Consider the following 144,179-nt stretch of genomic DNA (forward strand, 5'->3'; position numbering starts at 1 on the left):
TGGGTTGGTGAGTCAGTTTATGTGTCATGTGCATCCGTTCATCCCAATGCTCATAGACATGTATATTCTCATTAGCAAATATATGGGTAGATTCAAGGGTAGATTTAGAGCAGATTTTGCAGCCCTACAAGCTCCCGGAAGTGCCCAAGACATAGCCCAATGGTTGGGGCACCTTTTGGGCATAGTTTGGACACAAAATATGACTGTTTGGACAATGTTTTGTGGGGAAAATAGGCAAAACCGACTTGATTACGAATTCATTCCTTTTTCCTATAAATAGGATCATTAGGCATTCATTAGAATCATCATTCAAAGATCAAGAGGATCCATTTGTCAGAGTCTGCAAGGCAGCAAGGACACAGTGCTGGATCACCAGGAGCTTCTCTTGTTCGATTACAAGTAGAGGGTTGCAAGGATCTTTGGTATGCATCATGAAGCTGTGAATCAGCAAGATCATTGTATATATAGCATGTTTTGGCAATATACAGTAGATTAGGTCTTTCTCTCCTTCTCTTTTGTGTCTTTGCTAAACATAGGATTAGCGTTATCTTCTTTGCTTAGCGTTAATCTTGAACATGCTTCCGCAACGCATGTTACATTGGTATCAGAGCTTAGGTCATCCTAGGACAGTTCTTAGTTTATATTTGGTGCATGCTGAATTAGGGTTTTTGAAATTAGGGTTTGCGTTTTAGGGTTTACGAGCAAGATTAGGGTTTGCGTTTTTGCGTTAAATCTGCGTTTTTGCATCAACTTTTTGCTCATTTTCAGCATAGTATAGTGCTAGAAAGTCTAGTTTTCAGCCTAGCATGATCCTAGGGAGTTTAGAAAGCATGTAGAACTCTAAAGTTAGGGTTTTTGGGCTGATTACAACAGGAAAAAAGCAAAATAATATCATGAGTTCAGAGGCAATGGACGATGACTTTCTCACGACTTTGCAGAGTCGTCGAAGACGGGAAGATGAACGATACAAAAGGGAACAAGAACGCTATGCTCAGTATGAACAAATCATCGTTGGGGCCAGGTTTAGGCAACAACTCATAGAAAAGCTTCAAGAAGAGATGCGTCAAGACCCACTTCTATACGAGCAAAGATGGACACAACTCAAGGAGACATGGGCAAAATTCATGGCAGCATCAACAAAGGCCAAGAAGGAATCACCTAGGGTTGTAAAGCAGCCCATGACCGAGAGCGTTTACCCAACGAAAAGAGAGCTTCTAAGACAAGAGTTCTCTGGAGACGTGATCACAGAAAGAGGTGTTTCCGAGGAGGTGCCATTACCCGGGATGCACATGCCAGAACCAGAACCAAAGCCAAAGCTAGAGCCAGAAGCCAAACCAAAACCAGAACCAGAGCTCGCGCAAGTGGATCTTTCCAAATCCTATTTGGAGGAGGATGAGGTCAACCCAATAGTTCCCAAGGAGGTGGATCTCTCCAAATCCTTTTTGGAGAAGGATGAGGTCATCTCGACAATTTCAGAGGAGTTTTCAGAAGATCTAAAGACCAAGCCAGAGAACTTGAAGACTAAGTCAAAGAGCTTGGGGATTGAGCCGATGGATATGAAGTGCAATCTTCAATTGGACCAAAATGGAATCGGAGCAAAGGTGTATGAATTACCCCAGTGCTCCAAGCTTAGCAAAAGGGGATGTCATGTGCATCCGTTCATCCCAATGCTCATAGACATGTATATTCTCATTAGCAAATATATAGGTAGATTCAGGGATAGATTTAGAGCAGATTTTGCAGCCCTACAAGCTCCCGGAAGTGCCCAAGACATAGCCCAATGGTTGGGGCACCTTTTGGGCATAGTTTGGACACAAAATATGACTGTTTGGACAATGTTTTGTGGGGAAAATAGGCAAAACCGACTTGATTACGAATTCATTCCTTTTTCCTATAAATAGGATCATTAGGCATTCATTAGAATCATCATTCAAAGATCGAGAGGATCCATTTGTCAGAGTCTGCAAGGCAGCAAGGACACAGTGCTGGATCACCAGGAGCTTCTCTTGTTCGATTACAAGTAGAGGGTTGCAAGGATCTTTGGTATGCATCATGAAGCTGTGAATCAGCAAGATCATTGTATATATAGCATGTTTTGGCAATATACAGTAGATTAGGTCTTTCTCTCCTTCTCTTTTGTGTCTTTGCTAAACATAGGATTAGCGTTATCTTCTTTGCTTAGCGTTAATCTTGAACACGCTTCCGCAACGCATGTTACATTATGCAGGTTCCACGGAAACCGCATTTGGATGCAGTGAGACGCATACTGAGGTATGTGAAGTCTACTTTGCATTGTGGACTATTCTATGAGACTGGGACAGAGATATGTGTACATGGGTACACAGATGCTGATTGGACTAGTAGTATCTCATATAGAAGATCTACCAGTGGATTCATGTTTTCTTTGGGGAGTGCTGCTGTGACTTGGAGCAGCAAGAAGCAGCCTACGGTTGCTCTATCGAGTACAGAGGAGCTGCTATGGCAGCATGTGAGGTAGCTTGGTTGAGAAAGCTACTTGCAGATTTGGGTTTATCAGTGGATAGACAAGTTGTCATTTTCTGTGACAACATTAGCAGTATACAGTTGGCCAGGAACCCAGTCTTTCATGCTCGTACGAAGCACATAGAGGTCCACTACCACTTCGTCAGAGAGAAGGTCTTAGCAGGAGACCTTGATCTTGTTTATGTCAGCACAGAGGATCAGGTAGCTGACATCTTCACCAAAGCATTGGGTACAGAGAAGCTCCGCAGATTCAGGGCTTCGCTTGGTGTACATGAGATGGAGTTGAGCTCGAGGGGGAGTGTTGAGATATCGAGCTCATCTAGTGAGGCGGTGGACACTGATGACCCGCCTGGGAGATAGGCCCCACACTTACACCACTGGCATGGTTAGTGAGATCATGGGAGATATGCGGCCAGTGGGATGACAGGCTGTGTGACAGCCATTCTAGAGACTGGCATAGTTATAGCGCCAGCTCATTTAGTCGGGTTCACACTATAGAGAACCCGTGTATGTATTGGTTGAGTACCTTTCATATTGTGTGTACTCTTATCTTGTATATGGTGTGTTGAGTGTTGAGTAGAGAAGAAGAAGATTTTCAGCCTCTCACCTTGTGTGTTCTCTATTAGAGCTTGTGAGTGTGTGTGTGTGCTTGCAAGAGCTCAAGCTCTCTTCCCCCCTGCATCTTTTCACCTTTTGGGGCAGGTTAGGAGTTGAGGTTTTATAGGTCATAGATGTACCCTTTGGAAGGCCAAAGGCCACAGATTTGTACAGTCATATTGACACCTTTTGTACTATATAATATACTGAAAATACAGCTCTCTTTCTCTTCTGTCGAAGTCTTTCTTGGTGACTTGCATCAGGTTCCTATTCAGTTACTTAGGGCTGAAAGAAGACACATAGAGCTTCTGCACATGTGACATTGGTATCAGAGCATCAGGCTCAACAAGGCTAACTGCTGAAAGTGTCCCAGAAAGGTGCACATGTCCAAGGAGAGTAACACAACCAGGGTAGCCATGGGGTTTGTCAGTGTGGCAAAACCCAAGGGAATGGAAGCCTTGAGGGTCAGATTTCATTTGGGGCATACCAAGTAAGGCTCTCGGGAAAACAGTTCCAAAAGGGGGTGGAGCAAGGATGCCATGATCAACCTCTGGACGGAGACCATTGTAGTGTTCAGGGATAGGGCATGAAAGCAAGGGGACAAAGTGGAACAGATGCACAGATCTCAATGTTAACTACCTCCCCCTCTGCCTAGACCCGCTTCTATCCTTGGAAGCTGTGAATGATGGGCATGTCGATGAGAGGATCTTCAGATTACCTTCGTGATGACCTCATCATAATGAAGTGTTGCACCGCATTTAGACGTTGAATGGTTTCCCATTGTAGCCGGAAGAGATGAACTCAGAGGAGAACATCTCTTCGAAGGTTCCATCCTGAATGCTTCCAAAAATGGGATGCCACCCGAGGTTGATATCAAAGGCGACGCCCTAACATGTGTTTCATCATATTTGTGTCATTGCATGGGGCCTTTCTCTTCTTTAAAATCCTGTAAGGAGATGCGGATGGTGTTGAGGAACTTGATGCAGCTTGCACTAGGGCATCTTGAAGCTCTACGGGATTTACAACTCACAATATTGATCTTGTCTCTTCTGTTGTGAAAGACTCTACCTCCAAGCTAGTGTCTGGTGCAATGAGGGATATCAATTCTACTCGTGGTTTAGTTACCACTCCCTAATATCGGAGCGTGAGATGAAGTCTCGTATTCAAAGCTCGGGTTAGAATATATGGCTGGGCAATGATTCAACCTGATCGCAAATACATAAGCAATCGCTTGCGAGAATTCTTTTTATGAGGATTTTATGATTTTTGAGTTTGTTATGGGTTGTTAGGGTCTTTTTATAATGTTTTTATATTTCTCAAGGTTTTTAACAGAAAAGCAATAAACTCACAGCAGAAAAGAAAGAACATGCAAGTTGCATATAAACAATGCAATTATGAATTTTTAATCTTTCCTTGTCTTTTCCACTCTCTAGAATCCAGCGAGATCGGCATTCCAGATGTGAGATGTGCGATTTGGATGTTGAACGATTTGAATATTAGACAATTTGAACAAGCTACGATCTGGAAATCCAACGATCTGAATATCTTGATGATTCAAATATAGGATTGATGATTTGAATATGTCTGCGATTTGAATAGGAAATAATGAGATTAGGGAATGTCCATAGTCTGACCTTGGAATCGCCCGATCCGAACAAGGTAACAATCTGAAAAGACGGGCGATCCGAACACTAAGCGATCTGATTTCTGGGACGATCTGAGAGTAGGATCGGCGATCAGGACCCTTGAGCTGAGATCAGCAATCGGGATTGGATGTGGGTCGTGTGGGCAATCCGAATTCCAGATCGATGCTCCAAAACTGTAATAATGCTGGTAGTTGGCACTGATTTCTATGTACTTTCCAGGTCTAGCAAAGGTCTTTACTCCACTTTATACCCTCTTATAAGACCATACCTTGTCAACCCCAATTCTTAATGCTAAGTGTATAGCAATAAAGATTATTTACCACAGATAGTGTCTCATCAACCACTTTTAGACTCTGGTTAGCGATCTGGACGTGAATTCAACGATCTAAATCTGGACGATTCAGATCTTGGGCGATGATTTGAAAATTCTAGAGAGCAAAAACATAGTTTTTTTGGAAGTTTTCTTCATGTTTTTTGGGTTTTTTGACATGATAGGATTGCTTAACAACACTCCAATGTCATGATTTTCAACTCAATTTAACAAAAAACTGTTGGGTTTTGTAGTCTGCCCTTTATGTGTGTATGTGTTCCTCCTATAAATAACCCTCATATGGCCCTACTCTTATGAGTAAGTGTGTATACATGGGAACTCCCTCTTAAGCCTTTAGCTAAGTAGTGATGTCGGCACCTTTTAGGTAGATATTATCTCCTTTGATTTAGGCCTTTAATTTAGCCAAAGACAAGGCTCAGCCAAGCCTATAAAAAAGGCTCTTGTAGTTTCATTTCAAATCTATCAAAGAAGTACTCGTGCCAATCATTCTTGCGCTTTTACTCTCACACATTCACTTTGAGTCGCTATCACACTTTGCATGGTCTCCTACCTCTACACACCATGTGAGCTACAAGGCTTCAACATGGTATCAGAGCCAGGGGCTCCTCCTCTACCCACCAAGGTTGCGCATACACATTCTTCTCTGCTTGCTTCCGTCACCTTCTCGGCTGCGACACATGGGTGCTGATCAGCACTTGCACGGTCTAGGCCTGCGCTGCCTGCTCCTCTTGATTGCGTCGCCCAACCACGGGAAGGATAAGGCTAGAAAAAAATTAGATGCACTTGACATGCGTTTTTTTCCTTAGGTGGCAACTTACGTTGAAAAAAAGGTTGATATCTCTCTCCTCTTCCTCATCATCATCTTTGTCTCTGAGACATTCTCATCACAATCTTTGATGCTTCATTCTCTGTGAGTTTATTGTGGGTTTTCATGGAGGGGAATGCAACATGGAGTGCTACCACTTTCTCCTCCGGCAGAGCTATCAGAGAACATGTTTAGGTTCTAGACCACAGCAAGCTCCAATCCGAAGATTAAATTGCCTCTCCCTCCTATGTTACTGTTGATGGAGCTCTCTCTGGAACCATCACTGGCATGGATGAAGCATTACATAATGAAAACATTTATGGGTGGATGGATGCATGCAGATCAACTATTTTTTTTATAACAAACTCGTTCACTGCTGCAGACGTCCCTCCGTTGTTTTTCCATCGGCGCTCTCCCGTCCATCGACACCGGGTTTCCATCAACGTTGCCGTTTTCGTCGTCGTTGCCATTGCCGTTATCGTCTTGTGGGTTTTGAGGGTGGTAGCTAAGCCACAAGCACCAAGGTGTGGTCTGCCCGGCTCTCTCTCTCTCTCTCTAGTCGGACCATCGCTTCCATATGGTCACCGGAGAGCTCCGCGTTTTCTTTTTTTAACATAAATCTTATAAATAAATAAAAATCAAGCCTAAGGTTCTCTATTCAAAGATTCTAAGAGGAAGTTCATGCGCGGGTGAATCTCAAGAAAATCTCTCCTTCCGGTGGTCCATTGCATATAGCATATATACATATGTGTAGACCTGCATCGTTTCTAACAAGTTTTTTGTTGGGGACATGTTCCACGAAGCTATAAGTCTACACAGATTCATCCTACATCATCATTGGACGTCTTTAAAACCAGGGGGCTCACTTATTCCTTCTCTTTTTATTTTCCATCGTTTGGTGCTTCTTGCATATTATTGGTTAAAAATAGAATTCGATCACTCTGCCCAACAATCACCGGAGTCTGTCCCTCTTAGCCCAACAAATACATGATTTATGGGAGCAAATGAACTCATTTATGAATCATATCCGCACTGTCATGAACCTATAGCATACATGTAAATGGACCCATGGGTAAAACACTATAAATAGGGCCTTGGGCACATGGATAGAACCTTTTGATACTTTTACTAATCTTGGACATTCCATTGTACCTTTGGCTCCTACTATGGAGATGGCCATCTATGGTCAAGGCTCATGGCTAGCTTTCAAGCCATCCTCTTGGTGAGAGGTTAACACACTTAGGCCATTGTGTATCTTTCTCTATGCTACATACACATATGGATTCTCTCTCTTGTTCATCTTTTGCTATGATGCTTGGAAATATTAATTTCATGTGTAATGGATGCTAGAAATCATCTTTCATGTGTTTGATTTCATCTTTAACTCTAAATCCATTCCATTTGGTATCAGAGCCTTGATTTTGATCCACTTTCAAGGTTTTTGGTGCATGAAATTGAAATTATTGGGATTCTTGAGGTTTTTGTGCTTAATCTTGATTAATTTTTTATTAATCTTGTGGGAATAGTGGGGTCGAGGCTTGCTTTATGGGTTTTCAAGTGATTTTTGAGGAGATTTATTCAATTTGGATCAAATTTTAGAGCCCTGGACCAAATTTTGAGACGGGTAGATCAAAATTAGGAGAAATTTTAAATTAATCACCTGTTAATCACTTTGTTAATGAGACGATTATGAATTTATGCTTCTTCCTCAATCTTTCCATCACCATTACTCCTAAATCTTGTACTTTTTTGCTTCCATTTCTTGGGTTGATAGAGCTTGATGAGAGGATGAGAATGAGTACCACATTAAGTGAAAATTTTTGAAATTTTTTGCACATTATCTCTTCTTCTTCCTCATTTTCATGAAACCCTAGGAAGGGCAGCCATTAGGCCTTTCTTGGAGCATTCTTGAGTCTTTCTTGGCATTCTTGGAGCAATTTTTGGAGCCTTCTTGGCCATGTCCACAGAAATGAAGAGATCCATTTCATTCCATTTCGCAAGTCAAGTCAGCAGGCCTTCGCAAGCGAGGGAATAGCCTGCAGAAAGAAAGGGCCGAGCAGCTCTAGCCGCATGCACGACGAAGGCAACACGATCGTGAATGATGAGGGGAGCGCAGAGGGCGGTCGCTAATCTCCGTCTTGCTTTGTTGCTGCTGCAGACTGGGCTATTGATCTCTATCTTGCTGCCATTTGAAGCATTTTTTTCTCAAAGGCGCCATCGAGCTTGTCAAGCATCTAGTGCCCAGGCTTTCACTCAGAGCTGATGGGCGTAATTAAATGTTGCGACCTGCAAACGAAATACCTAAAGTGCCTAGGCGCAACAAAGGCGTTTAAGATCCCTTTTGCTTCTTGAGGTCGTGAGCCATGATTGCAAGCTACGAGGCAACTTCTTGAGGCAGTGGTGGTGATTTCTTGGATCTTCTTAATGACATTCTTGGCTATGGTGAGCTTCTAAAAACAGAGAACAAATATTCACAATTAGAGGCATTAAAGCATTTTCCTTCATCAAAATCAACAAGTGGTGGTTCTAAACACTCTTTGGTAAGTGGCTATCCAACATTTTCCATGAAATAAAGCTTCCATTGCAATCAAGGGCAAGTTTGGGGATTCCATGTGTAGAAAAATCCTAAATTATAAAAATTAGGGTTTCTTACATGCTTAATTAGCTCATTTTGGTATTGTCTACATGCCAAAAATGAGAGTACATATAGAAAACTATTTGCTCTCATTTGCCATTGAGCCACATGTGGGATGCCTTCTTGAAGATTTTTGTCATCAAGGTAAGCATTCATACCCTTATGATGAATCTATAGCTTACCATAATCCATTGGGATGCCATTGATCATTAGAGAAGGAAAATCTTCATCAATTGATTGGCATTATGCATGCACATGAATGCAATGGATGTGATTCTATGCATTGGAAGGGTTATGAAACCCATGAATGAGCTATTGGCAACAATTTTGCATTGATATGACACATATTCTCATATCCTTGAGCATTGCAAAGTGGTATTGGATGCCATTGAACCCCTTATAGCCATTTCAATGCTATGTGGAGTCACAGGGAATGTGGGCATGCATAAGAGATTGTGGATTGAGCTATTGGTCTTGCTTACCCTCATATGCAATTGTTGTGGTGATTGGAATTAAGTGGTTTTGTTGGATGGATGGAAGATTCATGGGATTTGATTGAAAAGCATAAGTCCATGCTCTTTGGTTGTAATGAATAATTTGTAAAAGGGCATGAGTCATGCCATGTGGTTGTAAGTAATCTTTCTTGCTCTTACATTCAAGCAAAGCACAATTGTTCTCACAACTTTCCATTCCTCGCATCTAGTATGTTGTGAGGGTACCTCAGGCATTGGTGGAGGAGAGGCCCGTGGGGAATCATGGCTTGAATCCACCGTGCCGTGAGTGCTGTGGTAAAGCGGTACAATGGAGGATTAGGTACTTGGAGGTAAAGACATGGCCACAACTCTTGTGCCTAGAATCGGACTAGGTATGAGGGTGGGAAGAGCTTGGCTAGGAGATTAGCAAGCTTCGACGCGCTTCATTGAAGACATTGGTATATGTATTGCGGTGTAATTCACTTGGGTTGTGCATGGATTTGATGCCTATTGGATGAGGCAAGGCAATGTGTTATGTAGTTTATGCAAGATGCCAATGAGTATTTGATGCTGGAAATTTGATGCTTATTAGGAGATTGAGATTTAGCTCCTAATACAAAGGAGACCATGCCAAAATTTTTCTAAAATCCTATGCATGGTTGGAGTTATGGCCATTGGTGAGCACATTCTATGAGCTTTTGGATGCAAATGGAGTAGTGGATGCTTGAACAAGTGAATTGAGGCAAGTGGGAAGCCATTGGTCACTAAGAAGGACACTTGGGCAAGATTCTATAGAATTGTAAGAACCCTAATTCTGTCAAAATTCTTTAGGACTAAATTAAAGGTGATTACACAAGCTCTTAGTACTTCCTTAGACCTACCCAACAAGCCCTTAACCTTCGAAATCTGATATTCATTTAGGGTGAAAATTAGGGTTTACCAGGACTGATAAACCCTAATTCAGTCCTCACAATGATTTTATGGTCTCACTCGACCAATGAGTTATGTTTCATCCAATGGCAGTTATCCTTTACCAAATGAGGGATATGCTTCATCCAATGATAATCAAGATACATGCAATGATAGGCAAAGTGATGCCTATGGTGATTTTTTTAATGAAGGGTATATTTAACAAGAGACATGTGAAGAAGAGTATGCTCAACAACACTATGCAAGCGATTGTGAGACAGTGATGCTTATGATGATTCTTTTATGGGGGTGAAGAGCATGCTTTTCAAGATGCATTTCGCCATGTATGGTATGAAGACAAATATGGAAATGTTGTTACTCATGGGCAATATAGGAAGAGGAATGCTTGTCAAGGTGAAGGCATGTATTATGGACAACATGTACATCCATATGCTTATGAGTATGCACATTATGATGTCCATGAGGAGTCTTCACAAAGTGGTTATGCTTTTGAAGAGGAGACCAATGGCCAAGAAGATGAAGAAGAAGAGGATGCTTTTGAAGAGGAGACCAATGGCCAAGAAGAGGAAGAATATGCTTGAAGAAGAGCCTTCTCTCTATCGTTTGGACCTCCAAGACCTCCAAGCGGCCAACCCTTCATCCTTTCCATCTACTTCTTCAATTCCTTCATACCCTTTACCCTCAACCTCACTCTCTTCAACTTCATCAACTTTTTCATTCCCTCATGCTTCTACAACCAATCTTGTCTGGACACAAGGCAATTGTAATGCAAGGGCAAGCATGCTCAAGGAGTGGCAAAAGATGCATGAAGATATGCAAGGGCTTCATCAAGAGTTCCAAGGAACATTTGAGGGTATAAGAAGATTACCATTAAGGGATGTTGCTTCTTTTGATAGTTCTTCTTCATTTGGGAAGGATGGGAAATCTTCTTGTTTGCAATGCCAAATGAAAATGATAGAACTTCCATGTATGAAAGTGCGGCTTAACTTGGGAGAAGAAGGGGATGGAATACCTTCCTTGGTGTATACTCTTGTACATGAATTGAATTGCAAAATGGAAAAGAGAGGGTTTCCATTCACTCCCGCATTTGGGCTTTGCATGGAGATGGACATTGAATATCTTTTGTTGCTATAAAGTCCCAAGTCAAAGAAGAGCATGCTGCAATTTCTGGACAGATTGGTACATGTGGTTTCATCACTAATTATCTTGGAAATTTTGATATGATATCATGGTTGAATAGTTCCCATGTACCAAGAGAAGTTCCATGCATCATGGAAACACCCTTTTATGATGATATGTGGACTGATATGGTTGACTGCATGCTTATTATGCAAGCTGAGAATTTATAGCTCTTGTGTTTGGAAGATAATGGAGTTCTTTCCTCCTCTATGAGCAAGTTTGATACTTGGCCACATGGATTAATGAATTGGGATGCTCGTGGACAGCTTGTATGTAAGAATGGAAACTCTTTTCCACTTTATGGACAGTGTTTTCTTGCATAATTTGAGAATAAGGATGCACCTATGTCATGCGGTGTTGATTCATGCGTGGATCTTAAGCATGAAGATATGATGATGCTTCCTATGATTTTAGAAGAGACATATACTCCTAAGTTGGAAGAGGCAAGTGATTATGATATGGATTATTTTGATGCCTATACCACTTGGAAAGATGATGGATTGGAAATCAATCGCATAAAGGAAGCTATGTCATATGAAAGCTTCTCTTTTGTTGATGTTATGGACTTATGCTCATATTGGTTATGCATTGGCATAAACTTCTACATAGAGCAATGCAAAGTAGCATCTATGTACTTTGAAAAGCTTTCTATTTTGGAGATTTGGATTTGGAGCCACATGGGGATTTCCAAGATCATTACTCATGAAGGATGCATTTTTCGTGGATATTTGGGATGCCCATGTGGAAGTATTTTGTTTTGATGGGCCAAATTTTGATCATACATGTCATTTGATGGATTATCCACTTGGTGATATGCTTTTTGGGGATATAATTCCCTACTATGTTTTTGTAGATCATCATGTTGACATGCCTTATGATCCAGAAGGACTCCTATGGGTAGATGATGCAGTTTTGAAGCTCACATGGATACTCATGGATTGTACAGTTATGCGTGGGCATGATGTTTTGCATTCGGGGGACCATGATCTTATTCTTCCATGTGATGTTAGTATGGTTATCCACATGAGACATACTTGGGATCCAGGTGGCATTTATGAGATTTTACCATGTCTCATTCCATATGGTCTGAGTACTCTATTGGTTTTCATGATAATGGACATATGGATCACATTACCATTTGATCCGGGAGGCTATATCATTTCGGATCACTCTTGCCATGGCGGTGCCTTACTTGGGAGATGCTTATGCCTTGGCTTCCATGTTTGGCTATTTGCCCTTGGATGCAAATCATTATAAATGGCCTCTTCATTACCTACCTCTCCTATGATCACATTGTTGTATTTAGGTTTCGAGGACGAAACCTTTGTGGGAAGAGATGGTTTGTCATGAACCTATAGCATACATGTAAATGGGCCTATGGGTAAAACACTGTAAATAGGGCCTTGGGAACATGGATAGAACCTTTTGACACTTTTACTAATCTTGGACATTTGGCTCCTACTATGGAGATGGCCATCTATGGTCAAGGCTCATGGCTAGTTTTCAAGCCATCCTCTTGGTGAGAGGTTAACACACTTAGGCCATTGTGTATCTTTCTCTATGCTACATAAATATATGGATTCTCTCTCTTGTTCATCTTTTGCTATGACGCTTGGAAATACTAATTTCATGTGTAATGGATGCTAGAAATCATCTTTCATGTGTTTGATTTCATCTTTAACTCTAGATCCATTCTACGCACTATGTTAACACCTGTAGTACCTCAGCCGACTTTGGATACTCATCACTTGGGTCATCACGAGGGTATATTGAAAAAGGGAGTTAAACCAAAACTTGCACGAAAGGATTTGAAACCACCAAAGTACACTAGCACTTTACCTTCTTGCACCGTTGACATAGTAGATTGGTGGCTTTCTAAGCGGGAACAATGCTTTACTAATGTGATATCACAGATGAGCACATTAGAATCTAGCATGGCTGCATATAATTTACAGGATGTGGCTCATCGTTGGTGAAGGAAAATTCAGAAGAATAAGGCAATCCCGAATACTTGGGAGGAATTTAAGGATATGTTCATTCAAAATTTTGTGCTATAGATGAGCAGAGTAGAGCCCTTAATACTTGGTTTTTTATCCCTCAAAAGAATCTTACAGTTCAGGAGTATGCTGAGTATCGAGAGGTGCTTATGAAAATTTTGCAAGTTTTACTAGATTTATTATAGGTTCACAAATTCACCTTGGGTTTAAATGATAAACTTCGACCATTGGTGCACTATGAGAAGTGTCAAACTTTATCCAAAGCTATAGAAATGGCTTTAGTTTATGAAGCTGGCCGATGGTCTCATGACCTACACGAGGAGAGAAAAAAAAGAATAAAGCCCATAAAATAGGCAGTCCCATAACGCTGAGATGCACAATTTATAACACCCCCTTTGTAGCTCATAGTGTGTAAGAGTTTGAAGAAGATAAGTTAATGAAGATGCAACCATGAATCCTCGAGTACTGTAAATATCGAAATCACCTCGAAGAGAGCACCCGCCAACCTATTTCCTTGAAACAAAATGCCACGACGAATAGCAAGGAACTTTGCTTATCTCCAAATTCCCACACAATTGTGCAATGAACTGCAAGAATAAGATGATGAGGAGCTGGACACACCGCGCCCATTATCCCCCAACAATGGACTATGAACACATCATGTCCAAAAAAACCTCAAAAAATGAACTCGAAACAGAACACCAAAGCTAACCTTGTCTTGCCAAATTTTTAATGCTTGAAACTCCGACTCACGGTTCCCATGGACCAGAAAATGGAGCTGCTACCAGCCCCCTCTCCCGCCCACAAGCCTCCTCTGGTTGGAAGCACATGGGGGAAACTTCATGTATACTAGAGAAGTACACCATCTTGGTACTCCCAAGCCGAAAGCGCCCTGGGAGCCCTAGATGAGTCCTAGAAGTATCCATATCACTGTCATATGTTGTGTTTTTGCCCTTCTTCTAAGATGAAGACTTACCCTTGGTCTTGTCCTTCTTCTTGGACAAGCAATCCTTAGACATATGTCCTCTCTTTCCACATGAGAAGTAATGACTCTGACCTTTATTCTAAACTGAAGTAAGTGCTTGACCTGAACTGTAAGAGACACCTTGATCTTACCTTGAAAAACGAGGATGAACTCTTCTTCCAAGAGAAGGGACCTAAGGTCATCAAAATCCAATTGATTGATTGTGACTTGGCACCTCAAAGCTTGAGAAACCACATCATACTCCGGGGGAAGCTTTGTGAGGATAAGTGCAGCCAACTGAGCAGAGGACAAAGCAGCACCCACCATAACTTTGGTCTTCAAAGAAACGACTACATAGTACTACCAGTAGGAAATAAGAAACTGTAGAGTTGCCCTTATAAAGTAACTACCTGCATCGATGAATCTCAAGCAAAGAGATCCTCCAATTTGGACCATACTTGATGTGCACTGGTAAGAGTTTGCACGGCCGACGAGATCTCCTTTGTAATGCTCTGCACAAGCACTAAATGCGCCTTCGAATTACAATCCTCCTAGTCTTGTAATTCTGCAAGGAATTCATCCTCTTGAACCTAGGTCCACCTCCTGGAGTTCTGAGGATGCTCAGGCTTCTGCTCACTACCCTGAACAATCTCCCATGAACCCTTACGGATGAACCAGATCCGCATATTTAGCTTCCAATAGGCATAGTTGGTTTCGTCCAACTTATCATCCTTGTTCGTATAGGGAGTCCTCTCGAGCACTTTTCGAAGCGTTTCACCAGGACCAATCAGCCCCCTCTCAAAAATCTGAGAGAGAAAGAGGCTGGACAGTAGCAAAACAGTCCACCAAAACGCACCAGAAACACCTAACCGGAGTGAGCAAAAGCCAGGGAAGAAGCAGATATGTCAGGGTTGCTTGTCACGTTGCACCACATGTGAAGAGAACACCTTCCACTACAGTCCACATTGTTAAAATATAGAAAACAACTCTTTCACCCCGATCAAATGCTGAAAATCAACACCAAGAAACTTGTTGATGATGCTTGGCATGAAGCAGCACAGCAGAGCAAGCAAGGTAGCCCGCGGAAGTGAAACACTGATGAAGAAGAGCACCGGGAGTAAAAATACGTAGCTATGTTTATGACTGTACGGACATGTGTCAAGCTTTATAGATTGAAAATTTCACAAACCCTAAAAATTTTAATAAAAACCCTAAAACTTCTTTTTGGAGATTTTTATCGCCCAAAAACCATTAAAACATGTTTTATATCAGTTTTCTTGCTAGAAAGAGCTTTTCCATGCTTTTCTTCACCGACAAGGCTGTAGGAGTTGTGGAGGTTGCTCATGGGATGAGCAAGTGATTCTTGGACATGGATTAGAACTAGAACTTGGACTTGGACTTGGATTTGGATCTGGACTTGGATTCATTGGATTTGGAGATTTGGATTTGGACTTGGTCTTGGACTTGGATCTAGACTTAGACTTGATCATTGGATTGGAACTAGAACTTGGGACTTGGACTTGGATTTGGATCTGGACTTGGACTTGGACTTGCACTTGGACTTGGATCTAGACTTAGACTTGATCATTGGATTGAACTAGAACTTGGACTTGGACTTGGATTAGAACTAGGACTTGGATTGGAACTAGAACTTGGACTTGGACTTGGATCTGGACTTGGATTTGGATCTGGACTTGGATTCATTGGATTTGGATTTGGACTTAGACTTGGACTTGGACTTGGATTTGGACTTGAATTAAGATTTGGATATTGGATGTGGTACTAGCTCGGTGAGAGATTCTTGTGGATCATCCCCGTGGTGTGCTCGGCATTAGAGATCTCGTGCCTCGGCAAACACTGACTTCAATGTATTCATTGATTGTATTGATCCTGGCCTAGCGTGCATGTGGGTTGTTCGTTTCTGAGAATAAATTCCTGAAAGGAGGCAGGCCCTGTTCCCTACTCAATGTGGTGTATTATTCAAGATCCCTATTCCCTTCTCTCTCTCTCTCTCTCCCCCCTCTCTCTCTCTATATCTTTATCTCTTGGATACGTGATTGAGTCTGTCATGACATGCCCCGCTGGGCTTACATACCAGACTAGGAATTTTTTTTTCTGCGTGAACTCTAGTTCACGCGACAAAATCACGGACAACTTAGTGAAACAAAATTGTAGTACTCCAAAAATACTACAACTCCCTCATATAGAGTTGCTCAAAATTCCTTTTGGAACACCCTTAAGAACGTGCAACGAAACAAGGAAAAGATTTTCGAAAATCTTTTTTGTCCTGAGACTGTGATGGAAAATAGGTTTTAGGACCTCCTCTTCCATCTTGGAAGTTCCTAGCATACGCTTTTTCCAAAAAAATATCTCTAAGGTCGTTCAGGTGCGTATAGCGACTGAGCTAATTAGGGCAAATGGACACCCATTTAATCTAACAAAAAGAGTACGCTAAGCCTCATCCCAAGTGGTGGTGGTGGTGCAAGCTTTGATGACAAGGGTGCTGCAAGACCTGAAGGGTGCAAGCTCTGGTGACAAAAGGGTGCTGCGTGCCTGAGGGGTGGTGAGGAGCAGAGAGGGCCACCATCCTCCCGAGTGGTCCAAGCTCTGGTGACACGGGTGTTGTGTACCTAAAGTGGTAAGGAGCAGAGAGGGTTGTCGTCCCGAGTTGGGCAAGCTCTAGTGACACAGGTGCTATATACTTGAAGGGGTCGATGGTGAAGATAAGTAGAGAGTGGGCTGTTGTCCCGATGGTGAGAGCTGAGGCAAAAACGTTGAAGTGCTCTATGTATAGTAGAGGGGGCTGCTATCCCATGCGTTGTGGAGAAAATGTTGATGTGCTGATAATAGTACTAATGTAAATGTAGATGTAAGCACTGATGATAGGCTGATGTAAAAGCTGATGTAAGCGTTGATGATAGGCTGATGTAAAAGCTAATGTAAGCACTGATGATAGGCTAATGTGAAAGCTAATGTAAAGCACTGATGATAGGCTAATGTGAAAGCTAATGTAAAGCCTAATGTAACGCTAAATGTACTAATGTGAACACAAATGTAAAGCCTGATGTAAATGCTAAAGATAGCAGAGAGGGCTCCTATCCCACGGTGTGGTTTGAGCAGAGAGTGGGCTGTTGTCTCGTGTAGTGGCCAGATGAGAAATGCTGATGTGTTGAATGTCAAGCGAGGATGATGAAGCCATGTTGTGTAGAGCTCGGCAGAAGCAGCAATAGCAGCAACATATGGTACTAGATATGTGCAATGAAGTGGTGGTACAAGATGATGTATGGTGAGGCAAGGCTATATATACTAGGGGGGAGTACTGGTCGGCTAGCCTAAAGGCTATTGGCCAACAGGCCAAGACAAAAAACCCCATAAAACCAAAAATACCCTGAAAAATCCCCTTTTTAGGGTTGGGAAAAATATTATTTTCACACACTTTGTCATGGCCAAACTTCTCATTTATGGAATGTGCACAATAGAGGTGTTTTTTAGCACAGAGATTGCCAATGAAAACACACACCTATTGGCACACGAAATCCACATCCTGGTGGTCATGTTACGGGCAGCATGAAGGATGCATGGCCTCCTATAAGGTGGCATGAAGATAGGGAGTGACCACTTGGGTAGCTAAATGGTGAGATCCCCCTAGCTTCTTTTCAATTGACCTCAATTGAAAAGACTCAAGATATGCATGGGAGGAGCTGTAGATAGTTGGAGAAGTGCTCCTCGTATGCGTAAGAGTGTCTACATACACATCATCATGTTCTACATAATCTCGTACAAAAATCAAGTACTCAAAAGCACTCTTTTGCTTTTATAATTTGGATAAGAGATACGTGGTACCCCCTTGTGGTGTGTGCATGTGCGTAAGTTTTTAAATATCCGAGTTTTCTATGCGTAAACTTACTTTATTAAACGATAATTTTTTTAATATCCAATTATTATGTGTGGTGATTTTTCTTAGAATTTAGAATTTGTATGGGATAATATTTAGTAATTATCCAAGGTTAATGAGTTCTCGCTTTCAAAAAACTTGACGTTATAAACGACTATATTAGGCATTGCCTTCATAATAGTTTCTTTATAAGTTTTTTTATGTTTTGAAACTCTTCTCCTTATCATTCTCTTACCTACATAATATCCTCATAGCCATGAGCTATCTGCCTAGAATTCCTTCAGAGAATAGAGCTTTTAGAGGAAACTCTTCTCCTAGATCATTCTTACCTACATAGTATCCTCATAGCCATGGGTTAGCTACCTAGAATTCCTTTGAAGGATAGAGCTTGCCAATAAGGAGAATGAGCTCTCACCAATCTTTTTTGGAAAGATCAATGTGTGATGTTGCACACTGATCTCTTTCACAAGATCTTTGAGTACATGGAGAGACCAAGCACTATTGTACAACCCTCGATGCTACCAACAAGCAATGAATTCTAATGGGTTTTATTAGCTTCATCTTTAGCAGTGAACAAGACATTCTACAAGCACTGAGTAGTTATCTTTTGCAGAACATTGTGGACACTTAGCCTACTATACAACATTGAATACTACCAATAAGTAGTGGATTTTATTAGCTTCATCTTTAGTAATGACAAGACATTTTGCAAGAATTTGAGAAGATTTTAGGAGCAATTGTCTCTTGTAGAACACTGTACACTCAGCATAATTCTTAACATTGACAAAGTCATGGACATGGGGATCAACAATGCAGGGACAAGCTTCTCGTCATGGGATATGACAATAATCTTCCCACTATATAAGTTTGAAGCAAAGGGAGGCTCAACATACTTGAAGGGAAGTCCTCAAAGTAGACTAGGGCTCAGCTAACATCCCACCTAGTTCAAGACATAGAGATGGTGGAGGTATAAGGGGCCTTGGACCCCACAACTCTATAGGCCCTATTGTTTACCTTCTAGGAGAAAAATGAAGAAGCAATGAAAGAAGACCATGTACCTAGACATTACACCTATCATTCTAGATGGGTACAAGAGTTTCTCTCTCGATAATATTCAGAAGACAATAGACATCAACTTCACCAAGTCCTTGGAGTTCCTCTCACACGACATCGTCAGCCATTCTATGGAAGAGATAAATGCTTCTACCCTCCTTGCAATAAAAAATGAAGACTCTTTCTACAATCAAGTGTCTGAAGACTCTTTCTACAATCAAGTGTCTGAAGTAGATAAAGCTTGACAAAAATAAGCAACCAACAAGTGATGAACCTACTGATGGTAGCTCTTCTCTACTGAATAATTTGCAATATGTATCAAGAAGCATCGACATCAATAAGTTGCAAGTCACTAGTAGAGATGAAAACTTAGTGGTAATTTCTTTTCCTAAGTCTTCCTCATTTACATGGTTACATCTCTTAACACAGGAGCGATTGCAAGTGTCTTTGCCTATCAACTCCTTTGCATCAAGAATTTTATAAAGGGATGTTGTTCTCGGGCACTACCTCAAACAATTGCCACCTTTAGTGCTAAATTATTAGCCTTAATCATGTGAAGTAATTAAGGCAACAAAGAGCTTGGTTTGTATAGCCTTAATCATGTGAAGTAATTAAGGCAACAAAGAGCTTGGTTTGTATAGACCAATGTACACATCAGTGGCCCATGTACACATCCTTAGTAAGTGTATAAATTATCGCGATTATATTCAAGCATGCATTCATGCAGTGCCGGAGTATTTGGCACACGGTTGGATAAAATTTTAGCCATGCAAGGCGGAAACCTACTAGGTGAGGTGGAAACCCTAATAGAAACCTAATCAAATAGTCAAAAGTCATGATGTAAGCAGTCATTCAAGGTGCTTATTTTGGCCCTCAATTTGGCCAAATCTCTGTCAAGTTTTTTGCCTCTAGCACTACATGCTTGCATGATTGGACTTGTATTTACCTCATACACATCTAAAAACCATAATGATATTGTGGTCCTATATAGAGGAGAAATATGCCATGTACCTATGCAGTAATATTTTTGGAACCCAGAAGCATGATATACACAAAGTCATATACATAAATAGTGAGATAACAAATGGTACAAGATAGACACAAATAGAAAGACAAAAACTTATGGAGAAAGAATTTTGATTTTCATTAGAGAAAGTGATATCAGACCATGTCTATATTATCTATATATAATATAAAGCAGGAAGAAAGGTTGACTTTTCTTCTTGCCACATGGCAAGTTTTTTAGGCTTTCCCTCTTCATACATGGCAAATCTTTAATTGTTTGCACATTGCCCCCCTTTGACCTCCTGTCCCACGTTTAGAGAGCTGTCGCGCAGGTTACAGAGCTAAACACCTAACATCTCCATGCAACCACTTCAGCTGCTCTTCATCAATGAACACCTCCATGCACCCACTTCAGCTACTCTTCATCACTGAACACCTGCATGCAGCCACCTTAGCCACCCTTCGTCTCAATGAGGCATGCAGAGGGTGCCCTTTTTGAATATCATGCAGGCGCAGGTGCGCGTTCCGTTCTTCCTCATCCTCATTTGTTCGAAGGTGTGCATGTCATCCCCTACATTTTCCAGTTGGTGGCTCTCACTAACGTCGTTTTGCTCTGACAAGTGACCTCTCTCTCTCTCTCTCTCTCTCTCTCTCTCTCTCTCTCTCTCTCTCTCTCTCTCTCTCTCTCTCTCTCTCTCACACACACACACACACACACACAATGTGTTGCTTTTTTTTTTTCAGGTCGCTCGATTTTGCTTCGTTTCGTTGACAGGTGACCTCTCTCTCTCTCTCTCTCTCTCTCTCTCTCTCTCTCTCTCTCTCTCTCTCTCTCTCTCTCTCTCTCTCTCTCTCTCTCTCTCTCTCTCTCTCTCTCTCACACACACACACACACACACACACACAATGTGTTACTTTTTTTTTTTGCAGGTCACCCAGTTTCGCTTCGCTTCGTTGACAGGTGACCTCTCTCTCTCTCTCACTCACTCACACACACACACACACACACACACACACAATGTGTTACTTTTTTTTTGCAGGTCGCCCGGTTTCGCTTTGCTTCGTTGATGACAGGTGACCTCTCTCTCTCTCTCTCTCTCTCTCTCTCTCTCTCTCTCTCTCTCTCTCTCTCTCTCTCTCTCTCTCTCTCTCTCTCTCTCTGTTGGATGCTTGTGCAGAGTGGCACCCAATTTCTATCTCTCACTTCACTTCGCTGACGAGTGACTTCTCTCTAAGGCCTGCATGTCAAATTTCAGCCTATGTTGTAATTTATTTCCATGTTAGAGAAAGAGAGAGTGAGAGTGAGACAGTGTATACGCTATTGGTGGTGGTGCTGGACGACCGGATAACAACTCCCTCCCACATGCATGATTGGCACAGAAGCTTTAAAGCCTCAGCCAGTTTGTCTAGGCATATGAGAGAGAGGAGTTGTGCGTATGCGTGTATGTGTGTTTGCGCTGTGTGTGTGTGTGTGTGTGTGTGTGTGTGTGTGTGTGTGTGTGTGAGAGAGAGAGAGAGAGAGAGAGAGAGAGAGAGAGAGAGAGAGAGAGAGAGAGAGAGAGAGAGAGAGAGAGAGAGAGATGGTTGTGATGGTAATAAAACGAACGACCGTATTTTTTAGATGCCAGCGTAAAAGAAAAACTTTATACCTCCTACACGTGCAGGCTATCAACCCTCCACATTGAGAGGAGTTATGCTTATGTGTGTGTGTCTGTGTGTGTGTGGCACCTTCTGTGTTGTTGTTTTTTTTATGCAAGAGAGAGAGAGAGAGAGAGAGAGAGAGAGAGAGAGAGAGAGAGAGAGTAGGAACAGCTTTTTGAGAGAGAAAGAGAGGTTGTGTTATGTGTGTGTGTGTGTGTAAGATTGAGAAAGAGAGAGAATATTTGGGTACAAATAAGAGAGAGAATATTTGGGTACAAATAAGATATATATGTGTTTTTGAGGAATTCAAGTAGCATAATTTTCTTGAGAATATTTATGTTATGATCCTTTTGAAAGGGTGATAAATGAATAGGTAAAGTATCTTAGCAACAATATCAACAAGAAAAGAGTTTATCGGACACATATTAAAAGATGGTATTGAAAATGGCTCAAACATCTCTCTCTCTATATATGTGTGTGTGTGTGTGTGTGTGTGTGTGTGTGTGATAAAAGTTGTATAGCATAATGTTTTTTAAATAGAGAGCAAGTCTTAGACATGTATGTATGAGACTATTTTCATTCCTATTATCTGCAAAGAGGTTATGTTTTTTATTGTGTTTTGGCAGAATAGTCACAACCACACACTGTATGCATGTATTTGTTTATCAAGTTGGATTCTACATGACTTTCCGAGTGCCTTTGAATATTGTGTGTGTGTGTGTGTGTGTCTATAAGAGAGAGAGGGTATGTATCTATAAGAGTGCATGTATGTATGTATGTGTGTACATACATACTCATATAGACAAATAAAAAAAACTGTCCTTTTCAAGTTACACCATTCATTGTTAGAGGAGGACCCTTCTTTTTTGTTTATATGCTTTGTAATTTCATGTTTTTTTTGTAAGACGTGTTCATTTATATATCACATCCACGTATATGTTAGTCCAATTTTTTTGGATGCCAGGCAGCAAAAGAAAAATATATCTCCTACACGTGCAGGCTATCAAGCCTCCACATTAAGAGGAGTTGTGCTTATGTGTGTGTGTGTGTGTGTGTGTGGCACATTCTGTGCTATTTTTTTTGTATGCATGTGTGTATGAGAAAGAGAGAGAGAGTAGGAACAACTTTGCGTGAGAGAGAGAAAGAGAGAGAAGTTGTATCTGTGTGTGTGTGTGTGTGTGTGTGTGTGTGTGTGTGTGTAAGATTGAGAAAGAGAGAGAGAGAGATAAGATTAAGACCAGTCAAATTTTCTTTTTAATTAATAATTTTAGCTACCTAAAAATGTTCACTCCCATTATCTGCAAGAGGTTATGTTTTTTATCGTGTTTTGGTAGAATATGGTGACGCACGCACGCACACACACACAACCACACACTGTATGCATGCATTTGTTTACCAAGCCAGGTTCTACATGACTTACATGCCGTTCAGAGTGCCTTTGAATATTGCGTACGTGTGTGTGTATGTATCTATAAGAGTGCATGTATGTATGTATGTGTGTACATACATACTCATATATAGACAAATAAAAAACTATCCTTTTCAAGTTACACCATTCATTGTTAGGGGAGGACCCTTCTTTTTTGTATATATGCTTTGTAATTTCAAGTTTTTTTGTAATGACGTGTTTATTTATATATATCACATCTACGTATATGTTATACATCCATATACATATGTGTTTCATCTTTCTATATATGTATGTATGTATGGCCGACCAAATGGAAGAAGTGACTCAGATTTTTTTTTAGCACATGAGGAGCACCCTTTCCTTTGAGGAAAGGGTAAATCGAGGGTAAATCTAGCTATAGAGTTCAAACATCGTTGGTTTGACGAGGGATAGGATGGGCCATGGTAGGTTGAATTAGGTGGATGGAATGATGTTTTTAAGATTATTATATGCTTATGTCCAAACAAAAATTAGAGGAAAATATAGTCCTCATGTATATAAACAAAAATCTAGGCTTAATAGATCTTTATCAAATAGACTATATGGTCTTTTGTGACAAAGATCAAACAACAGGTATTTGATAAAGTTATCAAATGTATTTTGAAGCACAAATTAATTAAATATTAAATATGGGTATGTTTTTTCTTTTGTGATCATTGGTGTTACAAGGTTTCTTTAAGTATTTTAATTGTTTCTCAATCCTTTTCTTTTACTCTTCCCTCTTTTTCTTACTGAAAAAAAAAAGATCATCATTATTATTTAATGTAAATTTTGTTTATGTTTTATGCAAAGATATGTCATTAGATATATTAAAGTTGGTGTATGAAAATAATAAATTATCGAATACGCTCTTCTTTGAAGAGGTTCCACAATTGGGTTTTTTGGATATCATGTACAACAACCCAACCCAAAATGAGAAGTGTATGGATTTTATGTGGATGGGATGATGACAATCCCCGATATACTTATACATATACTTATACAATGTTAGACCCCTGTAGTTTAGATGACAATCTCAAGCTCCTCTTGATCAAAGAGGCATTGGGATTACTACATGGGTTCTATATTGTGGGTAGTAGATGTAGGAGCCCTAAGGAAAAGCGCTTCATTTTTAGGGAAATAACAAAGTGCATTCCAAGAAGGAAATTGGTGGATATAATGATGTAATAATCTTTGAGTTTATTAATGGATATATTTATTCTCTCTCTCTCTCTCTCTCTCTCTCTCTCTCTCTCTCTCTCTCTCTCTCTCACAGCAAAGAAATGTGCTTTAAACGTAAAGAACTACTTTATGGTTGCTAATATTAGGCTTTTAGAGATGAAATTATAGGACTTGATAAGAGAATACATTGTTTTCTCTTTGCAACTAGAAGCTTGAGTGTGGTGAATGTATGATGCAAATAGTTGCAAATCTAACAAAGGATCATGTAACAGTTGCAAATCTAACAAAGGATCATGTATCTGGCAAACAATTGCAAATCTAACAAAGGATCATGTAACTGGCAAAGGGGAATGTATTGGCAACTCATGTGCAAGCCCTACATTGAATTTGGAGCAAGTTTGATGCATATTAGTGAGTGGAAATTCACTGTTTTGAAGCCCTCACAAAAACAGAGAAGTGATGTCCATTGTTGATGCAATTAAAGCTAGTTTTTTGCAAAAACCACTACATTAATGGATTGGCACATGCCTAGGTGTGTTGGGCATCTAAATATACCTTTAAATACCATTATAAACTTGTCAAATCACTTCAAGAGAGCAGGCGGCGCAACCTATAGGGAGGAAACAGAGTAGATTTTACATATTTTTGAAAAGTGGAGGCCAAATTCTACTTGGTTGATTGATTAAATTCAAAACTTGCTTAGCAATTGTGTGATACACATACTTGAGGATGTTGTTGTATGATTGGTTGAAGCAATTATGCACTATGGAGCTGATTATGAGCTGATTAAACAGGCTATTTACTGAGATTAGTGAAACAAAGGGTGATTAATCGGCTAATTACTCTCCCAACTTAAACAATTGGTCTAATGGAGTTAGTAGACATCAATGCTAAGCTAATGAATGCCTAGTATCTCAATTTATACAAGAATCAAAGAAATTAGAGCACTTTGACTGGTCTTTTCTGGTTTTACTGGTTTTTCTCAAAAAACAAAGAAGGGGATTTGATAAATTTTGGTATGTACGCACCTTCGTTGGTGTTGATATGCAACATTGAGCTTGTTTAGGTGTCAATTCAAGTTACCCACACTTGATTGAACCACTACATTGCAATTTGAAGCCTTGGAAAGCGTGCCAAAATAGGGTACCTTGGACTGCGCATGCCAGTTTAATTTGAATGCAATCAGTTTGATTTTCTACATCAAAAGTGAAGTTCATTGAGTACTTTGGAGTATCTGGAACACTTATTAGAGTGTGGTTGAGCTGAGGAAGGCTTGTTTACATATTTGGACGTGTGCGGAAGGTGTATTTACATTGAGCAAATATGTCAGACAACCCAGTATAGATTGTGGGTGAGAAGTTGGATAGAAAGAACTTCCAGGCATGGAAGTACATGATTAAAAGCTTTCTGAAAGGAAAAGGGTTTTGGAACCTTGTTACAGGTGCAGAGCCAGAGCCAGAACTACCCCAACAACCTACACAACAACAGGTTGTATCTCATAAGCAATGATCAGAGAGAGCATACAAAGTTTTGCATTACTTGTCTATATGTATCTTGGATGCTATGCTCATACATTTACATGATGCTGAGACTCCCAAAGGATACATGGGATACTTTGGTAAAGCTCTTTAATACAGATACTAGTGCTCGTAAGTCTCAGTTGAGACAACAGATTCATAATGTGAAGCGAAAAGGAATGAGTATTGATGATTATGTACAAGAAATAAAGAAGTATGCAGATGCGTTGGCAACTATCAATGCCCCTATGCCTGATGATGATTTGGTAGACATTGCCTTGCATGGTCTTGGCAAGGAGTACAGGTCTTTTGATACATCTATCTCGGTTCGGAGTACAGGTTTACCAGATTTTGATGAGTTAGTTTCACTCTTGCTTGTTGAGGAAATCAAACTCAGTGACTCGTTTCATGATGCATCTACTAGCCATGATGATAATGGTAGAAATCAGGCTTTCTACTCACAAAGGGGATACACCTCAGAGAGGCAAAGGTAATCCTCATGGTAGAGGACATTGGCAAGGCCAACAAACATCTATGCAAAATGTGGAATGCCATTATTATGGGAAATTTGGTTATATGGCACGTGATTGTTTTCACAAACAAAATGATTTAAGAGGGGGTAGAGCACAACATGGTGGACATTATGCACAACATGGTGGAAATTATGCAAATGGTGAAAATTTTGCATCAAGCAATAATGATGGCAGCGCAAATCACTTGTTTGCCATGAAACATGTTGTGGGATCTATGATGGCAAATGGTGACAGTGATGACACTTGGTATATGGACTCTATAGCATCAAATCATATGACTTGTCATGGCGAATGGTTTGGCAAATGGTTTGAACATATGAAGCCTATGGATGTGAAAGGCTATGTGGAGACAGGAGATGATACCCAACATGCTATCACACATGTTGGAAGTGTACCATTGGTTATGCACAATGGTGAAACAAAGTCTATGGTGGCAGATGTCTTGTATGTGCCTTCTATTACAAAAAGTTTAGCCTCAGTTGGTCAAATGGTGGAACAAGGTTTACAGGTTCGTTTCAATAAGCATGGATGCTTCGTTGAGGATTTCAAAAATGGATGTAGAGTCATTTTGCCAAAGGCAAGAAAGAAGGCAGGTTATTTAAGTTGGATGCTGGGATTCTTGAGTTGAAATCAGCCATGTTCTCTAAAAGTCGAAATGTGGTACAGGACATTGACATGTGGCATAAAAGGATTGGACATGTGAACATCCAAAGGTTAAAGAATATGCAGGCAAGAGGCATTGTTAGTGGGCTGTCTAAATTCAAGTATGATGGGAATATGCATATTTGTGATACTTGCCAGTTTGGAAAGCAAGCAAGGTTGCCGTTTCCTAAAGAAGGCAACATGAGTAGCAGGCCACTTGAGATAGTTCATAGTGATGTATGGGGTCCTGCACAAAACCCATCCATTAAAGGCAGCTTGTATTATGTGACATTCATTGATGATTTTAGCAGAATGACATGGATTTACTTTCTCAGAGAGAAAAGTGAAGTGTTATTGGGAAAGTTTATGGACTTCAAAGCTTTTACAGAGAAGCAATATGGCTCTTGGATAAAATGTTTGAGAACAGACGGAGGTGGTGAATACACCTCACATGCTTTTAAGAATTTCTTGAGAAAGCATGGCATAAGAAGGCAGTTAACTCGCAGGTACACACCTCAGCAAAATGGTATTGCTGAGAGGAAGAATAGAGTCATTTGTGATGTGGCCAGGGCAATGCTCAATGAAAACAGCATGCCATACTATTATTGGGCAGAAGCGTGTGCCACAGCAGTGTATGTACTTAATAAGACACCCACAACAACAGCCATACATGGAAGTACGCCAGAGATGCAACTTAGAGGTTTTAGGCCAGACATTGGACACCTCAAAGTGTTTGGTTGCATAGCTTATGTACATGTGCCTGATGAGAGAAGGAGGAAGTTAGATCCTAAGGCAGAAAAGTGTGTTTTTGTTGGGTATGCACATGATCGCAAGGCATATAAATGTTACAATCCACAAACTAGGCAAGTGGTTATCTCACGAGATGTGTTTGATGAACTTGCTAGTTGGTACAAGGCAAAGGATGAGGGTTTCATTGATTCCATTGATGCTGATGTGCATGTGAACTTGCCACAAGCAAGTTCTATTTCTATGTCTAGGCCAACAGAGTTTGAGAGTAGCACTATACGTCCATGGTCAGGACGCTTGAGACATGAGAGTGTGAGCACTGGGAGTAGTGCTGTGGATAAAGGAAAAAAGAAGGTCGAAGGAATTGGCATTATAGGTTATGAGTCATCAAGTTCAGAAAGTTTGGATGAGGAAATTGGCATACCAATTTTACGCACACCTGGTGCAAGGCAGGATAGATATGTGCCTCCACATGCTAGAGTGAGGTATTCAGAGTGATCCGCATGCATTGCAGAGATCCTAAAGGGTCAGGTATCCAGTTGACAGGTTGACATATCATGACTTTGCTATGCATTATGCATATATGACCTCTTTGGTGAAGCATGTGAAACCTACATGCTATACAGAAGCTATTGGGAAGCATGTATGGGAGAAGGCAATGGATATTGAGATGGACGCATTGGTTCATAATGAAACATGGGATTTGGTTACCTTACCACAAGGCAAAAATGTCATTGGTTGCAAATGGATTTATAAGGTGAAATGCAAATCAGATGGTTCCATTGAATGCCATAAAGCGCGGTTGGTAGCTAAGGGTTATGCACAAACCCAAGGCTTGGACTATGATGAAACATTTAGTCCAATTGCAAAGATGGGAACACTAAGAGCAGTCATTGCTATGGCTGGGAAATGCATCAAATGGATGTGAAAAATGCATTTCTAAATGGTGATTTACAAGAGGAAGTTTATATGGCACAACCATAAGGATATGTACACCCGAGGTATCCCACTCATGTATCTAGATTAAAGAAAGCATTATATGGTTTGAAGTAAGCACCTCGTGCTTAGAGTGATAAGATAAGCCTATATCTTATCATTGATGGAGATAGACCATGTTGAGGATGACCTTGGAGACCTTGGGGATGCCATAGATGATGATTTAGGAGATGAGGGGCAAATATGGATTATATTCTTAAAAGAATTTCCTATAATTTTAGTTTTGGAGGCCCTATGAGTAGTGGATTTGAGCTCCTATATACAAGAGATATCCTTAAGAGCTATGTGATAATATTGGACTTTTACAGAGAGCTAATTTAAGAGCATTATAGTAGTTTGTGTCACATGGATGACATTATGCTCTCATGGACATATTAACAGTCATATCATTTGGTTATTTCATGACCAAATGATCACATGGGTGATATTATGCTCTCATGAATAGATTTTACAACCATATCATTTGGTCATTTCATGACACATGGCTTACATGGTGTGGTGATGTTAAATACCATCTCTTGAGCTAAATGCTAATGGTTTTGAGGATGAAACCTATGGGTGGGGATGGTTTGTATAATGATAGTGGGCCCATGGACATGAGAAGTGGCCACATACACATTAATATGGGGACTATGCAACTATGGCCTATATGCTTATAAACTTGGGCATTCACGAATATATCTTCTTGGAGAGCTCATGCTTCCATGGAACCCTTGGTTGTGTGTAGAAGAAAACATTCTATTTTTTGTGCCCATTTAAGCTCTAATGGGACCTCCCTCTCTTATAGTACATCTAACAATAAGCTCTCTCTCTCTCTCTCTCTCTCTCTCTCTCTCTCTCTCTCTCTCTCTCTCTCTCTCTCTCTCTCTCTCTCTCTCTCTCTCTCTCTTCACACATACACACATTCACACACATGTATGCATATATTTGTGTGTGTGTGTGGATACACATATATATATGTACACACACACACACATACACAAACATATGCATACATGTGTGTATGTGTGTGCGCGCGTGTGCACACGCACACACATATATATATATCACACACACACATGTATGCATATGTTTGTGTGTGTGTGTGTACATATATATATGTATGTATGTATGTATGCACGTATGTATGTATATATATGCACTCACACACACACACACACATACACTACGCACACACATACACTACGTGTGTGTGTGTGATATATGTATGTATGTGTGTATCACACACACACACATATATATATATATACACACACACACACATACACTACATATGTATGTGTGTGTGTGATATATGTATGTATGTGTGTGTATCACACACACACACACACACACACATACAAACAAACATATACATACATGTTTGTGTGTGTTTGTGTGTGAGGGTGGGGTGTGTGTGTGTGTGTGTGTGTCACAAACATAAAAACATATGTATACACACATGCATGCACACACACACACACACACACACACACACACACACAAACAAGCAAACAGATACATACATGTATGTGTGTGTGTGTGTGTGTGTGTGTGTGTGTGTGTGTGTGTGTGTGTGGAGAGAGAGAGAGAGAGAGAGAGAGAGAGGGAGAGCATTGAAAGGAAAATGAAAGTACGATGGGATTTTGAAAAAGTGTGTGTACATGGGAGGGGAGAGAGAGAGAGAGTATGCATGTATGTATGCATACATAGATGTACATTGGAGGAGAGACTTTTAAATATTGCTCGCCAAAAATTGTTGTCAATGGGTTTCAACATTTAGGCATTCAAAACTCATCTTTGGTTTGGTTGATGTACGCCTACAATCCACCTTGAATTACCATCTTTAGCCTTGTTATTGGCATCTTTTATAGTGTGTACCCATCTTAAGCCACTAGGTTTTAATCTTTAGGCATTCAAAACTCATTTTTGGTTTGGTTGATGTACACCTACAATCCACCTTAAATTACCATTTGTAACCTTGTTATTAGTGTCTTTTATTGTGTGTACCCATCTCAAGCACCTGTCCATTTAGTAAACAATTCCCATGTGGTAAATTTGCTAAAGCTTTACATTTTAAACACATCAATGTCATAGCATTCACAATATCCAAAAATTAAGGTTTTTTGCTTATGTCTTGATGGAAATACTTGGCAATGTTTTAGGTCACTCAATCCATGGTCTTTCACTCCCTTAAGTCTACTTTTATAGTAGGGTTTGTTGCTCTAAGAGGATTAAGATGGAGCCCAATTGCTTGGTTCACAACCTTCATCAAGGAGAGATAATCTAAGGGATTACGTTGTGGAAACTTACTTAAGATGCAATAAGGTACAAAGGCTAGATGACAAATCATTGTTGTCAAGGTTCATTTGAGCTTAAAGGATAAGAAAAACTTTATAACCATCCCTATATATCCAAGCATAGTTTTTTTAAAGAATGTAGCAAAGAAGTAATCGGCCTAAATGATATTCTCACAAATAAAAACCAACAAACTATTGTGCCTTTCAAGAAACATCCACTTTAAAGGCTACACAACCTATAAAGGAAGAAACTTAAAGAGAGATGACTATTAATCAATTTCTCAAATCACTACTTAACTGATCTTGCTAGCATTGTTGTGGAGAATGACAAAGAGACCAATAAGTCCATCCCCACAATGTGTCACCAAAATTATATGAGCACTAAATTGACACACTAAATAGACAACATCAATATAATTAGCAACCCTAAATCTAGACCTCTAGTGTAGCACTAAGAACTAACTATAATAAAAGAGAAAATGGTAGGACCATTGTAAAGCACCATTGTAAAGCAACTAGCTAGATCTAAAGGAATATAATGTGTGCTCTTGTGTGAGCTCATTAGATTTTAATAGTTCAAAAATAAAAAGATGATCCATCTTGCTAATAAGAGCAGAGAAGCTATATGAACGATACGAGTTCACTACCATGAATAAGTGAGCTGAAGCAACCATTTCATGTAAGTAATCCATCAAATTAGAATAATTAGCTAGATAAATTTAACATGAGTTTAATTTCAAAGGTCTAAAATGAATTGTTACTCCTTTTATGTAACTCTTTATAATCCCCGCCCTAGCTTAGGTATTTCACATTGTAACAAAAAAATAGGCCATATAAGGCTTGATTTATATAAGAAACATGTTTTGAGCACCCCATAAGTGCAAGCAATTGGGCAAAGCCCACTTGTATTTATGAGACTTATGGGAGTGTGTAAAGACACTTTTTTGATAATACAATCTACATTTGAGTTCAAGCGTGGGGGCTCCTTCATTCTTGCTTATCTTAATCTCTTCTTGATTCTTGCATGCTTTCATGTTTAGAGTAATCAAATTATTATGGAGTCTTATGGAGTTGCTAACTTGAATGAGTGTGCGTGCTTGAGGTAAACTAGCTTTATTTTTGCTTGAAAGATTAGATAGATGTGGAATGTGACTGAGAGAGAGAAAGAGAGAGTGTGAGTGTGTGTACACGCGCTTGAGGTAAGCTTTCTTGATTCTTGCTTATGATTAGCTAGATGTGGAATGTGATTGTTTGAGAGAGAGAAAGAGAGAGATTGACTGAGAAGAGAGGAAGCTTGCGAACTTCTCTCTCATGAGTGATTAGATTACGAAAGGAGCTTGAGGGTTTGACATCCCTTTGAGGTTTCCATTCCCATTTTCAATATGCTTTCATGTTTTAGATGAGTTGTACTCCTTGGTGAATGAAATACTTGTTGTGAAGCTACAACTTTCATGAACAAGAGGCACCATTAGATTTGAATAGAGACACTCTATTGATTCATTAGTTGTTTTAGTTTGCCCATAAGTTGCAAAACTTATGGTAGATTGACTTAGTGTTGAGATTTGGAGTGATTAGTGTGGTGAAAGTGTGATTAGAGTAGGAATTTTAAGTAGATTTTGATAACTTTAACCATTTTCATGTCTTTTGTTTTCTTGATTAAAATCAATGGGTTATGGAAGAAGGATGGGAAACCCTCTAAGTGCTTAGGTTGAAGTCCCATGATCTCCCTGAGTATCAATTTCATCATCAATTAATTCAATTTTGTCCAAGTTTTACTTTATTAAGCTAATTAGAAACTTTAATTAGAATAATTTTTGCCTAATTATGCTTATTAGGAACTTTTAATCCTTTGTAAAAATTCTTGATTTTTAACAAAAAGTAAGCTAATTTGGCCAAATTTTTAACCTGATTATGCTAATTAGGAACTTTCGGTGTTTTGCAAAAATTCTTGATTTTTTGGAGTTTGATGCTTAATTGATGGCATTGTTCCATCAAGTTGAGCCTTAAACTATTCAATAAGGGGTCTAGGTGTGATAAATCTAGCCCAAAAAAGGGGGTTTTTAAAATTATGCATTGAAAAACAAGCAAAATTGGCTCATTAAAAAGTCCAATCATTGGACTGTGAAGTCCAATCATTGGGGGGTCTAGATTCCAATTGCTAGGTTTGATAACTTAAAAATAAGCAAGCATGGACTGAAAAGTCAAATCGTGGTTTTGTTCTCTACATAGTTATAAATGGTAAGAGAATTAACTAAATGGGGAGTTATGTTGTTACTGAACCAAATCTAACAGAGGATATTAAGGGAATGTGCACATTGAATATACGAAAATATAAAAAATCTATCAAAGTGGTAGTCGGGGCACGTTCTAACACGTTGGAAGTGCAACAGTCCAATCATCGATGAGACTACTCCTCATGGCTTCTAATCGCTTTAGAAGGTGCAATCATCGTATGAACGATCGGTGTATGAGCAAACTACAAAAGTCCCATCTCGACTATTAAATCCCACAATGAGATGCATAGACTAGTCATAATCAATATAAACGATCATGTATGAGTAATCATGTACAAACAATCACTTCTTGACCAATTACTAAGAAATCCAGTCATTTCGTCAATCATTAAAAAGTCTGATCACTAGATAGTTCAATCGTCAATCATCTAAGGTTCAATCATCCGATTGGTGTATTTCAATCATGTACAAGTTTGATCATAAAAAGTGTAATAATCATAGGTTCAATCGCCCGATTGGGTATTATAGGGAGAAATTTTTCAAAATTAAGATTAATTTTTATAGTTTCTCATATTTGTAAAGAACCTAAGGACCCCTAGAATACCTGTCATTCCTTAAGCACATAAAAATAAATCTTCTAAAAAAAGGGAAAAAAACTTCAAAAAACCTAAAAATATAAAAAATAAAGAAAATTCCATAAAAAGAACCTTTGCAACAACAAGTGACTTTGGCATTGGACTAAGTGTTATACATTTATGTTCAGGCTGAATCATTTTGACTTCGTACTTGAACCCAACTTCTGAACATGAAGCATTATCGCCCATGCCAATGCTAGGGATTGGGATGGGACCAAGAGTCGATTTAACCACCCTAGTAGCTTCTTGATCTAGTTCGAAAGCATACTAGGCTTCCTTCACAACAACGAAGGATACCAAATCAAGATTGTGAAGCATTAGCCCAATTGAGCATCCAAACTTGGATATGGTCGAGCGAGACCATATAGAGTCATTAGAAGGAGCCAAAAGGCCCAAAGCTGGCAAATCAATGGTGGGTGAAAGAAGGGCCACAAGTGAATAAGTTAGGGGCCATGCAATGATCATGGGAACTAGTGAAGCGTACATCTTACAACGTTACAACTTTCACATAACTAACCAAGTCCCAATCTTTATTGACACAAACAGGATACTCTTGGAGAGAGATGGCCAATGCCATCAGTGCACGAAAATGAGCCAAATCTCTTGGATAACATGCCGAGTGGTATTATTGGCTAGGGAAACCAGGAGTTCTATCTGGACTCCAATGGAACGATGTATATACTAGCCTATGCATGACCTACATACACATCAGTATCTCCCAAACCCAAAGTAAGATACGTAGCCCCGATGGCTCTAAAACCAGTAGTTGAGCCTACAGAACTTAGAGTATGAGTACTATTCCTAATGAAACAAGAAGAATGCTAGATGTCATTCCTATGGTTGTCAAACCACCCAGAAAATTAAGGGACAAATATGATCATTACCATCCGAGGATTAGAGAATCGCACATATCCAAGCTAGTGTCCAAGGATTAGAGAATCACACATATCCAAGCTCAAAGGATTAGGAGCCCTACAACCACCTTGCTGTATTTAGACAAATGTACACGGCTAAGAGTGTAACCAATCCTAGAATTAAGATAGATGCCTCTGTTAGTGTATAATGAAACCCATGCTAAAGTGATCAAATATGAGGTCAATAAACTTATCAATACAGGGTTCACATTTACAAGATTGAGCACACAGGTTATCACTAGTCGTGATGGTGCTCAAGAAGAATGGTGTGGATAGCCACATAACTTAAGAGAAGGAGACAAAATGGTAAGAATGGTGTGGATAGCCACATACTTAACCCAAGATAAGGAGAAAGGGCTTGTAGCAGTTCTCAAGGAATATAGAGATGTGTTTGCTTGGAGTTATGTTAATTTGAAAGGTGTCCCTCCAAAAGTTTGCCAACACATAATTCCTTTAGTGGGTGGATGGTGCTAGGCCGGTCAAACAAATAGCATGGACGTATAATGAAACTTATTATAGGTTTCACATTTACAAGATTGAGCAGGCATCACTAGGTCGTGATCATACCCAAAGGAGAGCAAGGATAGATCTCTATTAAGATGCATAAAGGTTGTTAAAAATAGGTCCCAACAAGCCTGTAAGTGCAATTATTCATAAGGCCTCCTCCAACCACCAACCCTCTCCATGTCTTGTAAAACCAAAACCCAAGAAGGCAAAAGTCTAACCAAAAAGGGAAAAGCTTCGTCAAAAACCAAGGAGACACTGCACAAGAAACCTAAGGCTAGCAACTAATACCTCCACTTTGGTTACCTAAGTCTCTCAAAAAGTCCCAAGAAACTAGATGAAGCAAGTGTCGATGCCAAGGAAACCAACTTACATGCCCACCAACAAACAACCAAAGCCCAAGAATAAAAGGTCAAAACGGGTATAGATTCCAAAGAAAAGTATCCCAAAAATGCCGATCAAAGTTGATGAGACAAGCTGATATGGATCCCTAAAGTAGAGAAGAAGTAATCTAGCCACACAGGGATGGATGACCACACAAAGCTCACTAATAGCCCAAGGATACTACTAAGGAAGAAGCCAAATGTGGGTGCCAAGGATTCGATCTGCACAAAGATACAACCTTCTAGAGTGATAAAAAAAAGTTTAACAAAACCATCATCATACTTAAGGACCATGCATCAACAAGTCATACCAAAGCGCGCATGGACGCCTAAAAAGCAAGACAAAGCAATATTAAGCACACATGGATTGTGGAAGAGCAAAAACAACTCTATAAGAAAATCTAAGAACTACCCTCTCCTTCAACTCTACGTGAAATCCTAGCATCCCTACCCATTGAAACCTTTGATAAGCACAATATAAGAAGTCCCAAAGACCATTAAAACCTCATTCCTAACTTGTGTAGGATCCAAGCTCATCACCCGACTCCAGTGTCCAATCTGCTAATTGTCTTCTAATCGTCGATTTGCACCATCACTTATACCATGCCATCAATCTAGTATAAAGACCTGAACCCTTAATTGCACAATTGTTTTGGAATCAAACGATTGGATCATGCAGATTGATTGATTGCATTCTTCCTTCTCCACCTTTACCTTTCTTGGGTAGCTGACAGACTTTTGTTCTTGTATCATTGGGTGATAGTGTAGTAACTGAACTATGGTGGATTATGTGTGGGGAATGATAGGGTGCACCTGGCTTTGGGTTGTTGCAATATTTTATTAGTTGTGGATACATAAAGAGGCCACTTGCCCCCTCTGGTGTTAAACTGAGTGGTCCAATGTATGCCCAGTGAAAAGGGGAGCTATTTGCTACCCCTTATTGATCATACAATCGTGAATTGCATAGCATAAGGGAACCAAATTGTAGTAGGGATTGTAGAAAAGCTCTGTGCAATGGTATTAAAGAAGGGGGATTGTTACATTGCATTGCTGATAGAGATATTATGTTTGTAAACCATTGCTTGTTCAATAGAAGCATGATTGTAGTTTGTTGTTGTAAGTGCATTACTACCAACATTGCATTGCATACACTGATTGGATACCTAGCAGAGAGTGCTAATCCATAGGAGTAGGCAAGTGTAATTGCCTTGTGAGAAACCACAAAGTTGTAGGGTGCAGGCTTGGGCATACATTTCTTGCAGGTCATTTGCATTAATTGAAGGTTACAAGTACAAAGTTGCAGTGTGTAGGCTTGGGTAGACATTGCACTAATTGCTTGTAGGTAATTTGCATTAATTAAAGGTTACAAGACACCTTGAGGTATTAGTTGCTCCATTGCCACTATGGCCTCATGATCTACCAAAGGAAAAAAGAAGGTTAAAGAAACCAAGGTAGAACCATATGCCATTATGGACCTCAATGAGGCAAAGAAAACCTATATAAACAAAGAATGGTAGTATCCTTAGATTCCACTTCTAGGATCCCCTCACCTAGTGATTTGCATTAATTGAAGGTTACAAGTACAAAGTTGCAGTGTGTAGGCTTGGGTAGACATTGCACTAATTGCTTGTAGGTGATTTGCATTAATTAAAGGTTACAAGACACCTTGAGGTATTAGTTGCTCCATTGCCACTATGGCCTCATGATCTACCAAAGGAAAAAAGAAGGTTAAAGAAACCAAGGCAGAACCATATGCCATTATGGACCTCAGTGAGGCAAAGAAAACCTATATAAACAAAGAATGGTAGTATCCTTAGATTCCACTTCTAGGATCCCCTCACCTAGCTCAACTATGTATGATGTGTGCCAACACCCAAGTGTATAATGTATGATGTGTGCCAACACCCAAGTGTAGAAAGCTAGCACTTAGACAAGGCAAGCCTTGGACAAGATAGGGATGCTACCCATCTTGGAGCTACAGCCCTAGGGCATGGACCTCAAAAGATACTGTGAGGCCATTGCCACTTACAACCAAGAGACTGAATGTGTGGCCATTAGCTCATTTGAGAAAGAGGCAGAGAAATACATTATTGAAATCACACCATAACTAATCTAATAGGAATTAAATCTACCTGTATTATTAGTGACCAAAGAATGGAATAAGAAAGTCAGCACCCCGACTGAGAAAAGTGAGTGCTTCTTCAAGACCACTCAGTAAATACCCTACTAGAGTGAAATTATCATGCCATAGCTGGTGATGCCCTGTAGACTCTATTATGCATACCTATCATTTTACAAACCATACAAGCAGTTGGTGATGCCTTGTAGACTCTATCATGCATATCTATCATTTTACAAACCATACATGACCATATAAGTAGATGTGAGCATCCTAACTAGATTCAACAAAGCCTTGAAGAGCCAGAACCCCCAGTAAAGCAAACAAGTACTTTGTGAGGCTCATCCATTACAAGGGAGTGAGTACCTGTAAGCTAAAGAACCCCAAGGAGCCGCATCTGGGGATTGCACCTCTGCTTAGCCAAATTATCTATCAAGGCATGCAAGCCACAAGTAGATTGCCCCCACCATTGCAAACGTCAACTGTCTTGACTCCAATAGAGGAAGCAAAACCCTAGCAAACCCCCATAGGTGAAAAGAGCCTAGCCACAAAAGAGAATGTGAATGTGCACAAGATTCAAAAAGGCCAAAGAAAAGAAGAAGAAAGTTAATTGTCAATGTCCATAAGTAGGGCCAAATGATGGAACAATCACACTGCTCGAAGATAGATACTAACATGGAAGAGGTAAAGAAGGATAAAAAGCTGGAGGACACCAAAGAAGAGGCAATTCCATTACAACCCACATATATTATATAAGAAGCCAAGGAGAAGAACCAAGAAGACGCCAAAGAAGGGGACAAAGTTAGGATCCCAATAGGCCTATGCAGAATCAATCATCTTCAGCACTCTCAAATTGCTACAAGCCCATACCTCTAGAATAAAACAGTATGAAGCTCCACTTTAGGAAGCCCAAACGACCATAGGCAAGTTGAAAAGAGAAAATCAACACATTTAGGGCTCAAAAGAATTACTGGAGGCCAAGCACGAACATATTATGCATTCTTATACCCAACAACAATCCTTGCTTTCTATAGAAACACAAAAGGTAGACACTTTGCAAAGCCACCTAGGCAAGGCCAATGCCTATCTAAAAGAAAAGGAGGACACTATAACACAAAGCTTAATATAGATCTGAACAATGCCCAAGGAGCTGAGAGGCAGGGCCAAGAATTCAATAGAAATTGTGTAAAAAGCTCTTGACAGCACAAACGTAAGCCTGAAGGCTCATCTAGATGCCAAGGATGAGAGAATCAGAAGATTAGACAAAGGTGCCGGCACTAAAGCAAAAGGAATTTAGAAGCCCCTTAACTCTCTCTTCTCCATCCTCAGAGCTAGATGCAGACAAAGAAGCTATCCTTAGCCAAGTAGCCATCACTGAGCTCCCAAAGCTTGTGCACCAAAGCTACTACCCAACAATGTACTTGAAATTGGTTAGGCATACACTTGGCCTTGTGGCCTTATATCAAAACATATCACTAGAAGTGCCTCCACCTCTACTCAGTTTCGAGATCATAAACAAATAAGTGCCTGTGTTGATGGACCAAAGAAGCTAGATGCAGATAAAGAAGCTATCCTTAGCCAAATAGCCATCACTGAGCTCCCAAAGCTTGTGCACTAAAGCTATTGTCCAACAAGGTACTTGAAATTGGCTAGGCATACACTCGGTCTTATGGACTTATATCAAAATATATCACTAGAAGTGCCTCCACCTCTACTCAGCTTCGAGATCATAAACAAATAAGTGCTTGTGTTAATGGACACATACATTACCATGCTGATTTTTCAAGGGTCGTAGGAGCCCATGGACATCTACATCGTTGTGCAGCCCATTATAACCAATTTCATAGCTTGGTTCTGCCTATTCAACAATGATACCCTAGAAAAGCAAGACTAAAAACAAAAGATAGTGTTAGAAGTAGATGTGTATATGCATATTATACCCTTTCAAGCTGAGCAGTGCTCTAAAGACGTAGAATGGCTAGCAATAGGGACAAGAGGCTTGCTAGTACCAACAAGTACTAAAAAATTAGAATGTTTAAGTACCCAGCATATCCTCCAGAGGTGTCTTTAGTGTTGTATATAAGAATTTGTAAACAAATGGAGAAGCAAAGAGAAGACAATGCCTACTTCTTCAACACAAAACATGTTGCATAACCTGACCTCCTAGAGCTAGGCGAGCATAATGACATGAATGTTGATGGAGATAAAAAAATGGGCCACCGAGGAAGGACAAAGGTTTAAAAAGGGGTGATAAGAAGAGTTAGAAGAAGGCAAGAAAAGAAGAGGATAAAGATGACTCTAAGAATGACAAGAGCAATGGGTTGAAACCAAAGCACAAAGATGAAGCCAAGGAAAGCGAAAGCAAAATAGATTCTAGCTAGCAAAGTAAAGAGGAGCATAAAATAGATGGCTCACACAAGGATAAAGGCAAAGGGAATAAGGTTGAAGGAAATGACACTCTTCCAAAGTTGCCAATAAGTACCTCTCCACACCCAAGCCTATAGGAAAAGAGACCTAAAATTCAGACTACAAAACCCAAGGAGGACCCATGGTTGGAAATGACACATTGGAACAACCCTCCCACGGAATAGGATCAACCAAAGATGAGCAACCCTTAGACGAGTATGCCACTAGAAGGCATAAGTTTACTATGGCACGAAAACATCACAAGGTATAATAAGCCGATCTATGCAATTGAAGTCTCACCATAAGCCAACAGAGGCCACCCTGCAAGTATACCAAAAGGATATGCCATTATTGAAGGTTTATCTGGAGGCCTGATGGAAGGAGTGGTAGGAAAACAATCCAGAGCACATGAGGGAGGGATTCACATGACCCACAAAGGATAACTTCTTTACTAAGGGCACAATACAAAATCAACAAAAATGGTGACTTCCCTGGTTTCACATGCAAGGGCCGTGTTTATAGAGACACTTACATACATGCCCTTATCAATTGATCCACAATATATGTTAATACCCATGATCTACACTGGAGTGAGTACTTAAACAAACTCCAATACAATGAATATCTGGTCAATTTTTCGAAGCTGCCATTTTTTGCCATAGGGAGAATAAATGGATGAGGATTGGATGTGGCAAGTGATGAGATTCTTTTTGGAAGAACATCCCAATTCATTTCTATGTGCAAATGACCTATAAAATCTTTACAATTATTTTGATTTGCCTATGAAATTTTAAGGATGTAAAGATAAACAAGGGTTAGCATATTTATTATGAGCACCCTCACTAACATGCATTTAACTTTGCCACCATCAGCCCACTCTAATATTTATGGATACTACAAGTGGGTCCAATACCTTCCAGCCCACCACATGTAGACCTTTGAGGAGTGCTTCTTGATAGAATTTTTCTAAGCAGAGATGTGAAGACTTTCCAACCATTTTCTCTTAACGTGGTCCTTTGATTTGAAGCTCTCATTTTGCCTTGCCAACTCGATGGTCTCTCGATAACCACCTCTAAGGATGGAAGCTGGCTTAGGTAGGGAGAGTTGTTACTCCTTTTCAGTGCATCTTTGTAACCCCACCCTAGCTTAGGTATTCACATTATACATGGCCAAAGGCCTACCATTGGAATAAAAGATCATATAAGGCTCTCGAGAACATGTTTTGGGCATGCCATAAGTGCGGGTAGCTAGGCAAAGCCCACTTGTATATATAAGAGACTTATGGGAGTGTGTAAAGGCACTTTTTTGATATACAATCTACATTTGACCTCAACAAGCTTGGGAGCTCCTTCATTCTTGCTTATTGTCTGTATCTCTCCTTAATTATTGCATGTTTAATCAATTGCTATGGAGTCTTGTAGAGTTTCTTGCTTGCATGTGTATGAGAGTTTCTTGTATGGGTGCTTGAGATAAGCTCGCTTGATTCTTACTTGTGATTAGCTATATGTGGAATGTGATCGAGAAAGAGAGAGTGATTGAGTGAGAAGAGAGGAAACTTGCTAGCTTCTCTCTCATTGAGTGATTGGATTATTATGGAGGTCCAAACATTAGATTAGTAGAGCTTAAGGGTTTGACACCCCTTGAGGTTTCCATTCCCACATTCAATGAATGCGCCATGCTCTAGAAATGCTATACTCCTTGGACTCCTTAGTGAAGACAATGCTTGTTGTGTGAAGCTATAACTTCCATTATGGTAAATTAGTGAACTAAGGCCATCATTCCATGTAAGCAATCCATAAAATTAGAGCAATCAACAAGATAACTTTAAAATGAGTTTAATTTTGAAGTCTATAATGCCATTGATCAGCTTTATTGCCAAGATTTAACTAATATTTTGTAAAGTTTTTATACACACACACACACATTTTTCTTTCTCTTTTTCGCAGTCGTCCCACATTTTTCCACTGGGCCACGGCTTTGTTGTTTGGCTACAAATTCCATGTTCTTTCAAAACTTCATTTATTTATATTAAAGTTTTTTTTAAAAAAGTTTGAATATTTAAGCTTAGAAACAAAAAGCTTTGGTTAAAGCTTTTAATTTTAGAGCTTTTGTTTTAAAGCTTTAGTTGAAGCATAAGAGAGATGGATGTAGGTTAGTAGTTCTCCTTCAAGGTTTGGGACCTACATTAAATCCTTGGAGCTTTTAACTCGTACCTTAAATATTGGATTGGTAGAGCTTCAGGGTTTGACACCCCTCGAGGTTTCCATTCCCAGGTTCAATGTGCCATGCTCTAGATGGGCTGTACTCCTCAGTGAAGACAATGCTTGTTATGAAGCTACAACTTCCATGAACATGACTTCATTACCATAAATTATTGAGCTGAGGTCGCCATTCCATGTAAGCAATCCATCGAATTAGAGTAATCAACAAGATGACTTTTAAAATGAGTTAAATTTCAAAGTCTAAAAATACCTTAAGAACATCAAAGCAAAGAATCTAAGAAAGCTGTGTAAGAGAGAAATAAGATGGATTTTGTTATTTTTTATTTCACCACCTAAAAGCACAACCATAAATGTTATTCAAGAATGTGAGGACACACATGTTCTTGCATATTTGTTGTGATGTGGATGGATGTAGGTTAGTAGTTATCCTTCAAAGTTTGGGCTCTACATCAAATCCTTGGAGCTTTTGATTTGTACCTTAAATATATTTTATTTTAATCCTCATTATTCAATAACTTTTTAAAAACTCTTATCTTCTTTAAAAAACTATACATTATAGTTTAATAAAAACTCTTATTTTAATCCTCATTGTTCAATAACTTTTTAAAAAACTCTTATCGTTTTTAAAACTCTTATCTTCTTAAAAAAACATCTATATTCTAGTTCAAATTACACTTCGTCGGGGTGTATTTCTATTTTTTTGAATCATACCACATAAACAATATGTATTAAAATTAACAACATGACCTTTGTAAAACACACAACTTATTATCACATCATAAATAAGGATCATTTTAATGGAATGAAGAAAACATCCACATTTTGTGAAGAGGAGGAGGGAAACGCGTTTTCATGTAAGGTTCCTTCCTCTCCAAAACTAATGACATCAGCCATTTTCTTTTACTATACACTCATGTTATAAAAAATGAACTTGTCGTGCCCCCCCTCTTGGGCTCGGTAATGGAATTTGAGACCCAAGTGGAGGCAGCCCATGTCATGGACCCAAGGACAGGTGGATTGGGGTCTCACTTTATATATAATGAAGCTCATCATCATAGGTGATAAATGTGAAGAGAGAGGGAGGGAAAAAAGTATATACATAATGAAGCTCATCATGGATGATGGATATTGCATAAATTGTTAGTTCACCACATGCAATAAGAAATACACCTTCTACTTTAGACATTTCTACATGTAGCTTAAACACACCACTTCCTCCCCTTTGTCTTCAAAGAGGAGGTAAATAAGAAGAGGGGACGAGGAGGAAAACAAAGTGGAGGAGGAGGAGGATACTACAGAGGGAAGGACATGAACAAGGACAAAGGGGATGAGGAGGCACGTTAAGAGGGGGATGAGGTAGATGAAGTGAAGGAGAACAAAGAATAAGAAGAATAAGGAGGACATAAAGAAGGCCAAGGAGGATAAAGGGGAAGATGAGGAAGACTAGAGAGAGAATGAGAGAGAATAAGGAGCACCAAAGAGAGACTATGCTAACATTTAGTTGAAATGTGTCTCAAGTCAGCGTGTAAGCTCAAGAGCCTTTGTCTAATTATGATCATGGAAGCGATTATGAATATAGTACTTTAAGTTTTAAAAGTGGCATAATCTATTATTTTACAACTTATATATCATTTTAGAAGTGGTCGAAAGAATAAGAGTAAAGAAATGACAGTGGAAGATCATCTGACAACTCTACATTGCAGAGTAAAAAGATAAGTAGGACCTTATGGAAGTTGTGAAAGCTATCGTGCTAAATTCAATGAATGTAGCACAAAAGGGTTTGATCAATCAAGAGAAAATCGTCATGGTGTTGCACCCTATATCTCACAATCAAACGCTTCAAAGTAGAGGGATTAGAAGATATCCTTGTCATGCTCGAGGCCAAGGAAGGGACATTGAAAGAGATCAGCTAGCCACTCGACTACCAATTGAAAGGTACAATGGAGAGAATGCCCTAATTTCAAAGCTCTTTAGATTAATCATCCATATAAAAGTAGCTCTAAAGGGTGCCATTTCGATTCTCCTCTACCTTTCGTAGGCACTCAAATTACATCATTTGCTCACCCAACAACATTTTCAGGAGATTTTTTTCTGAGAGACTTGAGACAGAGCTCAGAGAGAGATGGGCCGTAGCAGGAGCTTGAAACTCAAGGAATGGCTCCCTCCAAGAAGCGAAGACCTCAGTGCGTCTTCATCATCATCCTCCTCTTCACCGTCGCCACTGGCTTCACCCACATCGTGGCCTTCTCCTCTCCTGTGGCTTCTAGGGCTCGCCATAGCGGGGATTTCTGGCTATGAACTGAACGAAGCTCCCCTTGCTTCTGTCAAAAACATGTGGATCAAGCAACTCTTCTCAGTATGCAAAATTCTCTCTCTCTCTCTCTCTCTCTCTCTCTCACACACACACACACACACACACACACACACACACGCACACGCACAAATTTGGGTGGTTTTTCAGAAATCTCTATTGATTTTTCCATGTAATATCTGCAGGAGTACATCTCTCCAGGATCTGCCCACATACACTTGACCCATGAAAGAAGCCGCTTTCTGATTCAGGTTTTTTTTTGCCCCCCCGTCAAACTCACCCGATAATATATGAGGGCATTAGTGCATTTTATCAGTATACCCACACTTTTTACTCAACGTCTGGATTTTCTCGAAGAGTCGAGAGTTGAAAACTTAATAATGGTCTTTTTTTTTTCCCCCTTCCAAGAAACTTGGTCTTAAAAATGGATGCCTTGGGAAGTACTTTTACACTTGCCTAATATTTTTTCATATTTTGATTCAGAATATTACAGAACCTTCTGGTTTATGGGATCCACCGAAATCTAATGGTTGGAAGCCTTGTCTAGAGAAAAAGGAAAAAAAGCTTGTAAGTGTTGGCTGTCTATTTGATTTGATATGTTTTTTGAGGTCATATACATGTGTTAGACTCATGGAACAGCTCTCTAAATTCATTGTTGCCGGTTGTATGCGTAAGGCGGAGCGCTTGAATTACCTTTTGTTTTGGGGTAGAAAATGCACCGGATCTGGACACCTTAGCGTGAATCAAAATGCATTCTGATTCACGCCGATGTACATGATTGCAATGGTGGAGATCTTATTGTTGCCTCAGGTACTTTATGTCATGGTCTTTACAGGCTTGATGAATGTGAGGGAGCTGCACATGATGCACTTGGAGTTGCTACTACATCTAGCATGACATATGTTGAGCTATGGTTTGGACATATGAACTTTGGTAGTCTGCTTTGCCTTCAAAGGCATGATATGGTTTCTGCTTTGCCTCCACTTGTAGCACCCGTCAAACATGTATGCGAGGGTTGCATATTGGGCAAAATGCATTGGACATCGTTGCTCAAAGATGGTTAGTGAGGGCTGTCTAGAAATTACAGTAGTGATGTATGTCGCCCGATGAGGACACCATCTATTGGAAGATGCCTCTATTTTGTTACATTCATTAACTGGGTCTATGCTATGAAGCAATAGTCAGAGTTGTTTATGTGTTTCAAGTACTTTCAACACATGGCTGAAAATAGGTCAGAGTGCAAAGTGTAGTCTCATGTACAGCTAGAGGAGGCCAGTACATGTCCAAAAGAAAAACAAATCATTTATGGAAACGGCATGATGTATGGTTAAAGGCTAAAATTTACCTCATAGGTTTTGGACGGAAGCTGTGATGTATGCAACATATGTGCTTAACAGGTGTCCAACAAAAGCCTTACAAACTATCACTCCTTATGAAGCTTGGCATGATAGAAAGCCATCAATGGCTCATATGCGCGTCTTTGGTTGCTTGGCTTATGCTCTTGCACTTGACTAGCACCACACCAAGCTTGATCACAAGGCAGGGAAATGCATCTTTGTGGGCTATAGCTTGGAGAGTAAAGGGTACAATTTCTACCATCCTACTTTGCAGTGGATTATGGTTAGCCGAGATGATGGATTCATCTTAGCCCTTACTTGAATGCAGAAAACAGCCAACTGTTGGCTCTCAGGATCTTTTTGATACTCTCCTTTCCTTGTATGGGACACACTTACTAGGTGTTGGGCATTTGGACACTCAGCCTATGGTTGGAAATCAGCCCACAATTGCAGAAAATCAGTCCTGAGATGCTGAAAATCAGCAACCAGCAATGCCACATGTTGTGCCCATTGAACAACCAGACATTGATGATGCAATGGAAGAAGAAAGGACAGCAATTCAGCAAGCTAAGTTGGTGCCTCATTGGCTGTTGCAAACTTTGCGGGACAGCAATGTAGTGGCTCCATTGGCAGGTAGAGCACGTGCCAGTTCCCTGGATCATGCTCTTATGAGCAACTTGTGTGATAAAGAAGAGCCAGTCTTTGGGCCTTGATGGGAGATCTTGCCTAATCAAAATATTAGCTTTGCTTTGCTAAAATTTTAAGTGGTTGTATATACTACATGACTGATTATAGGCAAGCTTTCTTGCTGAAAGGCAAGTCAACTAAATCCCAAGTACCATTCTTCAAGATGGAATCATATTCTTGCTGCATGGCGTGCATATAATTCTGATCCTCTTGTGCTTCATCAAGAGAACATTTTGTTTGAAATGTATATCAGTTCCACATTATAACTGCCTTCTTGAATGGTGATATGCATGAGAAGGTCTATGTATGTAACCTCATGATTTTGTTCACAAGGGTCACGAAGCCAAAGTGTGCAGGTTATGGAAAGCTTTATATGGCGTTAAGTAAGTTCTCAAAGCATGTCACGAGAAAATACATGATGTCTACTTGGTTGCACATGGGTTTTGTAATAGTTCCATAGACAACACCCTCTATATCTTCACAGTGACTACATCCAACTGTGAGGCTAAGTACAGTGTAGCATTTATAGCTGCCATTGAGTGTGTATGGCTCAAACGTCTTTTAGCAAATCTTAGTGTCGGACAAGAGTACTCCACTCCTATCTTCAGTGGCTCTCAGAGCGCATTGGCAGTTGTGAGGAACCCAATGTTTCATGCTTGTCACAAAGCACATTGAGGTGTATTACCATTATGTCAGGGAGAGGCTCCACGCGGGAGAGATCAACTTGGTGTATATATGTACACATGACAATGTGGCAGATTTGTTCACAAAGGCTCTTCCTTGTGAAAAGGTTGAAGCTTTCCGCAAAGGTTTAAGCTTATTATCTTTTGAGGATTGATTAGTCATGTCCATGTACATGTTCACATCATCATTCCAAGGGATTTGTAGATATCTATGTCATGGGTAGTGGTGTGTGAATACTCTAGGACTAGTCAGGGTACTTTTTTCCTCACTAGGAGATTTTTTATCCTCTGCACAAGAACATCCTTTTATTTCACTTGTGTTGTGTTCTTATCTTTATACTTGGTTGTGGGTACACCCACTCCAAGCAAATCTTATCGAGTTGTGTGCTATCTCTTCCTCACTACTGTATCACTTTGTGTGAACTGTGTGCTGTAACTGGTAACCCTAATACAGGTCCAACAAAAGCAAATGTTTCCTTATGGGGTTAAAGAAAACCACTTTGCACAATTTGATCATAGTCTCAAATCTAGATACTTTGGATCAATGTTGCAAAGAAGCAATCCGTTTGGACGATAACATGATGGAAGTTATCATTGAGATAAACTCTTTCTCGTCTAAACCACTGAAAGCATGGAGCAAACAAATATGTTCTCTAAGATGTTTATTGTAGAATTCTATAATGCCCTGCGTGAAAGCTTGGTAAGTCACTACAAGAAAGAGGATGAGCTAAATTATTAGTAACCCTTATGACCCCTTTCTCTTGTAGACCAATTACGTTGTGCATATCATAGGCACCACCATCCCAATTCACGTTGCATGTATTCTAAACTAGTCTTTCTATATTGCAATCATTGCAAGGCGTTTATCATGACATCTCGCAATGTATGTATTCACATGCAACAAATGCACATTAATTACATCAAAACCAAGGAGCCCGAATACATTTAGTGACTTCAACTCAAATAGAAACAAAACCAGGGATAGAAATTGCTAAGGATGCAGTTAGACAAACAATGTAGTGCTTCTATTATCATGGATCACACAAGGTTGTAGCGTGTCCAATGTGGAATGCACCTGTAGTCCTTGACACCACGCGATCCATGTGTGAACGATGTGCCATCAATCACATCTTCTTAGATTGCCCGAGGAGAGATGCCTTATTTTAAGCTGTCTCTTAATACCCAACTCTCAATATCTTAAGTGTGTAGAATGGACACGTGTCTATGGTTTCACTAATTGTGCTAACACATTTGTAAGCCAAGGTGCGAGCAAAAAACACAGTCTACAAAAGAACACTCTACACAAGGGAAAGAGGAGAATATCTTTAAACAAGAACCAAAAAAAGATTCACAATCTCCTAAACCCAAAAAGCCAAAGCTACACTAATTGAAGAGGTTAAGACTAAACCTCAAGACAAGGAAAAGAGGTGTGAAGAAAGCCTAAACCTAGGGAAGGTAAAGGCAACACAATGCACACTCATTAACAAGTGATCGAAGAAATATCAGATGAAGAAACGAGGTCTAGCACCTCCTCTAGCGCTATTGAAAGTGAAATCAAAGCACTAAGACCCGACCCACCATCCCAAGATGAGAACAAGATTCTTGTTAAGGGCCCTAGCAAACAACACGTATTTAAAAAAGAAAATTTTCTTCTGCATCTCATGGATTAGTTGGATTCTCTTCTCTACATGTAGAATTTTGTTGTTGTCTTAGCACTGTTTACTTAGGATTTATGCATCCTTTTGTTTGGCAATGGAGAAGGTTGCATGGATATTTTATTTTATTACCATTTTGTGCAGCCGATTCGTGATGAAACGGGGTAGTTTTAGAGTAACAATCCAATGGTTGATTGCTAGACCGTGTTTACGGTTGAGTGATGGTTATTCTTACATGAATTATTGTTCCCTTAAGTGCTTGGGAATCATCATCCTTGGGAGCACTAACCATATCCTTAGTATTTACACATTTATTTTTTGTTTGTGTGAATACCCATGTTTGGTTAGTCTCAGAATGTTTAAGAGTGAGTATAACTTCCACTATGCTTTGGTAGTATTTAGTGTTTTGACACATTGGTTGGGTAGAGCTTTTGCTTGGTCGAGGGATTGTTCTTCCCAAGTAATGTGCTTACTTTTGGTTGAGGGATTGATAGTCCCAAGCTGTTTGGGTGACCATCAAATGGGTTGTGTTTGGGAAAAAGATTATTTTTTGAATCCCCTAGAGTTTGTTGTGGAAATTGATCTCTAGAGCATTGGTATCATATAATAAATGTCTCAATTGTCATTAGCAGCTAGACACTTGGAGAGTGGGTATCAGTGTATGGGACATTGTGGCATGGTGTATAGATAAGTTGGATGACCATGTTATGATGATATCTCTCGTTGGATGAATATGGTTTATATTGCCTCTTGAGTGACTTGGATCCCACGATGAAAAATGGAAACCACTTACGTTTGCTTGGCTTTTTTTTTTTTCCACGTGTAGTTTTGGATAAGGGGATGCCCGCTCGTGAACCGTGCGTGTGAAAGTGTTTGCTGACATGATTATGTGACAAGTGAGTGTGTACAAACTTTATTAATTATTGGGCCACCAAAACTCACTTATAAATTATGACCATCTCTGCGTTTGCACACACCGATGTTCTGGGTCAAGAGGCCTTATGGCTGTATTTTATGCATTCTCCTTCACTACACCATAACCAAGCTTGTTAGAGTGTTTTCCAAGCTTCCAAGAGTGTTTCCAGGTCGTATTCACTCTCCTATACACTTCCAATGGCTGAAATTCAGCAAAACAGTCCTTTTATTTGCTGTAATCTCTGGTCTTTTGGTTGAAAACCCTAATGTTCAGCCTTGCCTTCCTTTCTCAAGTTGAACCATAGGGGAAGCTTTTCTAGGGTTCCTTGCAACCACTTGAAGACTTTTGTCGTAAAGTGAAGATTTCAACACTCTAAATGCTTTCATCACGAAGACTTCCGCTGGCATTAACTCTACTTGGTAAGCTTTAATGATCAATCATGGAAGCAAGTAGTAAGAGGAAGGAGCAGGACTCCGTGTTTACATACCCTATGCAGTGTTTTCTTATCTTACGTGCTCTCTTGAAGATTGTTTCTATCATGTGCAGGTGGATTAATAGAGAGTAGCTGGAAGGGAACATGGACACTTTTTGGGGTAGTATGAGCTGAAGATCTTCAATAACAACCATATTGTTTGCAATACTGTATTCATATGCATTGGTATGGAAATCTCGTTAGAAATGCCCATGATACTATGTACTTGATTCTGCCAAGATCAATATACATTATTTGAGGGAGGGTTCAGCCGTTTTGGCTCATTGTGCGTCTCTTGTCAATTCATTGAATTACATCTTGTATTGAGCTTGTTGTCCATTAAATCTTAGTGTAATTAAGTGTATTGATTAGCATTGTGTTCAACCAAACATTCCACATAGACTAATGGAATTACATTGGTATCAGAGCATACGGTTCTCTTTCACTTCCATCGTGAAAGACGATCATCGCAAACACTAGCTGTCTCTACACTTCGAACACTATGACAGCCGTAAAGTGAATGTTGAAGATGCAAACACAAGAGACAGGGATAATGATATGCATACTTTCAATGCTTTATAGAAGAACATACTCATGTGGTGCATACTAGGGAACAATAACATGTGGGACAGCCGTTGTGTGGTAAAGAGAAAATGCAGGAAGGAGAGTCCATAGTCCTAAGTGTTGAACTTATTGGTATGCAGGCTCTACTTTATGCACAAGAAGAAGAATTGAAGCTCTAGCGTCGAGATCCATTGGTACATGATCATTTGAAGGCCAAGAAAGCTGAATTATTTATGGAACATGCCATGGCAGTGATAGCTCCAGAGGTGCACATTCAATCGAGAGATGTAGCACGTGCATACTTGGCTCGTACTGAGGATGCCTATGGACAAAATGTAACTATCCCACAAGTCTTGTTACCCCCAGAGGCGGTTGAACAAGAGCACATGTCTAAGAGAATGAACCCTTATACAATTAGAGAGGAACCATTGGTAACTTCACGCCTTGCAGGTGTACCATATGTAGTCCATGAAGAATGCAATGTTTATGGCAGCGGTCAAAATGTATATCAAATGCTATTGCAGGTTGAAAATGTGTATGCACAACACATGCAACATGGACTGCGATTTTCTGATGGTGCAGGTATTCTGCGTATCTCTCATGCTACTCATGCTCTGAGTGTGCTCGTGAGGGAGGGTTATGGGTGAGAATGCACCAATGTATGTTGAGGGACCAACCATGCCTTATGCTTACAAGGCACATGTTTCTATGCCCAATGCATCCCCTTTTGTTCCCAAAATTATGCCAATCACAGGGATTGTCCCAATGGACATGCACACAGGAAAACATGTTGAGATGCAGGCTAATGCATCAGAGTCTCTAAAAGCCGGAGACAAATCTATTAAGTTTGATACATATCATGGAGAATATGATGTATCAAAGACACTTGCTTTTATTGCCCAGTTTGATATTGCTTTTAGTGATGAGGATTTCACTAAGAAATCCATGATCCGGCATGTAAGCATGTTTATGAAAGATACTATTGCTCATTGGTGGTCTATTGAGAAGCTCTCCCTAAATCTTGTTAGATCATGGGACGAATTCAAGTAGAGATTTTATGCCTCGTTCTTGAATTCCAATGCATTAAATGAGATAACAATGAAGTGGGATTGGATGAAGTAGAATGAAGGGGAAATGGTGATATGTATATGTGTACAAGTTTTAGAAAGTGCTTTTGGAGGTGCCTCCATTTATGCATGTTCCAGAGGTTGAAAGGAAGAGAAGGTTTCAATTGGGATACAACCCGTGTACAAAGCGGGATTACAAATGTACAAGCACCACTGCCACTGAGTAATTGGAACTCAAGTTAAGTCGATCCAACAAGGCTAAACTCTTATTCCAAGGCAAAGAGAGGGCTGTCCCAAATGTGCAAAATAGTGGACAGCCACCTACTATGCTTGACCATTTATATGACTCCATTTGTACTTGTCACCACTTCCTCTCTCTTGAAGAGGGAATCCCCTTTCTCATTTAATCAATTGTCGATGTTGTCCAAAATTCCTTCCCACATGCAATCAAATCCACATCCAAACCTCCCATAGGAGTCAGGACAACAATGCCATGATGAAGAATGCAAGGCTTGGTATATTTAACTAAAGAAAGATCAGGTCAAGGGTTTACTCAGCCATGAAAGTGTGTAGAATATGCATGAGGTTCCTACACTAGAAACACACAGCTTTAACTGAAGGGGAATGAAAAATTATGATGAGGACTTACCTTAGCAATGAGTCCAGCAATGGGTTGAGGGGGGTTGTTTTTGTGCTTCATTACAACTTTAGAGAGGTAGTTAAGAAGTGCTTGAATATTTTTTCTGATGCTGTGCACAGTCACACTTCAATAAAATTGTTGTTTTCAAATTTGTGTAGGCAAGTCATGGTTTGGAACAGCGATACATACAAGTCTTTTGTACAGGAGGTTTATTTCAGCTTCACATATGCGTAAGTGCCATCATTTCTGTATTGAAATAACACCAGTAAGGTTTTCATCCAAGGTTCTTTCCTGTCACTATGGTGCTCTCCAGCTTTGCATGCAAGAGTATTGCTTACCTTGGCTTGGGGTGTGTGCAGGTTTGTAATGCAGTGACTGTAGCATGGCTGTTAAATGCTTCTCTGGTGGTTCCTCATTTTCAAGAATCTGGTGTTTGGAAGGACCCGAGGTGTGGCTTACTGGAGCTAATATTATTTGTAAGTTAATTGTTTGGGTGTTGAAAGCTGTGTCTTTGTACAGTTATCACCAATATATGAAAGTAGTGAATTGTGGTTGTTGTTTGTATTTTTAGGAGGATATTCATACCTTCTGTTTCTCTTGTGGTATCTGAGATTTACAAAAGATAAGGGTTGTATCCCTTAGAATGTTATCCTTTACTGACGTGTTAGTTTTTGCTGTCCTGGCTGCATCTGCCACTTTTCAAGGGTGATTTCCTCTCCCTTGGCTGCTTTGAAGTGAAGTGTAGAAGATATTTGCAATGGGGAGAGAGGGGTTCTTTCTATAGACCTCTAAAAAGCAGGCCTACTTGTGTTAATTTGTGTTGGTTGTGCATTAGTTGCATTCATTTGTTAGTTTGGTGGGCAGCTTATTGTTGCTTGTTTTGGGTGCAGGGCCTCACATTAGTAGCCTCTTTTTGTCCCTTCATAGATTAGGGCTCACAGCATGTTTGCGCATTAGTGCTCTCATAGTGAGTTGCCAATATCTGCCACACTCCTACGGCCTACCTGGTGTGTTGAATCAAAGTTGGATGCTGTCTTCGAGAATTGTAATGATGGTACTTAGCATATCTGCATTCCTTCGCTTACAGGCCGCCATTGCAATGGGACGGGGCAGGGTGTCTTGACAGTTGGTGTCCTTTGTCGTGGATGGCTCAAGGTCAAATTGGAGTGTGAGGTCAAATAACCCGAAGACCTCCAAAGAGGTAGTAAGAGCTGGGAATTTAAGCCATGAAGTCTTCCTCCATGTCCAATGGAACTTGACGGAGAGATGATTCTGTTGGAGCATTGGCTGGAGTGTTCGTCACCAGTGGGTTTAGATTGGCCATTTCTTCAAAGCTATCCTAGGGCAAGTAGCAAAGCAATCTGGTTGAAAGGCTAAGCTCTGACACAGTATAAGAAACACACAACGTGGGGTAACACAATTCACACTCATGCTTTGAGGACCAAAGGCAGATTGATGCACAGCAAACACGAGAAGAGAAGAACACTCTCTTTGCTTTTGAGTTGGCTACAAAAGATGGTGCCTTCCTTGAGCGATGCATTCCTGTGGAGGCTGGAAACTGCCTGTGGAAAGAGGAGATTGTTAATGATGGGATTGAATAATGAGGGAATATGGGGCCTTTGTATAGTGCCCCATGGTATGTCGAGTCTCGACTGACCTCCAGACGGCAAGGTGAGCCAATATGACTAGTTTCAACCACAAGTATAGTGTCTATGGTGTTTGCGAGTCTTCTGATCCAATCCAAGATTGTCTGGGCAACCAAACAGGCCCCACAACACCTGACAAGGTATTCGGGGTTGCACCCCTCTAATTTGAACATGTCAGGGGTTGAAACACACATGGATCCACAGTGAATGCTATGTTTCTGGAAGCCAACCAAATTGTACAAAAGATGTCACTACCATCCTCGTCACAATGACCCCATTTGGTGTCCAGAATGGGAGGCTAGGCACCCAATTTCTCATGGCCACTTCTCATGAAGTGGGCTATACAAATTAGAGCAAGTTGGGGGACCAGATTACATGAGAGTGGAGCATTGTCACTAGTTGTAAATTTTCCACGTGGAAATTTGATACAAAAAGCTTTACAAGATGTGCCCATTTTACTATCGCCATGGTTTTATAGCCAATATATAAGTGGAAGGTTTTCATGACACGTAAATGCGTGGGGATAAGTTATAATATGGGGAAACAACCTCTAAATTGGGCACCCCTAATATAGATTCGAGTGGGAACAATTTGAGTGTGCTTGGGGGCTGCAATGCCATCTGCATATTTGGACACACAAGGGGACACTTGTCAAGTGGCTACCCAACTACCCAAACACATGGTACCAATCATTCTATACTGTGCAAAAACTCTAATTTGAAGTGCTAGTGTATGGACCTGATTTGGGGCAGCTTGGGGCTGTTTTGGCCTGCATCCAAGCAAGGAAAGAGAGGTAAATTCTGCCCCATCTAATTAGAAAAAAATTTGAAGTCTTTGGACACATGTATGCACCATTGTGGAGCCGGCCATGGAACTCAGCCATTGGGATTGGAAATCAGTCATTGGGCACATGTATGGACTATTGGGCATGGAATTCAGCAATTAGGCATGGGAGATAACCCTTGGGCACATGTATGGACCATTGGGCATGGAACTCAGCCATTGGTGGACACATGTATGGGCCAAACACATGGTACCAATCCTTCTATACTGTGGAAAAACTCTAATTTGAAGTGCTAGTGTATGGGCCTGATTTGGGGCTGCTTGGGGCTGTTTTGGCCTGCATCCAAGCAAGGGAAAAGAGGTAAATTCTACCCCAACTAATTAAAAGAAAATTTGAAGTCTTTGGACACATGTATGCACCATTGTGGAGCCGGCCATGGAACTCAGCCATTGGGATTGGAAATCAGTCATTGGGCATGGAATTCAGCAATTAGGCATGGGAGATAACCCTTGGGCACATGTATGGACCATTGGGCATGGAACTCAGCCATTGGTGGACACATGTACGGACCATCGTGTGGCCATTGAGCATGGAAATTACCAATTGGTGGACACATGTATGGACCATTGGACAGCCATGAGCATTGAAATCAGCCATTGGGCACATGTATGGACCATTGGGTCACCACTACGCATGGGAATCAACCTTTCGGCACATGTATGTGCCCTTGGGCATGGAACTCAGCCATTTGGCTTGGAAGTCAGCCGTTGGGCACATGTATACACCATTTTGCAGCTAGTGGGCTTGAAAATTAGCCACAAGGTAGCTGTTGGACATGTATCTCAGCCTTTGGGCATGTAAATTATTCATTGGGCCCGTGGGAACAGCCATGTAGGCTCTTGTGTAGCCATGTGATGGCATTGGAAGTCCTGTTGAAAAGCCTAAATACTCGTGTTAGTAATAAAAGAATCAAAGACTAGTCTCTTTGGCATAGATCTGGAAATCATACTCATTGAAGGCGGCACTGAAGCCGCCCTCCATGAGCTCCCAATGACGAAGAAACATGGAACCGGAAGCCCATCCTCACTTAGGCGCTTGCCCCTAGGGAGCACCTGCAAAGCCTCTGCAATCTCCTCGGAAGAGAAGGATGTCATCAAGAAGCTTTGGAGAGCCGGTGGGACAGCCTCGTGTGTGTTGCCAGACCCTCTCTCTCGCATCCTGTACCAGCAGGTAGGAGGGAACTGAAGAAGCCAATGGCTATGGCTTGAATCTCGGGCGATTCGGAAACAGTCATGCCATCTGATCCTCTAAGCCTCCAGATGCCATCCTCCTCTGGTGAGGCTCTATCCGCTCGAAGAACTCCTGGTGAAGTCAAGCTTCTCCCAAGTCGCAAGCTTTGCACCAAAGACGGTATCCTGACTAATCCTGACTACCACCTAATCTATCTTGTGTGGTCTCTAGCATATTAAAGCGCACCCCCCCCCCCACAGATGCATGCGCGCGCGCGCACATACACACACACACACACAAAAAAAAAAATTAGCTTGCAGGAAGCCCTATCGAATCATGCTCCAAAAGTCTACTCGGCATGCCATGGAGTTATGGGCATAAATGTTGAGGAGGCCGGTCCTCCCCAAGTCTGCGAATCACCCATTGTGCCCTCCTTAAAACTATGGTGCTGGAGTCCACTATTGTTGGAAGAAGAAGCTGCTCGCTAGTTGAGATACTTCGCCTTGGATCCCAGATGGGTCGAAGACGGGTGACCAAAAGGTGTGGCTCTTGCCTTGCAAAATCTCCCCGCATTTGTGGGTATGACCATTTGACAAGTGATGCTCCCCTTTAGTGACAGGGTGTGACACTTCATTGGTTTCCTTTCAATGATTAAAGACTAATCAAGAGTAATTAGAGAGATTAAGTAACAATTGTGACATTCTCTCCCACTTAAAATAAGACTTTTATACATAAAATAAATTTATCTAAAATTTCTCTTTAAATTTAAATAAAAATATCCATTGATTCAAATATGCCAAGAATTTCACTTTTGGTTAAATAAGTGACTTTTGATGTTGAAAGAGTTTTGGAAATATTGGTAGATGTTGTTGAAGATCTTCGTCATTAGGCCATTTATGCTTTTGGTGAAGCTCACACTGAGAAATATTGAAAAAGTTTCCTCTATTGTCTTGTTGTCGTACTTAAAATGTGAACTTGCGGGAGGCCCTATCGAATCATGCTCCAAAAGTGTGCCCGGCATGCCATGGAGTTATGGGCATAAATGTTGAGGAGGCCGGTCCTCCCCAAGTCTGCGAATCACCCATTGTGCCCTCCTTAAAACTATGGTGCTTGAGTCCACTATCGTTGGAAGAAGAAGTTGCTCGCTAGTTGAGATACTTACTTCGCCTTGGATCCCAGATGGGCCGAAGACGGGTGACCAAAAGGTGTGACTCTTGCCTTGCAAAATCTCCCTGCATTTGTGGGTATGACCAGTTGACAAGTGATGCTCCTCTTTAGTGATGACCCATGTGACAGGGTGTGACACTTCATTGGTGTCCTTTCAATGAATAAAGACTAATCAAGAGTAATTAGAGAGATTAAGTAACAATTGTGACATTCCCTCGATTCCTCCCATCGACGTTGCGCTCGCTGAAGCTCCCGCCGCCCCTGCTCGTGGTTCTGCATCGCGCCTGTCGCCCCCACCTACCTGCTCTCCCTCCCGCCTGCCCATCGCTCCTTCCCCCCCTCCGCCTTCATTGCCCGCCGCCGGGTTTTTTTTAGCCCCCCCCCCCCCCTTTTTTTTTCTGTTCCGCCTCGCTTCCTCTCCTCGCGCCTCCCCCTTGTCTTCGCGCCCCCCATCCACTCTGCTGCGCCTCATCCTCCCCCTGCCGCCTGCTCGCTTCCTCCCCTTCCCTCTTGCGCGCAGCCCCCGCCTTCCCCTTTTTTGGGTTTTTTTTTTCTTTTTTCTCATTCGCCTTCTCCTTCTAGCTTCCGCCCCCCCTTGGGGTTTTGTTTTTCTTTTTCGCTCCGTATCCCGCCTCTCTGTGTGCAGTTCGGTTCCAGCAGGTTCCCGCTTCGCCTCGCCTTCGCCGCAGCTTCAGACTCTGATGGAGGCTCCTCCTGCCCCGCCTCAGAGGGACTCATCCGCAGCCCCCTCGCCCGCCCCCGAGGTCACCCCCATCAGGCTTTCTCTTTCGCCGGAAGAGGAAGCGAGCCTCACCGCAGAGGTGGAACGCCTCCAGGCTCATTCCACCATCTGCCGTATAGTTGGCACTCGCCCCAGCAGAGGGGAGATCAAGGATCTTCTTCAGGCCCGCCTTCTTGCAGATGTGGGCAAGATCCTGGATGTACAGCTTCTGGGCCGTGGACATTATCAGATCGAGTTCGAGGCCGCCCAGAGCGTTGCCAAGGTCCTTGCCATGAGTCCCCTTGACATCAGGGGTGCTCGGGCTTTCTTCAGACCTTGGCAGCATGGATTTGACCCAGCAGCGGCGGAGCAGGGAGAGCGCCTCTTCCATGTTACAGTTTGTTTCCCTGGTCTCCGTCGGGAGTATCTTCCGCTCCTCTCCAGGCTCGGAGCATTGGTGGCCAGAGCAGCGGGGCTACCTTCGGTCAAAGTGTTGGTGTCTGAGATCTCCTCCCTTCCTAAGGTCATTCAGCTACCTAGGATAGGGGGGGGGTGGATAGATCAGAGAGTGGAGTTCTCGGGGCTCCCGAACCAGTGCTTCATTTGCAGGCAGGTCGGTCATCTGGCCAAGGCCTGCCCTCGCAGGAGACCTCGACCCTCACCACAGCAGCATGCTACTGATGGCCCGCCCACAGATTCGGCTCGGCAGGCTGCCTCCGGGACACCTGCTCAGGCCACAGAGACCTCGGAGTGGCAGCCTGGACAGGGGCGCCGCCGAGGGAGACAGCCACAGCAGCACGCCCAGAGACCGCTGCAGCAGCAGCCACAGTCTCAGCCTCACTGGGTTCCTGTGAGGAACAGCTTTGCTCCCCTACAGGAGGAGACCCCTGCAGCGACTGAGGACCAGGAGATGCCAGCTCCCCCTCCACCCCCCCCACCCCCGTCTCCTCCCTCCGCCTCACTTCCACCATCGCCTCCTCCTGCCCCCGCTCCGGCTTCGGTAGCGGCTCCCTCTCCACCTCCCTCGCCTCCCCCTCCTCCCCCTCCGCCCGCCTCACCTTCCCGGGAGGCCCTGGCAGTTCCTTGGCGCTCACCTGCAGTCCGGAGAGCGCTGAGCACTGACCTCGCTCGAGCATCACAGAGGAGACCTATGCCGATTAGGGCCTCACGGATTTCATCTATCCGCAGTCGGCTGAGTCGCCTTGGCATTAGACAGCGCTCGGAGGCTTTTGATTATACCTTCACACGGCTTTTTGGAGCAGAGGGCCCCCATGAGCCAGCACCCATTCGCGTTCATGTAGTGATACCTCCGGCCCGCGGGGAGGAGGCACTAGACTCAGCGGTGGCCTTCTCGTTCCCTCTTTGTGGACCTTGTGACCGGGAGTGGACTCTAGAGCTCGCTCTCAGCACTTTGAAGACTCAGGCAGTTGAGTTTTCGCATCACATGAGCGATCTGGAGGTGACAGACGTGATAGGCCGACTTTGGGAGTTGGCTCATTTTTTCTTGGATCCCGGGAGTGTGGATACCTCAGGGATTCGTCATTTGGTCGTGCGCATAGTGGCAGACTTGGCACGCGACCCTGGATATGTGAGTATACACGAGGTTGCTCTGTCAGAGCAGGAGGCAGTCGCCATGGGCCACAGCCACTGGCGCCTGATCCGGGATTCTTGCAGTACACCGGGTGGGCAGATTCGCAGCCGTTCGGATGGGGACTACTCTCCATCCAAGCCGCTTGCGAAGGCCCGCCGTACGGCTGAGACAACATCCACCTCAGCAGGGCATCCATGAGGATCATCTCATGGAATGTACAGGGCCTTGGCGGAGCACACTTTATACGCTATCGAGGCTGCTTGAGGCAGGAGCTTCAGAGATGCCTGGTTGGTGACAGCATTGACATTTTGATGATGCAGGAGCACCACTTGGGTGAGAGCAGGATCCGGAGATATGGTTCGGTGATGCCTGGTAGATGGGACACTTTTTGGTCTGCAAGGTTTGGTCCTTTGGGTGGACAGGGAGGAGTATGCATGGTTATTGCAGATGTATGGCGGCAGGCCATTGTGGATCGAGGGATCATTGTGCCTGGTAGAGCACATTATGTCATTCTGAGGATGCATGATGAGCTATTGGGTGTGCTCAACATCTATGCGCCCAATCATGCTAGTGCCAGAGCAGAGTTCTGGACTCAGGTTACAGATGCATTGCCAGAGGCCGCACATTGGTGTGTTGGGGGAGACTTCAACATGCTTGAGGACCCGGCAGATAGGGTGGGAGGCAGTCATGTTACAGTGCACGGCACGGAGCTTGCAGCTTGGGACCGGTTTTGCATGTCACTGAGGATCACTGATGCATGGCAGCATGGGGCTTTCTCCCGGTCTCAGGACAGTCTTAGTTTCTCTCGGTCGGATCGCCGGCAGGGAGGGACTAATCTATCACGGATTGATCGCTTTTATGTGGGCGACTGGTTAGGGGAGCGAGGGGGCTCCGTCGGCATTCTCGCTGGCACCTCATTTTCAGATCATGCGCCAGTTATACAGATGCATTGCCAGAGGCCGCACATTGGTGTGTTGGGGGAGACTTCAACATGCTTGAGGACCCGGCAGATAGGGTGGGAGGCAGTCATGTTACAGTGCACGGCACGGAGCTTGCAGCTTGGGACCGGTTTTGCATGTCACTGAGGATTACTGATGCATGGCAGCATGGGGCTTTCTCCCGGTCTCAGGACAGTCTTAGTTTCTCTCGGTCGGATCGCCGGCAGGGAGGGACTAATCTATTACGGATTGATCGCTTTTATGTGGGCGACTGGTTAGGGGAGCGAGGGGGCTCCGTCGGCATTCTCGCTGGCACCTCATTTTCAGATCATGCGCCAGTTATATTGGCATTGGAGGAGGGGACCCGGGAGCCCAGCTTGCAGTTGAGGATCGCAGAGAGGGTACTTACAGATCCCAGTCTCGCTGAGGACATTGAGAGGATCTGGCATGATAGTCAGTGCTCTGACCAGGATGCAGCGGGCCAGTGTGCCCAGGGACTGATCTACACGCTGCAGCTTTGACACGACTGGGAGAGATTCGCGAGCGGGAGCAACGGCTGAGACGCAGCCTTGCTTCGCTACAACGCCTTCAGGAGCAGCAGCCTGCATGTGAGTGGGTGGCGTCCCAGCTGAGCCAGGCACGCCAGGAGGTTAGAGAGGTAGAGGAGCAGAGACATGAGTTTTACTATCGTCGTCAGGCCTCTCAGTGGACGCAGCTTGGTGATAGAGTGACTGGAGAGTTTTTTGAGATCACTGGACCCCGTCATGCGCGAGTAGGAGTCCGCCAGCTTGGTAGACCGGATGGATCGGTAGCTACTGAGCTCGGGGAGATCAGAGCCATTGCTACTGCATTTTATAGTGACCTGCTTTCAGCGGAGCCAGCCACTGAGGATCGAGATGTTTGCAGACAAACTGTGTGGGCCCATGTGCAGAGGAGGGTCACAGACCATATGCGTACAGTTCTAGGTGCGCCTCTGTGAGAGATTGAGCTTGTCGAGGCCTTGAGGGTCCTGCCGCGACATAGCTGCCCAGGGGAGGACGGACTGACGCCGGCCTTTTTTATGCGCTATTGGGACCTTTTGGGGCTAGGCCTCCGCAGGGGCTTTCAGCATGTTTTGGACACTTGGGTGATGCCGCAGAGCTTTTCAGAGGGCTTGATCTATCTTATCCCCAAGGGGGAGGGAGTATCAGATGACATTCGGCATTGGAGGCCTATTACGATCCTCAATACTGTCTACAAGGTCTTGGCAAAGGCCTTGAGTTTGAGGATCCAGCCCTTCCTGGGGGAGTTGATTCATGCTACTCAGACAGGATTTGTCAAGGAGCGTAGTATCCTTGACAACATCTTTACTTTCTGGGAGGCGACGGCCCGAGCTAGATTTCTTGGCGAGGACTTGGTCGTGATGCTTCTCGATTTTGAGAAGGCATATGATAGAGTTGATTGGGGATTCTTAGAGGGCACTATGCTTCGCCTGGGCTTTGAGCCAGGATGGATCAGAGGGGTGGCAGCTCTGTATTCCACAGCTCGCAGCCAGGTGCTGATTGCAGGAGGACGGGGGCCGAGTTTTGAGTTGACCAGATCAGTCCGTCAGGGGTGTCCTCTCGCCCCTTTCCTTTTTCTCTTCTTTGCGGAGGCTATGAGTATGTATTTGACGGCAGAAGAGGTTGGTTTGAGAGGACTGCAGCTCCCAGTCCGGGGGGAGGACCTGCTTGATGCTGAGTTTGCAGACGACACGGGCTTATTTTTGCATGGCCATGAGGCCAATCTTATTCGGGCTGAGCAGTCGCTCCAGGTTTTTAGTGCAGCTTCGGGAGCACTGATCAATTGGCGCAAGACAGTGGCCTTTTGGATCAGTAGTGCTCCCACTCCGGCATGGAGCCCGGACCCCGGTTTTAGATGGATTCCTCCAGGCACAGCAGCGCGGTATTTGGGATGCCAGATTGGCCTTGATTTGTCACCTGAGCAGCAGATTGCCCCGCTTCTTCTGAGCATTCGGAAGAAGCTATTGTATTGGAGTACAGCTCGACTATCCTTGGCTGGGAGGGTGGTGGTGGCAAATCAGGTGCTATTAGCGACCATGTGGTACATTACGTCTTGCTGGATTTTCTCGAGCTCTTGCATCATCCAGGTACAGAGGCTGATCAGGAACTTTCTGTGGTCCGGGAGGGACGGTCAGCCAGCTCGGGCAAAGGTTGCATGGGCAGTTATACACTTCCGCTGGCTCAGGGCGGTTTGGGCATTATAGATGCAGTCGATCAGAGTAGAGCCTTATTGGGGAAGCTTATTGTTCGGGGGTTGCTTCCAGGCGCTGAGCCTTGGAAAGAGCTCCTCTTGCAGCGACTACAGGCTTGGGCGCCCCCAGCAGGGGGTACTTGGGCACCAGAGATTCGCTGGATCTTCATAGAGATGAGGAGGACAGGCCTCAGTAGAGGATGGGAGGACAGATTTGCTTTGAGCATCCTGAGAGCTTGGGAGCTGCTGAGACCGGGGCTCTCTCAGCGGCCTCCTTCTTGTGTTGAGGAGCGGGCCAGACAGTCGCTCATCTGGAGCCCAGCGGTTCGCACGGAGTAGGGTCATATGCTGGGTTCTCGGCCTCGTCTAGCCTGGGGACCTTTAGCGGCAGGCCCAGCTCGTAGTTTTGGAGACTGGCAGGCTTTCTGCAGTCTACCAGAGGAGACCCAGGTGGAGAGGCTGAGTCACTTCAGAGGGGGGTTGATTATGAGGGATGATATACAGGAGGCACTCACAGAGGAGTGGTTCACGCCTCTCGAGCCAGTGGCCCCACGGTGGATGGGAGCCTTTACACAGTTGGAGATCCTGATTGCTGTCAGAGCTAGCACGGAGGATGGCAGATGCCTCTACTATGAGATTCAGGATGAGGGCAGACTCCAGAGAGTGGAGGTGGAGTCGCCTTTGGTTGCAGAGTGCACCTTTCAGAGGATTCGGGTAGTGGCCGCCGCTTCTCAGAAGTGGCATATTGACCCCGACCCTGCTGATGTGCTCCCGGATTGGCGCATATGGGCATATGGAGCGAGCCCGTTGGCCCGGCTACAGTGGGACCCCGGGGAGTACGAGTGGCATGATCCTTATGCATCCCTTGAGGCCACAGAGATCACCTTTTTCCAGTATACTGTTCGGCTGGGGCGGCATATTTTGACGGCGAGGAGGACGGTTTCTCCAGCGGCGGCAGCGGGGCATTGGCGACTACAGGGACTCTCACAGGAGTTCCTTGAGGATTTCTGGGCTCGGCTCTGGGCTAGTCGGGAGGCCCGCAGGATCTCAGCTTTTCAGTGGCTGGTCGCCCCCCACAGGGGCTCAGCAGTTGGCACTTGGCTGGTTTACAGCGGTCTTCCGGCGGCCTGCGTCCGATGCGGCCACCCTATGGAGACATAGAGACATTGCCTTTGGGACTGCCCTCAGGCACAGCAGATTTGGCTGCGGATGCTGCGTATTCTGGCCCCCCTCTCTCCAGAGGGTATGTTTACGTGGGGTGCCGCTGCTTGGTCGACTTCGTCAGGGCCTGCTATGGGCTATGAGATGGAGCAGGGCAGTCAGGCCATCAGATTTATTAGGGGCCAGCCTCGCCTGGTTCCGGCACCGGATTTCTCGTCTGCCAGCTGGACACAGGAGAGGGATTTACGATGGGAGTTCCTCTGCAGCCTCACCATCTGGTTCACCTGGAGGGCCCGGTGCTTTACGGCCTTTGAGGGGAGATTGGAGCCACCAGCAGAGACTGTACGGGGGATTTGGCAGGAGTTGATTCACACCCTGCAAGGACAGTACGACCGCATCCGGGGAGACTCGGATGAGGCGATCTTACGGCGCCAGGCCTTTCACACCACTTGGCGCTGTGGCCCTTTCTACACCTTACACACGGGATCCCCCCGCTGGCACTACAGGCCACCTGTTTGGCTTTCCCCCCCCCCTATTGTATGATTTAGCCGCTCAGTTCTTTGTACTGATGCTTGTATTTTGCAGCACCTAGGGAGAGTCTCCCGGGCTGCCATGATGTATTCGCTGCTCTATCTCTCTTAAGAGCAGGAGAGATCTTTTGTAGCCCTACGGGCGTTTTTATATAACTAATGAAAGGATATTTTCTCGGGAAAAGAAAAAATTGTGACATTCCCTCCCACTTAAAATAAGACTCCGATTAAATAAGTGACTTTTGATGTTGAAAGAGTTGTGGAAATATTGGTAGATGTTGTTGAAGATCTTCGTCATTAGGCCATTTATGCTTTTGGTGAAGCTCACACTGAGAAATATTAAAAAAGTTTCCTCTATTGTCTTGCTGTCGTACTTTAAATGCGAAATCCCAAGTCATAGCATTATTCTTTAATGCCTTCTTCAACTGCTTCCAAATGTTGGGCTTAAAGCTGACTTGGCTATGTTGCGTTGTAGAAGAATCTGAAGGTTCAACCATGAATTCTCTCAATGATACCTGAAGAGTATTTTTTGAAGTGTTCCGCTTGAAAGTAGTGAAGTACTCATCAAATTTATTAGACGAATGTGTGAGATTCTTTGCATTGTTGAAAACATTATCCTCTTTCTTGGTGTAAGCTGTCATTCCATGTGGGTAAGGTCGAAGCAAGTGTTAGATCCGCTTTGGTAGTCTCTGTGTCTTCAAAGAAGTCCACCATTGGTGACTCATCATGTTGAGATAAAGAATCCAAGGACTCTTCAATATCATCTTGCTGTTCTTTTGAAGTCATGTTGGAATTAGCCTTGGTGTTGTCATCAAGTGACTCAATAATATTTTCCATAGTTGTATCAGGGTTAAGAGAGTCAACTTTACTTCCACAAATGTGTCCACGTCACTATGTGAACTCTCTGAAGAAAGGATTGAAGCAAGGCTAGTACTAACATGAAGTGCATGAGTGATTGCATGTTTTTCTTTTGTATTATCGGAGCAGTCTTCTAAAGTTAAAGGTTCCACATTATGGTTTTGAGTAGCATTGGGTCATTTAGGACATTTAAACCATCTATGGTTGCCATGACGAATTGTGCATAATTATATCTTTTGTTGTTCACGAGAAGATGAGGCTGTTGTAAGGCGAGGATTGCGATGCTGGTCATGTCCAGAGTCTTGTTGAAACCGATCCCGTCAAGTGGGAATAGACTCCGTTGGACACCCACACGCGTAATAGCACAACTTAAATATCACAATTTGAAATGCACAACTTAATAACAACTGAAAATTTAAATGAAATGAAATGTTGATAGATGGACACCAACACTGGGGCCGGAACGGGCCGACCCCCCCCTCAATATATGATATATTATTGGGAGTATTTAACAAATACAATGCTCCATGGGTTCAATGAACCAAATGATGTCCATATACAACTGGGATGAATACAGTACCAAACAAAAGGCTCGAAGTAGATGTTCGAAGGAGAGCGACCACTTGAGTGGTCCAGTCTCTACGGTCCCGTGCCTTCACTGGAATCCACGGAGAGCGCCCCACTGGTGTTCCAGGACCCATGCACAAACAGGCGCTCCCATACTAACGCCTGGCTCTCCCGATCTCGGCACCTTTGGACCGTGGTTCTCTAAAAGCTTGGACTACCCGGCACCAAACGGGTGTTAACGGTAGAGAGAACCCTTTATCAGATTTACAACAAAGTTCTTTACTTAAATCTGAATTCACTTACTTGTATTTCACAAATGGAAGACAGATACCCGAGGTGTCTGTGTGCAGCTACTAGAGGTGGACACCAGGGTGCAACAGCCTGTCGAGGAGGAGGAGGAGGAGCTGCTTATGTAGAAGGTGTAGCCACCTAGGAGGTGCAGAGCCGCCTGTAGCCGCTGCAACTGCCTGCAAAGGAGCACAGCCGCTTGCTCTGCAGGACACAGCCACCTGCTGGTGTGGAGGAGGGGAGGCGTAGCCGCCTGCAAGGAGAGGATGAGGAGGCGTAGCTTGCTGTGGGAGGTGCTGCCGCCTGGAGAGTGCATAAGTCGCCTGCTGCAGCCACTTGTAGGGTGGCGCAGCTGCCTGTATGGGCAAGAGGCACCCGACTGCAACCACCCGTGGGGAGGAGGCACAACCGCCTGCAGTAGACAGGCACAGCCGCTTGTGGATGCGAGTGGGAGAGAGGCGCAGTCGCCTGAAGGAGGTGTAGCCGCCTGAGGAGATGGTGAAACCGCCTGGTTGCAGGAGCATAGCCGCCTGCAGAGGAGAGGGCAGTCTGCTGGAGAACACACGCAGCCGCCAACTGAAGAGTACAGAAGCGCAACAGCTTGGTGTGCAGCCGCCTGAGAGCAATTGTGCAAAGGATGATTGCCGGTTGTATATCTTTACGGGTGGGGTGGTCGCTCTCTTTGTAGAGATTGGAGAGGAGTTACACGACCACAGCTGGCCGGCTCCCCACGTTTGCATGGGGGCGGCCAGCTTCAAGGTGTGGTGTGGGTAGGTGGCCATGCACCCACCCCCACACACTTAAGGGGTTAAGTGTGGGGTTTCCCTCCCCACCTTGGCCCACACGTGGGTGCCCATAATGGGTGCCTACTTTTAAATGAATGTGAACTTACCACCTTATAAAATGAAAGGTTAGAAATAAAGCTATTAAACCAACAAGTGCAATACACTTACCACGTGTTCACATGCAACAAAACTCGTCAGAAGACAGAGCAGACTTCACGACTCACTGGTAGGTGTCCCCGCTCAGTAAGTGACACATCAAGCAAGCAAACACAAGAATACAAGTCATGCAAAAACAATTTCAAACATGCAAAACATGAGTGCATGTGCAAATAGTATCATGGACATATCTCCCGTTCATGGAACAAGTACAAAACATCTGTCGGCACAAAAATGGTACGACAGAAAACATAAATCCCGGTCTTCCTATGGAGTGACAGTCCCATAGGTAAAACACAGTTCCAGGCACGAGCCTCCCTATGGAGTGACAGTCCCATAGGCAAGACATGGCACAAATTCTGGCCCTTCCATGGCGTGACAATCCCATGGATAGAACAGAGTCCAGGTCATACACGGGTGGCACTAGTCTAGCTCCCGTCCATACGACACCATCCTGCTAACACGGGTGGCACCAGTTTGGCTCCCGTCCATGTTAAGCAAAAATACTGGCCTCTTCATATGAGACACCGGCCTGGCCTCAAGTGAACGAGACACAAAACTGGAGATGGACCAAATGGTCGGCCAATTGGTGACACTTGTCCACGATGAGATGCATGTGGTTGAAAGAACCGTTGATGCTTAGAATGGTAAGAAGATGTCCCTTCTTGTCGGCGAGGTTGCTGTGAATGTTGCCAAGGGAAGTTGGGTCAGAAATGAGACTTGTCTGATGAGGATTGTTCATAACCATCATGAGCCATACGTGAATCATTGCCATAACGACCTTCAGAGGCCTATGTTTGAAAATTTGGATTTAGATCCGTTATACGGTGAGCGTAATGAATGGTAGCACCAAGGTCAACAAGGCCATAGTTTTTTTACATTGGTACTAACTTCGAAGTGTGGGGTTTAAACCTTCAATGAAGGCATGTATTCCAAGATTAGTTTTACCTTGCTTTCATCCGTGGAAATACCGTTCTTAGAGACGATGTGCCCTAAGATCACACCATGTTTGACCTAGAATTGGCATTTCAAAGGGTTTAAGAATATACGTACAATCGACATCGTTCAAACACCTTTCTCAAACAAGCCAGATGGTCCGACCATGGTGAGTATGCACATAGATCATCAATGAATACCTCCAACCACTTTTGTAAGTAGTCTTTGAAGGCTGTGCACATCAATCGTTGGAAGGTTGCTGGGGCATTGGTGAGGCCAAAAGACATAACCTTATAAGCATATGTTTTCCACATTGTATTGAAGGTTGTTTTGTGCTTGTCTTCTGGTGCTATGGACACCTGACTATAGCTTGAGAATTCGTCCAAGAAGTTGTATGCCTCTTCACCAACCACCCGTTCAAATACGTGTTCGGTATATGGCAGTGGGTAATGGTCTTTCCTAGTGGCTGCATTGATCTTTTTGAGATCAACACAAACCCTCAGTTTTCCATTCTTCTTTGACACTATCATGATTGGTGAGAGCTAATGGGTGTGTTCGATCTCGTAGATGAAATCTGCAATAATGAGTTTGTCAATTTCCTCCTTTACAATTGCTGCATATTTTGATTCATCTGGTACGGTTTTTGTTTGGTTGGTCTTGATCCTTCCATGATTGGGATCGTGTGTTGTACCACTTTAGGTGGTACATCCTTCATCTCTGTGTGTTTCCAGGTAAAGCAATCCTTTAATTCTTTGAGGAGAGCGATGAGTTCTTTTTCCTCCGCTGGAGTCAAATCCTTAGTGATATAGATAGGTTTGTTTTCCTCCCCTGGCTCTGCAATATCAACTTCCTTAACCTTAGTTGGACCATCGTATGATATGGACATACCATCTTCCTTTATTCTTTTAGCCGTCAATTGGATCACTTTTCGTTCGTCAATGGTGTATGTTTTGAAATGGTCCGGCACTAAGAGTAGGTTTGGTTTATCTTTATCCTCTTTTTGTTTGCGCCATCACCTTCTTAGCCTCGCGCTTGGCTTTAGCCAGAGCCTTGTTTCGTTTTCGGGGTCCTGCTTTTGTGAGCTTAGGCGTTTCCGGCTCGTGAGGTATGATTTCTCCTTATGTTTTCCTTACAGGGATATCGTACTCAACTCCTCACCCTAATTCTTAGAGAACTCCTTATGCACCTTAGTAGTTGGGCATCCGTGGGGTTACTTCGTAACAGGGCATTTCGTCGAGCGATATAACTCTTCTGTTTTAGCCATCTTCTAAGGCGTTGGGCACTGGTGCGGCTTTGTGATCCAGTCCCTTCTTTGCTAGAGGCTTCATCCTCCGTATCCTCTTCTCTTGGTTGCACATTTATCTTGCACACTGAGGTGGTCGGGACGTTTCCTGATTCAACATATTGGGTTCCTCTAGGCTGCAAAACATCTATAGTGGCCAGCACATGCATCTAGTTTTCACTGAAGTTTGGAGGGGGGAGTGACTCATACATTGCAGCTTCTTTCTCCTCCTCTGAAAATTCTACCGTTGGTTGGCAGACTTGTAAGGACGCGGTTCGCTTAGTGGTGACGGAATCATTCCATTGGATGTGCTTTTCACGTTCGTAGATCTATCTTGAGGATCTGCGAGTCCCTTCGAACATACATGTGATCTAATGTCCAATCATGCACCAATTTGGATTCCCTCATGAGAGGTCTATCCAAGATGATGTCGTATGAGTCCGGTTGGCGCAGAAAGTCCATTTCAACAAATGTATGATGGTAGTGGAATGAAAAGAGTTTGAGTCCTACATCCTTTAGTAGCCCCATGGGTCTTGATGATGTTCCGTCTGCCATTTTGACAATTAGATCTGCTCTTTTCAGATCTGGTTTTCCCTAATTCTCCCAACACCGCTTTGTAATGATGCTCACTCCCGCTCCTCCATCTAGGATAGCCAATGCTTGGTACTCATTATAATGGATTGGGATTGTAGCATTTGCGTCATCGCTCTCATAATATCGGCCTAGTTGATTGACCGGTATTTTGACGAATCTGGGGGTTCTCACCTCTACATGCGTAAGGTTCTTTTTTGCCAGAGGTGAACGGGTCTCCTCTGTAGCGAACATTGGGTTTAATCTTCCTTCTATCCAATCTTTTATATCGGCCCACAACGCCGATGAATTGCGTAACAATGGTCCTAAGGGCACTTTGGCTCGTTTTTTGGATACATTGTATCCCTTGCCCTGTTAGTCCTTAATTTAGCTTCTTGAATTCGTTGGCACTCCTCCGCTAGGGCCTTAGCTTCTTCAAGCTTTCTTATCTCTTCCTCAACAGTATCTTCTTCGGATCCATCTTGGATTGTGACCATTGTGTCACCCTTACCTACTTTTTTCACTCTCCTCCTCCTGCCAGTTCTAGAGGTTGTAGCAGCTGTTGGGTTTTTCCCTTTGTCCTCTTGTTTGGCTTGAGCTCGTGTTAGGACATTCAGTGGCGTGATGTTCCCAGGTTGCATACTCATGGTCCTGATAGTGACTTGGTTAGAAGTGGAAACGGAACTACTAGCGCGATCTGGACAGTCTTTGATCAAATGATTAATCCCATACTTAACACAAGTAAGTGTTGGCATGCCATTAGGCAGTGCTGCCATTGGTTGAGTTTGATGCGCATGAACCACATTCTTGTTAGGACAGTTTGCTATTCGATGAGGTTCACTGCAACCCAAACATTGTAGTAGTTCCCTTTTCATACCTGAGTTCACATCTTTATCTTTCCATTGCACCGTGGTACACTAGCACTTGCGTGTTATTTTGCAAGACATAAAACTTTGGCGCAATCTCCACGGCCTCCTCATAATAATCATTATTGATTTCTACCTCACACATAATCTCATCCTTGTTCAATGGCTCCTCAATCAATACTTGGTTGATTTTGGCCTGTGGTAGTTGTGGCGGTAGGGGCGACGTGTCCTGTATTTGGAACATCCCTCTTGGTAAGTAGGATGGGTTTGGCTGCCGTGCAGCCGTAGCGGTTTACACGGGTGGTGTTGGTAAGGCTAATGGCACTCTGGGTGTCGACAGTTATGCTACAGTTTGGAACCTCGGATACTTGCACATAGAAGTGTCATGGTTTCCTAATTTCACACAATGAACACAATAGAGTAGTGGCCTTACTCTTAATTGAGGGCATTCGGTAGTGGTGTGATTCATTCTGCAAAGGGAGCATCATACCAGATTCCTCCGAGAGTAGAGATGAGCATGCCCTGATGCTTCTCTTCCATCCTTGACTTTTAATTTGTCGAGCATAGCATTACTGAGGTCGTCCATAGTCATGTTTCCAACTTGCTTGCTTCGGGTTCCTGTGTCCTGGTGACTTCAGACTCGCGATGTTGTTGCTACTGAAGCTGCCTTGGCATCTTTAGGCTGTGGCAATTCAAGCATGTTGTCTTCATATTCTATTGTCAACTTACAACATGCATCTGAGGTAGCCGGTCGGGCTAATACTAGATAATCATGCATTTTATGATCTTGAACCTTTCTGCGGAAGCAAGGCAATAATTGATCATCCGTTAGCCTCTCATGTAGCTTACATCTTGAATTCAAGTACTTGAGCCGGGATACATAATCTCGCATAGACTCATTATCTTTTTGCTTAATATTGTGAAGCTGAGCCATAGGACTCAATTTGTCACCACTTCGGGCGAAGCTTGATATGAACACATTCTTGAGCTGAGTGAAGTTGATTTTATCTTCTGGCTTCAAGGTTCGATACCATTGATGAGCCTTTTCTTCTAGGGTCAGCGAGAAGGCATGGATCATGGTCACATCACTGATTGGCCCATAGGTTTCGCATGTTGACTCAAAGATCTCAACATGTTGGATCGGGTCCCCATCCCCGGAAAACTTTTCTATAAGCTTGGAAATGATATGTGGCTTCATTTGGGATGGCCTGGATTCTAGAGCAGTGTCTAGTTCCCTAACCATTCCTCAGCCCATTTTCGAAGCCATATTAAGCAAATCTGTCCTTGTGACAGTGTTAAGATCTGCATTCGGATCCATCATTGATCTTTGAGGAGCTACTCCTTCCCTACCTAGACCTCGTCCTCTTCTTGCATAGGCTCTTCTAGGCAATTCTGTTCTATGAGTATGTTCGGCCAACTCATTATGGCTTGGCTCATTATTAGCAGCCTCCGACCGCCTTTGTTGAATTAAGAGCTCCATTTCCTGCAAGAACGCGGGATCATTGATCATTTGCTCTATGTCTTCCTTTGTATTAATGCGATCTCACCTTTAGCAGTCTTCCTAGGTAAATTTTCTCCTTCATTGTGCGTAATAGTGCCTTCCTTCTCCCTTGGATCTTCATTGATGGGTTTTAAATTTAGGGTTGCTTCTTCAGTCATACCCAATGCCATACCATCAGGGGCGTTTCATGATTAAAATGGATTTACATTCTCCATTTTCTTCTGTTCAGCCCTTGTTCTTCGAGTATCGAGCGCTTGTTTCCTTAAGCTCAATAATCTCAGTTGTTGCTCTGCTTCAGTCCTCTTCAAGTCTAATTCTATTTCTTCTGATATTGGGAAGAAAACTTGACTAGTCCTAGCCACACTTTCCTTGTCTCTCCTAACCTTGGGGGTTCGACTAATCCTCACAGTGTTAAGACAGCCTGGTACTTGAAGGTTGGGTTGGTACTTCTGGTCTTAGACCTTGTCCAGCACTGGTTGATGGGCCTGTACCCGCAGATTGTGCTTCGTCTTTTGTGTTGGGTTGGAGACCAAAAAATCCCCTGGCTATATCGAAGATACCATTGGATCTTGTAGGGGAAGATGGTTTTTCTTCCTCTCCAAACCCAACGAATTGTAGCCCTTCTTCCATTGACCCTTCATTACCTGTATCAATGGTGGTTAGGTTTCTCTGTGCCGAAATATTCAATTGAGTACTCGCTGAGTGGCTTGAACCAACACTCTTTTGATAGAAAGATCCTGGGTGGTTGGATGCACTATCGTCGGGAGTAAGGTCGTCTCCAATGAGTTTACCAGACCTCAAGTGCATGAGAATGTGATTTAATAGTGTAAATCACTATCTCGATTTAGATTTTCATAGGGTCTTGTCGATTTGAATTTTTAGAACGTGAAATTGCAGACTGCAGTTCACGTCGTGAGATAGCAGGGAATCGTTCATGCCGTGAAACCGTAAATGGTTCACTTCATGAACAATTTTTCGCACTTTCACGCGTTTAATAGTCACTTCGAATTTCAGGTTTGCGTTGCCCTAATCTGAGTTGGTTGGTCTCAATTTGCATAATAGAGGTACTTTCCTAACTTTGACCTGACAATCCTTGGTTCGTGAACTAGATCCGTCACTGAGAGTTCAGGCCGTGAATTCACAGAAGACAGTTCACGTCGCGAAGTAGTAAAGAAGGGTTCACGTCGTGAAACAGGGAATGTTTCACATCGTGAAGTATGAAATGGCTCATGTGTCACCAATTGGTCGACCATTTGGTCCATCTCCAGATTTGTGTCTTGTTCACTTGAGGCCAGACTGGTGTCTCATGTGAAGGGGCCAGTATTTTGCATAACATGGACGGGAGCCAGATTGGTGCCACCCGTGTGTTAGCAGGATGGTGTCGTATGGACGGGAGCCAGACTGGTGCCACCCGTGTATGACCTAGATCGTGTTCTATCCATAGGATTGTCACGCCATGGAAGAGCCAGTATTTGTGCCGTGTCTTGCCTATGGGACTATCACTCCATAGGGAGGCTCGTGCCTGGATCTGTGTCTTACCTATGGGACTGTCATTCCATAGGAAGACCGGGATTTATACTTTCGGTCGTGCCATCACTGTGTCCGACAGGAATGTTTAGTACTTGTTCCATGAGGGGGAGATATGTCCATGATACTGTTTGCACATGCATTCATGTTTTGCTTGCTTGGAACTGTTTTCGTGTGACTTGTATTCTTGTGTTTGCCTGTTTGACGTGCCACTTTACTGAGCGGGGACGCCTGCCAGTGAGTCGTGAAGTTTGCTCTGTCTTTTGACGAGTTTTGTTGCTTGTGAACAGGTGGTAAGTGTATTCCATTTGTTTATTTTATGGCATTATTTCTAACCTTTGTTTTTTATAAGGTTGCAGGTCCACACTTTATTAATGAGTGGGCGGCCTCCCCAATATCTTATGGTGCCCTTTTCTAGGGTGGGCACTCATTATGGGCACCCACTCTTGGACCATGGTGGGGAGGGGAGCCCTCCCTTAACCGTATGTGGGTGGTGGTGGGTGCATGGTCACCTAACCACCCCCCCCTTTGGAAGCCTTCAACTGGCCGCCCCCCCATGCAAAGGGTGAGTCGGCCAGCTATACGTGGTCGGCCACCTTTTGCCCACAAGCGACCCTCTCCACTTTTGCGTGCCGGCAATCTTCCCTTCGCTTGGCCACAGGCGGCTGCGCACAAGTCATCCTTCTATTGCCCGCAGGCGACTGCACCGAAACGACTGCAACCTGACGACTCGTCTTTACTCTTGCCCGCAGGCGGCTGTGCTCAGGCGCCGACCATCTCTCTTGCCTTGCAGGCGGCTACGCACAGGTTCCCCCATCTCTTGCCTTGCAGGCGGCTGCACACAGGTCTTCTCTCTCTTGCCCGTAGGCTGCTGTACTCATAGGCGACCTTCTCTCCTGCTTGTGTACAGGCATACTACACAACAGGCGACTCTAGCTCCCCATATTATCGGGTAGCTGCTAGCAATCCATCCTCTATCCCTCAAGCTGGCAGCAACAGCAGTAATTGAGACTTCTCCTTTCATACATGGATGCCTAGTACTACTGAAGGCCATATTCATTGTTTTACAAGGTACGTCGATTGAGACTCAAGCAAAGGTCTTTGGTGTAAATCTTACAAGGGATATTCACTGCTGCTAACACCCGTTCGGTGACGGGTAGTCCAAGCTTTTGGAGAACAACGGTCCATGGGTGCCGAGATCGGGAGAGCCAGGCGTTAGTACGGGAGCGCCTGTTTGTGCGTGGTCCTGGAACACTAGTGGGGCGCTCTCTGTGGATTCGAGTGAAGGCACGGGACCGTAGAGACTAAACTTCTTCAAGTGGATCGCTCTTCCTCGAACGTCTACTTCAAGTCTCTTGTTTGGTAATTGTATTCATTTTGTTGTGCATGGACATCATCTGGTTCATTGAACCCATGGAGCATTGTATCACTTAAATACTCCCAATAATATATTATATATTGAAGGGGGGTTTGGCCCATTCCGGCCCCAGTGCTGGTGTCCATTGATCATCATTTGATTTCAGTTTTTCAGTTGTTATTGAGTTGTCCATTTATATTGTGATATTTAAGTTGTGCTATTACGCGTGTGGGTGTCCAACGTAGTCTTCTCCCACTTGACGGGATCGGTTTCATTGGTATCAGAGCCAAGTTATTTCCCTCTTCTTAGTGGGGAAACGAACCTGTGTATTGGACACCCCGTTTCTAGCACACTTAACACAATGGACAGCCAAGGCAACCCTTTGGAAGTGCCTAATTCGAGGGGCCCATCAAGTTCCTCGCGTGGTTCTGATGCTTTGCAAGGAAGGCACAAGCCCCTTGAGAGGGTGAATGATAGTGATTCGAGGGTTCAACCGTCTCGTGGAAAGACGGTTATGCAAGAAGAGGAGCCTAATGCAATGAGGGCTGAATTTTTTTTTTTTCCAAGAAAAGATCCTTTCATTAGTTATGTAAAAAACGCCCGTAGGGCTACAAAAGAGATCTCTCCTGCTCCTAACAGAGAGAAGAGCAGTGAATACATCATGGCAGCCCGGGAGACTCTCCCTAGGTGCTGCAAAATACAAGCATCAGTCTAAAGGACTGAGCGGCTAAATCATACAATGGGGGGGGGAAAGAGCCAAACAGGTGGCCTGTAGTGCCAACGGGGGGGATCCCGTGTGTAGGGTGTAGAACGGGCCGCAGCGCCAAGTGGTATGAAAGGCCTGGCGCCGTAAGATCGCCTCATCCGAGTCTCCCCGGATGCGGTCGTACTGTCCTCGCAGGGTGTGGATCAACTCCTGCCAAATCCCCCGAACAGTCTCTGCTGGTGGCTCTAATCTCCCCTCAAAGGCCGTAAAGCACCGTGATAACCAGTTGTTTATCAATGGTAAAAAGAGTGAGTCTTTTTACAAGAGATTTGATACTTGGGTCACATCATTTGGATAGATTCGTGCATAGGAGTTGGCTACTGGTGAGTGGCCATAGGTCATGGTGGGTCCACGCAGTGGGCTAGAACATGGATAGTGGACACTTCCACCTGTATGACCTGATTAGGCGTCTATGGCCGGAACTCAAGCATACTAGGGTCAAGCTTGCACACAGAAAGGATTGATGTCTGGGAGTGTGAGCTAGATGTGCCAGAACAGATAGTTACAATCGATAAGATGGCATGACCAATTAAAGTCTATGTTAGAGTGATTGCTCGATTTTCATTTTACATGAGTTAGATACATCAGATTGAAAAACCATTATTGCTTTGTGAATGCGGTCGGAAAGAGCTTTCATTTGACTCCCATATTGGGAGGTCCCTAAAATCTAGGGCCGAGTCCTAAAAACTAGGGACCTCGGTTTGCCCTAAGAAGGCTAACCCTAAAAAATAGAGATTTCCTAAAATTTAGGAATCACTTACTATATTTAGTAATTTTTGCATTCTAAATGTGCTTGCTAAATTTGGAGGTTTCTGTTTTTTGGCAATTGACACCTCACCACAGAAAGTTCTAGAAGAATGGACAAGTGTCTCAACACTTGTCACTTGAGCTCCAAGTGTTCTAGAAGAATGGACAAGTGTCCCTCCACTTGTCACTTGAGTTTCCAAGTGTCCCTCCACTTGTCCCACCTTCTAACATGTGGCTGGACACTTGTCTTTTTCAACCTTACTTTCCCCCTTAAGCCTTGAAGCTCTCTTTTCCTATAAATACAACCCTTTTCCTCTCATTCTACACACAACTCCCTTGCTGTAAATCAGTCCCTACTCACCCTAAAGCAGTCCACAACCCCTACCTCTCCATCAAGGCTTCCACATGATGTAACTACTCCATCTTTCACCTTTTCCATGCTGTCTATTATTGCAGCAATTGTGTAAATGAGGTTTCAGCTCTCTTAGTACTCTTTATAAAGTCTCTTTTCCCTTCATCTTTGGATCAAGTACAAAGTTGTAGCTATTGTACAGCTCTACATCAACAAGAAGGCTGATTACTCACTCTCCCATTCGGGCTTCTCACTATCTATGTATTGTAAGAAAATGCATTTGCATACTTGCTTGTTTTTGTATGTTCATTAGCATAGACTCTTGCATGGTTTGTGAGAGTGAAGATCACTTCTTCTTCACTCTTAGGTTGATTGTAATTGAACTCAATCCTAAAGTACTTGGATTGAGTAGAAATAAATTCCTATGTATTATAAGAAAATGCATTTGCATACTTGCTTGTTTTTGTATGTTCATTAGCATAGACTCTTGCATGGTCTGTGAGAGTGAAGATTACTTCTTCTTCACTCTTAGGTTGATTGTAATTGAACTCAATCCTAAAGTACTTGGATTGAGTAGAAATAAATTCCCATCTTGGTGGAGGGGGGAGGGGGGGGGAGGTTGCCCATCTTCAACCCTCAATCTGGCTTCATCATATATCTCTCAAATTTACTTCCAATATGTATTGTTATCTTATGCACATGTGTTGTAGTTAATTTTAGCATTGAGTTATTTGGAGTTAGTTTTGTTATTCATCTATTTTAAGTGTGGAATAACCATCGAAAATAAATGAAAATATTAATTGTTAAGCGTACCACGTTTACGGGGCAATTTTGTGTGCCCTCTATCTTCCCCACATCTCCTTAGCTTTTTTCTTTGCACTCGACACCCAATGGTCGACGGCACACTCGATATGCTGCATTGGCTGCAATCTGTCGCTCACATGATGCCAACTGCAAACTTCGCGTGCTGGTCCAATTGGACCGTCTATGCATGCTAGCTGACTAGGCTATCTTGTCTTGGCTAGCTTGGTTGGGTTGGCCGGATGTAAAGCTGGCTAGCCTAGTTGCCACAGTCGTGTAAGGCCAAGCCTTGTTGGGCTTGCCTTGAGCCAAGGCTTACATAAAGCCTGCCTATAGTGTTCTTCACACAAGTGACCTTCCAAGCATACTAGTGCATGAACATTGTAGCGTGTCCAAACACTTCTCCATACCATCCTCGTCTACCATGAAAGGGCAAAAGCAAGGGGCATGGAAAGCTTCGCTTGGGATTCCTTAACGCTCGCAGGGGAGTTGCCTACTTTTTTCTTCCTTCCTTCATGGCTTTCTTGGAAAAGTCCCAACACCTTTGCATCTAGGATTCCAAGCTTGTTAGGTTGAGCTCTGATACCAATGTTGAGTGTCGTCCAAGACATACCAAGGATCTTTGGCTAGACCATCTAACTACACCCTGCAAGTGTCTTTGGGTGAGCAATCTTGTTGGGCCTTAGGCTACGAGTGAGACTAGATGATCGTGTGCTAGAACTATGCCTTGGGTTCACTTATATAGTAGCATGGGACCTAAATTAGGCTTGCTTTTATTGTAAGTGCTTTCCCATAGTTCTTTTAATAACTATGCATCCTATTTAAAGCCTTTCGTCACTTAGTGTGAAATCGTCTCCTAGCCACGCACCCCTCTAACCTGGGATTAACCCACCCTAGGTTGGGTGCCTAGTGTGGACGCAATAGGGAAAATGGGCTAGATCAGTGTGGGTAGCTCACGTAGACTAGCGTTGAGGGCAAGCGCTGGCAAGGTGACCCATCTGGGCAAATGAAGCATTGACCAAGAAGGCTTGAGTACTCCACCCGTTGAAGGATGGGTCCCGTCAGAGGCATCAAAGGGCGATGACATGTGGTACTATCCCCGGAGAGAAAATGTTGATGTGGAGCGAAGGAATCCCAACCACCCGTGCTAGTATCGTGGCAACTGCCATCGTAGATTCCAACACTTGTCCTATTGTTCTCCCAATGACGAGGAGAAGTGGAAGGTACTCCTTCTCGAGGCCTCGAAAACAGAGAGTGAACAGGAGTCCAGATACTTTAGCTAGAGGGTCGGAGGCAGGATCAAAACCATGTTTCCAATGTGCGAAAAACGCATGGGCCGTGTGCAATGCAATGGGGCTCAGTTGAAGCACATGGTCTGAAGCTGTTGGGTTGTCGAACTCCACTTGGTAGTAGCTGCGCTTGAGGGTATGGATATTTATGATCTTGCTTGGCTCGCCAAGGAGGCTGGCTTGGAGCAAGTCACAAAGCTGGCTGTGCGTTAAATGGCTACCCATAGTCTTGCAAACTAATGTTAAAGCTTTGAGGAAGGCTACTGTCGATGTTAGGAGCTGGAGGCTCGCTTTAGAGAAGAGGCAGGGGTGGTGGCCTCGGTTGGGGCGACGGAGCGATTGCCATGGAATCCTCGTGAAGGGATCAAAGGGACACCTATCGAAAGAAAACAGCTCGCGTTTTTTTGCGGATATGGAGTAGCAGTTCTCTCCTCAAAGTTAGAAACGAGGTTACTTGGAAGTTGGCATTACAAGCCACTTGTTTGCTCGACACCCCCCCTCCCCCCCCCCCCCCACACACACACACACACATACAATTGTGTGAGATAGCCTTCCTTCAAGAGTGGCGAGCCAACGAGGAAGTGCCTCTCTTTGTCCCCATTGACTTTTTTTTTTCTTGTTCTCCCATTATTGAGACTAGGTCATGTGCTTAGCCGTTTCAATTGCATTTTGGTAACAAATGGAAGGATCTTTTTTTTGGGGGGGGGGGGGGGGGGGGGGGGGGGGGGGGGGCGGGGGCGGGGAGACTGAGTGCAAAAACGTGTTGTCAAGAAGTGTTGGAAGGGGAGGAAGCGAGGTGGGAGTGTGATGAGCAAGGCAAGGCAAAGGGGATGCTCATAGGAGGGGAAAAAGGAGGCAAGAGGCGGGAGAAGGTGGAAAGGAAGGGCTACAAGAGTGACTCAAAGGAGGGGACAAGACGAAATGGAGGCAAGGGCGCACAAGAGTAGGGGTAGAAGGGCGCAAAACAGAAAACTGAAGGCGGGGGCGCATAGGACGAAGGGGCGGGCAAGAGGCACGGAGGGGGGCATTGCGTAAGAGAAAGGGGGGTTGGGCAGAAGTGAACGAGGGGAGGGAGGCGGGGGCAGAGCAAAGGAGGGCACGAGAAGAGGAGGAGAAGTTCACGAACGGGGTGTTCCTCAAGCTCCCACCGTGTCCTTTTTTGGTTCTTCATTGGATTAGGGCTCACAACATGTTATGCACCTAGCACTAACCCTTGGGGTTAGGGACTAATTCAACAAGGTTAGGGGAGCCCTAGGATTAGGGAAAGTGTAACATGCAATGGAAGTATTCGTATTGGAGGATCCTGTCACACAAATGCTCACACCATCTTCTGTGTCAAGAGTTTCGCGAGTTTAGCAATCCACTTTAATGACTTCAAACTTTAAAGAGATATGAGAGACAGAGATGAGAACTGTACACCGTATGGGGTCCCGAATTACCCACTGAAGGCCCCCCCTATCCCGTTACCGAGATAGTATTTGCTTCATTATCTTTAATAGACTGATAGTGTGACTGACGATAAGCCAAAAGCAAGACCTCTGAAGACCAAGTGTTGGGCTGAACTGTGCACTGCGGTAGAAAACACAAAAGATGTCCAATCTCGAGCCTATGCACCCAAATGGAATGAGAAGGGGATGCAAAGTTGAGGCTGAGAGAGGGGCTGTTTGGGATTGTTCTAGACTGAATATGAATGCTGAAAATGCTTATATGAATGCTGTGTTTTACCTTCACCAAGTGGCTGGCCGCTGGAGCAAAACGATGAGATGATGAATGCTGAAAACTGTATGGATGCAGAAAACGCTAGATGAACTGTTGGCTGTTGAACTTATGCGTTTTGCTGATGAAGAAGTGCTGAATGCTCATGCGTTTGAGGCGCCTAGGGTTGTAGGAGATAAACGCTGAGGGCTGGTGGCTGAAACTGCAATCGCTTTGCTCCTTGTGCTGAAGATGCCAAGCGCTTGAATGCTCAATGCTGATTTATGATTGAATGAATGGCTGAATATGCAAGGGCTCTATTTATATGGACCACAAGAGCCAGTTGGCTGGCTACAGAGCTGGCCGATTGCTCATGTCCATCATAAATGTATAAATGATGTGAAAAATGTTGAAAATGATGAAAAAAGTACCAAAAAAATCCTAGTAAATATTTTGATAAATACTAGATGATATCTGGGGTGTTTGCCATGGTCTAGATGCAATGGATGAATGATGTGCAATATGCATAATGCTTTCTGATGCAAACCCTAAGGTTTCTGTTGACTGTATATGCATGAATGCGTCTCTTTAAGTGGGTTAAGGGACTTAGACTGACTAACTGACTTGCTATGGTTGAGAATGACCTACGTAGCTCGTGCCTGACTTATCTTGGATTGGACGACTGAGGATTACAATGGGGTAACGGCGTACGAAAAATATCATCCTGAATGGTACTAATACTGTTACAATGTTGCACTGATGATGATGAGCCAGTTTGTCACCATGCACTACAATGCAGAGTGCATGTGACATTCCCTCCTCCTTAGCTTGGCGGCAGGTTCATGGCTTCCCAGTTGTCCGTCGAAAACTGGGGGTACTCTTGAAAGAACTCCTCGTCTAGCCATACAGCTTCATGGGTGTCTCGATCTCGGAATTTCGTATAGAAATGACGTATCCGTGGTTTTATTAGCCTCTAGAGATGGGATTTTACATCCTTCCCCCCTTAAAGAAATCGAGATGTTCTCATCTCGACAATAGATAGGGAAAAATCTTGATGCAACTTAGACTCATCTTCCTAGGTAGCATCTTTTACTAGGAAGGCATTCTACTGAACTAGATATTCCCTAATGGCTCTATTTCTAAGAGTAATTTCTCTAGAGATAAGGATTCTGACTTGATGGCATAACAATTTGCTCCACATCAACCTGCTTGGTATCTTTACTCCTTCAGTCTTGATCCTTTGACAAGCTAAGCATTGTGTGACATTCCTGAGTACATCTCTCTTCATTCACGCTCAAAAGAAACTTCTTTGTAGAACATTTAGCATCATCACATACCTTCGAGGCTTGGCTGATGGTGCATTGTGAGCTTTGTGATTTGATCTTTTAACTCATTGATGTTTAGTATGTACATCCTTAGTTGATAGTTTCGCGAGTTTAGCAATCCACTTCTGTTCATGCCGGAGATTAGGTAGCCATGGCATGGGTGTGCATGCGACAGGAAGCTTAATGGGTAGAATCGGCAACTTCAATGGACAGAATTTAGTAATCTTTCGCAAGAAGATAACGCACAACATAGAGAGATGTGCATATATATATATATATATATATATATATATATATATATATATACATATATACATATACATATACATATACATATACATATACATATATATACATATACATATATATATATACATATATATATATATATATATATACCTAGATGAATCCAAGAACATGCCTAAATTCACCTTTTAGGAACGCGCATGTTATATACTCATGGTAGTCAACCCACAAGACTATATAACTATCAACTCCATTACGCATAGTATGGACTAGATACTACGACATCCCCACTAATGTCATCAGTGCCCAATAGTGGGTGTAGAACTCTGTATCAAGATCTGCTCACACACGCACTCCACACACACACACACACACACACACACACACACATAAGAGCATATATTCACACAAAACCCTTCGTACCGAGTTTCTGTCAAACCTCCGGAGATGCAAGGTAGACTCAGCCATAATGAAGGCTAGCACTAAGGGAAGTATCAAATAGAAAGAATTAGTACACCAAATAAGTAGTTGATAGGGCAAATGCATCGCTAAAAATAGAAAGAATAAGGACAATATTAACTGGCCGCAACTCGGACAAAAACTTCACAATATGAAATCTGCATGTCTGTTAATACGGCTGAATTATATACCTAGATGAATCTAGGAACATGCCCAAATTCACCTTTTAGGAACGTGCCTGTTATATACTTATGGTAGTCAACCCACAAGACTATATAACTATCAACTCCATTATGCATAGTATGGACTAGATACTACGACATCCCTACTAACGTCATCAGTGCCCAATAGTGGGTGTAGAACTTTGTATCAAGATATGCTCTCACACACGCACTCCACACACACACACACACATAAGAGCATATATTCACACAAAGTCCTTCGTACTGAGTTTCTATCAAACCTCCGGAGATGTAGGGGAGACTCAGCCATAATGAAGCCTAGCACTAAGGGAAGTATCAAATAGAATAAGTACACCAAATAAGTAGTTGATAGGGCAAATGCACCGCTAAAGATAGAAAGAATAAGCACAATATCAACTAGCCACAACTCGGACAAAAACTTCACAATGTGAAATTTGTATGTCCGCTAATACGGCTAAATTATATACCTAGATGAATCTAGGAACATGCCCAAATTCACCTTTTAGGAACATGCATGTTATATACTCATGGTAGTCAACCCACAAGACTATATAACTATTGATATACAATCTCTGTGATTTGTTATGTGGTAATTCCTCTTCCAACGAGAGAGGCAGCATTAGCACATAGCCCATATGTGGTCATACTCTTGATGTAGTGAGCAAGCTAATGCCATGGATCCATGAATAGACAGGTCCACAAAATGTCATAAGAGTGACCTCAGAGTGAATTGGGACATGCAAATGAGAGAGAGAGAGAGAGAGAGAGAGAGAGAGAGAGAGAGAGAGAGAGAGGAGTTGGACACAATATTGGGTCTCGAATACCCTCTTTAGGGCACCTACCACAAATGGTCTATTTGCATTATTAGAATAATGCAAATCTGCAAATAAAATTCAGTTCTCGACCTTCCATCTTCACCTTGGCTGAGAGCTCCCCTTGGCTGTCCTGGCCCTTGGAATTCAACAACGCTTTGTGAATGATCAGATGAATGACTGAATTACTTGCTTGGCTATTTATAAGCCATCTAGGTGCTGGTCGGTGGGCAGAAAAGGCAGTCGGTCTGCTTATTTTCTTCACGATTTGGATTATGCATTTGTGTGGGTGAAATGCATTTGAAAAGTTCACTTTAGTAGCAAAATTGTCGAACAATGCTCTTCAGAAATGATTGGTAAACTTGGCATCTCGGTCTAACACTATGGTCCTAGGAATCCCACCAATCGAGTACCAATGCCAAATGAACAATTGGGCAACATCTTTGGCGGTCACATGAGCCGTGCATGGAATAAGGATAACAAATTTGCTAAATCTGTCAACAATAGTTAAGTGTTGAGTATTACGCTTACCCGGACTGGGAGGCAAATTTGTCCTTCGGGAATGGGTAAAGGCTAGAACAACCCTATCTTCTTCCCATGAGGAGCTTTTACTTTCTGACAAACGTCACAATGTTGCTTATGAGTGAACACATCTCGTCTCATTCTTGGCCAGTAGTATTGACTTTCTAGCTTCTCCAAAGTCAAATTCATACCCCTGTGACAACTAGTAATTGTGTCACGGGCATCATGGAGAAGACCTGTCTTGAATGACTTCATGACGCAAAGGCGGCCTTTGTAGAAAAGCCAATCACCTCGTATCAAAAAGTAGCATGGTCTTGTGGCATCCAATGCATGTTCCCACTGTGTATTGAGTTCCTCGGAATCCGCGTACGTGTGCTTCATGTCATCTAGTCCCATATCAACAAGGTCGAGTCCAGTGTTTTTAGAATCAGAGACATTGTTTCCTTCTTGCTATTGGATTGACCTTTCCTACAAGGTTCTCGATCATACCACCAAATTGCTAGAAAATTTGACAGGAGCTCCATTGTGTACTTTGCATTGTTTGAATCCAATGTAATGTCTGATGATCAGTGCGAACCTCAAATTCACGCCCATAAAGAAAATGCTTCCAATGTTTCAGTGCTAGGAGTTCTCGATTATAGATTGAGTAATTCTTTTTTGCGGGAAGTAAGCTACTAGATGGCCATTCTGTTGTAAAACAGTTCTAATCGTGATGTTAATCACATAGGTGATTACTTGGAATGGATGGCTTGTCCCACGAGGCAAGAGCTAGACAAGGAGCTTCTGATAAAGCCACCTTGAGGTTCTTGAATAAGGTACTGAACCTTGAGGAGATAAAACTCCGATTTCTTCTCATTCACATAGAGCTCGTTGCTTTCCAACAACTTCAAAACTTTCTCCACATCAATGCCTTGCTGCTCAACCGTAGCTGAAAATACCAGTATATCGTCCAAAAATATGAACACACTTTTCAATCAAGTCTCGGAATATGCGCATCATCATGCGCTTGAATGTGGTCGGGGGATTCGTCAAGCCAAAAAAAGGCATGACCACAAATTCATAGTGAGCCCATTCCGTACGGAAGGCTATCTTGGGGATGTCCCCCTCAACAATCCTAACTTGGTGGTACCCACTCTTCAAATCTAATTTCGAGAAACACCTTGGTCCCATTCGGCCTCTCGAGAATGTAATGTATTCGAGGCATCAGGAACTTGCTCTTGATAGTCAACTTATTGAGTGCACGATAATCGACACCCAATCGGGAAGAACCATCTTTCCTCTCAAACAGGATCGGGGCTGCAAATAGCAACACACTAGCGCGTATGAACCCAGATTGCAACAACTCGTGGAGTTGGCGGTCGAACTCTGATTCCATTCCCTTGGACAGGCGGTATGGAAACTTGCTTGGGAGGTTCGAGTCTTGGAGGAGGTCTATCTTGTGGTCCTTCGCTCTAGACGAGAGGAGCTGGGGAGGGAGATTCTCCCGAAGAAAAATCTTCTGGAACTTGTCATGGAGAGCTTGGTACTTCTCAGAAGCACTAGCACCACTGTTTGGGTAGTCTGGATATAAATCATTGCACATTGTGCGTCTTTCTCATTTTGCCTACAAGTGGCTTATGAGAGGAAAGTTCGGGATCCCTGGCGCACACTTAATGGTTACTGGGACTTTGGACACATTCCGGGTAATCCGAAAACTATGTCTATCCCAATTATTGTCTGGCTTAACTTGTGGAACCATTGAATTCAAATTATGTATGCTCCTACAACCATAAAGTCTCGCACAAACTCTATGCCGTGAATCACTAGCTTAGCACCTTGAGTCTTAAACTTGATGCTCGTCGTTTGAACTGGGCTCACCAAGCGGCTTGTTTCATTACCACGTCCTTCGTACTGCTGCTGTCAAACAAGACGATGACTCCTTGGCCACCTATGTAGCCAAAAGTCTTGAGCAGTTTGTTGCTCTCATACTCTTGGTCATGGGCACCCTTCTACTTATCTTCGAGCTCCGAGCTATCAATTGCACCAACTGAAGAACTGGGATCCGAAGAACTACGGACGATTGCTGGGGTCTGTGTAAGAGCCGGGCTCACCACGGAAGCCGTGGAGGTTGGGGTGGGAGTCTGCGGAGTGGTAGTCTTCTTTGGATAATCCTTAGAAATGTGTACCTTTGTGTGAAAAGAAACACCTATCCTCCTTGTATTGAGATGTCTCTTCTACACTCAGTTTTCCATTGGTCTTACTTGCGTGAGCTTTCTGGTCTTGAGTAAGCTTGGGCGCATTAGTTGAGTTCTTGGAGCCAGAGGCTCCCGTGCTCCGTCTTGGGGAAGATCCCGTCTGGTTCTGGCCTTTTTTCCATGGGCTGGAGGGCAATGGCCATGGGCCTCCCTAGCCCCTATGGGTGGCATAAGGTCTACCCCATGCCTACTCAGGGGATACACATCCCTTCCTGGGGTAGCACAAAGGGTTGCCCCCTTCTTCTACATGCTTCTACACAGATGCGTGGCATCTAGTTGCAAACCAAACACACAGAACACCTGACATCATTCCAGAGGGAGACTCATAGTGTGGCACTGCTTCATGTGCAAGACAATGCACACCTGACCTTGGACGCTTAGAGTGGAACTATGGCTGACTTGCCCCGGACTGGGGCTCACATGGGACCAGTTTCCACTCTAGGTCTGCACCTGTTGTACAAATATGTCCACGTGGCATCCAAGTGCGGGATGCATGTGACATTAAGAGTAGAATAACAATAAGGGCATATAGAAGCAACCTTTTACGATCTCTTGAAAGAATCAATCACACGATCAATATAAAGTTAAGAAGAGTTAGAGATATAGTGGACAGCTTTGCTTAACTTAGATGTTGCTTTTAATCTCCTCAATTTTACCTATTGCGGTTTGCCTCACCCAAGAACCTGCTTCTAGAAAGTTATTATGGTGACCAACCCAAATCACTATTTTAGTTAAAAAGATTGTGTGGAAAAGATTATCTAAAGCCTTTTGGAAATTGACAAAACAACTATTGACTTTCGCAGAGTTAGCATGTGCTTCTAGAAAGTTATTATGGTGACCAACCCAAATCACTATTTTAGTTAAAAAGATTGTGTGGAAAAGATTATCTAAAGCCTTTTGGAAATTGACAAAACAACTATTGACTTTCGCAGAGTTAGCATGTGCTTCCTCAATAAAATTATTGCAAAGTGACGATGTGTCACAAAATGGAGTAATTGGGTCTAAGCGTAGCTTAGTTTTTGGAAGCAATTATTTTGAATCACTTGAGAGTGTAGTATCTTTGTTAGGCTTTTCTTTTAAACGCTTAGTCTTGTCTAATCTTCAGCCCTATGCCTATTTAATCAATTAGCTCTTCACACACTACGAAGTCTAGTGTAGTTCTAACTTCTTACACTTAGATTCTTGGCCACAACATGGACCTATACATAGTCTTAAGAAACGGTTTTTTGTTTCAAGGTTTAGAGGTTTTGTAGGGTTTTCCTAGAACAAAAAACCGGTACCGTTCGAAAATTCACAATTAAAACTATTAATTAATTTCAAAGATGTTTTAGATACTGAAGTGACATTTCAAAAATTCCATTAGATTAGGAAGCTTTTGCAATATCACGTCATTCTCCCAAAAATTGAAGTGAATTGGAGGATTGGTGGGGTTTTGTGGGAGATGCGGTGGCCCCCTCCCCACTAGCACGAGAGAGAGAAAGAAAGAAAGAAAGAAAGATTTTATTAACGTCTTCCAAAAGACCGAACTCGGCCTATGAGACAAATCGGAGTACCTGTATGGGGTTATCCTCTGTCATCCCAACAAAATGAAAAAGTACTGAATAAAAAAGCTGAATCTGGGTGTGCAGGGGATGGAGCTCTATTACTAGGAGAATGCAAAGCTATATGCATGGAGTATACAATCATGATATGCAACCTAGCTAGCTCCATCCTGTACCATACTGGGGGTATAAAATGGTATACATCAGTGAAGGGGGTGTCCACAGCTCCCTGAAGAACATGCCTGGGTGTGCTCTGAAGCGAGCCAGTCGCTCCGCACCCTCTCTGTGAAACTGAGCTCTGATCTCTGTCATCTCTCTCTGGTATAGGCGTGGTGTCCGAAAGCCAGGTGTCCTCTGTCTCCTGCGGGCTCTAAGTGTCTCTGCTCTCTGGAGAGTAATTCCCTGCCGTGTAGGGGCTGGGAGGGGTATGGATCTCTGAAAAAATGTAGTAATCTGTGTCTGTCGCCCCCCCTCTGGAGCTGTCTGAGCCTGTAATAATGTCTCTCTGTGGCGCTGTATGTCTAGAATGTATCTCCCCAGTATGCGCTGGTCTGCTGTCTCAAAGATCTGGCGTAGGGAATGTGGCTCTCTGAATAAAATGGGATATCTCTCTCTGATGGCTGTATATGCTCTGCATCTGCATACATAATGCTCCTCACTCTCCACCTCCTCTCTGCACAATCTGCATACCCTCTCCTCTCGGGGGATCCGTGCTGCTCTGCCAGTCTCAATCTCCAATCGGTGTGATGAAACTCTGAGCTGACCAATAGCCACTCGGGAGCCGTGTGGTAAAAAGCCCTCCATGTATCTAGGCCTCTCTATAAATCCATCATCAGTGATACTCATGAAGTGATCTCTGTAGTATAGCATCTTCGGTGGAAGAGGCTGTGTAGGCGATATCCATGTCTCTCGTGTATAGAGCTGCCATAGATCCTGTCTCAATACTCTGTTCCTCTCACTATGAGAGAGACGGATATGTGGTGCATCCCTGTCATACTGGAATGGTGGTAGATGATCCATGTCTAGGCCATGCTGTGAGAACCAATGTGTGACCTGTGCATACCATGATCCTCTGTCTCCTGCCTCAGCCAACTGTCTAGATGCCTGAAAAGCTCTGTATGATAATCTGTCCTGTGGCATCTCTCTGAATCTGTCTAGCAGGCATATAGTCTGAAATATGGCCTCTACCATCATAGGAGGCGTAGCAAACTCTGCTCGGATAATGTCATGAGGTACCGACGGTTTGCTGCGTATCATGCGTGCCATCATGAGAGCCTGTGGTCTCTCTATCTGTGTCCACCAATGGAGAGTTGTAGTAATGTCTTCAAAAGGCCAAAATGACCTATGAGACCAAAAGGTTACATCATATCCATGAGGTACATCATCTTGGGTACAAAATAGTAATAAAGAAAGATAACAAAAATCAGGACCTTTAAATCGGATCTAGCAACATGAGCAAAGAGCTCTCATATCACCCTAATACATCCCTCATGGGCCGTTGTGACATGGTGCTCAAGGTGGTAAAACTGAGCTGGCGCGAGAAAGTCCTGCAATGATGGGAGATGATGGCCCGGATCCTCCTGTGGTGGCGTGGCCATGGGGTCTGGGGCGTCGAGCTTTGCATAACTCAGTGGCTCTGTTGAGTGTCACACCTCTCGGTCGAGCTCTTGTACTAGCCTGTGGTCTGGGTATGATGGGTGGATCGGCCCTCGAAGTGCTGGTATGGAAGAAGTCGGTGAGAGCTCTCTGTGTTGGTCCTCGAGCAAGTATAGCTGATCTGGATCTCACTACCCTCTGTCTACGGAGCTCTAGAAGAAAAAGTCACAGGCATCTCTGATCCAGGAAGTCCATGATCCTGGAAAGTGGTCCGAACCCAGCTCGGAAGAGGTAGTGGAACCTCCCCCGAATCTCATAGTATACAGGGCATCGACATATGTAATGATCCTTTGTCTCAAGCTCTGTGTGACAGAGCTAGCATATCCTGTCCTTTGGTGCGGCTGCCTTAGGCCCATATCTGGCAGTCTCCGCTCTCAGTTGGTGGGACGAGGTGCGGATCTGGCCGATCGCACATCTCACCCCAAAGGATAGGTGTGTATCCATGTAGCATGGGCGGATGATGAACCCATCCTCTGTCAGGCATAGGAGGTAATCTCTGTAGAAGGCCATCTTCGTCCCTAGTGGACGACTAGGTGAACTCCATGTCCTCTGAGTATCCAGTGTCCTTCCTGTAACCCTGTTCCGCTCTGTGCGGCTGAGAGCAAATGACGGGGCCTCTATGCTGTACTGGAACGGGGGGAGTGCCTCCATCTGCATACCGTGCATGCCAAACGAAGTGCCTACCTGTGCATACCAGCACTATGTATCTCCCTCAAGTGTCAATTGTCTCGAGGACTCCAGGGCTAGCCGGGGGTATCCATCAAGTGGAAGCTCCCATAGCTTGTGCCAGTATGTCATTGTCTGGAATAGAGCCTCTGTTACTATCAGTGCAGCCCCCATCTCTGCCCGCACAATCTCATGTGGCACTGATGGCTTACTCCTAATCATGCGTGATATCATCGCCACTAGGGGCCTCTCCATCGGCTTCCACCCTTCATATACCTCCTCTGTATCTGTCTCGGCTGGCTCTCTCCTCTGTCTCCTCCTGTGGTATAAGCTAGCCTCAGCTAGGACCCCAGATGGGGGCACCATACAGTAGTGCAGGTGTAACTATAGTATCAAATAGCCAAATCTTCGTCCTCGGCTCCTGAAACTGTTATCTGTGAGCATTGCCTCTCCAGCGAGCCAAGGGCTGCATATCCCCTTATCAATCTAGTGTCGTCCGCCTTTCGCATTGAGAACTGAGGTCCAGCAAAAGTGATCCTAAGGTATACATATGAGGTAACATACTCCACAGGCTCTCCACTGTATGTAAACTGTACTGCAGATCTACTTATCCGCTGTGAGGAGGTGTTAAAGATCATGACCTTGGTCTTTCCAAGGTTCACAGTGAGGTCCCGGTCCTTACAAAAGGCCCGTAATGCATCCAAATGCCTCTCCAGCCCCTCCGGTGAATCAGAAATAAGAACAATATCATCTGCATAAAAGAGGATCGGTATCAGGACTCCTGCCAAATGTGCTCCTGGTCCTCCCTGTCTGTATATGTAATCCGAGATCTCGTCAGTGTATATGGACCAAATAGAGAGAGAGAGAGAGAGAGAGAGAGAGAGAGAGAGAGGATGGTTGGGAGACTAATATGTGCTGGTTGTGTAAACAGCTATTTTCAGGATATATATGACATTGATCATTTTTTATCATCATTGAAAAAAGAAGTTCAGATTGTCCAACAGCTTGCTCCTGAGTATGGATGGAGTACCCCTGAGTATTACGACAACAAATGTTTGGAGCGGCCCAATTGTTTTTTCTTTGTTCCAAAGCATGCAAGAAAAGAGTGGTATTTTGAAAATGTTGTGCCAGTTCTGCTAAGGTATGACAATTATCTCAAATCACGGGTTCTTTAAAGTAGTATTCATCGTGGTGTTGGCTGTCATTCGGCAGTCATTGATGCAACAGCTAGGCCTGTCTTTTTTCTGGTGATATTTTTTGAGTTGCAACTTTAATAAAATATCGTAAAACCGAATGTGCTCCAGATTTGCTAGAGGGTACAATATATATGGTTGATTCCGACTGTCCCTTTTTTCCACCCATGAGTAGATCCTTCTGTCGGAGCATGGTAGCCTCCCAGAGGCAGCTTAGTCCTCCCGGCCGAAGGTGCTACGACTTGTGTTTGCAAAGAGGCCACAATACCAATGGGGGCCTGTGGGGATTTGAACTTGGGACCTCCTCTCCCCGAGTTACAAGCCCTTGTTGGGCTATGTGCATGTTGGGTATGTTGATCCCCCTTTTGTGCTCTCTCAATGCTAATTAGGCGGGAATGGAGCAAAAGGATGATCTTTTCTTCTGCCATGTGGTTGGTACTTGTGCAGGATGAAGGCACTAGAGTCTACCGCACTAGTATTGAGATCTAGGGTTAAAGCTTGCACTCCGTTTGCTGCTGAACTTTGCATTAGAGGCTCCTAGGCTGGCGAATGGCAAATAGAATGAACTATCAAATGATGTCGGGGCCCCTTAAATTCATATATACCCCCCCCCCCAAAAAAAATAAAAATAAAAAATAAAATAAAAAATAATACTAATAATAAAAATGTAACATGCAGAACTGTGTGTCTTAAGAACTATGCAAAGATGAAAGGAGAGGGGAGAGAGATATGTCGCTGAAATAGTGTTTTCCGTATATATGTATCAAGATATACATAGATCCTAGCCAACATGGCCTCCTAACATCTATGCCTAGGATCTGTTCCAACAAATCCTCGGATCAGATGAATACAAAAGGAAGTGATCTTGCTTATTCATAGGCTTCTAATTGCCCCTATGCTGCAGTCGGCCATGCAACAACTGTCGGCTAGGTCGTTGGACAAATAAAATGAAAAAATAGACATAAAATGCCAAACTGCGAGTAAATGTCCTCCAGCTATGCAGTGAAGGCAACATGCACAACTGTGTGTCTTAAGAACTATGCAAAAATGCACATATGAAAGGAGAGAGGGGAGAGATGTCGCTGAAATAGTGTTTTCCGTATATATGTATCAAGATATACATAGATCCTAGCCAACATGGCCTCCTAACATCTATGCTTATGACCTGTTCCAACAAATCCTCGGATCAGATGAATACAAAAGGAAGTGATCTTGCCTATTCATAGGCTTCTAATTTCCCATATGCTGCAGTCGGCCATGCAACAGCTGTCGGCTAGGTCGTTGGACAAATAAAATGAAAAAATAGACATAAAATGCCAAACTGCGAGTAAATGTCCTCCAACTATGCAGCGAAGGCATCCTCACCCCGTCAATGGAGTCCATCGAGAGCATCTGGCTCGATATCATTCATACCCTCCGTGGTCAATGGGGGAAGCTTCAAGGTGGCTCTGACCACATGTGGACGCACCGGGAGGTTTTCTTGAGGATTTGGTGTCACGGTCCCTTTGTTACTGGCAGTGGTGGTGAGCCCACTTGGCACTATAGACCACGTGTGTGGTTGTTTTCCCCTCCCCCCTGCTGAATGAGATAGCCTTCTCCTCCTAGAGCGGCCAACTGGAGGAGAGGAGCATCCTCCCTTTTATGCTTCTTGACTCTCACTTCCCATTTGGGAACGAGTTTGTGTTAGACATCATCTCCTTGTTGCTGGCTTCCTGTTTGGTGTCCTATTTTAGCCTCTAGGGTTGACCATGTTAGCTAGAGGGGCTGGTCACCCCTCACGTATGTTTTCCCATTTTATGGAGTCTTGGGCTTGCCTAGTCATGGAGGACCTTTTTTCCCTAGTCGGCTGCCTTCATATTGGCATATATATAGCTGGCTTGCCTCCCTCATTCTTCATTGCTTGCTGCAGTCCCTCACATACGAGGTCTTCTCCCCTCTTGCTCGAGACATGTATTCTTGGTTGATGAAATTGAGAGCAGGTTCTGACCTGTGTTTCCTCTCCATCTCTCTTTCTCACTCTCTCTTGTGTTTCCACTTTCCTTTCTTCCGCTGCACATTCTATCAGTTTGTACTTGGCCATTATGGTTGTTTTTTTGGTAGCTAATGGAAGGATCTTTTTCCCGGGGAAAGAAAAGTCCTCCAACTTCTCTTCATTGCGGACTGCCTTGGGTAAATTTCCTAAGATTAACCCTAGCTGTTTATTGCCCCAAAAGGTGCCTAAACACAACCTAAAACTGGGGATTAAGCACGTCCGCAGCATGTTGTGCATGTGACATCCCCTCCTAGTAAGCTTGCCCCTCCTTGGGTTGAAGACTTGTACTAAGAATCAGATCCCTTCTTGAAAACCTGCAACCCCTTGTTCCTCCCCTCATCCTTGTACCATGGCTGTTTGGCGGAGCATTTGGGGGCTTCATACCCCATCATACCCACCTTGGGGGCCGTTGGGGCTGTATACCCCATTGGCTGCCCACATTCGGGCACCACCAAAATACTTGATGTTGAAGAACTACTTGGCTGCGTTTTTCTGTTTGGACCAAAAACCAACCAACTTTGTACTGTGCGTATTCCAAATCTGCACCAATCTGGCACCTCTTTCACCAGACTCTGATACAAATTTAACATGTAGAAGAACTACCTGTTTTAAGAACTATGCAAAAACACAAAGCTGAACAAAGTGTTGGGGTAAAGGCATAATGCCCACCCTTATAGTGTGTACAAGCCCATAAGTTATAGTACATAGTACACTTAGTACTTTTAATTTACTAAGTGCACTATGTGTACTAGTGCAATATACATGTGTGATAGGGGAGTCACACACTCATGCCTCGTGAGTTGACTTATCCCCACAACTCTCTCTCTCTCTCTCCCTTGTTCTGTCTGTGTATGTCTCCCACACATGAATTAACCTAACCCTAATTCTTTCTTCCACACAACTGGTATCAGAGCTTAGTGATCCCTCCCTCTTCCCTCTTCTCCTTGATAGCAGGCACCGGCTCAGAAGAGGCAGCGCAGCAAAGTGTTGGTGGCCACAAGGCGTAACCCCACACCGGCAGTGATGGCGGAGATGCTTGTGAATAGGCGAAGGTGGCGGCAACTTTGAAGCGCACAGTAGTCGGGCATTTCGTGTGAAGGGCCACCATGAGGCCTCTGCCAGCGGCGGCGTCTACGTGCGAATGGGTCTATGAGTCAAGCGCACAGGCGGGCGTCCATCGAATACTAGGCAGCTGAGCGTGGAGCGAAGGAGCGTTGGCAAAGGCGTTGGCGAACAAGCGAGCCACTGAGGTGAGCGAAGGCGAGCGCTGGGCGTTAGTCGTCGGCTGGCTATTAGGCGGGCGGCGCTCAATTTGGGTGACGTAGAGCGAAGGCAAGCTCGACACGCCTACATAGGCTATAGGTAGCCAACAGCCCGTCATGTAGACTGGCGCTAGGCGAGCGAAGCGCACAGCACGCAAGGCGTAAGACGCACAGGCCTACGTCAAACTGCAGCAGCAGGCGCATCAAAGCATCAGAAATCAACAAGAAGCCCCTTCGTAAACCCTCAAACCAGGCACAAACTGATCTCCATAGCCACCGCCCTTTTCTGCAGCAGCAGCATCATCACCCCCTTTTCTTGCAACAACAAAATTCAGCCTGCAAATTGAAGAAAAATCAGAAATTACAAGGTATTTTCCTCAATTTTTTTTGGGATTTGCAATTGAGCAGGTGCAATCATTAATTGAGCAGATACAGGCGTCGAATTGCTCAATTTTTGAGCAAAATTGGCAAAATTGGGTGACATTGGTCACAATCAGGATCAATTTGCAAGAAATTGGTCACAATCAGGATCAATTTGCAGGAAATTGGATGTCGAAATTTGGGGCTTTTGATGTAATTGTGCAATTAAGCACTCATACATACTGTATGATGTGAGAAATCGCACATTTGGGCAAAATTGTAGCAAATTGCAGTGCAAATCAAGGGGCTTTTGTGCCGATTTGGTTGATTTGCATGCAGGCAATCGCATTTGATGCTGTGGATAATGTGTTGATGCCTTACAAGCACTCAATGTGCCTGTAAATCAAGGGGGTTTCATGTATTTGATGTATATGTGGCCAGGGGGAAGCATCGTGAACACTTTGGATGCCTTCATGTGCGTCAATGTACCATGTATGATCAGAAATTGATCTTAAATCAAGGGGCTTTTCAAGTTCATATGCTTGTTGAGCTTGGCAAAGCAGCAGGCAAGACATTTATGCCTTGAATCCTTAAAAAAATTAGCTTGCAGTCAAGGGGCTTTTGCCCAATTTCTGTTCGGGACTGTTGTATGCAGTGTACAGGACTGTAAAAGTCTGATTTCACGCCAGGAGAGCATTTATTGCTATTGTACCTGCTGGTACAGATTTGGCACAGCTTTGTGCAAGTTTTGGCATGGCTGTACACTGTTTTGAGTGACCAAAAGGTTCAATTTCAGCTGCTGTAATTGCCGGTACAGGTTTGGTACATCATTGGTGAGCACTTGGTACTGCTGTAGAGTACTTTGGAAGGGCAACAGAGCACATTTAAGGTGCTGTCCAAAATCTGCAGCAACCAGATTTTGGTGATTTCATCACATAAAGTGGGAGAAAAGTTGCATTCTTGCTTCCGCAGTGGGAGATAAAGCTTGGGAGAAAAACTGTGAGCACTTTGTGTGCTTTTGGTGCAGTGTTTGCACATTTTGCAGGGAGTCAGGCATTGACAGGTTGCATTTTGCTATGGCAACCACAGGTGAGAGCTCTTCATTGCTTCATATCAAGAAGCTTGAAGGCTCGCACAATTATGATATTTGGCAAACCCAGTGCTACAATGTGTTGCTCCAGAAAAAGCAGCACAAGCCTATCAAAGAAAGGGGTGTAATGCCCGCTTCTCTTACTGCTGAAGAGTGGGAAGATATGGATGAGCTGGCAAGATCTACTATCATGTTGTCTGTGTCAGACTCTTTACTTTTTAGCATTCGTGAAGAGAAGACAGCTTGGGGAATGTGGCAGAGATTGCAGGACTTGTATGCCCAACAAAGTGCCTCAAGCAAAGTGTATTGGGTTGAAGAAACTCATAGGTCTTCAGATGACGGAAGGGGCGTCTATGACAGCCCATCTAAATGAGTTTAATGGTATTGTCAGCCAGGTCATTAATCAAAAGTTGGCAATGGACGATGAGTTCAAAGCCACTTTTCTGTTATGCACTTTGCCAGAGAGTTGGGACACATTTAGGACAGCCACTAGCAATTCGCATGCTATGCTGTCATATGCAGATGTTGAGGGTGCTCTTCTTCAAGAAGAGATGAACAGGAAAAACAACTCTGTTGGAAAGTCCAATGCAATGAATGCACGTGGGAGATCCCAGCAAAGGGGGAAAAGCCAAGAAAGGGAAAGGAGCAAGTCTCGCTCCAAAAAGGATTTGGAATGCCATTATTGTGGCAAGAAGGGACACATTAAAAAGCAATGCTACAAATGGAAAAATGATCAAAAGGAAAAGGGAAAAGGCAAAGACAAAGAGAAAGATGAAGCCAAAGATGTAAAGCCAAAGGGCAAAAGTGGAGTCAAAATTGAAGAAATCAATGTGTCACATGCAGGTGGCAGTGAGGATGAGGTCCTATTTACTTCTTCACTTGATGCCCATTCACTTCTTACAGGTGGTCATGGTATGCACTCATGGATCATTGATTCAGGTGCCTCCTTTCATGTCACAGGTTGCAGAGACTTGTTTGTCAGGTATACTGCTGGCAATGAAGGAGTGGTTTATTTGGGTGATCCATGCATGCAAGATTCTTGGCAGAGGTGATGTGAGGCTTGTGTTTTCAGATGGCTCACAGCTTATGCTCCATGATGTCAGGCATGTGCCTGAGATCAAGAAGAACCTGCTTTCTACTGGACAGCTTGATGATGCTGATTATGTTACCACATTTGGTAGTGGAAAGTGGAAAATTAGTAAGGGCTCACTGATTGTTGCCAGAGGCTCTAAGGTGGACACTCTTTACTTCATGCATGCAGGTGTTTGTCACCATGCTAATGTAAATGCAACCGAGCTGCCGGAAATCTCTATGTGGCATAGCCGGTTGGGACACATGAGTGTCAAAGGAATGGAGCAATTGTCTCGTTTGGGTTACTTGCCTTCTCTAAAGTTTTCAAGTTTTCAGTTTTGTGAGCATTGTATATATGGTAGGCAACTACAGTGCCCCCACAAGAAAGCTCTTGGACAGAAAGATGCTCAGTTAGAGCTTGTGCATACAGATGTATGTGAGATGCCTCAGCTTTCTTTGGGAGGGGCAAAATATTTTGTGTCTTTTATAGATGATGCCACACGCAAGGTGTGGGTCTATCCTCTTCGTTTGAAGAGTGATACATTCTCAGTGTTTCAGAAGTTTGTTGCTCTTGTTGAGAATCAAACTGGCAAAACACTGAAGGCTTTGCGTTCCGACAATGGTGGAGAGTATATGTCCAAACAGTTTCAGGACTTTTGTGATGCTAAAGGCATCAAGAGGGAGTTCTCTACTCCTTATGATCCTCCACAAAACGGGACAGCAGAGAGGATGAACAGGACCATTCAGGAGAAGGTCCGTTCTATGTTGTCACATGCTGCATTACCTCATGGTTTTTGGGCTGAAGCTGTTATGACAGCCGTTCACCTTATAAACAGGTCACCTAACACGAGGCTTGGTGGGAAAGTGCTAGAGGAAGTATGGACAGGGAAGCCTCCGTCATACAAGCACTTGAGAGTGTTTGGTTGCGTTGCGTACGTGCACATATGCAGGGAAATGCGCACCAAACTTGATCCTAAGTCTCACAAATGCATATTCCTAGGATATGGTGACAGAGGTGAAATGGGGTATAGACTTTGGGATCCCATGAATAGAAAGATCATACGCAACAATGATGTCATTTTTGATGAAACATGCATGTATAAGGAGCCTGCAAGGCAACAGGAGCCTGGCAGAGTCATCTTTGATGATGATGGACATCATGGACAACAACAAAGGGCTGTAAATCAGCCATTACAGCAGGAAAACCAGCCCTTAAATGGTGCTGAAAATGGTCCAAATGGACAGCCAGAGATGGCAGAAGATATCCCTATGGATATACCACAGTTAGAGGAGATACCGGGCATGATATTTCAGCCTTATGGCATGGAACAGGAGCCACCAATGGGTGATATGCAGGCTGGACAGCAACCTGCAAATGATGGTCATTGGGTATGGAGGTCTACAAGACCCTCCAGAGCCCCTGACAGGTTTGTTCCAGGGGTTGACTACTTGATGCTTACTGACTGTGGGGAGCCCTCGTGTTATAAAGAGGCTTTACAGAGGGCAGACAAGACTCTTTGGGAGCGTGCCATGAAGTCAGAGATGGATTCTCTGCATAAAAATGGAACTTGGAAGTTGGTGCATTTGCCTGCAGGCAAAAAGGTTTTGCCATGCAAGTGGGTATACAGGCTCAAAGTTGCACCTGATGCAAAGCCAAGATACAAAGCCAGGTTAGTGGCTAAGGGCTTCAAGCAGGAATATGGTGTGGACTTTGATGAGATCTTCTCTCCAGTGGTCAAAATGACCACACTTAGAGCTGTGTTAGCTTTGGTTGCACATGATGATCTGGACTTGATTCAGATGGATGTGAAGACTGCTTTTCTTCACGGTGATCTCCATGAGGAGATATATATGCAGCAGCCAGAGGGTTATGCAGTGAGTGGAAAGGAGAAGCTTGTATGCAAGCTGAAAAAGAGTCTTTATGGGCTCAAACAGGCACCAAGAGAATGGTATCATAAATTTGATACATTCATGAAACCTGCTCCCACACGAGAGCAGAAGAGATGGGACTCTAGAGATGCACATGCCATGTCATTGATAGCCCTTTTAGTGAGAAGGACTATTATTCCACACATTCGTTCTTGCAAGACATCGAAGCTTGCATGGGACACATTGGAAGCAATGTATCAGGTACGTAACGAGGCAAGAGTTGCATACTTGAAGAGGCAATTGGATCTTCTTTCTATGGATGAGGGTGACTCCATGGCAGATCATCTCACCAAAGTGAAAGATTTGCAGGAACAATTGCTCAACATTGATGAGGTTATCCCAGACAGACAGATGGTCACCAACACTCTTCATTCTTTGCTGCCTTCCTACTTGGGCTTTCACACCTCTCTCAACCTCTCAATGAGAGGAGGTGGTGATCCCGTCACTTTTGAAGAGCTCGTGGGTTTACTCTTGCAGGAAGAGCAAACTTATCGAGCAACCGTGGTGGAGACAAGGCATTTATAGCCAAGGATAAGGGTAAAGCAAAGAGCTTTAGGCATGGGGGACAACCTTCTAGCAAGGCTGGTCATGGACAGCCCTCTTCTAGTGGTGAAAAGTCTGACAAAGGGGATGCAAACAAGCCCAAAAAGAAGGGCAAATGTCACTACTGCCATAAGCGTGGACACTACATCAATGAATGTAGGAAGCGGATTGCAAAAGAGAAAAGGAAAGAAGCAGGCAATGCAGTAGTAGCAGACTCTTCTGATGACAAAGCACAGCAATGAGCTAATGTAATCCAGGAAGAGTACACATTTTTGGTCACATGCACTAGTGACACACTAAGTGCTTCAGACACTGATATGTCTTGCATTGCATGTGACAGACAGAATGCATCATGGTATTTTGATAGTGGTGCTTCGAGCCACATCACTTCATGCAAAGATGTATTTCAGCACTTGGTTTATGCTTCAAATGACCGCACTGTATCATGTGTAGGTCATACCACATATCCAGTAAAGGGAATTGGTAATGTCATACTTATTGCAGCCAATGGAGCCAATATATGTATGAAAAATGTATTGTATGTTCCAGGGATAAAGAAAAATCTGCTCTCCGTCTCAGCCATAAACGACCAAGGTTTAAAGGTTGAATTTGAAGACGGGAAGTGTTTGGTAAAAGACCCATCAAAGGGTTATGAAATAGTCACGTCTGGAACACGATACAAAGGCTTGTATAAGCTGGACACTATGACAAGCGCACTTATGATGCAAATACAGTGGTTGCCCACACTCTTGCTATGCATGATGCAGAGCTATGGCATGCTCGTTTTGGGCATGTAAATTTTCAGAGTTTGATGCTTTTGCAGAAGCATCATATGGTTAATAATATGCCGCCTCTCTCCACCAAGACATGTATGCGAGGGGTGTATTTTGGGAAAGATGCAACGAAAACCATTCCCCAAAGATGGAGCTGTTAGAGCTGAAAGTAAATTACAGCTCATACATAGTGATGTATGTGGTCCAATGCGGACACCATCCATAGGGGGGCATCTTTACTTCGTCACATTCATTTATGACTACTCCAGGTTTGCTTGGGCTTACCCCTTGAAAGCGAAAGCAGATGTGTTTACATACTTTCTACACTTTGTAGCAATGGCTGAAAATATGTGTGGATGTAAAGTCCAAACACTCCGCTCAGATAGAGGTGGAGAATACATGTCAAATGCATTCATGGATTATATGCTTCAAAAGGGCATCAAATACCAATGTATTGTGCCTTATACACCGCAGCAGAATGGTGTAGCTGAAAGGAAAAATAGATCTCTCATGGAGATGGCAAGATGCATGGTGAAAGCACAAAAGTTGCCTCACAAATCTTGGATGGAAGCTATAATGTGTGCAACTCATGTGTTGAACAGGTGTCCAACAAAAGCTTTGAAAACCATAACACCATTTGAGGCTTGGTATAGCCGAAAGCCAACAGTGGATTATATGCGTACATTTGGGTGTTTGGCATATGCACATGTGCCAGAACAACTCCGAACAAAGCTAGATGACAAAGCAATTAAATGCATTTTTGTGGGCTTCAGCAATGAGAGCAAAGGATACCGTCTTTATAATCCAACTACACGAAGGATATTGGTAAGTAGAGATGTGGTATTTGCTGAAAATTCAGAACAGCCCATGTACACCTTGTATAAAAGCAATGATACAGGCGTACATGACATGTTTGATGGACTTTTACCCATTGCAATTAGGGGGGATTCAGATCAGCCAGCCCCTACACAAGAAAATCCTCATGTAAAACATGTGGAACAGCCAGCCATTCAGCCCCCTTCTATGGAAGAAGTGGAAGATCTTGTCAGGGAAGAGCAAACAGCCATAGACACAGCCAAGTCAGTGCCAAGATGGTTGCTGAAAACTTTGCAAGAAAGCAAACTTGCAGCTCCACTCAGAGGTAGAACAAGGGCTAGTTCCAGCCATGCTTTGAATATACATCGTGGGGAGTCTGCATTAGCAATAGGTGGTCTCTTTGATTCAGAAGAGCCTTCTTCTTATGAAGAAGCACATGGGAATGAGCATTGGTTGCAAGCTATGCAAGCTGAAATTTCTTCTATCATGAAGAACAATACATGGGATCTTGTGGAATTGCCTAAAGGCAAGCATGTCATTGGAACCAAGTGGGTGTACAAAGTCAAAAGAAAGTCTAATGGTACCATTGACAGGTACAAAGCAAGACTTGTGGCTAAAGGCTACTCCCAGAAAAAGGGAATAGATTATGAAGAGACTTTTGCTCCTACTTCGAGAATGACCACAATAAGGTGAGTGATTACATTGGCTGCCCATAAAGGATGGAAAGTGCATCAATTAGACATCAAAACTACATTCTTAAATGGGGATTTACAAGAGGAAGTATATGTAAATCAGCCCATTGGTTTTGTAGTTCCTGGTGAGGAACATAAAGTATGCAGGTTGCACAAAGCATTGTATGGGTTAAAGCAAGCTCCAAGAGCTCGGTATGATAAGATACATGCTCATCTAACCAGCCAAGGTTATGAGAATAGTCCAGCTGAAAGCACATTGTATGTGAAGAAAACCGATGCCGATATTCTCATAGTCATCTTGTATGTAGATGACATGCTCATTACAGGTACTAGCAAAGCACAAATTTCAAATTTCAAAGCTGATTTGAAAGCTGAATTTGATATGTCAGATTTGGGGCCTTTACACTACTATCTCGGCATACAGTTTATGCATACAGATGATGGCATTGTTATGCAGCAAACTAAATACATAAAAAGTTTGCTGAAAAGGTTTCACATGGATAAATGTAAGCCCATTTCTACTCTGGTAGAACCAAGTGTACGGCTTACTATGCATGATATTGGAGAGCCTTTTGAGGCCGGCATTTACAGCCAGGCAGTGGGAGCAGTGGGATGCCTCATTTACTTGTGTAACACGAGGCCAAACATATCTGTTGGGGTGTCTTTGTTGAGCAAATTCATGCACAGCCGAGGCACAAAGCATTGGCAAGCAGTCAAACGCATTTTTCGTTATCTTAAGGGTACCCTGGATCTTGGTTTGTTCTATCCCAGGGGGGGCAGCTTGCAGCTTTATGCATACAGTGATTCACATTGGGCTGGTGATTATGATACCAGGCAATTCACCAGTGGGAATTGTTTTTTTCTTGGCAGTTTATGTATATCTTGGTTGAGTAAAAAGCAACCCACTGTTGCTACATCTACTTGTGAGGCTGAGTACAGGGCAGTCTTTACAGCTACAGTAGATTGTGTATGGTTGAGGAGACTATTGGCTGATCTTTGTGAGTGTCAGCAGACACCCACCACCATTCTCACTGATAGCCAGAGTACTATGGCCGTGGCACGAAATCTAGTATTTCATGCACGTTCCAAGCACATTGAGATTCATTATCACTATGTCAGAGAGAGACTACATGCAGGGGAGATCAGTTTATCTTACTGCCCTACACAGGATAATGTTGCAGATCTATTCACAAAGGCTTTACCTCGAGAAAAGTTTGAAGCTTTCCGCAAAGCTTTGGGCTTATTCTCATACAGAGAGTGATCTGCTACCTTGTACAGGTTCACACTTCCACTACAGGGGGGGATTTGTAGGCATATGCTCACTTATGGTAGTTCTGTGTGTTAACAGGGCGTAACCAAGGGCACTTTTTCCCATGTGGTTTTTCCCCTTGGGACATCAAGTGTGAAAGGACACTCTTAACATATAATATTTTGTACTTCTATATTATATGGATGTGGCACACATGCAAGGGTTGACTTGCATTTTGTGGATACCACACTTTTGGCTCTCCCTCTCTCTCTCTCTCTCTCATTTATGTGTGAGCTTCTCTACCTTGCACCTAACCCTAATGTGCAGGTTTGTGTGTGTGAGTGTGTTGAGTCCAACACCCAACACTTTCTTACCATTCTTGATCACAATGACACTAACTCTTGGGTCAAACCAAGAGCTGCATCAAAAGTGAGGGTTTTAAACTATGCACAATGCGCATAGCACTTGATCTCCTCCCCCAAAAATGGATTTCTCCAGTTGACTGTTCTCAAATTTCTGCAGCTGAATGCCGAGCTGCTGTACTTGAGTGGAGAGTTTTTTTTTCCCGTGAAAGCCAGCTAAGCAGGTATCTTGAAACGAGCTGGTTAGTTGAGGGAGAATGGAACCTCTTGCTGTGGCTATTTTGTCGAGAATAACATGAGTCACCTAAGCTTGGTTTTAGTCTTCTCACCATTGATTACGATTTGCTTCAGCTTCTTCCCTTGTCAGTTTTAAGGCTCCTTGGCTTCTTTGCCTTGATGATGAATCACATTTGGCCTCCTTGTGAAGCCTGTTTTCATGAAATTGTTTAGACCATGTGTCTCGCCATGCGTGCAAGCTGATCAACAAGAGTATGCTTTTGTGCTGCTTTTTTGTTGACCTGCCTTTTCCAGGTGATTTGGTGGAGGCGGTTTACTTAAACCATTTTGGGATTTGCTGGTCTTGTGGTTTTCTCTGTCCTTTTTGGTTTCTTCTAATCTTACACTGCCTTTCCTTTTGCTTCTGTCTTGCAAGTTACTTAAGACTTTCGGTTCATCAGCTACACATTCCCACAGAGAGCATAGAGCATCCCACTTCAGGTCTAACTCTGATTGTCTTCTAGAGTTCCTGTCTTGTCCATCTTCATATGGCCATGTGCCTCAGGGTGGTTTTTTCCCATCATTGGTGTGCATCTACACTGTCCAGTGCATGCAAACTCAACCCTAACCTCATTTTCACTCAAATGGCCGCATCCCTTCGTGAGGGCTCCCAAGTTGTCTGCTAAGCTTTAACTCACTGCATGCCTTGATGAGGAGTCAGGTGTCTTGGTCATGGGACCAAGTTTATCCTTGCTCACATGCTCAGTGCTTGGGCTGCCCAAACTCTGGTTCCTTTGCTATCAATGCTGATTTTGCTCCATCTAAGCCGTTCATACTGGCTCCTAGTGCTCCTGTCGTACCACTGATGCATTAGGTTTCCGGATCCCCTTCACAGGCAGCTCTACAGAAACTTCTACCAGCCTTGTTTATGCCTGGAGGAAAGGCTGTGGTGACCCCTGCTTTGGAACTGGTGGGTTGCCTTGAAAGACCATGCAACTCCATTTCTGCTCAGGAGCGTAAAATAGCTGTTCTCCACGTTTGGAGCCCCAGCGCTTGATGGGAGAGCACCCAGCCAGCCTGATTTGTTAAACTTACCGGCCTCTAGTGTGGCTCTCCTCCCATGCTCTGGGACAAGCAATTTCCTTCTCTGAGCAGCTAGTCACAGAGGGAGTCTTCCCATTTTTTCATTTTTAGAGGGTTTGCAATCAGCCTTGGCTAATGATTTTTTTAAGTGTACTATTGGAGTGATGCCAAAAACTTCTTATTTTGAATGCATGAATTGCTAATTGCGTTTTGAAACCTTTGCAAATATATGAGGCTCACACGTTCTTGTTTTTATGGCAACACATCCAAGATTTTGTAACTACATTAGTCTGTGTGACCACTGACACACCATTTTTTGGGTGGCTCAAAGATTGTTCTGTAGTGCTTTACTTTCTGTTCTTTTTTGTGATGCTTCTGCAGTCATGGCGTGGTTGCTTTAGATAGATTTCATCACAGACTGGCATTTGAAGGACTGCCTGATGAGGCTACAAGGTTAAGATGCAAGACCAATTTCTATGCACTTAGGTTTGTGAGGCCTATTCTTGACCTTGGGCACAAATTGGTCAATCGCATACAGCTGAAGGCAAGACTTCTGCAAAAAGAAACTTATATAGAAGCTCCACCCAAATCTATTAATGGCACAAGAGCATTTGGAAAAGAAGAGCATGGACATTTCCTTGGCTTTCATTTGAGGTTTGAAAAGGACATGATTGCACACTCGGCATGCTACTATGGTGGAGGGCGAGCTGAACAACAGGCGCTTGCATCATATCGCCGTAAAACTTTCAAGTACAGTATCTTAGCATCTTAACTTAACATTCATACTACTTGGAAAATGTTTTAACAACAATGAATGGTTTCTTAATGATAGTTTCTCTTTTTAATTATAGGAGTGTTGTGCCCAAGGCTCAGTTTAGCGCGGAGTATTTAAGAAGAAACGGGAGCTGCCCTTTGACACCGGAAGAAGTCGGTCTGTTGCTCTCAGGCTTGGGGTTCAAGAACAACACCCCAATTTATGTAGCAGGAAAGGTAGATTATTTTGATTGTTAAAGTTTTTGGGCTGACTGAATGCGTGGACCCAGTGTGGAGATTGAGTGCATCCAACAGCAGAGGTTTCATGAAAATTGATGTACTCAGCAAAACTTTTCTCCAGATAAAAATCTTCACAAAAAGGAATATGACCACACAACAGCACATTAACAGTAATCAGTATGTTTGTATGTTTGTATGTTTGTGCAGGGATCCTATGGAGGGGAGGCAAGAGTGAGGCCTTTACGTGACATGTTTCCACACTTGGAAACTAAAGTTTCTTTAGCTTCAAAGGATGAATTGCAATGGTTTCTTCCATTTTCCCATAGGCTGGCTGCTTTGGACTTCGTGGTTTTGCTGCACAGTGATGTTTTTTTGTCCAACTCCGCTGGAAATTTCCCTAATGTGCTCGTAAGTGATTAGAGCAACCTTTGTTCTTTTACTTTTTCTCAAGGGCCTTTACACGTAAGCCCAGATTTCATGAATGGGGGTGGGTTGTGGATGAGCTCAATTTCCCGTCCATAATGCCCCCACCCCCACCCCCACCCCCACCCCCCGCGGCGCGCGTGCACGCCCTTTGTAAGATTCTCTTATGCTGGGAATGGGTGGACTGTATTTGATAAGGCCCTAAGATTTGCCAACCTTTTCAAAGAGACTAGGATTGACTGAAAATTCTCGTTTGCAGACTGGTCAGAGAACTTTTCTGGGTCCAAGAAAGTCCATCCATCCAGACAAGGCAGCACTATTTACACTTTTCTCAAATACATCACTGAGTTGGAATGAGTTCTCTTCAACAGTAAACCTCCTTCATAAGGATCGACAGGGTGCACCATATCCTCGAAAGGAAAGGTATTCGATCTTCAGATATCCGGCTCCAGATTGCATGTGTCAAAGGACCAAGGGCAGCAGCATCTTATAAAGTACACTGCAAAATAAGCTCATGCTTGATGAAGACATTTGGTCACTGAAGCTGTTGACCAGAATGATTTCATGTCCATGTATCAGTTGGGCAGTTGTCTACAGTCAACAGTATGAATGCAGAAGCTTTTTCTATTTGTCCAGGAAGGTGGGGTCTTCCTGAGTTGTATGGTTACCACTAAAGTGGTCAAAATAGCACTCATAAAAGTATATGCATAGCCAAGCACACCCTCTAAGCACCCTGAAGGGACTGTTAAAAGGCTGTGCTTTTTTGTGTAGTCGGTTTTTAGCATCTTTCAACTATTGAAAGTTCATAATGTCCATCTCCATGTCATCTCTACTCTTGATGATAATTGGTATCATTCTAGAGCACTTAATGGAATGTCTCCGTAATAGGCTAAAAGCTTGGTGCTGACATCATACTGTTGCATTTGCTCAGAAACATGCACCCAGGTTGTGAATTTCCGAGTTAATATTGACCTTCAGCATGGCTACTCTAGTTGTGAATAAGTCCCCTATTGTCTTGCATAGCATACAAGGTTTTGAAGCCCCATGCTTGCTGCATAACATGGGCATATAAGTAAAATTACATTAAGAAGTCTAGTGACGGCATTTCTTTGTTTGCATTGATGAGTGTACTTTAATTCTTCCTGTTTACATCAAGGACTGTGTTTTCAAGTGATCACTAGTAAAGTGTTGCCCCAAGTGTTTCATTGGTTGTGATGTGTGGATATAATGTATTTACCATGATTGTGATAGATGTCATGATGGATTGGAGATGAGTAATCTCTTTAGGTCCTTGGGTCACTCTACTCATTTGGGATGATCCACGATTTTTGTGTAATTGTTTGTTTGTACTTGGTGCAACTCTCTCTCTCTCTCTCTCTCTCTCTCTCTCTCTCACACACACACACACACACACAGTTTTGTCAGTCTTTTCCATGACCCAGTACTACATGGAACTCTCGTACTACTTCGGGTCTCATAGACCCACTGGTCTTTGAAGACGTTTAATATAACTCTCTCTCTCTCGCTCTCTCATATGCATAAAAAGGGCATGCAATGCTACAAGTATATCAGTAACCCTAGACAACAAGGCCTCATGCGAGATGTATTGGTATCTCCAGATTCAATAATTGAAATTACTTTTCTGGTCCTACAATGCTTGGTGATCAACTTGATTGAATCCCTAACCTTCATTCTCCAATTTTGATGGAAATTATTTTTCTTGTCCTTCAAAGCTCAGTGGTCAACTTGATTTAATCCCTATCCCCTTCATTCTCCAGTTTTTTTTTAAAAAATGTTCATACATTTTCATGTTTTGAATGTTTGGCCTTTTGTTGTTTTGTGAAGTCGAGTTGATTAGTGTGAAAAGCTCTGTAGTTTTGCTTAAATTTTAATACGCCTGTTTTATATTTCATTAAATGAGAATGTCTCGTCCGTGCAGCGAGCTTCAAGAGTGTGCAGTAGTGACTCATGTGCCATTAACAGTAATGCACCTGGGTTAAGGTACACCATGTGCTTTAATCACATCACACTGCAGGTGGCTTGTATGTTAATGGCATGAAGCACTTTGATCAAGCAAGAATCAATGCTTTGTTGAGCGTTAATTAGCTTCTTACCGAACGCGGTGCAAGGAGTTGGAGTTGAAGGCGAGCTGGTGTGACCACCCTCTGCCGCCAAAGCAGCTACCTCATTACTGGTTCACAAAGCTTTCCTTGCTACAGGAAAGGTGATGGTCGTTATTCCCGTTCTTGAAGGAAGAGAGAGAGAGAGAGAGAGTGGTGGTAATGATGGTGATGATGCACAAAAAGAGGCATGCATCAAATAAAATCAGTACAATCCATTTGGAGAAACTACCACTTTATGGATTAGGGCTAATTGTAGTGCATAATGCAATACATAAAGGCTTACAATTCTTGTTCATTTGTCCTTTTTTGTTGATTCATACCCACTCACTCACATCTCTCCACACATTGAGGAAGAAGTAATGATGAACACAATCACTTGTCCAACTCTTTATTTGCGCTTCTTGACAAATTTAGTGAAAGCAAAACCATGCTCGCCTCAGCTTTATCACAACAAAGCTTCATGTTGAGCACACACCACCTCTCTTTTCAATTCTCGCTCTTTGCAAAGAAATTTGAGTGACTTCATGGATCATAGTATAATGTTAACCAAGATTATACCATCTCTCGTGTCTTTGAGACCACGAATTGGCAAGTGTATGGTGGGCTGTGCCATGGACCAAGTTTGCATAAAAAAGTTTTGAGCAATGGTGGGTTGTGCCATGGACCAAGGTTGCCTCCACCATGGCCTCTCCATAAGTTGTAGAATCAAGTCCATGTATAATAGGGTTAGAAACGCCGAACTTCTTGCAATTACAAGGGTGTTTTTCAAGGGGGGTCATTTATAAAGGTGTTATACAAAGCGAACTTAACACATTCATGTCCCTTTGACTTTGGCACATGAGTAGAGTATTAGGCTTTAGCTTACTCGTCTACTCATGTGGAGATATTTTATTGATCTTGACATGTGGCTATTTTTGCCATCTAATTAATGCATATAACATAATATTGCTAGGCCACATCCTTGCCTAGTATAGAGAAAGCATTATAAAGAAAGAAAGCATTAGTACGAGTGTATCCATAGTTTTTAAAGAGATGTGAAATTGTAGGTAATGGTTATCCAGATCACAAAGTACATTGCAAAACATCCAAAATTAGGAACTTAAATAAACTTGTACTAATTTTTTGGAATATGGATTGTAGAGTTTTGAAGAAAAAGTTAAAGCACCAGTGTAAGATTGTAATTATTAGCGCTAAATATTGGCACTCATACCAAAACATATACTTGATCAAAAGACTTAAAATAGTATTTTGAGATCTTAGGAGAATGAACTAGTGAGTTTGGGTGTCTACATGTGTACAGAGAGATTATAGTGATATAGAGTGTAGGGGTATGTGGGTGTAGAGAGAAAGAGAGAGAGAGAGAGAGAGAGAGAGAGAGAAAGAGAGAGAGAGAAAGGAGGTGTTAGGTAAGTTTTTTTTTAAAAGTATATCTTAAAAGTAAGGTTGGGGAGTTGTTTGTGAAAGTGCATGTGCATGTGCATGTGCGTGTGTGTGTGTGTGTGTGTGTGTGTGAGAGAGAGAGAGAGAGAGAGAGAGAGAGAGAAAGGAGGTGTTAGGTAAGTTTTTAAAAAAAAAGTATACCTTAAAAGTAAGGTTGGGGAGTTATTTGTGAAAGTGCATGTGCATGTGTGTGTGTGTGTGTGTGAGAGAGAGAGAGAGAGAGAGAGAGAGAGAGAGAGAGAAAGATGAGAAAGATAGAGATTAAGAATTTATGGGATAAGTGTGAGTGTATAAAGGGAAAGGAGAAGGGAGAGGAGAAAATAAGGGATATATATCCCTAAATAGAGATATGCACAGGTGGAAGGCTTCGTAGGATGTCTAGAAGGTAGTCTCAAACATGTCTTCAAAGAGTGGAGCCTTTGTCGATGTCAAGGCCATGCATTGGGAATCTTCATCAAAAGGTTGTTGATTTGGAAACTCCACTAGACGGATGATGATGAGGTGGAACAAGCTAATAGTAATGACAATGTCAGGGTTGAATACTTCGTCATAATCTTGGATGAACTTGTGCATGGTGCGAAGCATCCAAGCCTCATTGAGAAAAAGGGGTGGCCAAGGTGGAGGTACCCAGGAGAAGTTGAAGTAGAGCTTTAGATTCTTCTCCAGCTCTTTGAGATCACAGGCCCATCTTTGTTTGGTGGAAAAACAGATGGGATTGACGTGGAGGTACCTAGGAGCATAGCAGTATTCTTTTTCACAATACTTAGGCTGGAGAAGAGTTAACGTCATTACCAAATAGGTTGCTCCCCTATGAGGTCATGTGTGAGCAACGCTGGCTTGTCGTGTTCTATATCCACACTCCGATCCCTTTTCTGATGTGCCCTTGAATATTAGTTGAAATTTTCTTCCAGATAAACATTGATGAGCTAGATATCCATGCAATCTGTGATTCTATTAAGATTTGGTGTGGACTCTAGGATTGTGCCTCTACTCCAGAATCCAAATGGAGGATTCAAATGGCTTTGTTGATGTCAATCCCATCCAGTGGGTCATGTCGATTGAAAGGGTATTCGGAGGAAACATCTTCGATTGGAGTTGTTGGGATTTCTCCTTCTAATAATACTCCCAATGAGGAGGCTACCAGACGTGGGGTCAAGGTTTGGTGGCCATCTTGCGAAGTGGAGGCCTTGGTAAGTCCATTTAGGATGTTCCCTACGGACGTTAGTGGTGGAAGGGTTTGGGATACAAAAGGGAGGACGATGGTGTTGGAGATGCAGGGGCGTAACCTTGGGTCGAGTGGCAGGTGTCGAAGTGGAGGCGATAGAGGGCAGGGAGCTGAGGTTGAGAGTTGGGCGTGAAGTTCTTGGGTTTCGCCTTTGGCAAAATTTTGTGGAGTGTGTGTATCAGACGAGGTGCCCAATGGGTAATTGGTCGGGGTGCCTCACTCTGTCTCGCTTAGGCCACCGACGGGCTAAACTTGTATGTTACTTCTTTTTTGTTTGCTCTTTGTTGCCTTTGACATGCATCGTTGTTGTCTTTGTCCCTATCCATGGTAGTGTCACTAGTCTCCTCATCCTCTTTCTTCATGAAAGGTGTTAGAGTCTCATGGACCTATAGAACTCATGGGCCTCCCTATATTCATCATCCAAAATGTCTTGGGGTGATGCCACATGGATAGTATCGAATAAATATCACTAGCTAGTCTTTATGAGCTGAAGTTGCTTTGAAATTTTGTGGTACAACACTCTGCCCTCCGATGTGAGATGCATGTATGTGTCATCTATTACATGTCATCCATTGGTGTGCGCATCTACTATGGATGGAGTTGGTGATTCGAGAACAAACAACTCAATGAATTCTCCCTCTTTCAAGCGATCAAAGAAGGTGAGGACACAACACCATGAGTGACAGTTGAGGCAAAAGACATGATGGGAGAGAAAGAAGATGGTGAAGGGCTCTGTGAGTGAGATTGTATTATGAAAAAACAACATGGCGATGGTGGGTTGGAGGGAGCTTTTCTTGGCTACCCTCTCTCTCTACTTAAACAATCCCTCTCTAACTATTCCCACCACCTCCCAGCCCAGCCCCCTCTACCACCAACCTTGCTCCTCCCTTTCTCTCTCTATCTATGACCATCTTCCCTTCCTCTCCTCTCCTTTCTCCAACCATCTCACATCTTTTTGTTGCTCCTCTCTCTCCCTTGTCTCACTCTCCCCTGTCTCTCTGTATCTGCCATCCCTCTCTCTATCCTCCCTCTCTCTCTTTGTATCCTTCTCTTTCCTCTTATCCTCTCTCTCTCTCTCTCTCTCTCTCTCTCTCTCTCTCTCTCTTTGATCACTCTCTATTTCCTCCTCTCTCTCTCTCTCTCTCTCTCTCTCTCTCTCTCCCCTTCTCTTTGCTCACTGTCTCTCTCTCTATCCATATTTTCGCTCACTCTCTATACCCTCCTCTCTGTCTCTCTTTTTGTCCTTCTCTTTGCTCTCTCTCTCTCTCTCTCTCTCTCTCTCTCTGCTCACTCTCTCTATCCTTCCCCCTCTCTATCTATCCATCTCTTTGCTCACTCTCTTTATCCTCCCTCTCTCTCTCTATGCATCTCTTTGCTAACTCTCTATAGCCTCCTCTCTCTTTCTGTCCTTCTCTTTGCTCACTCTATCCTTCTCTTTGCTAACTCTCTTTGTCCTCCCTATCTCACTCTCTCTATCCTTCTCTTTACTCACTCTCTCTCTCTCTCTCTCTCTCTCTCTCTCTCTCTCTCTCCCCGCTCACTCTCTATAGCTCTCTCTCTCTCTCTCTCTCTCTCTCTCTCTCTCTCTCTCATTTCTCAACACAACTTATTTTTAACACATATTTTGCATACAGATCCTCGAGTCTACAAACTTAACACTACCTTATTCATCCATGCAATATAAAAAATGTCAATTCTTTATTGCTTTTGTGTTATGGCTCACCTTAATTCCCCTTGAAACACATCCAACGAGAGATTACCTGGTGAACCACAAATGTCGTGAGGATCTTTCCAATGGTTGAGCTCATAACCCTTGAGGTCTCCAAGCTCTACAACTCCTTGAGAAGCAATTCCATTGTGCCTCCCCTGCGAGCGTTGTCACACCGCCACGTTGCACTACGGGTACTCGTCCCTCCTCTCACCTCACTTCAATCACACACACTCACTAGCATGCATTAAGAAGAGATATTAGCAAGAGCAAGACTCAATTGCACAATGATGTTGTATTATGAGAGATATTCACTTATATACATGGCCATAAGTGTTCACACTCTCACTTAAACTATGGCCGACCGGGCACTTTAGGTTCATAAGAGGCCTAATGCTATTACAATGACTACTCTCATAATATATCCATGAAGTACATCACTTAGGACTTCATTCTAACTTGCTACCACACGCTCTTGAAGCAGGAATCTCCATCACACCGTTACGAGCGCCTGTCCAAGTTGTAGCTTTGGACACTATTGTTTCATATCTTGAATGTATGACCCTTTGGTGTATCTATCATGACTCCTTGATGTAAGATAATGGCGGTGGATCCTGTTAACCCTAGGAATGGGTTAGCATCTCCCTGTTCTTGATGGCGATTGCGTCCTCGTGATCGCTTGAAGACCTTTGTGTAGGAAGAATGGACAAGCTTTGTCGATGGCTTTGATATGTTGTGTGACGTTCAATGGTCTTTGTTTCTCCGAAGGAATAAGAAAAGCTAGTTAGCGAATGAAAAGATTAGTAGTTTATTGGGAATTCCTAACGGGATGGGGCTTTTTGCAAGCGATTGCATTTTTTATATTTGTGTGAGCATGTTGTTTTTTTTTTGCTCACTTTGTTTTTTGCAATCATAAGCAAGGTTACATGTGATTTATGTTAGTGGGGATGCTAAGAGATGTTAATAATGAGAGAGAAGAGAGGGAAGGAATCGAAGGAACGTAGATATAATCATCAGAACGAGATGGTGATTCTCAATTCCTCATTTGATTCGTTGAAGCGACATTCATCATTTGAAGAAATTGGTCTTTGATGATGTTCCTTTGTGTGGCAGGATTCTTGTCAATTGTTGTTGAGTAGGACCTGTTCCTGTATGCTTCTTCCCATGTGCTTTTGATGTTTTTATGTATATTTAAGTGCTCTTATGAAGTAGATATACATGAAGTACAAGAAGTGAGACATATAGACTCTTATTAAGCTGTCGCTTTTTGTTGAAGTAGCCACTCGTTTGGCGACATTAAAAGAATTACGTCGACTTGCGAGGCTAATATAGAAGTGAGTCATATAGACGCTTATTAAGCTGCCGCTTTTTGTTGAAGTAGCCACATCGTATAGACTCTTATTATGCTGCCACTTTTTGTTGAAGTAGCCACCCGGCGAGATTGAAAGAATTACGTCGACCTACGAGGCTAATATAGATATCTTCACTTGTAAGGATTGAAGATCATTGGTTTGTGAAGATGGTAGCATCGTTTTGAGAGGTTTGTAATTTGAAGGAAAATTCCAGGTGATGGGTTGTACCATTGACCAGGCTTTCGCCCACCGTGGTCCCCCATCCAGAGATGTACTTGGAATTTGTCAATGCTGAGGCTTTGGCGCAAATGTCCTCCAGTGCATGAGTATGGATATGTACTCATGGAGCAGCTGCTGCTACGTTAATATAGCTAAAACATAGTAAGCTTTACGCTTAACAAAAATGGAATGGCTATTTAAGATCCTTGGGAGTTGTTTGATAGGCCATATGTGTGACTCCCTTGTGTTTGTGTGTTTTTTTTTTGTTACCACCTTGCGAGCAAGAGGTTCTTGTGGCTATTCTCCTTTTTGAGAGAATAGGTTCTTATGTCTGCGCGCGTAGCTTCTGCACTTACACTTCACATCCAGAGGGGTGAAAAGATCATTGTGAGTTTATCTTTGATATGCTCATAAGTCTCCATTTATAGACGTGGGAATTGATTCTTAAATTTTTGGCTCAAATGTTGTTGAGGTGGTAGGTAAGACTGTTGGTTGGTTACCATTGGGGTTGTTCAAACACACAAGCTCGTGTAGGTGTTGAATGCATGAGAGTGGTTGAGTGACTTGGTTGGTGTTGTTTGGGCCTCCATTCTTGTGGAACTTTATGTGAAGTTATTGTGGTTGAAGTCGGTGGTGAGGTTTTCTTCACATCATAGTATCCTTGTTATTGAAGCACATGCATAGGCATCCATCTTTGATAAACATTACAAATTGGTAGGGCTTATGTGCTTGGTGCTCAGGTTTCCTTCTTTGTGCAAGCTTATGGGGCTTTGTGATGCGCTTTGGGAATCCAAGTTTTGGTATTACTTTGGTAGTACCCTTGTACTTGTAGTAATCTTTTTGGTACCCACACTTGTTGACTTGGTGGAGTTCTTTGAGAAACTTGCATAGGCTTTTGTGAACGGTGTTGTGGAGTACTTTTCTTTTCCTTGGCCTCTGAGTGCCGCGTTGAGGAAGAGGCTTTAACTGTCGAGGTACCCAAATTTGAATGGTACCTTCGTAGTAGCATTGATCTACAAGTAGCTGCTTCTCCACCCACATCTTGATACCATAAGATACCTTGATCTTGGTTGTCTTGGTGGAGTTTTCTTTTTGGGTGGAAGTGGAAGGTTTTGGGACCTCCTTCACATTGGTTGGTGCTGAGGTTACAAGTTTGAGACTCAAGAGAGTTGACAATGAGGTTTGAGTCTCTTATACAGAGTGGCATTCGATGATGAATCTTTCGTGCATGCGGTTGTCCCTTTGGTGAGGTTTGTCGATGAAGAGGCATAGCCTCTGGGGATTTTCCTTTAAGTTTCTTGTTAGAGATAGATGGTTGCGCAGGGGGAACTTCTTCAGGAATAACTGTTGATTTACAAGGTATTGGCATCGAACTTCATTAGTGAGGATGGTGTTAAAGGAGTAGATGCTTTATCGGAGTTGTTCGTTGATGCAGATGGTAGGTTATTGTGTAGAAGGGCTTTCATGAAAAAGGCTTGTAACTTTTTGCGTTCAGCATCATAGAAATCCATTAAAGTTGGATGCTCTTCCTTGCAATATGGTATTGTCAACTTTTTTTCATTGACCAACATGATGACCGTATTGCTCTAGCAACGCACAGTGGTGCTTGGGCAGCAATAGTCCATTTATTCCCCAAGATCAAATCTGCTTCCAACACATACTCAACCACAAAAAACTTGCAAGTAAGGGGGTTAGTTTCAATATACATTGTATGTTCAAAGTACCCCAAACAAGGCATGTTCAAGTCTTGTGTAAAGGGAATTCTTTCAAGATGAGCCGTGAGTGTTGGTTGAACTAACAAATCCCATAACTCGAGGGTCATGAGATTGTGTTCTCGTGTTGGATAAAGTTGTGCTTGAGATGTGATGATTTTATTTGAAATTTCCAATCCAACCAAAATCCTATGGATCTTTTCAATAATATATGTTGGAAGTTCCAGCTCCTCCAAGGTCTCGTCTCCTCCTGTAATAGCAATTGTACAATGCCTGCAAGAGTGTTCAAGGTGACTGTTCGCATGGATTCATCAATTGAATACAACGAGTCACGTATCCAAGTGTTCCACCAAGGACAACATCATACTCAAGGGAATCTAGGGTAACATGGAATGTAAATTCCACATCTCCACTGATTGTTTGAGTGTAGCATAGCTAAAAGAACCAGGAACTTCAATGTTTTGTCCATTGGCTCCTTTTGCAAGACCATTGTCTATAGGGATGAGTTTAGGTTGTCCCAATGACACCCAAGTGTCTATTGTCATAATGTTATGACTAGCTCAAGGGCTAATCAATGTATGTTTACGGTTAACATCATTGCATGTAGAAAAATCCAACCATATCATAATAGAATGTTCAAAAGGAATCATGGATGTTTCAGTTTTTGTTTCAACTTTAGATCTCGTTTCTATTTCATATTCCCAATCACTTTCATCCTCTTTTTGGCTCTTAGCTTTTTCAAGAGTACCCAATGTGGACACTGGCACACTTGGTCCTCTGACAATTCTAAATGAGTTCTGTTTGAAAACTTGTGAATCCTTACAGTCATGTTCTATGGAGTTCTTTATGTCTCGGTATAACTCATGTTGAGCTCTGAAAGGTGCAAGTGCTGATGTTATGCTAGCTTCACCATGAGAGAAGAGCATTCCTCCAAATGAGGTTTTGAGAGACTACTTTAATTTTGTAAGAGAATTATCGAATTCCTCATGTGCTTTCTTAACCACATAATTTGTGCACTCTGTCGTCTCAAATGACTCTTTTGTAGAGAGTATGTCTTCCTCTTGAAAGGGGAATCGATACTCCTCTTGGTTTTGTATTTTTATTATTTTTTTAGGTTTGACATTATTAGGTTCAATCATCACAACCAGTGATCCTGTAAGACACTGGAGAGACGGAAGACACTTTAAACTTGTAGCAAGAGTAGCATGATCCGTGTGTAGCTCAATCCAATGGGATTTGCATCTCTTTCGGAGCTAGGGATTCAACCCATACCGGTGCACGGAAGCTTATCCACGAATGGAGAAAATGCTATGAACACCACTACCTTGACATAGACTTTACATACAAGCTCAATCTTGCCATAGCTCATTCACTCATCAACCCACTCATTCATGCATCCAATACAAGAAGAAGAAAGCTAAGCTAATGCATACACAAGCTCAAAGCATACTTCATTCTCAAGCACCTACTTCCCTAGCATGCACACAAACCTTGAAGCTTAATGGAACTTGAAATAAACATGCATTCTCATTCACTACTCAAGCAATGCCTTGCCCATGGAGCTACAAGCTATGGAGAAGCTTAAGCTTGAATCCACTACCACACAAAGCCTAATAGAGAATCCACAAGCATCAACAAAGAAGCATGCACACTAGAGAATAGAGATGAGAAGAGAGAAAAACATCATCTCATTGCATTGAATTAGAAGAGCATTGCTCATACAATAGTGTAGATGGGGAGAGAGAAGAGCTTGCACCTCTATGAACAAGAGGGAGAGCTAGTCTCAAGAGAGCTCAAGCATGAGTTTAGCTCACTCATCCTTGCATTGATCACCACTCATCACGCAACATTCTCCCCTTCCTATTTTGCGCACGTCCTCGAGCGCATAGATGCCAAGGAAGAGTAGCATCTCCAGTGTGTACCTGCAAGCAAAACGATAGGTGGTTTGTGTGTTCTTTTTTTTTTTGGAGAGCAAAAGTACTGACAGACAATAACAAAACAAGTAATTTTACTGAATAAGACATGGCAATAAACGTCCAATTAGCTAGAGGAAGGAAACATTGAAGCAGTGTAGAGATTGAATAGGTTAGTTCAAGCCTTAATAATTACTACCTGCAGCTAACTAAAGTAAAGAATGTTTTATGCCAAATGTATTGTTCTTTTTCTAGAAGGCAAAAGACAACAGTTAATCGAGGGACTATCAAGTAGTATACCTAGCCTATGCTAAGTCAAAAATGTCGGTTCAACACTAATAAATCTAACACAATTATGTAGTGGCAGACTCTTGATATTGCTTAGTGTTAAGGTTTAATATTTTAAGCACAACGACGACCATCCTGGATTAGACAAGCATTTCTCTTGGTGCCTTTCTGTCCTTTTTTTTTTGGGACAGGGCTCTCTTCAAGAGTATGTTTGCGCACCCGCAGTATGGCTATTCCTTGCTACACAAGGCATTGGTCTGGGAAAGGTATAGACCTCCCTCGCCTACCATGAATAACAAGGCAATAGGCCACAAACATATACACTTTTCTTTTATTTTTGTCATGCCAATTTTTGTTATGGAAGGTTTATTAGATTGTCCCTAAGCAATGTCCTAATAAGGGAAAGATATCCACTGACGGTCCTATGATTAATTTAGTCTCTTTGTCCTAGGTGTGGAACTCTACCTTTAGCACAAAACACTAATTACTTTGTATTGCTAAATAGGTAAAAACAATTACGGTCAAACTTACACTATCAAGTCTAAAGCCACTAGAATGCTATCCCTACTCTAGACCAAAGGAGATGCATATTGCCATGCTTAGTAAAGTGAAATTTATAAACAATCAAGCAACAAGAAAAATACAAAAAACATTAGAGATTGGCATGAGTTCACCTGTTTCTGTTGTTAAAGCGCTGGTTGGTGAAGAATTGTTTGCACTTGATTGTATGACTGTCAGTTGCGGAACTGAAGCGGAAGATGTAGTTTGGTGCTTGTATCTGTTTTATTCCGACAAAACAAACTAAAGAGAAAGAAAATTAAAAAGACAAAAAATAAAAAACATTAGTGCTAAACACCGAATTTGGCCAAGGGAAAAAACCCAATGGGAAAAAGTGCCCTGGCTTCTAGTTCTTATTAAGAGAGTACAAGTGCTAGTCTTGCACTGGGGGTGGATGTATGTCTGCATTCTCAGGTGGGTGGACATCAATAGCTTCAGGATGTAAAGATAACCCAGAACGTAATCCTACCCATGGAGAAGATGGCAAGGGAAGAAGTGCATCTTCTCACTAACATATGGTATGGGCACAGTAGGAAGGCTAAAGAGGCACCTATGGTTTTGAAACCGTTCTAAAGACTCACTCACATTGAGCCAAAACTGACATGTAGATTCATGGGGAAGAAGAACCTGCAAAATGGGAGGGGTTAGCAAACGAAGGGTGTCTTCGCGCCATGTTTGAGCTCTTTCCTCTTCCGGGAGTCTTTGTTGGTTGGGTCCACGTTGCGGCATCATAATTGCCCAGAGATTATGTCGCTGAGGTGTGACCCCCATGATCTGCTGCATCATACCAGTGCCATAGTGACGGAAGTATGTGCGACACTGCCAACATATATGGGAAGCATACCCTAATACCATACGAGCACAGTCGCGGCAGTGTGGAAACGGATGATGTTGCTGGTAGCATAACTCCACAAATTGTCTTCCACAGCAATCCTCACCCACTAGGGCATAAAAATATCAGGAGTGCGTCTGAAAAGGTGCAATGCTGTAGCCCCCTTCATGGTCAGGGTGAGTGCTATCTAGGTCCAAAGATGGACTGCATGTGTCCAGCCAAGTCTCCATTTGGTTAGTCTACACAACACATAAGGGAGTGTTCAAATTTTTTTTATTTAATGCAAGTTGAATGAAGAATGCTAGTATGTACAGGCATGACGGAAATAGAGCTAATAGATTCGATAGATGAATTGCCAAAAAGTAGCTTTTGTAGCATGATAGCTCTTTCAAGAATGAGTTTATTTTTGGATGTAACATTATGCAAATTGTTTGTGGGGTGTTGACACATGGCACAGGTTCCTTTTTGTTGGACTCTTTTTGGTACCCATTTCAGAGTATGTGCAAGAGATTGAAGTTTAGTCAAAGGTGAGATTTTAGCGATAGGCATAGAAAATGCATTTGGACAAATAGGAAGAAGTGTGAATGGAGATGTTTGAACACTTCTGAGCTTTGGCAACCATATGGCAGCTGTGTTCTTGCCATCCCATTGGGCTTTCAAAATTTTCTTGGGTCTTCAGAGTGCCCAACTCTAACACCTATGCCTGTAGACTTATGGCTGGTAATGTAATTTGATTAGGGAAAGAGTAGACTACCGACGACATTCCAAATAGTTGGAGTTGTAGGAAGAACGCTCTTTCCTTGATAGTTAGGGAGTCTACTTGTGTAGGAGCCTGATTGAAAGTTGTCGGCTTTGTAAGACAAACTTTGATATTGCTTGTGTTTTGAGGAATAGACTCTGAACTTGATTTTGTTGCAATATCCTCCTTTTGATGTGTTGCCTCTGAGATAGAAGTGGGTAAAGGTGCCCATGTGCCTTTTTCTTCCCATGTCAGTTTGGAGTATCCCTTCCTGTTCGAGACCTTCTGATGATGTCCGATTGACGCGTCAGCTTGTGTTTCCACCTAGACTCTTTCAGGCTTGGTAAGGTGTGGTTTCCAGTATTGATTTGGTTTATGTAAGTGAGGTGGTATTGACTACTTTTGTTCTTGAGTAGATTCAAGAACATAATTATGTTTTGCTGCAGTAGTCCCTGCATCCTTCTTTGGTAGCCACAAGGTGGTAGCACCCTCGTAGTAGCCTTGTGCTTGCAGAACCTTCTTTGGGATCCACCGTTGTTGAGTGGTGTTGTTGGAGGTGGAACTATTGGTTTTGGTGAACCTCCTCTTTAGCTTTGTATTCCTTGGATGTTCCTTGGCAGCATTGGGTCTTGGCTTGCGAGCTACTTTAGGTAACCAGATTTGAATTCTAAGTGCTTCCCCCCTTCCGTAGCCTTGTGCATATAAGAGAGATGTTGGCACATGCCATCCTTGAGTATTGTCATTGTCATTATTCACCCAAATCATTGGATCTTTGGAGGTTATCTCTATCACAGTAGTGATGGTTTCTACCTTTTGAAAAGATGGGAGTGCCGAAGCACTTGATCCTGTAAGGTGAGTAGAATTTACCAACAAGGTGTATTGTCGTGAGTTCCAATCCATACCACATCTGGTGGTTCTAATCCATGATCTGCCTAGAACAACATCCACCACTGCTTGGCTCTTGTTAGCAACATAAAAAGTAGCGTGCATAGATTGATCCTGAATGGACATATTAATACAACACTTGCCTAGGGTTGGGGTTTCATCACCAGAGAAACTCTGGAAGTTCAATGATGCATTGGTGAGCAAAGGTTGGCCTAATGATGTCCACGCTTCATAAGACAAAACATTGCAGTCGGCTCCCGAATCTATAAGTGCAGACGCTGCAAAGATTGCTCTTTGAGTAGGGATCCTTACTTCAATATGAAAGGGATCTACAAAGTCTTCATCATCATTCAAGTGGATGGCCATGATAGCTACCTTGCGGTGCTCTCGTGCTAGTGCTACTCTAGCCTTAGCTTCTTCTTTTGCTTGACTTTGTAACAAAGCTTGAGCTTTTTTACGTGTCTGACTAGCATGTATGCGTATCAGCATATCATCTGTTAGAGGTTCTTCATAGCGCTTCAAGCAGCTACCATTGATGAAGTTAGTCATTGGCTCTCCGTCTAAGGTTTCCAACCTTACTACACCACTCGCACTAAGCTCGTTGATTACAAATGGACCAAGTCCTCGCATTTTCAACTTGCGTTTTTGTTTCTTCAATATGTAAAGCAACACTAGATCACCTCTCCTGAAGCGACCTTTCTTTACATGCATATCATGCCAACGCTTTTGGCGTCGTTTTTCAGCATACATGCCAATGACTGGCCAATAGCCTGTCTTCATCTAGCCTCTCCAATTCATCAATCCGTGTAGAGAATTCATGATCCGTCCACTCAAGTTGTTTTGCAACTCGAAGTGTAGGTACAATAAATTCTATCAGAAGGATAGCGTCCAATCCAAAAACTAGATTGAAAGGTGTCGTGCCTATGGACGTTTTGTAAGCAATTCGGTAAGCCCATAGAACTAAGTGAAGTTTCTGTTCCCAATCTGTTCTATGTCCCTCAATAATCTTTGTAAGCGCGGTGCAAAGAGACTTGTTTGTGCTCTCAGCTTGACCATTTGCTTGCGGGTGATAAGGCGCTGACCTCTTATGGATGACCATAAAGTCTTCCAAAAGAAAGGTAATGACTTCATTGATAAAATGCACACCTTGGTCACTCACAATCTCAATAGGTAAATCGTAGCGTGTAAACACATGTTCGTATAAAAACTTTGCAATGGTCCTAGCATCGTTTTTTACTGTGGCTCTTGCTTCTACCCACTTCGTAAGATAATCTGTGGCTACAATGATATACTCAGCATGTGTATGGCGTGCTGGTGGTTTAATCGGTCCCACAAAATCAATTCCCCATTTGGCAAAAGCTCTAACCCCCATAATTGGTCTCAATGGCATGTCCTCATACTTGGTAGGAGGTTTGTCTCTTTGACATTGATCACATCGTTTGACATACTCTGTTGCATCATGAAAAAGCGTAGGCCACCATAGTCCTGACCATAGTATAAGTTTGGTAGTTGTTTCTCCACAGAAATGTCCACCCCCAACTCCTGAATGTGCATGAGTCAATACGCTAAGGTAGTCACTCTCACAAACACAAGTCCGTAGGTTTCCATCTTTGCCCCTTTTGTACAGCTGGCCTTCAATAATCTGAAAACTCACTGCTTCTACCTCTATGGCTCTCTTTCTATGCCTAGGAATCTTATCGTCCGTATGACCCTGCGTCAAATACTTCACAATGTACGAACTCTAATTGGGTGTTGTTGAAATATAAAATAGAGTCACATGAGGAATGGGTTTCCTTTGTTGACAAATTTTACAATTCTGTACGTATTCTTCTGTATCAGCATGAAGTGTTGGCCACCAATATCCTTCCCACAAAACTCTTTTAACCGTATCCTTTCCAGAGACATGTCTGCCTCCTAAGCTCACGTGGACATATGAGATAATCTCATCATATTGATCAGGGTCAGGGCATAGACGAAGTATTCCATCTTTTCCTAATTTATACAATCATCTAGAAAGAAGCTTATAAGGAGCACAATGCTCTATGGTCATTATCTTTTCATTGGTGGGACTAATGGAGTTAACAAATCCTGTCGTTAAAACTTGAATGATGGGTTCTGCCCATCTTGGTAATGTCTCAACCAAGAATAGAGTAGCATCAGGAATATCATCATCTATACCAATGGGTGCTTCTCCTGAAGTTATCCTGGAAAGATGATCAGCCCGCTGATGCATTTTTCCTTTCTTTACCGCTACTTCAAATTTAAATTCAAGTAGAATAACAAACCAGCGTACAATCCTTCCGGTTGCACATGGCTTGTTCACAAGGTAAAGCAAGCTTGATGATCTACGAAGAATGTAAATTTGTCGGCCAAAAGGTAATGCCGAAACTTCTTCACAGCATAGATCATAGCTAAGCCTTCTCTTTCCGTGGTGGTGTAATTCTTTTCAGCACTATTCAACTGGTGGCTAGCATATGAGACTGGAAAGTCCATTTTGTTCTCGCCTGGTTGAGCTAAAATGCAGCCAATTGCAAAAGTTGAAGCATCTATATGTACGTGGAATAAATTATCCCAATCCGGCGACCTGAGAATAGGTGCCGTCACTAATGCTTTCTTCAGCTTTTCAAAGGCTTTTTCACAATCCTCTGTCCATTCAAATACAACAAGGAGTGCGTACAATGGCCGTGCTATTTCAGCGTACATGTAGATAAATCTACGATAGTAGCCGCAATGACCCATGAAAACTTGTACCCCTTTTGCATTGTAAGGTCTAGGTAGCTCAACAATAACAGCTATCTTTTCTGCATCCGTGGATATACCATTCCTAGACACAATGTGGCCTAGAATCTTCCCTTGCCTAACCACAAACTTGCATTTATCAGGGTTAAGGCATATGCGATACACTCTGCATTTCTCAAAGATTTTTTTGAGATGCTCTATGTGTTCTTCTCTGTTTATGGAATGCACACACGTCATCCATGAATATTTCAAGAAATAATCGCAGGTATTCTTTGAACGCATGGCTCATCAGCCTCTGAAAGGTGGCTGGAGCGTTAGTCAAACCAAAAGGCATGACTCTATATGCAAACACTCCCCATTCTATAGCAAATGCGGTTTTGTGTTGATCCTTGGGATCAATAGAGACTTGGTTGTAGCCCGAAAATCCATCAAGAAAACTGTATGCCTTCTTACCAGCTACCCTCTCCAATACATGATCAGTGAGTGGAAGCGGATAGTGGTCCCGCACAGTAGCAGCATTTACTTTCTTTAGATTGACACATACTCGTAGTTTTCCATTCTTCTTAGGTACTACCACAATCGGTGAAACCCATTCTGTATGTTCAATCTCATAAATAAATTCAGCCGCTAACAGCTTGTCAATCTCTTCTTTGATCTTTTTGGCAAAATTATCGTTATACATATAAGGACGCTGCTTGGATGGCTTGGCATCCTCTTGTATGGGAATTGTATGCTGGCAGATCTTTGGATCTACCCCCTTAAGGTCTTTGTAACTCCAAGCAAATATATCTCGATACTCTCTCAGAGTAGAGATTAGCAATTCTTCCTCCGCTTGGGTTAAGTCTATGGAAATCCACACGTTACATGGCTCTTCGCTTGGTTCTGCCAGGTCTATTTTCTTGGCGTCCTCAGGGCCATCATAGGAAACTCCTGGTTCCTCAGGTTTCTGTCGAATAGGTTGTTGCAAGACTATTTTGCGATCTTGTATGGTGAATTTCTTGAAGTTTGAGGGGATATTTGTGGTATCCTCTTCTTCCTTTGAGTCATCACTCATGGAAGACCATGTTGTTTTTAGCATTCTCTTCCTTTCTTGCACTAGAGCTTTACACTCCACTCTCGTCATGGTGCTTTGTTCAGTCTTGACTGAATGCACTGAAGCCTTAGATTTTAGCTTCGGTTTCCTTTTCCTCTTCTTCTTTGGGTTGTCACTCTCCTTCTCGTTTAGCTTTTGCACTAATTGAAAGCTGTATCTCCATTTCATCTCGTCTTTGATGCAATCATCAGCTCCCAAGTAGTACAAGTACTCGTTCTTACCTACAAAGGTTGGAGGTGGAATAAAGTCTTCTTTATCCACATCTTCTCTTTCTTTTTGTTGTTGTTGTCTCTTTTCCTTGACTTTCTGTTTGCGAAACTTTCGGTGACTCTTGCAAAACTTACGTTTCGGTTTGTCACTAGGAATACTCAGCAAGACCTCTCTGCCCTTTAACAACAATCTTATCTTCTCTAAATCTGATTCAGGAACTATGGTATCGTCATCAGAATCCTTCCCATCAGAGGATTCTAAGCATCTATTCTCATCTCCTTTGTCAGCTGAGCTGTACTCAAGAGGGGATACTTCCTCTACAGATACCATATCTCCTAGCAATAATGATTTGTTTGCTTCATACCAAGGGGCTTCTTGAGGTTCCTCTGCATAGATTGGTCTTAGCATTCTTACGGGAATAATGTCATACCCATGTGGATCACAGAAATGTGTTTGCCTTGGCAATGCACAAGTGTCTATGGTAGCTAAAACATGGTTCCATTCTAAGGGATCTATCAAGTTCTCAGGAGAAGGTATAGGGATATACGCCTCATCTGTCACGCTTCTGTCTATGGTAACATTTCCAGGTTGCAAGTCTCGACAAGATGCTCCACAGATCCATAGATCAGCTCTTCCTTCAGACATAGTTGCTCCCGATGCTTCTGAAGAAGCGGAATCAAACTCATCCACAGGAGAGTGCGTCACATCTCGATAAGCATGGTTTTTCAGATCCATAGATCAGCTCTTCCTTCAAACATAGTTGCTCCCGATGCTTCTGAAGAAGCGGAATCAAACTCATCCACAAGAGAGTGCGTCACATCTCGATAAGCATGGTTTTTCATATTCACCCTCGTGGTTACATTCTCATGTCTAAGGTACAAGTAATTGTAACCCCAGTCTTGAATCATTTTGAATTGGCGCATGAATGGCCTTCCTAGGATCACTTCGTAATTTGTGTTCTTGCCAAAGTCTACGATAGCAAAGGTATGTCCGTACTCAATGCCACATGACTTGAGTATAACGTTCTCAAGCAATCCTATGGGACTCTCTAGATTTCCGTCTGCCAATTGCAAACTCATCCTTGTACTTCTAATTGCAGGTTTTCCCCACATTTCCCATACATTTTTTGTTGCTATACTCACCCCTGCTCCCGCTATCTAGAATAGCTATAGATTCAATCTTGTTGATCTCCACAGGAAGCGTAGTATTTCCTTCATCGTCCTCACAATGCTTGCCAACTTTGTTCACAGGAACCAGAATTGTTTGCTTAAGCATTAGCTCAGAAGCCTTTGCCTTCAACAACTCCTTAACCTGGATGTTCTGGTTCCACAAACCTTGCTCAGTTAATTGTGTAGCCACTTCTCCCCACAATCTTGGCCTAAGCTTTAAAAACTCTGCGAGTGGAATGGTACACGTAACTGGTGCCGACATTAAAGCTTGTAAACTCCCTATGTCTCGTTTCCTGATGAGGTTGTCGTGTCATTGATGGTACTCGCATGATTTGGCTATGTGCCTCGTACAGTCCTAAATATGAGGGCAGTGTCTTGCATGTGAGCTTGTTACTCCGAGCTGAGACAATAGTCTGAGCATCATCTGCTAGAGATAAAGCATCTAATTCTTGAACCCTTTTATTCGAGAATTCTACTATAGAGAATGGTGGTGACTTGTCAGAAGATGCTAGATCCTCAACTTGTTTTTGCATCGCTTCCCACATCTCCCTTGCTACTGCTTCCTCTATTTCAGGAATTTCATCTTCAAAATCCGCGGTAGTCAATGGTTTTGACTCGTCTGCATTGGTATGAGGTAAATCATCTCCTTCAGGCATTTCTGGGAAATGTAGAGATACAACTTCACTTCCCTTTTCCATGCTTGGCGTGGCTTCTGGTATCATCGTTAAGTTAGGCTTCAGAGAAGCAGGTCCTCTTGCGTACATAGGTGGTGGGCCGTCTATTAGAGTCTGAGTATCCCTAATCAACTGCTTATGGATAGCCAAGTTTATTGTCTCTTCACGAGGGTTGGGATATTCTTGCAGCTTCTTAGGCAGCTCGGTCAGAGCTGTGATCCAACTATTATACGCTTGAAGCACTCAATCTAAAGGGTCATACTCCTTGTCCACAAGGACTGGTCCTCCTGAGCTTTCCTCAGACTCAGATGCTTTTCCCTTTTGCTCAGTTTGAGTTTTCTCTCCGATTTGTTTTGTTTTCAACATTCCTTCTAGCTCTTTTGGGATAGAGTTTCCTCCATCAGAGCTCTTCTGCTTCTTCGACTTCTTACTCCCCTTGCTGCATGGTTTACATCGAGTTGATTTCTTTCTCTCTTTTCCATCTTTGGATAGAACCTTAATCTCAGAGGGTTTCTCAACAACCTCTTTGACATTCTTTTGCACTTGGGCTCTAGTCACTACTCTTAGCGACACTAGTTCATTCTCCTCCTCAGATGTCATGGGTGATGGAATCACTTCAACATAGTTGAGGGTAGCTTTAGCTTCTTGTGCTGCCGGATCCGCAGGCTTCAACAAGCAATCCTTTGGTAGATGGTCAATGCTACACCCTTGGCAAAACCTCTCTATAGGTGGAAACGTAGATGTTGTGCCTATGTTAGCTAAGAGGGGTCGTTTCTTGTTTGGACATTCTCTCGCCCAATGTGGTCCACCACATTCGTAGCATGGTCCTGTTTGTTGCGTGGGGTATAGTCTCTTTGTAGGATATGGTCCTGGATAACCTTGAGTCTTGGTTGGCTGAGATGCTATAAGCATCAAAGAGCTTGGGTCTCCATTAAAGTCATGAACTAGGCTTGGTCCGGTTGGGTTCTCAAAGTAGGGTTTGACAAGAGGATGCTCCACTTCGATGTAGCATGGTTGAGAGCTAACCATCTCCATTCCTAATTCAGGATTCTCATATTCCACATATCTAAAGGAAGTTGTGCTAGGTGGAGGAGGTTGAGCTCCTAGCACCGGCCGTGCTTGCTCTTGAGCAACTAAGGTTCTCTCATGGTTCACAACTTGCTGTCTAGGTGCAGAGTTGGCTGCTTGTTCTCTTTGTATCCTTGCAATGTGATTGCAGTCCGAAGTCACATGTGTGTAGTTCCATTTACAAAGCTGGCACCACTTCTTTGTTGGAACCAATGGTGAGAAGGTTGGGCACTGCTCGGTTTTATGGCTACCTCCACATCCTCCACAGACGTAAGGGCCTGTAAGTACAGTATGCATGTATGATGGTTGGGGTCGGTAGGAAGGTCTGTAGTATTGCCCCATCTTTTTCAATACTATCTCGGCAATCTGATCTGGATTAACTAATGGCACACTAGAGTCAGAGCCCTTCCCAGAGCTACGTTTATCATTCGGATGACTATCTTGGTTTCCCATGCCAGTCATGTCAAAGTTGTCATCGTAATCCATGGCATCCATGCAACACTCATTGAAGATGACATGCTTCTTTTCGTACAAATGAGCGTGAAGTGTCTTGTTTCGTAAGCCTTCCAGGAAGATAGAAATTAATCTTCCTTAGCTTGGCTTCTCATCGTCAGGGCATCGACGATTGATGTACTGCTTTAGCCTATTTACACAATCTCGCACAAATTCTTGATTTTTTTGCTTAAAAGCGTAAATTTGAGCTACCACATTGTGCTTAATTTCCATTTTTGAAAACGGAGCTATAAAGCTCTTTTCCAGCCCATCGAAAGATCGCTTTGCCTCAGGCTCTAAAGTCTGAAACCATGATAAAGACTTACTCTCTAGCGTCAAGCCAAATCCTTTGATTTACGTATGCATATCCGTGACTTGCTCCGCATGTATAGCTTGCTTAAAAGCTGCTATATGGTCATATGGGTCACCGGATCCGTCATACTTCTTGACAAGCTTTTGCAGCGCAGATGGTCTCACTTTTCTAGAATATTCATCGTCATGTCTCCTATATGAGTCTCGGCCTCTAACTCTAGGCTCTTCAAAAGTCAGTTCACTTGGTCTATGGGGTTCTCTTGGAGGTACATATCCACTTGCTCGTGGTCTTTCTTCTCCCCTAGATTCTCTAATAGCCCCGGGTCTCCTTGTAGGATCAATCGTTGGAAAGACTGGTCCTTTAGCAGTTGTCCGCATGGAAGGTGCTGGTCGAGCCACACTTGGGGTTCTAGCCCATGGTGGTGCTATTGTTTCTCCTCGAAAGGCAGATTCATCTGGACGTGCCGTGTCTAATGTAGACACCTCAGTGAAAAGGGGCCTTCCTTTCCATGTCATTTCCCTAACCTCTGGCCATTCAAGGGTTCTAAAGTCGTTCCCCCATCTATCCTGAACACGCTTAGTGAAATCTTCTAGATGCTCTACAGTTATTGTATGGGTGACTGGAAGCTCTAAGCTCGGGTGCTTAGTGGTTGCATAGTAGGTTTCTACCACATCCCTATACACCTCCTTAATTGGGTCGTCTTGATAGATTTTAACTACTGGAATTTCTTTTACTATGTCCCATGGGTTTTTCTTGGTCTCTTTTTCTTTTCTCGTTCTTTCTCTATCCTCCCAATTCCTGTCGGAAAACAATTCTTCAAGTAAAGAAATGGGCGTACTAGGTCTGCGCGATGTTGATGGAAGCTCCTTTTTCTGCTTTGCTTGTGCGCTAGGTTGAAGTACACCCAAAGCATTCACTTGTTCAGGATTTTTGGTGACCTCGTAGCGTACTCCATTTCTACCCATGTACATATCGTCTTGGTAGTTTACCCATGGTGTTGGTTCAAATGCAGAATGAATGTCTGTAATTTTACCAACAAACCGGCTCATTGGATCTTTGTAGATCTCACCGCCGCCATGTGCGTTTGTATACAAGAAATGGAGTCTCATGTTGTCAATCAACTCCCCATCTGGGATTTCAAATGGATTAGTAGAATCTGCCATACCAATGGGTGTGGATGGTCTATTCATGCCAAATGATTCGTTTACGTCCATTGAAATATCACTCTCGGTTCTTGAGAGACTCTCTGTTTGAGACTTCGAAGAATGCTCTCCAAGTTGCCAACAACCGATTGAGTGCCGCTCCCTTGAATGGTTACCCTAGATGGTGCACTAGTGTTACGTCCCCCTAGTATTGTTCCCGAGCGTAGATGCATACGCTATTTTTAGCACGTTGCAGTGTCCAGTTTTGAATTTTTTTAATTTATATATATATATATAATTATTATTATTATTATTTTTTATAAACCCTACCTAACCACTAAATGCAATTAGCATGAATATGTGTGTAAATATATATTTTATTTTATTTTATTTTTAATTTTTTTAAATAATTACATAAAATATAAAATATGCTAAAAATACTAATTATGTAGATTACATTAATTATGCAAAAGATTACAAAAATTTAAAAAAATACAGAATATGCAGAAAATGTGGACTCAAAAGAAAACACATAATTTATAAAAAAATTTTAAATTATTTTTATTTATTTTATTTTTTTACTTTTTATTTATTTATTTATTTTTAAAATGCAAAAAACATGAAAATTGGTATGCAAAAATTACGGATTTTGAAAAATTAAAGATTAACAAAAAAAATTAAAAAATAAAAAATAAAAAAAATAAAATACTAACCTTATCTTATCGCCTGCGAATCTGCTCTACAGCCTTATCCGGCACCTCTCCTCCTCTGCTACCACCTCACCTTCTCTTCCTCTTTGTTTGCTGCGGCTGCCTTCACCGCACCTTCTCCTCCTCTCTACGCTCCTCACCTTCTCTGCTGCCTTCAGCCGGCCAGCTGCACAGCCGGTTCAGGGACCTTCGCCTTCTTTTCCTCCTCGCCGCCTTCTCTACAGTCACCTTCCAGCAGCCTCGCTTTCGCCTTCGGCCTCCTCTGCTGTGCCACTCTTTCAGGCAATCAACAAACTTCTTGTCGTCAAGCGTTGACTGGTAGAGGGTCTCCTCGAAGAGAATAGCCCCGAAAATGTACTCGCCCAGACCCGAGGTGGTAACCAGGAGCTGACGTCGCGCAGCAAAGGCGGCTGGCTCTGGAGTCTGCAAAAAGAGGAGAAGTCTCGTTCTCTCTCTTGCACTCTCTCTGGCATGCACTGTATAGGGGCGCAAGATTGGAGGCGAGCAGTTCTAGGACGTTAAATAGGATAAATGGTAGAACTCTTATGCATAAGTGCCCCATTCTATGTCAAATGCAATTCTATGTTGGGTCTATCTCCACTTGGTTATAGCCAGAAAACCCATTAAGGATGTTGTAGGACTCCTTGCTGCCTACTCATTCTAGCACATGCGCAATGAATGGAAATAGGTAATGGTCTTTTACCATGGCTAACCTTTTTGAGGTTAGCACAAACCTGAATTTTTCCATTCTTCTTAAGAATAATGACTATCGAGGATAACTATTCTGTATGCTCTATCGCAAAAATGTCGATGAGTTTGTCAATTTTGTCCTTGATCATCTTGGAGTATTTTGGATTCATCTGGTACACCCTATTTCTTGATGATGGTTTTTCTCCTTCCATAATAGGAATTGTGTGTTTGACCACCTTTGGAGGTACATCCTTCATGTCAGTGTATTTCCAAGTGAAGCAGTCTTGGAGCTCTGTGAGTAGGTCGACTAGGTCCTTTTCTTCCTTTGGAGCTGGGTCTTGCTAGGTTGACCTCCTTAACTTTAGCTAGTCTATCATAAGATGTTTTAGACTTATTTTTCATACAAGCGCTTTCTTGCAGAATGCGCTTGGCTTCTTTTTCAACCTGTGCTAAGGCTTTGATTCTTAATCTTCTTGTGGAGCAATTCTCCTAAACCTGAGGGTTTTTCTCTCTTTGTGGCCATTGACTTGATTGGAACCTCGAAATATTAAGCTCTTTCTACCATTTGTGGAAAAAGTTCACATGGGAGTCTATGGCCTCGACTTATCCACATTGTTATGCTTAGCACAATAAAGCTTACACCGCCTAGTAAACCATCTTCTAATACATCATCCTTTTGGTGGCACCTCTGTATCTAAACTGTTTGAACTTGATGATTCAAATTTTGTCTCTCAATAGTTCCGACACACTCATCATCATAAAGGCTGAAGTCAATGGACCTTGTTCTATTACATCCATGTACAGATACTTTGTACCTCGATTTGGAAGTACATCAATGGACCTTGTTCTATTACATCCATGTCCAAATACTTTGTACCTCAATTTGTTGATGGTAGCTTGTGTATCCAGTTTTCACTAAAATCTATGGGAGGTAGAGAAGCATTCATCTTGTCCTCATCCTCTTCTTTCTTTAGGGTTTTTGTTAGCTCACACACTTATACTGAAGTTGTTTTCTCCATTATGTGACAGATATATTGCCGAAGAGATTGCCCTCCATTAGTAGATGGGTCTTCCATGTGTGTAGGTCAACCTTTAGAACTTGGGATTCTTTTTTGCAAATAGATTGGTCCAAGGCCTCATCATGTACCAACTTATTCTCCCTCATGAAAGGTCTACAAGTATGACATTATATGAATTTGGTTAGTGCAAGAAGTTCATCATAGTTTTTTAATCTCCTTCTTAGCGTTAGGATAGTTTACCACCCCTCTTGGCATTAGGATAGTTATCCACCCATGTTAGCATTGATGGCCTTACTTGGGTCTTTTGTGTCTCCCTTACCATCTCTTATACTAAGGAGTTTTCCTCACTTGATCGCGTTGACCATCTATCCATGGTTCCATCTTACAATCCATCTTGGATGAGAACTACTGGAGTCACCATTACCCACTTTCTTTGACCATGTTTAGAGGCTAAAGTTGATAAGTGCACACATCTACCTTGTTTTTGTTGGAATTAGGGTTAGGGTTGCAACAATACACACACAAAAGATAGAGAAGCTTGAGAGCACACAAACTCACATGTGTGACAGATACAAAAGATAAGTATACACCCCAAAATGAGTAGATAAAAGGGTGTACATATGCACGAGGGAAAAAATCTCCTAGTGAGGGAAAAAGTGCTCAGCGGTCCTAAGTGTGTTCACACGCATCACTACCATATAATGCTACAAATCCCCCCTGGAGTGATGATGTGAACATGTACAAGGTATGGCCAATCAATCCTAAAAAGGCAGTAAGCCCAAAGCTTTATGAAAAACTTCAAACTTTTCACGAGGAAGAGCCTTCATGAATAAATCTACCATGTTGTCATGTGTAGGCACATAGACCAAGCTAATCTCTATTGTAGAGAGTCTTTCCCTGACATAGTGGTAATGCAACTCAATGTGCTTAGTGCAAGCATGAAACACATGGTTCCTCGTAACTGCTAATACGCTTTGGTTGTCAATGAAAATTGTAATGCTAGATGACTGTCCAACACCCAAATCAGCCATAAGATGTCTGAGCCATACACACTCAACCGTAGCCGTTAAAGCTGCCCTCCTGTACTTAGCTTCATAGCTGGAAAAGTGGCCACTATAGGCTACTTCTTGCTGAGCCATGAAATACATGAATCACCAAGGTGAAAGCAAAACCCACTAGTGGACAATCGTATATCATAACATCCAGCCCAATCTGAATCTCTGAAAGCATGCAGCTGTGACTCACACCCCCCCTTGGATAAAATAATCCAAAATAATAAGTGCCCTATAAATAGCAAAAAACCTGCTTAACAGCCTGCCAATGCTTTGTACCTAGGCTATGCATAAATCTGCTCAACTGTGAGACTGCATACTGTATATTTGGCCTCGTGTTGCACACATAAAGAAGGGATCCAACAGCTTGCTGATATAACTGCTGATACAAAGTAACATGTCATTAACTTATAGAATGATGACTAAAAATGTGTCCCTGTTGGACTGTTGTTTGCAAAAATCATTTTTGCAACCAAGTATGCATGAATATTCTCATGCCATGCTCTAGGAGCCTGCTTAAGGCCATAAAGAGCCTTTTTCAACCTGCATACTTTAGACTCTTCTCCTTTCACACAGTAAAACCAAGAGACTGTGATACATACACCTCCTCATATAAATCACCATTCAAGAATGCAGTCTTGATGTCCAACTAATGTACATTCCACCCATGATGTGCTGCCAAATTAATGAGACACCTAATGGTGGTCATACGAGATGTGGGTGCAAAGGTCTCATCATAATCAATGCCCTTTTGCTGGGCATATCCCTTTGCAACAAGTCTGTCCTTGTAGCAATCAATGCTACCATCTGCTTTGCGTTTTAACTTGTAAACCCACTTAGTACCAATGGCCTTCTTGCCATGAGTTAGATCTATCAAATACCAAGTGTCATTCTTGAGTATAGAGTTATACTCATCCTGCATATAACATGCATCCACCAATGATCATCATCATGTGCTTCCTCAAAGGAAACAAGTTCCTCCTCATTACATAAAGTAGGAATGAGAACATGATCCACATGGGAATAATCTGCATAATGAGAACCTGCAAGAGTTTGCTGGGTAAAGGAGTTGCTAACTTGCCATCCGTCAATGTCTGCACAAGCCATTTTGGCATACGCCTAGATTCTTCTATGGCTGCTCTCTCCTCATCCACTACATCCTCAATAATTGCCTCATCAAAAGACTGATTTGCACATTGATTTTGCACCTGCAAAGGCTGAATTTCAACACTTAGTTGAGCATTCAATTGCTCTAATATGGCTTCCCTCCATTTAAAAAAAGGGAGGAGCGATCAAACATGTTCTGTGAGCATACATTCTGCTGTTTTTTACATGAAAGCATGGGCTGAAGTGATTTTTTGACAAAAACAACATCTCTACTACCAAAATCCGCTTTGAGGCCAGATGGTAGAGTCTACATCCCTTGCTTTCTAAACTGTATCCCATAAATATGCATTTAACTACCTTATCATCAAGCTTACTACGTTGTTGCTCAGGCACAAGAGCATAAGCAAGACAACCAAAAACACGCAAATGAGCCGCAGAAGGCTTCCTGCCATGCCAAGCTTCACAAGGAGTTTTAGACTGCAAGGCCTTGGTAGGGCATTTATTCAACACATAGTTTGCGCACATAGTTGCCTTTAACCAAAAATCATGAGGTAAATCTCAGGCTTGCACCGTACATTATAACATCTCCATGAGAGAAACCTGTTCTTCCTCTCAGCCACACCATTTTGTTTTGAGATGTGTATGGCACTGTACATTGATGCCTTATGCCTTTTTCAACCATATATGCAAGAAATTCCTCGGACATATACTCTCCCCCTCGATCTGGACGAAGGGTGCCAACTTTACATTCACATGCATTTTCAGCCATGGATACAAAGTGCCTAAAGCACATAAAAACCTCTGACTTCTGCTTTAATGGAGCTATATCTAGAGTAATCATCAATAAAAGTGATGAGGTAGAGATATCCCCCAATAGATTGTGTCCTTATAGGGCCACATACATCACTATGTATAAGCTATAGTTTCTTAATAGCTCTCACAGATCCATCCTTTGGAAATGATACCCGATGCATTTTACCAAGAATACACCCCTCACATACATGTCTAGCAGGGGGTCTCAAGAGTTGGCAACTCAGACACCATATCATGCCTTTAAAGGCGTAACAAAGTGCCATAATTCAGATGGCCAAATTATGCATTGCATATTTTTACATCACTCATAGCACGAGTCGTAGAGAGTGAGCAAGCATCATGCCTGCAACTTCTCAAATACATCCATCTTGTATGAGAGGCAATGATAGAATAACCATCATTTCTATCTTGAACTGTACATCTTTCATCCACAAATTTCACCATCAAGCCTGACAAGGCTAAGGCTATGAAACTGATGCAAGTTCTTCTTAATGCGCCTGGCACATATAAAACTTTAGAAAGAGTAAATGCGCCCCCATTTGCAGCAATGAGCACAACTCTACCGACTCCTTTGACAAGATATGAGGAACCATTTGCACATGTGACGATTCCTACACTTGGGATAGATTCCATAGATGAGAACAATTTTTTTTGTGAAGTAATGTGCTTACTAGCACCACTATCAAAGTACCAAGCATCCGATTCTGCCACACTGACATGCATACATCATGAACAGAAGGGTCATAACTGCAATGTACAGTCCATGCTCAATCATTTTGAGCAAAACTTACAAATTCCTTCTTCTCTGCACTTGGAGCAGATGCATCAGCCATAGCCATGCCCGATTACTCCTTCTCTAGCCTTTTCTTGCACTCATTTATGTAGTGCCCTGGTTTCCTGCAATAGTGACACTTACCCTTTCTTTTTAGGCTTATCACCTTCTTTCTCTGCATCCTTACTTGAGAATTCTGATTTTGGCTTATAGCCACCATGCGAAGAAGCTTACCGTCGCCTTTCTGACTAGGAATAAAAGCTTGGTCACCAACACACATAACAAATCTATTTTGCCTAGATTGCTCTTCTTGCAAGAGTACTGAAACCAGCTCATCAAATGTAAGGGAATTTGGATTTCCCTTCATCATGAGTCTAAGGGTAGAGGCAAAACTCTAATAAGAATCCGGCAATGCATTGAGAATTGTGGGCACCAATGTACTATCATGACATATCTCATCCACACTAGCAAGCTACTCCTTAAAATATTTGATCTTGGTCAAGAAGTTGTCCATTGAGTCTCCCTCATTCATGTACTCAAACTCCAACTGTTTGCGCAGATATGCAACACGTGCTTCATTGTGCACGTGATATAATGCAGCAAGTGCATCCCATGCCTGTTTTGAAGTCTTACATGACCGAATATGAGGAATAATGCTTCGCTTCACAAAAAGTGTAAGCAATGCATGTGCATGTGCATCTCTTCCATCCCTTTTCATTTGAGCAGTAGTGAAAGGTATATCAAATTCTAATATCAAATTCTACTTCAGATGTACCTGTAGCACCTGGTTGCACTAGTAGTTGTGAAACAAGACGAGTTTCACTACCATTGACCACATTCCAAAGGCCTTTAGCTAACCAATACATGCCCCATCATATAGGACCACAATGGGTAGTTAGTTCCATCAAGTTTGTTCTCAGCCAGAAAATATGTTGAATACATCACTATTACCAGCCACATGACTCTCTACCAAATGCAAAATCTTTCAACACACTACAAGTACTCAGTAGTGACTGAATGCAACCTCAGATGGCTGCCAACTAACTAAATCACCTCCTGCAAAGTGTATGAAAAATAACATAGAGTATAGAATAGAGTGTTACTGGCGAAAGTATGATGGTCAATGTTGTTGAAGACACTGTACATGCTACTACACACCAAATCTTTGCCGCTGCATAGTCCAAACACCCAAAATCGAGCAGAACCAATCCAAAATGACGCCTCTCCAGAATGTCTGCAGACCCCGAAAATTTTGTATACTTTGTATACATCACACTTCAATATATACCTTCTTTTCCTAAGAGGGTATCTCAATCGGAGACAGAAAAACATGGTCATGAGAGGGAGGCAAACTACTAGATCAAGTGTGATAATAATTGCTCATCGTTTAACCTCTCCTAAAGTTTACATCGAGAGTTTAAATTCATAAGTCAAGAGACATAATCTCTCATCAATTTGTGCTCTGACTACTTGATGTTGTAGATCTATGCCACTAGGCTCCATTTATCACCACTTCTTTGCAAAGCTTGGTATGAATACATTCTTCGGTCGAGTGAAAGTAACTTTATTCTCAAGCTTCAAGGTCTTGTACCATTGATGTGCTTTTCCTCCCCATGCTAGGGAAAAACAAGAACACAACATGACTCTACACCATCAAGAACACAATGATAAAGCAAGCAAGACTTGAGTGAGTAAGAAGACACAATTGATGTGTCCAGTCAAATTGCCTTTTTCTAGCACAAGTGAGGTAGATTTGGAGGAGTTTGTTGTGTTATCTATGCTTGGGGATTGGAGGAGTGCGAGCTTTTGGGGGATTTTGCTACTCTTATTTTTTGGGATCCTCCTTTTTCTTTCTTCCTCTAACCCTTGCTCTTCCTCTTGGTCGGACTACTCTCGGCTCCAAAGTTGTGCAATAACTTCAGGTGTGACTATCCATCTTGGAATGTCCTCCCATGGCAACTATTATCTAGGCTTAAGTCACCATGTTTCTTGATACAATGGCTACCTCTTTCCCATTTCTACTACTTTCAGCAATTTATAGTTTGACCACTTGCTTGTGTTAGCTTTTTTTTTTGCTAGGAGACACACCATGTCCAAGTAAAATCTGGTTCTTGTGCGAGTTTGTCTCTCTGATGTGGAGATAAAGTATTCCCTGCCTACCTCCATCAATTCTGAGGCTATATCTCCTTGAGATGCCTGTGCATTTGTGATGCCTTTAGAAGGTAGATGGAGTGCTCTTGCACTATTTCTTCTATCAGCCACGAATTTCTTATCGTTTGCAGCTTGCTATTCTTGATGAGTTCTACTAGTTGTTCTTGTGCTTCCAAATTATCTTGTAAATTCTCCAAGTACATAACGAGCTAAGTCAATGAGTCTCGTCTTCTCCAACCATGAATTGGGTGGGTAAGGTTCAATAGCAAGGTTGATGGCTCAAACTCTATGAGTCTACCTATCACCATGTTTGCAACGCTTGTTAAAAGAGGTGAAATCCTTTGCATGAGAGTAGGAGAGCAAGAACGCAAGCAATATGAGCTATTGTACAGAGAAAAGGCCTGAAACAGAGTTATATTATGCACGACTTTGATTTTTGAACCGTTGTTTGCTTGATATGATATATGTTTTTATCATCTTTAGTGCGCGTGCAGAGTGGGTATTAACTTTGGCAAGGGGATCGAAATACGTCTCTATTCCCTTTATGATTAGGGTGTGGCATACAAGGCATCCTGCTATCGTTCATAGATGCACATTGCTTGCTTTTTCCACACCAAAAATTATTGAAAATAGAAATATTTTTTCCACATCATGTTTAGTGGTTATAATATTGTCCTTATTACCTGTTATACCATACATGTGCCAACTATCCATAATTCACTACATGCCTTGATCTTGTGGTTGACAAAGTACTGCCGATTAATCCATTGCTTTTTTAGGATCTAGCTGATTTGAACTAGCCAAAGTACAATTTCAATCTGAATCCATTAACTAGCTTTTCGATGATGATAGTTAGAAGGTTTCTTAGGCCATGGTCTGATATGATCCCATCAATTTAAGCTTCATTTTCACAGGGTGAGGACCCATTCTTGAGTTGAAACACCAGTACCCGATGTGTGGACCCATTCTTGAGTTGAAACACAAATACCCAATGTGTGGACCCATTCTTGAGTTGAACACCAATACTCAATCACATTCTCTACACTACTTCTACCGATATGGCAATTTTTTGTATGTCCTCTTTCAATGCTAGAAATTTTTTCTAATCGTTGTTGAGCATAAACTAATTCGAGGAAAACCTCTCTTGTGCTAGCAATTATTCTAGTTAGTGCTGCACATATCTAATTTAGGGAAAGCTTCTCTTGTACTACTGCTCCCATGCTTGGTAGAAGGAACTCCATGGGAATAATTACTTCTAGCCTAAACACCAATTTGAATGGTGTTTGCCTAGTTCTAATTTTGTGTGACGTTAAATTCCCACAATGCAGATTGTAGCTTTTGATCCTAATCTATCTAGTTCTTGTTAATGATCTTTTTTAATATTTTTAAGAGCACCTAGTTGGTGGATTCTACTTACCCATTGCACTGCAGGTAGTATAATGTTGTTTTTTAGTGAATGACTAAGTGTTGCTCAGATACTATGTCATTGAGGAAATGGCCTCCTTGGTCACTTATCAGCTCTACTGGGACACCCTAACCTTGTCATAATATTTTAATATAAATTTTTTACCATTGAATTGGCTGAATCATCTCTGTGGACCTTTGCCATTAAATTATCTTTGAGAAATTTTGATATTGATGGGGGCCTTTGATGTCTCTAAGGGCCTTTGCTTGACCCACTCAATGCAATAGTCTATTGAAACCAAGATGTAATAATTTCCTATCCTTTGAGCTACAAGGTCGACCTTGCAAATGAAATCTAGCCACTACTTCATGAATGCTTCGAATGGTAGGATCAGATTATAAGGCATTCTACTGTTGCAATTGGTTAACCTAGCCTCTGACACATATCACACTACTTGGTAAAGTCCCAAGCATCTTTCAAGATGGTTGGCCACCATAGGCCTACTTACATTATTTGTTTACATGTCATGCCACCGCCAAAGTGATTGTCCCCACTAATGCTTGATGAGCTTCCAACAAAATGGCTTGTTGTGCAAGATCAAGCACAACATTTGCAAAGTATTTGATCTATTCCCATTTTACATGACTGATCAGCTCTACCAATGTAAACATTTTGATGAGTTTCCATTAAAATGGCATGATGTTCATAATCAAGCACAATCTACAAAGTATTTGATCTATTCCCTTTTTATGTAACTGTCCAACTTTACCAATGTAAACATTTTGCTTTTCGGTGTCATTTTCTTGCACTAATCTCATCATGTTTTCAAAAAATTAGATGCTCTATAAAAAGGTCAGCATATCATAATACCAATTGATGGACTATTGTTGTAAATAGTTTTGCATCCATCGAATGATCCGATACTCTAGATTTTGTGAGTTCTCCACAATCCATTTGGACATGAATTCTTCCACCACATGTTCACTTCCTAACGCGTGTACTAATGTGAAATTAAACTCCTACAAGAGTAACATCCTCCTAGCCAACTTGCCAATCAAGTTCAACTTGTTTACAAGATAACAATAATAGTTCATGATCCACATAAAACACAAATCTATTTCCTAATATTTAGTGTCTAAATTTTTTTAACTAAGTAGATTAGTTTGAGAGCTTCCCTTTCAACTGTGTTGTAGTTGTGTTTTTCTTTGGAGGACATTCTACTTGCATAGTAAATTGGTTGATATCAATCTTTTTTAAATTTTGGCATTAAGACAATACCTATTGCCACATACAATACATCTACAAATACATGAAATAGTTCATTCCAATCTAGAGTGATTAGTGCAAGTGTTACAGTTAAAATTTCTTCAACCAACCAAATGCTATGTCACATTCCTCATATATTGCATTCTTCTATGTGAGTCAATACATTGCCACATGAACCAAATATCTCAAGAATCTTGCGTACAATGGAAAAAGGCACTATTAGAAAGACTATCAATGAAAAAAGCCACTACAAGAAAGCTAGCACTAAGCATGAGTTCAAGAAGGCCAATAAGCAAAGAGAATTTCTCAAAGTTCTTGAAAAAAGCAAGGAACTTGCATCTATGTAGCACAAGGAAACCATCAATCATATACAAGCATCATAACAAAACAAAAAAACAATGTGGAAAGACTCCTATAAATAACAAAAAAGCAATGTGGAAAGGCTCCTAGAAATAACAAAAAAGATAGCAAAACATTGTGTCAGTAGCACCATGGAGTCACAATGAAGAGACAAATGAGAAATTGAACAAGGAAGAATGCTACTAGGAAGGCAAAGCAAACAAAGCTAACTCCGCCCTTCACAAACAAGAAGATGAGAAGAATAAAGAAAAGGCTAAAGTGTGTGCTATATACAACATCAACATCAACATCAAAAGCAAGCCAAGATTTCAAAGGTTCTAAATCTACCACAATGGGTTAGAAGTGTTGTTCTTCCAAACCAACATAACCAAGACATAATTATACCAAGAGAAGGAGAATCAAAATGTGGTAGAAGTTGACAAGACATAAGAAGAGTAGAGAGCACAAAAGACCCATGAGCAACCTTCAAATGTATGTAACTCTGATGGTCAACACACTATCTTCCACAATTAGCACAACAAGCATCTATACCCCTAAGTCTTCAAGCTTAGACAAGATCAACAATGAGTGGTATAGGGTTACCATTAATAAGGGCCTACTCTCATTAGTGGGAAGTGAACATTAAACCAAAAGGAGGCTTAGATAACCTTAAGCATGAACCTTTCCTTTAGAGAGGATAATTGTTGGTACCATTTATGGTTGGCAAGGTCTTCAAGTTTTCCATTCCATTCTTATTAGAAATTGCTAGACCGTTTTCCATTCTTATTAGAAATTGCTAGACTATTTTCCATTCCATTCTTATTAGAAATTGCTAGGCTAAAACTAAGAGGATACAACATCCAATGTATACAAAAGAACACTAACAAGAGATAGCATCTCTTACAACACAACTTTAAATCTCAAATTTCACAATATAGAGATAGATAACATAATATTATTACAAAGGTGAGATACAACAAATGGAAAATATCCCCCCCTTAAGTTGACCATTGATCTATATAAGCTTATATAGCAAGTCATCCATGACATGATTATGTAGGTCCACAAAATACACTTGGCCCATAAAGATATTCAAGACATTACGTTGGAGTTTCCACACCTCCCATAGCCCCATCCAAACTCATCTCAAGCCACCTAAAAAAATGTCAAGCCAATGTTTCCAAAAGAAGAGTTTTCAGGAAGAGACTACATGATTGCCTCCTTCACACCAAAGCTTATTGGTGACATGCAGTCAAGGATGCAACACTAAGTCATTGCCACTTTTCACCTGTATTGTGCATTCATACATCAAGTTTTTTTAGAACTAGCATTTCGCACATCCTCAAAACCTCATCCTTACAATTTGTAAGGGTTGAAACAAGTTAGATTTTTGGTACAAAACTCAAAGCAAAGGGAAAATAAGGATGAGACACCAATCACACAAGAGTTCAATGGTGGAAAGTGGATGTAACTCTCAGTCATTACCTATTTGCACATGATTTAAGCATTTTCGAGTACCATCCCAGCAAATCCTAGTCATTTTTTAGGGACTAGTAACAATTGGCACAAATTTGATACACCACGATTCACCTAGAATTGTCTTTAAACACAACAACTATATTTGGAAAATTTTAAAATTGAACCACGATTTACAAAGTTACTCGCACCACATGCTCACCTCACCAGAATAATAAACCCTCTGCAGGATGCTCGCAGTTTGACAGTCAGCATCTAGAGAGGCTGAAACACAGTTTAAATAACGCAATATCAGCGTGCCAAAGGCAAACTATCATGAAGAATTAAGAGGGTAACATTGGCACCCAATAATTTACTAGGCTTCATCCATCTGCCCCCATGTAGAGAGTTACAAAGACCTCAAGAAAATTGCGGTGTTCAAAAACACCCTAAGCAAAGAAAATGGAGAATCTCTAGCGTCTTCAAGCGCTCGTGAACTTCGTGACAGCTTTGGTACCCTCCGACACAGCATGCTTGGCAAGCTCGCCAGGCAAGATGAGACGAACAGCAGTCTGAATCTCCCTGCTGGTGATGGTGGGCTTCTTGTTGTAACGGGCCAGGCGGGCAGCCTCCTGCGCCAGCTTCTCGAAGATGTCGTTGATAAAGGAGTTCATGATGCCCATGG

At 42.7% G+C, this 144,179-nt stretch overlaps 2 protein-coding genes across 4 annotated transcripts in view; one reads left to right on the plus strand and one right to left on the minus strand.

Moving 5' to 3' along the window:
* Window positions 1-44,196: 44,196 nt before the first annotated feature.
* Window positions 44,197-107,781, plus strand: LOC147607800 (O-fucosyltransferase 39-like). 3 transcript variants are annotated; one of them, XM_086789653.1, is made up of 11 exons: window positions 44,197-44,330; window positions 44,476-44,751; window positions 44,892-44,957; window positions 45,190-45,273; window positions 52,886-52,957; window positions 53,087-53,175; window positions 91,666-91,875; window positions 105,787-106,155; window positions 106,257-106,395; window positions 106,606-106,806; window positions 107,081-107,781. In XM_086789653.1, exons 2-11 carry the CDS (start codon window positions 44,518-44,520, stop codon window positions 107,312-107,314), a joined length of 1,698 nt encoding a protein of 565 aa, XP_086645779.1. In that variant the 5' UTR covers window positions 44,197-44,330; window positions 44,476-44,517; the 3' UTR covers window positions 107,315-107,781. The 3 variants fall into 3 exon arrangements, with proteins under 3 accessions (XP_086645779.1, XP_086645781.1, XP_086645782.1); XM_086789655.1 differs by lacking the exon at window positions 44,197-44,330 and having other exon boundaries at window positions 44,378-44,751; XM_086789656.1 differs by lacking the exons at window positions 44,197-44,330; window positions 44,476-44,751 and adding an exon at window positions 45,382-45,516 and having other exon boundaries at window positions 44,924-44,957.
* A 35,855-nt stretch (window positions 107,782-143,636) lies between these two features.
* The window catches only part of LOC147607801 (histone H2B.11-like), an 846-nt gene continuing 303 nt past the window's right edge, over window positions 143,637-144,179 (minus strand). The window contains exon 1 of the mRNA XM_086789896.1: window positions 143,637-144,179. This exon is cut by the window's right edge and continues 303 nt beyond it. Coding sequence (XP_086646022.1) covers window positions 143,977-144,179 — 203 coding nt within the window. The 3' untranslated portion in view covers window positions 143,637-143,976.

Source organism: Cibotium barometz, chromosome 54 (genome assembly GCF_041138505.1).
Source record: "Cibotium barometz isolate CiBa-2024 chromosome 54, ASM4113850v1, whole genome shotgun sequence".
Taxonomy (NCBI): domain Eukaryota; kingdom Viridiplantae; phylum Streptophyta; class Polypodiopsida; order Cyatheales; family Cibotiaceae; genus Cibotium; species Cibotium barometz.

Bases quoted from the DNA above. Each gene is read 5' to 3' on its own strand.
- LOC147607800 (XM_086789653.1), top strand. From the start codon at position 44,518: ATGGGCCGTAGCAGGAGCTTGAAACTCAAGGAATGGCTCCCTCCAAGA. The intron at 106,396-106,605 runs GTAGATTATTTT...ATGTTTGTGCAG, and splicing joins CAATTTATGTAGCAGGAAAG to GGATCCTATGGAGGGGAGGC. The intron at 106,807-107,080 runs GTAAGTGATTAG...TCTCGTTTGCAG, and splicing joins GAAATTTCCCTAATGTGCTC to ACTGGTCAGAGAACTTTTCT.